Source organism: Bombina bombina, chromosome 4 (assembly GCF_027579735.1).
Source record: "Bombina bombina isolate aBomBom1 chromosome 4, aBomBom1.pri, whole genome shotgun sequence".
Lineage (NCBI taxonomy): Eukaryota > Metazoa > Chordata > Amphibia > Anura > Bombinatoridae > Bombina > Bombina bombina.
In genome coordinates, this window is record NC_069502.1 from 1,209,281,259 (window position 1) to 1,209,403,189 (window position 121,931).

Sequence of the window (121,931 nt, forward strand, 5' to 3'; positions counted from 1 at the left end):
CCCCAGCCAACTCTAGGTCTGAAACACAGTTCAGAAATGCCTGAGCCTTCACTGGATTTACTGGAATGCGTGAGAGAAAAAATCTTCTCACAGGCGGCCTTACCATGAAACCTATTCTGTACCCTTGTGAAACAATGTTCTGAATCCAAAGATTGTGAATCGAATTGATCCAAACATCTTTGAAAAATCGTAACCTGCCCCCTCCCAGCTGTGCTGGAATGAGGACCGCACCTTCATGCGGATTTGGGAGCTGGTTTTGACTTCTAAAAGGCTTGGATTTATTCCAGACTGGAGAAGGTTTCCAAACGGAAACCGTTCCTTTAGAGGAAGGGTCAGGCTTCTGCTCCTTATTCTGACGAAAGGAACGAAAATGATTAGCAGCCCTATATTTACCTTTAGATTTTTTGTCCTGAGGCAAAAAGGATCCCTTCCCCCCAGTAACAGTTGAAATTATTGAATCCAACTGAGAACCAAACAATTTATTACCTTGGAAAGAGAGAGAAAGCAAAGTTGACTTAGAAGTCATATCTGCATTCCAAGTTTTAAGCCATAAAGCTCTTCTAGCTAAAATAGCTAAAGACATATACCTGACATCAATTCTAATGATAGTTTGGTATATATAGGAGCGCAATGATATCAAAAATGGCATCACAAACAACGTTATTAGCATGTTGAAGAAGTTTAACAATGCTATAAGCATTATGGTCTGATACTTGTTGCGCTAATGCCTCCAACCAGAAAGTTGAAGCTGCAGCAACATCAGCCAAAGAAATAGCAGGTCTAAGAAGATTACCTGAACATAAATAAGCTCTCCTTAGAAAGGATTCAAGCTTCATATCTAAAGGATCCTTAAAGGAAGTACTATCTGCCGTAGGAATAGTAGTACGTTTAGCAAGAGTAGAGATAGCCCCATCAACTTTGGGGATTTTGTCCCAAAACTCTAATCTATCAGATGGCACAGGGTACACTTTCTTAAACCTTGGAGAAGGAGTAAATGAAGTACCCAGACTATTCCATTCCCTAGAAATCACTTTTGAGATAGCATCAGGGACTGGAAAAACTTCTGGAATAACTACATGAGGTTTATAAACCGAATTTAAATGCTTAGCAGATTTAGTATCAAGAGGACTAGACTCCTCCATATCTAATGCAATCAACACTTCTTTAAGTAAAGAACGAATAAACTCCATTTTAAACAAATATGAAGATTTATCAGTATCAGTATCTGAGGCAGAATCTTCTGAACCAGATAGATCCTCATCAGAAGATAAGTCAGAATGATGGCGGTCACTTAAAAATTCATCCGAAAAATGAGAAGTTTTAAAAGACCTTTTACGTTTACTGGAAGGAGGAATAACAAACAGAGCCTTCCTAATAGAATTAGAAACAAATTCTTTTACATTAACAGGAACATCCTGAACATTAGATGTTGAAGGAACAACAACAGGTAAAGGATTATTACTAATGGAGACACAATCTGCATTGGAAAGTTTATCATGGCAACTAACACAATATACAGCCGGAGGAACAGTTACCACAAGTTTACAACAAATGCACTTAACTTTGGTAGAACCAGCATCAGGCAGCGTCTTTCCAGTAGTAGATTCTGATCCAGGGTCAGGATGTGACATCTTGCAATATGTAATAGAAAAAACAACGTATAAAGCAAAATTATCAAATTCCTTAAATGACAGCTTCAGGAATGGGAAAAAATGCAAAATAAACTTAAATAATGTGAGAAAAAAGTGGAACAAAAAAGACGCCCACATTTTTGGCGCCAAATATGACGCCCACATTATTGGTGCCAAATACAACGCCCATATTTTTTGGCGCCAAGTATGACGCCACATCCTCTGACGCCGAAACCGACGCCCACATTTTTGGATGCAAAAAAACGTCTGAATACACATGCGTCAAAAAAATGACGTAACTGAAAACAACTTTCAGCGTCAACTACGGCGCCGGAAATGACAAAATTTTGCGCCAAAAAAGTTTGCGCCAAGAATGACGCAATAAAAACAGAATTTATGCTTACCTGATAAATTACTTTCTCCAACGGTGTGTCCGGTCCACGGCGTCCTCCTTACTTGTGGGAATATCTCTTCCCCAACAGGAAATGGCAAAAGAGTCCCAGCAAAGCTGGCCATATAGTCCCTCCTAGGCTCCGCCCACCCCAGTCATTCGACCGACGGACAGGAGGAAATATATAGGAGAAACCATATGGTACCGTGGTGACTGTAGTTAGAGAAAATAATTCATCAGACCTGATTAAAAAACCAGGGCGGGCCGTGGACCGGACACACCGTTGGAGAAAGTAATTTATCAGGTAAGCATAAATTCTGTTTTCTCCAACATTGGTGTGTCCGGTCCACGGCGTCATCCTTACTTGTGGGAACCAATACCAAAGCTTTAGGACACGGATGAAGGGAGGGAGCAAATCAGGTTACCTAAACGGAAGGCACCACGGCTTGCAAAACCTTTCTCCCAAAAATAGCCTCCGAAGAAGCAAAAGTATCAAATTTGTAAAATTTGGCAAAAGTGTGCAGTGAAGACCAAGTCGCTGCCTTACATATCTGGTCAACAGAAGCCTCGTTCTTGAAGGCCCATGTGGAAGCTACAGCCCTAGTGGAGTGAGCTGTGATTCTTTCAGGAGGCTGCCGTCCGGCAGTCTCATAAGCCAATCGGATGATGCTTTTAAGCCAAAAGGAAAGAGAGGTAGAAGTCGCTTTTTGACCTCTCCTTTTACCAGAATAGACAACAAACAAAGATGTTTGTCTGAAATCTTTTGTAGCCTCTAAATAGAATTTTAGAGCACGGACTACGTCCAAATTGTGTAACAAACGTTCCTTCTTTGAAACTGGATTCGGACATAAAGAAGGTACAACTATCTCCTGGTTAATATTCTTGTTAGAAACAACCTTTGGAAGAAAACCAGGCTTAGTACGCAAAACCACCTTATCTGCATGGAACACCAGATAGGGTGGAGAACACTGCAGAGCAGATAACTCTGAAACTCTTCTAGCAGAAGAAATAGCAACCAAAAACAAAACTTTCCAAGATAGTAACTTAATATCTATGGAATGTAAAGGTTCAAACGGAACCCCTTGAAGAACTGAAAGAACTAGATTTAGACTCCAGGGAGGAGTCAAAGGTCTGTAAACAGGTTTGATCCTAACCAGATTGACAAACAAAACCATGCAACGGAAATAAAGGACAAAGGCTCCAAACTGGTGAAATAAAAAGTCTTGTATTCAGTAACTTAGTTTGGCAAAAGCGGTTACAACAGGCAATACAGCAGGTCAAACGCGTTTCATATATATTAAACTTCTTCAGTGACCATCAATGGTCACTGAAGAAGTTTAATATATATGAAACGCGTTTGACCTGCTGTATTGCCTGTTGTAACCGCTTTTGCCAAACTAAGTTACTGAATACAAGACTTTTTATTTCACCAGTTTGGAGCCTTTGTCCTTTATTTCCGTTGCATGGTTTTGTTTGTCAATTGCCGTGTGCAGTGGATGTTGCTATCATATTAGTGCAAGCGGTGGTGGATCGTTTTACCACTTGCACCGGATTGACGGAGTTTCCAGGTGTCGTCATCGAGACGTCAGGACCTATTCAAGAGGGGCGGCACCTTACGTGAAGCGTGAGCCGAGGCCACACACAGAACGGGCGTCTGAGCGCTCCCATGTTGTTGTTGATCCTAACCAGAGCCTGAACAAATGCTTGAACATCTGGCACAGCTGCCAGTCTTTTGTGTAGTAAGACAGATAAAGCAGAGATCTGTCCCTTTAGAGAACTTGCAGATAATCCTTTCTCCAAACCTTCTTGTAGAAAGCAGAGAATCTTGGGAATTTTTATCTTATTCCATGGGAATCCTTTGGATTCACACCAACAGATATATCTTTTCCATATTTTATGGTAAATCTTTCTAGTTACCGGTTTTCTGGCCTGAACCAGAGTATCAATCACAGAATCTGAAAACCCACGCTTTGATAGAATCAAGCGTTCAATCTCCAAGCCGTCAGCTGGAGGGAGACCAGATTTGGATGTTCGAATGGACCCTGAACAAGAAGGTCCCGTCTCAAAGGTAGCTTCCATGGTGGAACCGATGACATATTCACCAGGTCTGCATACCAAGTCCTGCGTGGCCACGCAGGAGCTATCAAGATCACCGAGGCCCTCTCCTGTTTGATCCTGGCTACCAGCCTGGGAATGAGAGGAAACGGTGGAAATACATAAGCTAGGTTGAAGGTCCAAGGTGCTACTAGTGCATCTACTAGAGTCGCCTTGGGATCCCTGGATCTGGACCCGTAGCAAGGAACCTTGAAGTTCTGACGAGACGCCATCAGATCCATGTCTGGAATGCCCCATAACTGAGTTAGTTGGGCAAAGATCTCCGGGTGGAGTTCCCACTCCCCCGGATGGAATGTCTGACGACTCAGATAATCCGCTTCCCAGTTTTCCACACCTGGGATGTGGATCGCAGATAGGTGGCAGGAGTGATCCTCCGCCCATTGAATTATTTTGGTCACTTCTTTCATCGCCAGGGAACTCCTTGTTCCCCCCTGATGATTGATATACGCAACAGTCGTCATGTTGTCTGATTGGAATCTTATGAATCTGGCCTTTGCTAGCTGAGGCCAAGCCCTGAGAGCATTGAAGATCGCTCTTAGTTCCAGAATGTTTATCGGGAGAAGAGACTCTTCCCGAGACCATAGTCCCTGAGCTTTCAGGGATTCCCAGACCACACCCCAGCCCACTAGACTGGCGTCGGTCGTGACAATGACCCACTCTGGTCTGCGGAAGCTCATTCCCTGGGATAGATGGTCCAGGGTCAGCCACCAACGGAGTGAATCTCTGGTCTTCTGATCTACTTGAATCATTGGAGACAAGTCTGTATAGTCCCCATTCCACTGTTTGAGCATGCACAGTTGTAATGGTCTTAGATGAATTCGTGCAAAAGGAACTATGTCCATTGCTGCAACCATCAACCCTACTACTTCCATGCACTGTGCTATGGAAGGATGTGGAACAGAATGAAGAACTTAACAAGCGCTTAGAAGTTTTGACTTTCTGACCTCTGTCAGAAAAATCCTCATTTCTAAGGAATCTATTATTGTTCCCAAGAAGGGAACTCTTGTTGACGGAGACAGAGAACTTTTTTCTATGTTTACCTTCCATCCATGTGATCTGATCAGCATAAACATGTATAAAATGCCCAAATAAAGCAATCGATTTAGCCCATAAAAGTGTCTACCAGTTTTATAGCCCATATTAAGCCCTTTATTCTGTTTGCTTGACTAAGAAAATGGCTTACCGGTCCCCATGAGGGGAAATGACAGCCTTCCAGCATTACATGGTCTTGCTAGAAATATGGCTAGTCATACCTTAAGCAGAAAAGTCTGCTGTTTCCCCCAACTGAAGTTACTTCATCTCAACAGTCCTATGTGGAAACAGCAATCGATTTTAGTTACTGTCTGCTAAAATCATCTTCCTCTCACAAACAGAAATCTTCATCCTTTTCTGTTTCAGAGTAAATAGTACATACCAGCACTACTTTAAAATAACAAACACTTGATAGAAGAATAAAAAAACTACATTTAAACACCAAAAAACTCTTAACCATCTCCGTGGAGATGTTGCCTGTGCAACGGCAAAGAGAATGACTGGGGTGGGCGGAGCCTAGGAGGGACTATATGGCCAGCTTTGCTGGGACTCTTTGCCATTTCCTGTTGGGGAAGAGATATTCCCACAAGTAAGGATGACGCTGTGGACCGGACACACCAATGTTGGAGAAATGAAGCATTTTCTGCCCCCGCGAGCCTAACAGCCCGCAGGGAAAAATAGTCAATTTGAAATTGTTCAAGGTAAGAAAAAAATATTTATTCATATGCATTTTCCCAAATAATGAAACTGACAGTCTGAATGAAGGAATACTGATTATCCTGAATCATGGCAAATATAAGTTTAAAGACATATATTTAGAACTTTACATATAAAGTGCCCAACCATAGCTTAGAGTGTCACAAAAAATAAGACTTACTTACCCCAGGAAACTCATCTACATATAGTAGATAGCCAAACCAGTACTGAAACGAGAATCAGTAGAGGTAATGGTATATAAGAGTATATCGTCGATCTGAAAAGGGAGGTAGGAGAAGAAATCTCTACGACCGATAACAGAGAACCTATGAAATAGATCCCCTAGAGGAAGACGATTGTATTCAAATAGGCAATACTCTCTTCACATCCCTCTGACATTCACTGCACTCTGAGAGGAAAACCGGGCTTCAGCCTGTTGCGAGGCGCATATCAACGTAGAATCTAGCACAAACTTACTTCACCACCTCCATGGGAGGCAAAATTTGTAAAACTGAATTGTGGGTGTGGTGAGGGGTGTATTTATAGGCATTTTGAGGTTTGGGAAACTTTGCCCCTCCTGGTAGGAATGTATATCCCATACGTCACTAGCTCATGGACTCTTGCTAATTAAATGAAAGAAAGATGGGAACACGCTTCCAATATTAAGAATAAGTCCAAAACCCACAGTGTCTCCAGACACAGTGCATTTGCACATGGGGAACTCAAGAACCCTATGAGCATTTTGTCCATAGAATCTGTTTCCAGATCCCATGCCAATGCCTGTTTGACCCTGAAGAGAAAAGAATCTTATTGGGTTACTAAACTACAGACCCTCCAACTTTATGGCCTTAATGAAAATCTAGATTTGTCAGCATTTATTTGAATTCTCAAGGGGGATCTTTTTCAATATACACATCTTCACACATGTTTTTGTAGTTAGATTGAAGCTTTGGTTCTAGTTGTATCACTTAGTTGTCACAAATATTTACCACTTTTAAGACTTATATGAGCCCTCTAATAAGTATTAGAATTTTTCTTAAAGATTACATTTCATATCATCATATATCGTGTGCAGCACATGTTTTTCATTATATTTTATCTACACATATCTCTCATTATATTATATCACACAAAGGTTGTATTCACAGTTGTGCACACATACTGAATCACTACATTCGCCACTCTTGTCGATTGGATCACATTTCACACTACCATATACTGTGCATACATATTTCACTGTATTTTTTCCGCACCCTTCCTTATTATATTATTTATATATTAAGCTGTTATACATACGCATATATACTGAGTCACTATACACATTACCCCGCCTATCTAGGGGGGCTCATTTATCACATGTATCCCTAGGGTTGGATTATAGTCAGTTTAAACATATGTTTGTGACAACAAGTTCATATATTTTTAGTTCTTATCACTTATCTGTTGATAGCCGCTGGCAGGAGTTCATTTGTAATCACTCTTTCCCACCTCCCCACATTCACTTGTTCACCATAAGCACTATATCCCTTAAGGCAGGGGTGTCCAAACTTTGCTCTCCAGAGGTTTTGGAACTACATTTCCGATGATGCTCAGCCAGCATTTTATCTAGCTGAGCATCATGGGAAATGTAGTTCCAAAACCTCTGGAGAGCAAAGTTTGGACACCCCTGTCTTAAGGGATGGCCCCTAATCCCCCTCGCACACTTGATGCCAGGTGGATCTATATCACTGGTTACTTCATTAACACATTTACCTCACATAAGCCCTTGTTTATAGTCAGGGCTTTAGTATATATTACAGACCACTTATCATATTGTAGGGGTAAATCTTTAAGACATGTCTAGAATATTTAGCACATTAAGTTACTCACATAGCACATTTATGTTCATGTTTATGAATTATTAATATATAATCACAGCATTTTACTAGACATCATTTTTGGGGTTGGTAAACAAGTTTACTTTGAATCATTATTTAGAATCATTATTTCCAATAATAGATTGGGGTGTATTAAGGGCATTGTCTCACTTTGAATGTCTCCGGGGCTGCGGTTTGTGCACCTTTGGGGTGGTGCTCCCGACCTTACTTTTTGTACAATCGGACTTCATTTTTTCCAAAATTCTTTTCGTAGAGAAAAAGTGATAATGACTTATATTGACACATCTGGATTTATTGTCATTTTTCCAGCATACATTTCCTTCAGCCTCCTATATATAACATGTTTTGCACCAAGTGGCAATGACTGAGCCAAAAAGCGCTGCAGCACCGAGAGGTGTGACCTAGCTGTCATCCCTCCTGTGTGTTTTACAGGCTAAATCTTGATTGGGTAAGAAAATACACACCCCTATGACGAGGGTGTCACCTATTAGCTTGACATTATGGAGGCATGATGCCTCTAACTATACACAAGCACTCTGATGTTGTTAGTTTGTTTATAATCCTCTAGTAGAAATTTGTGAGAACAAAGTATTATGGCCATTACACCAGATCTATATCAGATAGACCGATTTATCCATTGATCCGTTGTAAGGTATTGCAGCTTGCACAAATACATAGAGGGAGATCTCTGGTTTAGAAGGAAAACTTTAATCCACTCCCAACCATATTAGTTTGTATACATAAGTGCCTGATTATTTTAATCACATATAGAAAGTAGCATTAGGCCTATTGAAACATTTTTTTTGTTTAGGTTATGTTACCATAGCAATTAATATCATTAACATCAACCCTCAGCTGTGATCAGCTTTTGGGTTAGCTCTGGGTTAGCTCTGGGATGACGTTTTTAAATTTGTATTCTCACACAGATGATGTGTGTGTGTGTGTGTGTGGGAGGGGGGGGGGTTATTACATTGTATAGCCTGAGGAAACAGCCCTTGAGAGGCTGAGAAACGCGTTGCTTTGTTTTAATAAAATACTGCTTTTATGATACACTTGCTGCTGCTTGGAACTTTATCTTATGGTTGAGAGTGAATCCTGCTAATGTGCAAGTACAGTCTACTGGGCGGCTGAGAGGTCCCACATTGCTACTACTGCACTTGGAGGTGCGCTACATATTCTAAGTGTAACCATTAAGTATCATTTCTACCTGTGCTAGACTATGGTTGCTCTGTTCTCTTACTCACATGAATGAATGTTCCGCCTATCCACCACCTGAACGGGTGCTAGATTTGCCGGCACACAGTCAGCTGGTCCACTGCTATAGTTCCAGTCTGCCCCATTAGGACCATTGGGTGCTTCGCCTTTGTGAATACCCATCTTATTTCCACATTGATTATCATATGTACAGACGTTACTAGGCCATATTGGCGCCTCTGTGTTCTCTTTTCTTCAGATTAACTACCACCAGGGATTGACCATCCGTTTGACAGAGTGCTGCCTACCCATTGGATACCAAGGACTTTTTTTATTTTTATTGTATTGTGTTTCATCATATGTAGATATCATTTTTTCCATTATATATCTGGGTTTGCTAATTTGATTGCATCAACAGTAAGGAAGCACCCCCTATGGGAATTTTGTTGTATCTTTCCCACTTTTTCATCTTGATTAGATTGGTCTATAATAGAGGAGGCTGATTCCTGGCTGTTGGGCTTTTATGCTGTTTTTTTTATTTGATTTGTATATTATACCTTTTGGATTGCTCTTTCCATTATGTTATCCTCATTGGAAAGAGCCAATAGGAGGGTGTCAGTAGAATGTTCTGTTTCTGAGTTGCCAAACCCACCTTTGTCCTTGCAGCCTAATTTCAGTAACTTGGAGAATCTGCTCAAAGCTGAACATAGACATTGGTGGGATTTGGACATACTCAAGAAATATAAAGCCAAGAACCAAATACCCAGAGGGCTAAGAATGTTTAAAAATTGCTCCTTTAAGAACAATGAAAATGTTTAGAAAGAATGGGAAAATGTGTTAAATACATGCTCAATGACCCTTATTGATATACTCATCAAACACAGGCAGTCATTGGTAGATGCAGTAGGCATTGAAATATATACACTACAGAAAGATTTGGATACACATAAATCTTTACCCCAGTTTGAGAACTTGAGGATGAGTACATACGATAAAGCCGATGAGTACCAACAACAAATAATAGAGAATAAGAACAAAAAGATGGATAGGGATAATGATGATTACTCCAAGGGAGAAGTTTATACTTTTAATCGGAAGAACAGAACATCTAATCCAAACCCTTTTCATAATAGTAGTACTAATGGGAAAACATATCCCCATGGAGGTGCACAGACCTCAGGGAGGAGGGTAAATTCCTACTCTAAACCCCCCACCAAGCAAGTATGGCAGGTAGTTGGTAATGGGCATAACAATCCTCATAACTCTAATTCTACCTTCACACACACACACACTATCATAACAGTTATCACAATTAAACTCATAGGGCATCACACATATCGCCCTCTTCTCACAATCAGGAACAACCTCATCGATTAGGTTCCATTAATGACACTGACCAGAGAACAAGACAAACTTTTGAACACTCTAATAGTTATCAGGTTCTGTCCACTAATAACAAGGAAATAATATCTCTCCCTCACTAGCCCAGTCACATTTTTTAGGGACAAGTACCAACCCACAAGATCCACCAGTCTGGCGACCTGTGGCAGGGCCATCACTACCCCAAAGACTCAAAAGACAGCTAGGAGGCGGGGATCTAGAGGAAGAGCTCTCTGCCGCAAAAAGGACAAATAACAAAGATTAAAGAAGGGTATTTTCAATTTATCCTCTCATCCACTTGCGGATGATGAGATTAGAGTCCTGGGGAGAGGGCTCTCCTTCTGTCCCTCCAATCAGTTTAATGTAAACAAAATCTATGTAGATGTCAATAGCTACACAAGGAAGTTATCCCTTCAAAAATATTTTGCAGATAAACAGATCAAAGATGACACTTTGAGGGCTATCATTACAGATGCTACGAGCTCACAAGTTAGGGAGGGTACCCTAGCACTGCATTCTACTGCCTCCTCTCCAAGATCCATAAAGATCCTCTTAAACACCAATGTCGACCCATTATTGATGGAATCGAAAGTCTTACCAATTCCCTTTCTGCATATATAGACTTTTTTCTTCAAAAATTTGTTATATCACTATCTTTTTACATTAAATATTCTACTGATTTATTGCTTAAATTACAAGAATTATCTTTGGATGAGGATTGCTGGTGGGTCACCTGTTATGTCAGAGCTTTGTATTCCAACATCAAACATGACTTGGGGATCCAAGCTGTCTGCTCGTATTTAGAACAAGATTTTTACATGCCCGACACACACAGTTTGATTTTATTATCGAGCTCATCACCTTCATTCTACAACATAACTATTTCTTATGTCAAAGTAGATATAGTGATGTCGCGAACATAAAAATTTGGGTTCGCGAACGGCGAACGCGAACTTCCGCAAATGTTCGTGAACAGGCGATCCGGGCGAACCGCCATAGACTTCAATAGGCAGGCGAATTTTAAAACCCACAAGGACTCTTTCTGGCCACAATAGTGATGGAAAAGTTGTTTCAAGGGGACTAACACCTGGACTGTGGCATGCCGGAGGGGGATCCATGGCAAAACTCCCATGGAAAATTACATAGTTGATGCAGAGTCTGGTTTTAATCCATAAAGGGCATAAATCACCTAACATTCCTAAATTGTTTGGAATAACGTGCTTTAAAACATCAGGTATGATGTTGTATCGATCAGGTAGTGTAAGGGTTACAGAATAGCACAGGTATTTCAGCGCTAAAATCTAAAAAGGATACCTAAGCCACTCTCCACTATCTCCCCAAGATAGAAAATGGAACAAACAATTTGGTAAAATGAGAGGGCGCTAAAAGCTAGGTATACTTAACACACCTAATTGATTCAGATTTATATCAAAAGTAAGAATTATCAAAGACAGTATAAATTTTATAAATCGTTTACTGGTGGGAACGTTCCCTATTGCGGTGCAATACATAAATTCATAAAAACAATTGACATTCGCATAAAATATTTAACATGATATCTTCAACTTATAATTTATGGAATACCACCCTGATGAAAAAATTATAACAAGCGCTTAAAAATAAAATTGATTAAACGAGCAACTTAAACAAGCAACTCAACTCACTAGGTACCTAGTAATTGCCCGCGCGTATATCACGCTAAGAGCGGGTGTCCATTCAACCTTCAGTATTGCCTCTGTTTGCGATACCACTGACGAGGATCCAGATAATTATTCACAAGCAGGGAGCTGTGAGTATTGGAAGCCGAAGGCAACAGTCCGTCAGGTTACTCACACGCAGGGAGCGGCGTGCCTTAGCCGGTCACTTCCCCACGGAGGGAGTGGTGAATCCTGTGCCGGAGACTAGGAGCTGCAGTATACAAGGCTGCCCACACGCAAGGAGCGTGTTGCTACAAAGGACCACAGAATCTCGGACTGATTACAGCAGCATTTGGTTACAGCTGCTGCAACTATCTGTGAGTTAAAGCTACACATATAACAAAGTAAGGATACAAAGTATTCAAAATAAGAACATTTTGTCGTTTTTAAAATACCAATCATTTTGGTTATAATCACGAAGCCAAGTCTCACATATAATATACCCTAATATACATAAGGGATTCCATCTGTTGAAGATATATTATGGACTAAACGAAATAGAGACGGACTTTTATACTCTGGAATAATTGCTTTTAAGGTTTATAAGCATTTAATCAATTTTATTTTTAAGCGCTTGTTATCATTTTTTCATCAGGGTGGTATTCCATAAATTATAAGTTGAAGATATCATGTTAAATATTTTATGCGAATGTCAATTATTTTTATGAATTTATGTATTGCACCGCAATAGGGAACGTTCCCACCAGTAAACGATTTATAAAATTTATACTGTCTTTGATAATTCTTACTTTTGATATAAATCTGAATCAATTAGGTGTGTTAAGTATACCTAGCTTTTAGCGCCCTCTCATTTTACCAAAGTGTAAGGGTTACGCCCGCTTCACAGTGCGCAGTGTAGGTGATATACCTGCCCTGACCATGCTTTGCAGACCAGGTATCAGTGGTCAGATGGACCCTTGCCCAAACACTGTGTGCCAGACATGCCATTATAGCAGACTTATATGGCTTTGGCGTTGCTTTTTGGTAATTAGAAGGCTGCTAAATGCCACTGCGCACCACACGTGTTTTATGCCCAGCAGTGAAGGGGTTAATTAGGGAGCATGTAGGGAGCTTGTAGAGTTAATTTTAGTGTAAGTGTAGTGTAGTAGACAACCCAAAGTATTGATCTAGGCCCATTTTGGTATATTTCATGCCACCATTTCACCGCCAAATGCGATCAAATAAAAAAAAATTGTTCACTTTTTCACAAACTTTAGGTTTCTCACAGAAATTATTTACAAACAACTTATGCAATTATGGCATAAATGGTTATAAATGCTTCTCTGGGATCCCCTTTGTTCAGAAATAGCAGACTTATATGGCTTTGGCGATGCTTTTTGGTAATTAGAAGGCTGCTAAATGACACTGCGCACCACACGTGTTTTATGCCCAGCAGTGAAGGGGTTAATTAGGGAGCATGTAGGCAGCTTGTAGAGTTAATTTTAGCTTAAAGGGACAGTAAACCTAAAAAATAATGTTATATAATTCTGCACATAGTGCAGAATTATATAACATTATTTTAGTGCTATAGTTATAAAACCCTTTTTTCCCTTTTAATATTTTAAAAACATACCGCTTATACAGACCCGCTCTCTGCTGAGCGGGTCTGTTTTTTTTAGTCAGTGCATCGGGCCAGCTGTATAGTCACAGCCCGGCCCGACCGCGCCATAAGACTAAGTGCAGCTCGCTCCTGCTCTGTCTGACAGCACTTAATGCTATGGCGCAGTCGGGCCGGGCTATGACTATACAGCTGGCCCGATGCGCTGAGTAAAAAAAACAGACCCGCTCAGCAGAGAGCAGATCTGTAAAAGCGGCATGTTTTTAAAATATTAAAAGGGAAAAAAGGGTTTTATAACTATAGCACTAAAATAATGTTATATAATTCTGCACTATGTGCAGAATTATATAACATTATTTTTTAGGTTTACTGTCCCTTTAAGTGTAGTGTAGTAGACAACCCAAAGTATTGATCTAGGCCTATTTTGGTATATTTACCACCATTTCACCGCCAAATGCAATCAAATAAAAAAAAAAGTTAACTTTTTCACAAACTTTAGGTTTCTCACAGAAATTATTTACAAACAACTTATGCAATTATGGCATAAATTGTTGTAAATGCTTCTCTGGGATCCCCTTTGTTCAGAAAAAGCAGACTTATATGGCTTTGGCGTTGCTTTTTGGTAATTAGAAGGCTGCTAAATGCCACTGCGCACCACACGTGTTTTATGCCCAGCAGTGAAGGGGTTAATTAGGGAGCATGTAGGGTGCTTGTAGAGTTAATTTTAGCTTAAGTGTAGTGTAGTAGACAACCCAAAGTATTGATCTAGGCCCATTTTGGTATATTTCATGCCACCATTTCACCGCCAAATGCGATCAAATTTAAAAAAAACTGGGCAAGTGGGCCTGACACACGCTGGCAGGCAGGCAACTGCAATTAGATTACACAGGAAAAAAAAAAAAAAAAGCAGACTGATGTTCTAGCCCTAAAAAGGGCTTTTTGGGGTGCTGTCCTTACAGCAGAGATCAGATGAGTCCTTCAGGACTGTAGTGGACACTGAATACACTAGCCTAGCTATCGATTTCCCTATTAAATCAGCAGCAGCTACACTGTCCCTCCTCTCACTAAGAATGCAGCTTCCGAATGAATCTAAAATGGATGCTGTCCAGGAGGTGGGAGGGTCTGCTGCTGATTGGCTGGAATGTGTCTTCTGACTGTGAGGTACAGGGTCAAAGTTTACTCAATGATGAGGAATAGGGGACGGACCGAACATCGCATATGTTCGCTGTCCGCAGAGAACGCAAACATGCTATGTTCGTCGGGAACTATTCGCCGGCAAACTATTCGCGACATCACTAGATATTACTTACAGACAAAAGGAACGGCCATGGGCACCAGGTTCACTCCTAGTTTCGCCAACCTATTTATGAGAATTTGAAAAAAATGTACGTATCCCGTTTCGCTGCGGACATGGTGTTCTATGGCCGTTACATAGATGACCTCTTATTCATATTCAGAGAACCTCATTCATCCATTTTGGATTTTATTGACCACCTCAACAATAACTCATTTGGAATATCATTTACACATAACATCCAAAAAGATAAGATTGAATTCCTGGATTTGATCTTGGCTAGGAATCATGATGGAGCAGTTTCTTCTAAAACCTTCTTCAAAACAGTAGACTGCAAAAGCTTCCTCCACTATGATAGTAATCACTACCATAGTTGGAAAAAACATAATTTATGTAAGAACTTACCTGATAAATTAATTTCTTTCATAACAGCAAGAGTCCATGAGCTAGTGACATATGGGATATACATTCCTACCAGGAGGGGCAAAGTTTCCCAAACCTTAAAATGCCTATAAATACACCCCTCACCACACCCACAATTCAGTTTAACGAATAGCCAAGAAGTGGGGTGATAAGAATGGAGCGAAAGCATCAAAAATAAGGAATTGGAATAATTGTGCTTTATACAAAAAAATCATAACCACCACAAAAAGGGTGGGCCTCATGGACTCTTGCTAATATGAAAGAAATGAATTTATCAGGTAAGTTCTTACATAAATTATGTTTTCTTTCATGTAATTAGCAAGAGTCCATAAGCTAGTGACGTATGGGATAGCAGATACCCAAGATGTGGAACTTCCACGCAAGAGTCACTAGAGAGGGAGGGAAAAAATAAAGACAGCCAATTCCGCTGACAAATTAATCCACAACCCGAATCAAAAGTTTAAATTTTTATAATGACAAAAACTGAAATTATAAGCAGAAGAATCACTGAAACAGCTGCCTGAAGTACTATTCTACCAAAAACTGCTTCTGAAGAAGAGAAAACATCAAAATGGTAGAATTTAGTAAAAGTATGCAAAGAAGACCAAGTCGTTGCTTTGCAAATTTGAACAGAAGCTTCATTCTTAAAAGCCCAGGACGTAGAAACTGACCTAGTAGAATGAGCCGTAATCCTCTGAGGCGGGGATTAACCCAACTCCAAATAAGCATGATGAATCAAAAGCTTTAACCAAGATGCCAAAGAAATGGCAGAAGCCTTCTGACCTTTCCTAAAACCAGAAAAGATAACAAATAGACTAGAAGTCTTTCTGAAATCTGAGTAGCTTCAACATAATATTTCAAAACTCTTACCACATCCAAAGAATGTAAGAATCTTTCCAAAGAATTCTTAGGATTAGGACACAAGGAAGGGACAATAATTCCTCTACTAATGTTGTTAGAATTCACAACTTTAGGTAAAAATTGAAATGAAGACAGCAAAACCACCTTATTCTGATGAAAAATCAGAAAAAGGAGACTCACAAGAAAGAGCAGATAATTAAAAAAACTGTTCTAGCTGAAGAGATGTCTAAAAGGAACAATACTTTCCATGAAAGTAATTTTAACGTCCAAAGAAAGCATATGCTCAAACGGAAGAGCCTGTAAAGCCCTCAGAACCAAATTAAGACTCCAAGGAGGAGAAATTGGCTTAATACGAACCAAAGCCTGAACAAAACAATGAATAACAGAAAGATTAGCACATTTTTCTGTGAAAACAGCACAGAAAAAGCAGAGATTTGTCCTTTCAAGGAACTTGCAGACAAAAAACCCTTATCCAAACCATCCTGAAGAAACTATAAAATCCTAGGAATTCTAAAAGAATGCCAAGAGAATTTATGAGATGAGCATCATGAGATGTAAATCTTCCAAACTCGATAATAAATCTTACTAGACACAGATTTATGAGCCTGCAACATAGTATTAATCACTGAGTCAAAGAAACTTCTATGACTAAATAATAATCGTTACTAAGCGTTAAATTTCCATACCATCAAATTAATAATTTGAGTTCCTGATGGAAAAAACTTATGTTAAGATATAAGGTCTGGCCTTAATGGAAGTGACCAAGATTGGCAACTGGACATCCGACCAAGAACCATATACCAAAACCTGTGCGGCCATGCTGGAGCCACCAGCAACACAAAAGATTGCTCCCTAATGATTTTGAAAATCACATTAAAAAGAAGAAGCAGAGGTGAAAAAATATAGGCAGATTGATAACTCCAAGGAAGTGTCAATGCATACACTGCTTCCGCCTGAGGATCCCCGGACCTGAATGGGTCCCTGGGAAGTTCCTTGTTTAGATGAGATGCCATCAGATTTATTTCTGAAAGCCCTCACATCTGAAAAATTTGAAAAAACACATCTGGGTAAAGAGACCATTCTCCCGGATGTAAAGCTTGATTGACAGAGATAATCCGCTTCCCAATTGTCTATACCTGGGAAATGGACCGCATAAATTAGACAGGAGCTGAATTTAGCCTAAGCAAGTATCCGAGATACTTCTTTCACAGCCTAAGGACTGAGAGTCCCACCCTGATGATTGACATACGCCACAGTTGTGACATTGTCTGTCTGAAAAACAATAAACGTCTCTTTCTTCAAAAAGAAGCCAAAACTGAAGAACTCTGAGAAATGCACGGAGTTCCAAAATATCGAATGGTAATCTCGCCTCCTGAGATTTCCAAACCCCTTGTGCTGACAGAGATCCCCAGACAGCCTCCAAACCTAAAAGACTCGCATCTGAAGTGATCATGGTCCAGGTTGAATGAACCGAAGAGACCCGTAGAACTATATGATGGTGATCTAACCACCAAGTCAAAGATAGTTGAACATTGGGATTCAAAGATATAAAAAGTGATATCCTAGAATACCTGCACCATTAATTCAGCATAAAAAACTGAAAAAGGTTTCCTATGAAAATGAGCAAATGGAATCGAATCCAATGCTGCAGCCATGAGACCTAAAACTTCCATGCATATAGCAACTGAAGGAAATAATAGAGACTGAAGGTTCCGACAAACGGAACCCAATAAAATTGTCACTTGTCTGTTAGAGACAAAGACATTGACACAATCTATCTGGAAACCTAAAAAAGGTGACCCTTGTCTGAGGAATCAAGGAGCTTTTGATAAAAAGGTCCTCTAACCATGTCTTGAAGAAACAACAAAAGTTGAATCATATGAGATTCCGCAGAACGAAAAGACTGAGCCAGTACCATGAGACCGTCCAAATAAGGAAACACTGAGAACCTTGAAAAGATTCTTAGAGCTGTCGCTAGACCAGAAGGAAAAGCAACAAATTGGTAATGCTTGTCAAAAAAAGAGAATCTCAGAAGATGAAAATAATCTGAATGAAAACAGAAAATGAAGATATGCATCTATTGTATCTATTGTAAACAAATAATGCCCTCACTGACCAAAAGGCAGAATAGACCATATAAACACCATTCTAAAAGATGGTACACTTATATGACAATTCAAAAAGATTTTCTATCTTTGGGACAATGAATAGATTTGAATAAAACCCCCAAACCCTGTTCCTAAAATGGAACTGGTATAAATACCCCAGAAAACTCCAGGTCTGAGCAGCACCTTGAGCCCCAACGGGTGACCAGCCGTGCTTCACAAGTACCCAATACATACAGGTCTGAAACACACTTCAGGAAAGTGTGAGCCTTACTGGAATAGCTGGAATATGTTAGAGAAAAAAAGACTTCTCACAGGCGGTTTTACTCTGAATCCTATTCTGTACCCAAATCTAAGAAGTTTGGACCGAATTGAACCAAACAAATTTTAAAAAAGTCTAAGCCTGCCCCTTACCAGCTAAGCTGGAATAAGAACCGCACCTACATGCAAATTTGGGGGGCTGACTTTGATCTTTTAAATGGCTTAATTTGAATGAAGAAAACTTCCAATTATAAACATGTTACTTGGGGAAGAATTAGGATTCCGTTCCTTAGTAAGAACAAAAACTAATATAAGCTTAAGATTTAGTCTTAGAACTCAATCTTGAAGCCCAGAGTAACAGTTGAAGAATTGAATCCAATTGTGAACCAAATAATTGATTACCTTGGAAAAAAAGAAATATGGAATTTAGAAATCAAATTAGCATTCCAAGATTGAAGTCACAAAGTTCTTCTAGCTAAAATAGCTAAAGACATAGATTAAACCTCATTTGCGAAAATATCAAAAAAATGACGACACAAATGAAATTATTAGCATGTTGATCAACTTAACTATGCTAAACAAATCATAATCCGATACTTGTTGCACTAAAGTATCCAACCAGAAAGTTGAAGCAGTTGCAACATCAACCAAATAAATTACAGGTCTAAGAAAAGTACCTGAAAATAAATAATTTTCCTTAAATAAGATACAACCCATCTGAAGGAAAAAAAAAAATACTATTTGCTATAGGAATAGTAGTATGTTTAGCAAGAGTAAAGATAGCCCCATTAACTTGGAGAATCTTTCCTCAAAACTTAAAACTAACTGCCGGCAAAGGATACAATTTAAAAACCTTAAAGAAGGAATAAAATAAATTCCCGGCCTATTCCAGTATCAGGAACTGGAAAAAACCTCTGAAGAAACCACAGAAGGTTAATAAGCAGAATTTAAATGTTAGCTAGTCTTAAAATCAAAAGAACTAGTTACTTCAATATCCAAAATAATCAACACCTTTTCAACAAAGAACGAATGTACTCTATTTAAAAATAAAAAAGTAGATTTGTTAGTGTCAATATCTGATGAAGAATATTCTGAATGAGAAAAAACACCATCAGAGAAGGATAATTCAGTATGATGTTGGTCATTTGAAACTTCATCAACTAAATGAGAAGTTTAAAAAAGACCTAAAAAATTTTATTTAGAAGGCGGGATGGCAGACAAAGCCTTTAGAATAGAATCAGAAAAATATTCTTATAAATTCCTAAGTATATCTTGTACATTAGATGTAAAAAGAATAGCAATAGATAATGCATAAATACTAATGGACTCTGCATGTAAAAGTTTATTATGATAACATATTACAAACCATAGCTAAAGATAAACATTCATAACATTAAAATAAATTAACTTAGCTTTGGTAGGACTGATATCAGTCATCAGGAATCCCACAGTATTTTCTGATACAGGAACAGTTTTTGGAATATCTTGCAATATGTAATAGAAAAAACAACATATAAAGCAAAATGATCAAATTCCTTAAATGACAGTTTCAGGAATGGGAAAAAATGCAAACAGAACAGGCCTCTAGAAACCAGAAGCAACTAAAAAATGAGACTTAAATAATGTTAAAAATCTGGCGCCAAGAATGACGCCCACATATTTTTTGGCGCCAAAAACGTCTGCAACAAACACGAGAGCCAAAAATGACACAACTACGTGAAAACTTCCGGCGTCAACTACGACGCTGGAAATGATGTCATTGACGTCAGACAAATGTCAATCTCGCGCCAAAAAAGTCTTGCGCCAAAAACTACGAAATAAATTCTAGCATTTTTTGCACCCGCGAGCCTAACAGCCCGCAATTTAAAGGAAAAAAGTAAATTGAAAATTTAGGTAAGAAAAATATTTAAATTCATATGCATTTTCCCAAAAAAATGAAACTGATAGTCTGAAAGAAGGAAAATAAACTGACTGACCTGAATCATGGCAAATATAAGTATAAAACATATATTTAGAACTTTACATATAAAAGTGCCAAACCATAGCTGAGAGTGTCATAAATAAAAGATAAGACTTACCCAAAGACACTCATCTACATAAAGTAGATAGCCAAACCAGTACTGAAACGAGAATCAGTAGAGGTAATGGTATATAAGAGTATATCGTCGATCTGAAAAGGGAGGTAGGAGAAGAAATCTCTACGACCGATAACAGAGAACCTATGAAATAGATCCCCTAGAGGAAGACCATGGTATTCAAATAGGCAATACTCTCTTCACATCCCTCTGACATTCACTGCACTCTGAGAGGAAAACCGGGCTTCAGCCTGCTGTTAAGCGCATATCAACGAAGAAATCTAGCACAAACTTACTTCACCACCTCCATGGGAGGCAAAGTTTGTAAAACTGAATTGTGGGTGTGGTGAGGGGTGTATGTATAGGCATTTTAAGGTTTGGGAAACTTTGCCCCTCCAGGTAGGAATGTATATCCCGTACGTCACTAGCTCATGGACTCTTGCTAATTACATGAAAGAAATAATGTGCCTTATGGCCAATGTAGAAGAATTAGAAGAAACTTCTCCACTTTAGCAGACTATGACAAGCAGGCTAGGGTGCTTGGGGACAGATTTCTAGAGAAGGGGTACCCACAAGATCTAATTACTAGAGAGATAGTTAGGGTTAGAGAAGAGGACTAAGCTCAATATTTTTGTAGGAACATTACAATCAAGAACAACTTCAAGGATATTAACCCTCCCCTTTTCATCACCAGATACAATTCTAACTACCGTGAGATCAATCAAATTTTACAAAAACACTGGCCGATATTGACTAGTGATCCCACACTTAAGAAAATGATTGGACATAAACCAAAGGTAGTCTACAGAAGAGCCCCCACTCTCAAGACCACTTTGGCTCCAAGCAAAGTAGTGAGAGATAAACACAAAGAAAGTGTAACACAGTCTAGCTTACCAGGAAGGGCTTTACTAACACACAAAATTTCTAAGTGTTGTAGGAGACGCTGTGTCATGTGTACTCACATTTCACACAAACTATCTACTTTTACGTCCCATAGTTGCTAGTTTGATTGCATTATCAGTAAGAAAGCGCCCCCTATGGGAATTTTGTTGTATCTTCTCATTTTTTCATCAGAATTAGGAAGCAGAACAGAAAAGAAACGTCTCCCTACGTCCGCGAAGGTTTGGAGCATCTAGAGAACACCCATCAAGGCACAAACTGCTCCAGTCTGATGCAAGGAGCAACCCTTCACTGCCAGGAGCAAGTAACTATCCCCCGGAAACAGTTTAACATGGAGATCAAAAATTGTCCAACTTCAGAAACTGAGTATGCAGGCTTATAACAAAGCAAACCCAGACAAAGGTAAACACCAGAGTCAACACACAGCCATCATCAGGATGACAACGAAGGAAACACTTGCAAGAGCAAGTTCTCTTACTCACAAGAATAAATGTTCCGTCTATCCACCTCCTGACCGGGTGCTAGATTTGCCGGCACACAGTGAGCTGGTCCACTGCTATAGTTCCAGTCTGCCCCATTAGGACCATTGGGTGCTTCACCTTTCTGAGTACCCATCTTATTTCCACATTGATTATCATATGTACAGATGTTACTAGGCCATATTGGCGCCTCTGTGTTCTCTTTTCTTCAGATTACCTACCACCAGGGATTGACCATCTGTTTGACAGAGTGCTGCCTACCACCCATTGGATACCATGGACTTTTTTTTTTTTTTATTGTATTGTGTTTCATCATATGTAGATATCATATTTTTAAGAGTTGTCTATTACATATCTGGGTTTGCTAGTTTGCTAGTTTGATTGCATCATCAGTAAGGAAAGGAATTTTGTTGTATCTTTCCCACTTTTTCATCTTGATTAGATTGGTCTATAATAGAGGAGGCTGATTCCTGGCTGTTGGGCTTTTATGCTGTTTTTTTTTATTTGATTTGTATATTATACCTTTTGGATTGCTCTTTCCATTATGTTATCATCATTGGAAAGAGCCAATAGGAGGGTGTCAGTAGAATGTTCTGTTTCTGAGTTGCCAAACCCACCTTGTCCTTGCAGTCTAATTCCAGTAACTTGGAGAATCTGCTCAAAGCTGAACATAGACATTGGTGGGATTTGGACATACTCAAGAAATATAAAGCCAAGAACCAAATACCCAGAGGGCTAAGAATGTTTAAAAAATGCTCCTTTAAGAACAATGAAAATGTTTTGAAAGAATGGGAAAATGTGTTAAATACATGCTCAATGACCCTTATTGATATACTAATCAAACACAGGCAGTCATTGGTAGATGCAGTAGGCATTGAAATATATACACTACAGAAAGATTTGGATACACATAAATCTTTACCCCAGTTTGAGAACTTGAGGATGAGTACATACGATAAAGCCGATGAGTACCAACAACAAATAATAGAGAATAAGAACAAAAAGATGGATAGGGATAATGATGATTACTCCAAGGGAGAAGTTTATACTTTTAATCGGAAGAATAGAACATCTAATCCAAACCCTTTTCATAATAGTAGTACTAATGGGAAAACATATCCCCATGGAGGTGCACAGACCTCAGGGAGGAGGGTAAATTCCTACTCTAAACCCCCCACCAAGCAAGTATGGCAGGTAGTTGGTAATGGGTATAACACTCCTCATAACTCTAATTCTACCTTCAATACTCCCAACAACTATAATAACTCCCATTTCACTTCTCATAATAGATACTATCAGGAAGGAGGTTCACGGTCGTATCCAGCTCATAATCATTATTCTGGGTCTACCAGACAAGATCGTGGTCCTCCATCACACACACACTATCATAACAGCTATCACAATCAAACTCATAGGGCATCACACATATCGCCCTCTTCTCACAATCAGGAACAACCTCATCGATTGGGTTCCATTAATGACACTGACCAAAGAACAAGACAGACTTTTGAACACTCTGATATCAGGTTCTGTCCACCAATAACAATGAGTTAGGAAATAATACCTCTCCCTCACTAGCCCAGTCACATTTTTTAGGGACAAGTACCCACCCACAAGATCCACCAGTCTGGCAACCTGTGGCAGGGCCATCACTACCCCAAAGACTCAAAAGACAGCTAGGAGGCGGGGATCTAGAGAAAGAACCCTCTCCCGCAAAAAGGACAAATAACAAAGATTAAAGAAGGGCATTTTCAATTTATCCTCTCATCCACTTACGGATGATGAGATTAGAGTCCTGGGGAGAGGGCTCTCCTTCTGTCCCTCCAATCAGTTTAATGTAAACAAAATCTATGTAGATGTCAATTGCTACACAAGGAAGTTATCCCTTCAAAAATATTTTGCAGATAAACAGATCAATGATGACACTTTGAGGCCTATCATTACAGATGCTACAAGCTCACAAGTTAGGGAGGGTACCCTAGCACTGCATTCTACTACCTCCTCCCCAAGATCCATAAAGATCCTCTTAAACCCCAATGTCGACCCATTATTGCTGGAATCAGAAGTCTTACCAATTCCCTTTCTGCATATATAGACTTTTTTCTTAAAAAATTTGTTATATCACTATCTTTTTACATTAAATATTCGACTGATTTATTGCTTAAATTACAAGAATTATCTTTGGATGAGGATTGCTGGTGGGTCACCTGTGATGTCAGAGCTTTGTATTCCAACATCAAACATGACTTGGGGATCCAAGCTGTCCGCTCGTATTTAGAACAAGATTTTCACATGCCCGACACACACAGGTTGATTTTATTATCAAGCTCATCACCTTCATTCTACAACATAACTATTTCTTATGTCAAAGTAGATATTACTTACATACAAAAGGAACGGCCATGGGCACCAGGTTCACTCCTAGTTTCGTGAACCTGTTTATGAAACAATTTGAAATTTTTTTACGTATCCTGTTTCGCTGCGGACCTGGTGTTCTATGGCCGTTACATAGATGACCTCTTATTCATATTCAGAGGACCACATTCATCCATTTTGGATTTTATTGACCACCTCAACAATAACTCATCTGGAATATCATTTACACATAACATCCAAAAAGATAAGATTGAATTCCTGGATTTGATCTTGGATAGGAATCATGATGGAGCAGTTTCTTCTAAAACCTTCTTCAAAACAGTAGACTGCAAAAGCTTCCTCCACTATGATAGTAATCACTACCATAGTTAGAAAAATAATGTGCCTTATGGCCAATGTATGCAGGCTTACAACAAAGCAAACCCAGACAAAGGTAAACACCAGAGTCAACACACAGCCATCATCAGGATGACAACGAAGGAAACACTTGCAAGAGCAAGAAGCGGCTCCCAAAGCATCGAATGCTAACCTCCCTGACAGAGGGCATACCTTAGGCAACCTAAACTGCCAGAGCCACACGAGGGTCCCAAGTAAAAAGGGGGGAGCTCAGACCTCAACGAGGCCCACAGCGTCCCCAGGACCCAAGAATAATAGATCACAGGACCTACACCTAACCGGGTCAACCCAAGCTGTGGCAGGCCTAAAGGGAAAAGCAGAACCAGGAAAAAGCAGGCGGCTACTGAGATACTGAAAAAAGGTACTTTTATTCCAAGTAAAAAGTTAACAAGAAGCAAAAAAGATTAATATGACACAACAAACCAGGGAGGGAAACAGAACAGGGAAAAGCAGAAGCCCCACCACATCACAACAGTACTCGGATGCCAATCCAAACACTACAGGAGACAGACGATAAGTCGTAGACCTAGACATCTAGCAAGGGCCCAATGACATCCAAGGCGGAGCCAGAACTTCTGCAAACAGACAGAACAACCCAGAGAGCGCACCCCTCTCCGAAAGGTTAAAACCTCCGTCCCAACCTCCTGAGACAGGAGAGCCCTAAAAAAGGGATCCAATTACTGCCAGAAGGAGACAACCCCCCTCAAAAAGAGGAAGCCAAAGGTGAAAACACATGCCCTGAAGACACAAGCCAAAAGCTGGGCCAAACGATCAAACTGCAGCTGCAATTGAACCTGGGGGAATCCCCTTAACTATTAGCTTGCTAGCACAAGAACAAGGGGATAGAGCTGTAGCAGAAACACAGCGAACCCCTCGCTAGAAGCAAACCATCATGCTGTATCGGCAAGCAGACCAGGGGAAACCGGTTGGTAAGTGAAAGGCAAGTCTAAGGAGTATCAGTCTTTAAATAACCTGGACCAAAAACAGGTCAAAGCCAGACCAAAGGTCATAGCCAAAGTTTCCTGGAACTGGAGAATCCGAACCAACCATAGATCCTAAGATCCAGTAAGAGCCTACAACAATATTCACAAGGGAAAGGCTAATAAAAAGCCGCAGCCACTGGCAGAACCAGGGCCGAGATAGGTCCGAGCTCCCATTGTTTAACCAAACAATATCCCAGAACTGAAACACCCCGTCTCATAAAACCAGACTCACAGGGGAATCTCAATACAATATCCAGAATAACCCGGATAACGAGAACACCTCGCAAGTCCCAACCCAAGAAAGAGACGATCCCTTGCCAGAGTCTAATGCTCCAAAGGAACTCAGACATCAAGTCCTACAACGACACTAGAACCCAGAGGCGAACAAACAGCCAGAAGACATCCAAAACAAAGGGAACCTCAAGGACAAAGGTTCTCAAGCAAAGCTAGTCTACACACCACCTCCAATACAATCAGAGGATCACAGGAAGAGAATGCAGAGCATCCCAAGTTCCCGGAAAGAACCCTATCAGAGCCCAAAGAAGACCACACTGCCCAACGTTCCTTAAAATGGGAACAACCATCTCCCGTACGGAACCAGGCCCCCTTAAGGTGACCCAACCCAAATGGAGAACAGACAAGTCCAAGAGATCTCAACAAAGAAGAACCACTGAAGGAAAAAGTCCAAAGGACATATCTATGTCTAGAGCCTCAGAAGGCCAAAACCACCAACCGGCGGTAAGGAGGCACTAAGCCCTCAATCCTCCCACGAGAGGAAAAAAAAAATCCAGGCCCCGAGAATATCGAGAACAAAAGAGGGTGACGCTGTGGAATCCACAGACCCAGTCAACCAGAAGAAGGCTAACAAGGGCTGAAAATAATCCCTACTGCCTCAATGTGCTAAAACTTGCAAAAGCAAGAGAACACACAAAAAATGTGAGCACCCAGCGCCCAAAGGCGTCACGTGACTGAATAAGCCACAAGAAAGAGGATCAAAATCCCACCAGGACCAGCCAGAGCTGGGGCCCTAATTGTCAAGTTGCCAAAAACCTCCCCCCCCCGAGGGAAAGGTAGAACAGACAACCATAGGACTAACGTGTCCCTTAACCAACTTCCACAGAAGTAACTAAGGAGTATCCATACCAGAAAAAAACTTGCAAACATGAGCTAAAACCATATAATAAAAATAAACAGCAGCCCAACGGGGACCCTGTGCTACCGAGCTCAAAACTGCAGATACTCAACAACAAGACTATAAGGAGATTAAGTAATCCCCCTATATCTAATGCTGAAGGCTATTCAAAGAAGACTGAGCAGTCCCTGATCCATTCAGGACGGGATCATCCGCCAAAGCTTGCCTCAATAGGACACAAAGGCGCACCAGTCTATACCGAAAAGCACAGCAAACCCCTGCCAGAACGAAGGATGACTCCGGCCCCAAAGGCTGTCCCCCTGAAGACTCAGGGATAGACGTTCCCCCAGAAGGCTGAACAGGTCCTATGCCTGAAGAGCACCGGAAAATTGAGCATGAACATCATCTTAAGCCACCCTCTGGAAGCTGTAGATTCACTAGTGCCAAAATAATGGACATGCGACAATGTGCCGAAACCCCTGGGGGGAAACTAGCTACCCTCCAAAGAAAGATAAGCTAAATTTGGGTTACCTGCATGCGTAGTCATAGAAAGTGAAAGGGAACTCGCTGCTTGAGGGATAGAACCCCCAGAGGCGGATGGCTCAGCGGCCCAAAAATTCCGGAGCCCGAGGAATTGAGCACTCTAATACGGCAATCAGAACATAACCGGTAGTCTAGTATCATCTGGGGTAGTACCCATTGTGCAACGGAGTAGAATTAAAAAACATAATTTATGTAAGAATTTACCTGATAAATTCATTTCCTTTATATTGGCAAGAGTCCATGAGCTAGTGACGTATGGGATATACAATCCTACTAGGAGGGGCAAAGTTTCCCAAACCTCAAAATGCCTACAAATACACCCCTCACCGCACCCACAATTCAGGTTAACGAATAACCAAGAAGTGAGGTGATAAAGAAAGGAGTAAAAAAGCATCAACAAAGGAATTGGAATAATTGTGCTTTATACAAAAAAATCATAACCACCATAAAAAGGGTGGGCCTCATGGACTCTTGCCAATATGAAAGAAATGAATTTATCAGGTAAATTCTTACATAAATTATGTTTTCTTTCATGTAATTGGCAAGAGTCCATGAGCCAGTGACGTATAGGATAGCAATACCGAAGATGTGGAACTCCACGCAAGAGTCAGTAGAGAGGGAGGGATAACAAATAAAGACAGCCAATTCCGCTGAAAAAATTAATCCACAACCCAAATCATAAGTTTTAATCTTATAATGGAAAAGAAAAAAACTGAAATTATAAGCAGAAGAATCTAACTGAAATAGCTGCCTGAAGAACTTTTCTACCAAAAACTGCTTCTGAAGAAGAAAAAACATCAAAATGGTAGAATTTAGTAAATGTATGCAAAGAAGACCAAGTTGCTGCTTTGCAAATCTGATCAACTGAAGCTTCATTCTTAAAAGCCCAGGAAGTGGAAACTAGCTAGTAGAATAAGCTGTAATCCTCTGAGGCGGGGATTTACCCGACTCCAAATAAGCGTGATGAATCAAAAGCTTTAACCAAGATGCCAAAGAAATGGCAGAAGCCTTCTGACCTTTCCTAGAACCAGAAAAGATAAAAAATAGACTAGAAGTCTTCCTGAAAACTTTAGTAGCTTCAACACAATATTTCAAAGCTCTCACCACATCCAAAGAATGTAAAGATCTTTCCAAAGAATTCTTAGGATGGGGACACAAAGAAGGACAACAATTTCCCTACTAATGTTGTTGGAATTCACAACTTTAGGTAAGCATTTAAATGAAATCCGCAAAACTGCCTTATCCTGATGAAAAATCAGAAAAGGAGACTCACAAGAAAGAGCAGATAATTCAGAAACTCTTCTAGCAGAAGAGATGGCCAAAAGAAACAACACTTTCCAAGAAAGCAATTTAATGTCCAAAGAAAGCATAGGCTCAAACGGAGGAGCCTGTAAAGCCTTCAAAACCAAATTAAGACTCCAAGGAGGAGAGATTGATTTAATGACAGGCTTGATACGAACCAAAGCCTGTACCAAACAATGAATAGCAGGGAGTTTAGAAATTTTTCTGTGGAATAAAACAGAAAGAGCAGAGATTTGTCCTTTCAAGGAACTTGCAGACAAACCCTTATCCAAACCATCCTGAAGAAACTGTAAAATTCTAGGGATTCTAATAGAATGCCAAGAGAATTTATGAGAAGAACACCATGAAATGTAAGTCTTCCAAACTCGATAATAAATCTTTCTAGAAACAGATTTACGAGCCTGCAACATAGTAATTATCACTGAGTCAGAGAAACCTCTATGACTAAGCGTTCAATTTCCATACCTTCAAATTTAATGATTTGAGATCCTGATGGAAAAAAGGACCTTGAGATAGAAGGTCTGGCCTTAGTGGAAGTGGCCATGGTTGGCAACTGGACATCCGAACAAGATCCGCATACCAAAACCTGTGAGCCCATGCTGGGGCCACCAGCAGCACAAAAGATTGCTCCATGATGATATTGGAAATCACTCTTGGAAGAAGAACTAGAGGCGGAAAAATATAGGCAGGTTGATAACTCCAGGGAAGTGCCAATGCATCCACTGCTTCCGCCTGAGGATCCCTGTACCTGGACAGGTACCTGGGAAGGTTCTTGTTTAGATAAGATGCCATCAGATCTATTTCTGGAAGCCCCCACATCTGAACAATTTGAAAAAACACATCTGGGTGAAGAGACCACTCTCCCTGATGTAAAGATTGACGACTGAGATAATCCACTTCCCAATTGTCTATACCTGAGATATGGACCGCAGAAATTAGACAGGAGTTGGATTCTGCCAAAACAAGTATCCGGGATACTTCTTTCATAGCCTGAGAACTGTGAGTCCCACCCTGATGATTGACATATGCCACAGTTGTGACATTGTCTGTCTGAAAACAAATAAACGTCTCTCTCTTCAATAGAGTCCAAAACTGAAGAGCTCTGAGAATCGCACGGAGTTCCAAAATATTGATTGGTAATCTCGCCTCTTGAGATTTCCTAACCCCTTGTGCTGTCTGAGATCCCCAGACAGCTCCCCAACCTGAAAGACTCGCATCTGTTGTGATCACAGTCCAGGTTGGACGAACAAAAGAGGCCCCTTGAACTATATGATGGTGATCTAAGTCAGAGATAGTCAAACATTGGGATTTAAGGATATTAATTGTGATATCCTTGTATAATCCCTGCACCATTGGTACAGCATACAAAGCTGAAGAGGTCTCATGTGAAAATGAGAAAAGGGGATCGCGTCCGATGCTGCAGTCATGAGACCTAAAACCTCCATGCACATAGCTACTGAAGGAAATGACTGAGACTGAAGGTTCCGACAGGCTGCAACCAATTTCAGACGTCTCTTGCCTGTTAGAGAAAAAGTCATGGATACTGAATCTATCTGGAAACCTAAAAAGGTTACCCTTGTCTGAGGAATCAAAGAACTTTTTGGTAAATTGATCCTCCAACCATGTCTTTGAAGAAACAACACTAGTTGATTTATGTGAGATTCTGCAGAACGTAAAGACTGAGCAAGTACCAAGATATCGTAACCTTTAAATAGATCCTTGGAGCTGTCGCTAGGCCAAAAGGAAGAGCAACAAATTGGTAATGCTTGTCTAGAAAAGAGAATCTCAGGAACTGATAGTGATCTGGATGAATCGGAATATGAAGATATGCATTCTGTAAGTTTATTGTGGACATATAATGCCCTTGCTGAACAAAAAGGCAGAATAGTCCTTATAGTCACCATTTTGAATGTTGGTACACTTACATAACGATTCAAGACTTTTAGATCCAGAACTTGTCTGAATGAATTTTCTTTCTTTGGGACAATGAACAGATTTGAATAAAACCCCAGACCCTGTTCCTGAAAAGGAACTGGCACGATTACCTGTGCTTTCTCTGGGTTCACTGGAATGCATGAGAGAAAGAAACTTCTCACAGGCGGTCTTACTCTGAAACTTATTCTGTATCCCTGAGAGACATGTTCTGAATCCAATGATTTTGGACTGAATTTATCCAAACATCATTGAAATAAATTTATCTGCCCCCTACCAGCTGAGCTGGAATGAGGGCCGCACCTTCATGCGGACTTGGGGGCTGGTTTAGATCTCTTAAAATGGATTGGATTTATTCCAGATTGAGGAAGGCTTCCAATTGGAGACAGATTCCTTAGGGGAAGGATTAGGTTTCTCTTCCTTATTTTGTCGAAAGGAACGAAAACGGTTAGATGCTTTAAATTTGCCCTTAGATTTTTTTATCCTGAGGCAAAAAAGCTCCCTTCCCCCCAGTGAATTATAGAAATTATAGAATCCAACTGAGAACCAAATAATTTATTACCTTGGAAAGAAAGAGATAGCAATGTCAATTTAGAAGTCATATCAGCATTCCAAGATTTAAGCCATAAAGCTCTTCTAGCTAAAATAGCTAAAGACATATATCTAACATCAATTCTGATGATAAAAAAAGGCATCACAAATGAAATTATTAGCATGTTGAATTAATTTAACAATGCTATATACATTATGATCTGATACTTGTTGCGCTAAAGTCTCCAACCAAAAAGTTGAGGCAGCTGCAACATCAGCCAAATAAATAGCAGGCCTAAGAAGATGGCCTGAACATAAATAAGCTTTCCTTAGATAAGATTCAAGCTTTCTATCTAAAGGATCTTTAAAAGAAGTACTATCCTCCATAGGAATAGTAGTACGTTTATCAATAGTAGAGATGGCCCCATCAACTTTGGGGATCTTTTCCCAAAACTCCAATCTATAGGCAAAGTAGTAGGCAAAGGATACAATTTTTTAAACCTTGTAGAAGGAGTAAAAGAAGTACTCAGTCTATTCCATTCCTTTGAAATCATATTTGAAATAGCATCAAGAATTGGAAAAACCTCTGGAATAACTGCATGAAGTTTATAAACCGAATTTAAACGTTTACTAGTTTTAGTATCAAGAGGACTAGTCTCCTCACATCTAATGCAATCAACACTTCTTTTAATAAAGAACGAATATACTCCATTTTAAATAAATAAGAGGATTTGTCAGTGTCAATATCTGAGGCAGGATCCTCTGAATCAGACAGATCCTCATCAGAGATAGATAAATCAGTATTTTGTCGGTCATTAGAAAATTCATCAACTCTATGAGAAGTTTTAAAAGACCTTTTACGTTTATTAGAAGGCGGAATGGCAGACAAAGCCTTCTGAATGGAATCAGAAATAAATTCTCTTAAATTTACAGGAATATCCTGAGCATTAGATGTTGATAGACCAGCAACACGTAATGAACTACTACTGATGGAAACATTCTCTGCATGTAAAAGTTTATCATGACAACTATTATAAACCACAGCTGGAGGAACAGTTACCACAAGTTTACAACAAATGCACTTAGCTATGGTAGAACCGATATCAGGCAGCAGGATTCCAGTAGTAGATTATGAGACAGAATCAGATTGAGACATCTTGCAGTATGTAAAAGAAAAAACAACATATAAAATTATCAACTTCCTTATATGACAGTTTCAGGAATGGGAAAAAATGCAAACAGAATAGGCCTCTGACATAGAAAAAAAGACCAGAGGCAAAAGGAATGAGGTCTTAAATAATGAAAAAATGTTTGGCGCCAAGTATGACGCACAACAAACTGAAAAACATTTTTTGGTGCCAAAAACGTCCGGAACGAAACTCCAGCATCATAGATGACGCAACCTTGTGAAAGACTCGGCGCCAACCAAGACGCCAGAAATGACGAACTTGCATCAACAAACTTAATTTTCGCGCCAAAAAAAATCTCGCACCAAGAATTATGCAATAAATTATAGCATTTTGCACTCTCGCGAGCCTAATACAGCCCGCAATTTAGAAAGAGTCAATTTGAAAACCTCAGGTAAGAAAATAATATTTTTTTTTTTTTAAAAGCATTTCCCAGATATGAAACTGACAGTCTGCAAAAAGGAAATATACTGATAAACCTGAATCATGGCAAACATAAGTACAAACATATATTTAGAACTTTATATATAAAGTGCCAAACCATAGCTGAGAGTGTCTTAAGTAAATGAGACATACTTACCAAAAGACACCCATCCACATATAGCAGATAGCCAAACGGTACTGAAACGAAAATCAGTAGAGGTAATGGTATCTAAGAGTATATCGTAAATCTGAAAAGGGAGGTAGGAGATGAATCTCTACGACCGATAACAGAGAACCTATGAAATAGATCCCCATGAGGAAAACCATTGCATTCAATAGGTGATACTCCCTTCACATCCCTCTGACATTCACTGTACTCTGAGAGGAACCGGGCTTCAACATGCTGAGAAGCGCATATCAACGTAGAAATCTAGCACAAACTTACTTCACCACCTCCATAGGAGGCAAAGTTTGTAAAAACTGAATTGTGGGTGTGGTGAGGGGTGTATTTGTAGGCATTTTGAGGTTTGGGAAACTTTGCCCCTCCTGGTAGGATTGTATATCCCATACGTCACTAGCTCATGGACTCTTGCCAATTACATGAAAGAAAAAGAGACGTCCGTCCCCATAACATCAGATTCCTCCATAAATCAGGTAGTGATACACAGATTGGACCAAATGAGAAGATTCTAAACGGCACCTGACACCCCCGTTGGCTGGGGTGCTCACCACCTCCTAAGCACCAGAAACCAGCGGACCAGAATTTCTCCTTCACCACACGTTCAGGAACACGGAAATGGAGAGCATAAGACGTGACCACGTCCGGTCATAAGGTGAACCGTATAGTCCAAAAAGCGCGCCCAACCAAAAAAGGCTGCACCACTTCCAAAACTGTTATATTCCCACGCCAAGAGCCCAAAAAAACACACTACACATAAGCAGGTTGAATCACATAGCAAACATGATTACAAACCCCTTGTTCAACAATATTATCCTAGATTTTAAGATACAAAAGGAATCTCACTGAGACCCTGTCGATATTTCCAGTTAACCCCTTGAGTGCTAACAAAGGCTCTGAGCCATCACAGAGTTTCCCACTCAGGTGCTAAAAACGTCTCAGAGCCGTCGCTAGCACTCTCCCACCTTGAGGGAGATCTGGGGGTTCCCACCCGCTCCTACCCCGGCAATCGGGCCTGCATAGTGACAGGCATCGCCGGGGCTTCATGTTTTGCACGGTGACATCACTGCACAACTTTATTAACAATTTTCAATACAAATTAGAGGGAAAGGGGGCATGCTGCTTAGAAGCCTGTATCTCAGGCATCTAAGCAGCTACAGACCCCCAAGACCCACCGTTGGAAAGGTAATCGCCTAACCTTTCCAAATGTGTAAGTCTTGGGGAACTGAAAAAAAAAATACAAAGGCTAAAAAAAATTAAAAAAAATTAAATCACTTTAGCACCCAGGTGGGAAAGGTAACCTACGCTGTGGAACAGGAACATGGCCCTTCAAATGTGATGGATAGTAGCATCGCCTCCGCCATGGACTTGAGAGAAGAAAACAGGCAGCGAAACTCATCAAAGCCGAATGCTAGAGGAGCTGTTAAAATGAGTCGGGATGGTGTCGCAGAAAGACTCTACCTGTATCTCCAGACTCTAACTTTCATCCAGGCTCTCACTGAGAGACTGACAGGACTACTTAAAACTCCCGTCCCATGTCAAAGAGTACTACCCTCCATAAGAGACTAACTAAAAACTTCTGACACTTCTCTGTCAACCTCCTGGGATGAAAGGCAAAGAATGACTGGGGAATGAGGGAAGTGGGAGGAGTATTTAAGCCTTTGGATGGGGTGTTTTTGCCTCCTCCTGGTTGCCAGGTTCTTAATTCCCAAAAGTAATGAATGCAGCTATGGACTCTTTCCAATTAGGAAGAAAAGGGGCCATAACACAATCCAAGTGTAAGATATAGATTAAGGAAAAAAAGGGGGTCATAACAAATCAAATTCATCCCCAAGGTTTTAGGGGACTTAAAATAAGAAATAAAATGTAAAACAAAGTGAACATCAATGTGGGGGTGAAGAATAAGTTCAAATGAACGAAAATGAATACAAAACTAATGTGACGACCCATGTAAGGCCACAAAGGCAAAAAAACAAAAAAATAAATTTATACTTACCTGATAAATTAATTTCTTCTACGATATGACGAGTCCACGGATTTCATCCTTACTTGTGGGATATTAACCTCCTGCTAACAGGAAGTGGCAAAGAGCACCACAGCAGAGCTGTATATATAGCCCCTCCCTTCCCTCCACCTACAGTCATTCGACCGAAGTTAGGAAGAGAAAGGAAAGGCCAAAAGTGCAGAGGTGAGTGAAGTTTATAAAAAATAAAATATAATCTAAATCTGTCTTAAAAATGACAGGGTGGGCCATGTACTTGTCATATCGTAGAATAAATTAATTTATCAGGTAAGCATAAATTTACTTTTCTTCTACAAGATATGATGAGTTCACAGATTTCATCCTTACTTGTGGGATATAATACCAAAGCTACAGGACACGGATGAAATGGAGGGACAAGACAGGAACCTAAAAGGAAGGCACCACTGCTTGAAGAACCTCTCTCCCAAAACCAGCCTCAGAAGAAGCAAAAGTATCAAATTTGGAAAATTTGGAAAAAGTATGAAGAGACGACCAAGTCGCAGCCTTGCAAATCTGTTCAACAGAAGCATCATTTTTAAATGCCCATGAGGAAGCCACAGCCCTAGTAGAATGAGCTGTAATTCTTTCAGGAGGCTGCTGTCCAGCAGTCTCATACGCCAGACGAATGATACTCTTCAACCAAAAAGAAAGAGAGGTAGCCGTAGCTTTCTGACCCCTACGCTTTCCAGAAAAAACAATGAATAATGAAGATGATTGACGGAAATCCTTAGTCGCCTGCAAGTAAAACTTCAGGGCACGGACCACGTCCAGGTTATGCAACATACACTCCTTCTTAGTAGAAGGGTTAGGACATAATAAAGGAACAACGATTTCCTGATTAATATTCTTATTAGAAACAACCTTAGGAAGAAAACCAGGTTTGGTACGTAAAACCACCTTATCAGAATGGAAGATAAGATAAGGTAAATCACATTGTAACACTGAAAGCTCAGAAACTCTACGAGCAGAAGAAATAGCAACCAAAAACAAAACTTTCCAAGATAATAACTTAATATCTATAAAATGCACGGGTTCAAACGGAACCCCTTGAAGAACACTAAGGACTAAATTCAAACTCCAGGGCGGAGCAATTGGTCTAAACACAGGCTTGATTCTGGTTAGAGCCTGACAGAAAGACTGAACGTCTGGAACATCTGCCAAACGTTTATGTAGCAAAATTGATAAAGCAGAGATTTGTACCTTTAAGGAACTCGCTGATAACACCTTCTCCAATCCTTCTTGGAGAAAAGACAAAATCCTGGGAATCCTAACTTTACTCCATGAGTAGCCCTTGGATTCACACCAAAAAAGATATTTACGTCATATCTTATGATAGATCTTTCTAGTGACAAGCTTACATGCCTGAATCAAAGTATCTATGACCGAATCAGAGAATCCCCGCTTAGATAAAATCAAGTTTTCAATCTCCAAGCAGTCAGCTGCAGAGAAATTAGATTTGGATGTTGGAAAGGACCTTGAATGAGAAGGTCCTGTCTCACTGGAAGTTTCCACGGAAGCAGAGAGGACATGTCCACTAGATCTGCATACCAAATCTTGCATGGCCACGCAGGCACGATTAGAATTACTGAAGCCCTCTCCTGTTTGATCTGAGCAATCACCCGGGGAAGGAGAGGAAACGGTGGAAACACATAAGCTAGGTTGAACGACCAAGGCATCTATCAGTTCTGCCTGAGGATCCCTCGACCTGGATCCGTATCTTGGGAGCTTGGCATTCTGTTGAGACGCCATTAGATCCAACTCCAGTCTGCCCCATCTGAGAATCAGTGAGGGAAATACCTCCGGATGGAGTTCCCACTCCACCGGATGAAAAGCCTGTCGGCTTAGAAAATCCGCTTCCCAGTTGTCCACTCCTGGGATGTAGATTGCTGACAGATAACAAGAGTGGGCCTCCGCCCACCGAATTATCTTGGATACTTCTGTCATCGCTAAGGAACTCCTCGTTCCTCCCTGATGATTGATGTAAGCCACAGTCGTAATGTTGACCGACTGGAATCTGATGAATTTGTCTGAAGCCAGTTGAGGCCACGCATGAAGCTCATTGAATATTGCTCTCAGTTCCAGAATATTGATTGGAAGTAGAGACTCCCCCTGAGTCCATACACCCTGAGCCTTCAGGGAATTCCAGACTGCACCCCAGCCTAGTAGACTGGCGTCCGTCGTCACTATCACCCACAATGGTCTGCAGAAACACGTCCCTTGGGACAGATGATCCGGCGACAACCACCAAAGAAGAGAGTCTCTGGTCTCCTGGTCCAGATTTATGAGTAGATAAATTTGCATAATCCCCATTCCACTGTCCGAGCATGCACAGTTGCAGTGGTCTGAGATGAAATCGAGCAAACTGAATGATGTCCATTGCCGCCACCATCAATAAAATTGCCTCCATGCACTGAGCCACTGATGGCCGAGGATTGGACTGAAGAGCTCGGCATGTATTTAGAATCTTTGACCTTCTGACCTCCATCAGAAAAATCTTCATGTCTAAAGAATCTATTAGAGTTCCCAGGAAGGGAACCCTTGTCTGTGGAATTAGTGAACTCTTTTCTAGATTCACCTTCCATCCGTGAGATATCAGAAATGCTAACACTGTGTCTGTATGCGACTTTGTTAGAAGATAAGTCGACACAGGACAAATTACTCCAATAGTGGAGAGGTATTTTACAAAACGTAAGAATGCCTCTCTTTTTATCTGGTCTACAGACAACCGTGAAAGAAGAAGCCTCCCTCTTGGGAGAAAACTTTTGAATTCCAGTTGATACCCGTGGGTCACGATTTCTAGTGCCCAGGGATCTTGAGCATCTCTTTCCCAAGACTGGGCAAAGAAAGAAAGTCTGCCCCCTACTAGATCCGGTCCCGGATCGGGGGCCGCCCCTTCATGCCGACTTTGTAGTAGCAACGGGCTTCTTGTTTTGTTTACTCTTATTCCAAGCTTGGTTGGGTCTCCAGGCGAACTTGGCCTGAGCAAAATTCCCTTCCTGCTTAGTGGAGGAAGAGGGTACTCCTTTAAAATTCCGAAAGGAACGAAAATTATTCTGTTTACCCCTCACTTTAACATCCTTATCCTGAGGTAGGAGATGACCCTTACCTCCAGTGATATCAGAAATGATTTCCTTCAAGTCAGGCCCGAATAAGGTCTTACCCTTGAAAGGAATAGCCAAAAGCTTTGATTTAGATGATACATCAGCAGACCAAGACTTTAACCATAGCGCTCTACGCGCCAAAATGGCAAATCCAGCATTCTTAGCCGCCAATTTAGCAATTTAAAAGGCGGCATCTGTGATAAAAGAATTAGCCAGTTTGAGAGCCTTAATTCTATCTAAAATATCTTCTAAGGGAGTCTCAGTCTTAAGAGACTCTTCTAGAGCCTCAAATCAAAAGGCCGCCACAGTCGTAACTGGTACAATGCATGCAGTAGGTTGCAAGAGGAAACCCTGATGAATAAACATTTTCTTCAGGAGACCCTCCAATTTCTCATCCATAGGGTCTTTGAAAGCGCACCTGTCCTCAATAGGAATAGTTGTACGCTTAGCCAGGGTAGATATAGCTCCTTCCACCTTAGGGACTGTTTGCCAAGAGTCCCGAACAGTGTAAGATATAGGATAAATTTTCTTGAAATTAAGAGAGGGAGCGAACGGGATACCCGGTCTGTCCCATTCCCTCTTAATAATTTCCGCAATTCTCTTAGGAACCGGAAAAACGTCAGTGTAAGCAGGCACCTCTAAGTATTTGTCCATCTTACACAACTTCTCTGGTGGTACCACAATAGGGTCACAGTCATCCAGAGTCGCTAAAACCTCCCTAAGTAAAAGACGGAGGTGTTCAAGCTTAAATTTAAAGGACATGACGTCTGAGTCTGTCTGAGGTAACGCACTTCCCGATTCGGAAAGTTCCCCCTCAGATAGAAGATCCCTAACCCCCAATTCAGATCCCTGAGAGGGTACATCGGAAATAGCCAACAACGCATCAGAGTGATCAGCATTCACATTGTGCTCTGTCCTACTGGGTTTACCCTGTAACACTGGCAACTTAGATAACACATCTGTAAGGGTAGTTGAGATAACTGCAGCCATATCCTGCAGAGTAAATGAGTTAGACGCAGTTGAAGAACCAGGCGTCGATTGGGTGGGCGTTAGAGGTTGTGACGCTTGGGGAGAAACTGGCGGTACACCCGATTTCCTTCAGCCTGAGAATCATCTTTACACACATTTTCTTTACATAAAATTTGTGCTTTGCATTGTAAGGCCCTCAGTACACGAGGGACAAAAAGTCAGAGGGGGTTTCACAGTGGCATCTAAATACATAGAACAAGGAGTCTCCTCCTCACGGTCCAACATGTTAAACAGACTAGCAGTACTGATAATAGTTGTACTTTGTTAAATATTGAGCTTTGATTATACAAAAAAAACGAAAAAAAAACCCAAAAAAATTGTACTGCGCCTTTAAATTTTAAAAACGCAACTATTTTACTGAAACCTGCAAAAATGCTTTTTAACCTGAAAAAAACGGTTTTAATGTGTCTAAAAACGTTCCTTAATATTGCATCCACTTGCAAGATAAGCCCAAACACAGTATAAACACTCAGAATATAAATTATAGCTCTGCTGTGGCACCTACCTGCCCCCGAAATGAATTCAGATGTCCGGTATAGAGATAGGACTTATCGAGTGCAGACAACTTAAGCCACCAGCCTCTGTCCAGCTATGCAATGGCAATGAAGACTGCGCAACGGAGCGTGCGAAAATAGGCCCCGCCCACCGTGGGCGTACTGAATTTTGACTAGGACCCGCATGGGTCCAAACAAACATGCCTGACATAAAAATAAAAGTAAAAACATGCGCCCCTAATGCAGACCAAAACCCCTGCATTCATACCATAAACCGCTTTAGTCTCCCAGCGTCAAGCCCAAACATAAGCCACCAAGGTCAATATAACTTCTGGCCATGAAATAAATTAATAATTAATAAAGAGATTTAAGGTACACTAATATTTTTCATTAGTGCATACTGCTTACCCTTCCCCATATAGAGGACAATGTCAGCCTGTTCTGGTATATCAAGTCTCCCCAGAAAACAAAAGATTGCACATACCTCAAAGTTGCTTGTAGCAAGACACCGGTCTCCACACTGAAGATCTTCTCACACATACTTTCAGCTATGTTGTGGGAACCATTATGGATCTTAGATAATGTTTGCTAAGATCATTAACATCAGGGCAGAAAATAATATGTCTCCACTCCTCCTTGTGAAGCAATAGACTGACGATTTCCCCCTGAGAAAAATAGCACTCTCTGGCACTATTTAAAAAATAAAAAAACTTCTTGATTGAAGAATCTAAACTAACACCTCACTTTACCTCTTCCTATTAATAACACAGGCAAAGAGAATGACTGGGGGTGGAGGGAAGGGAGGGGCTATATATATATATACAGCTCTGCTGTGGTGCTCTTTGCCACTTCCTGTTAGCAGGAGGTTAAAGGGACACTGAACCCAAATTGTTTCTTTCATGATTCAGATAGAGCATGTAATTGTAAGCAACTTTCTAATTTACTTCTATTATCAATTTTTCTTCATTCTCTTGCAATCTTTATTTGAAAAGAATGCATCTCAGCTAAGGAGCCAGCAAATTGTGGGTTTAGAACCATGGACAGCACTTGTTTAAAGGTGCTGTCCAATCAGCAAGGACAACCCAGGTTGTTCACCTAAAATGGGCCGGCATCTAAACTTACATTCTTGCTTTTCAAATAAACATAACAAGAAAATGAAGACAATTTGATAATAGGAGTAAATTAGAAGTTGCTTAAAATTGCATGCTCTATCTGAATCACAAAATAATTTTTTTGGCTACAGTGTCCCTTTAATATCCCACAAGTAAGGATGAAATCCATGGACTCGTCATATATTGTAGAAGAAAGTACAATTGATATGAGTAGGGAGAAAGGCAAAAAGGAGTAGTATATAAACATAGAATAACAATAGCATGTAAGGATAATAATTCCCTTATTGACAGGAAAAGGACGTGTTCATTCCAAAATCAAGTAATACTCATCTACCTCAAATGGAATTGGGTATATGGGTACATAATTTATCCATTAAGCGGGCAGTGTCTTAGTGACACTAGCGTAATACCACCATTTAATTTTGATACATAGTTGTTACCATTCAGTCAATCTCATTTGGGAAGGAATGTTTGAATAGGTGGACGACTGAACATCACTTTAAATCACAGTATATTCATCTCTAGTTCCCCTAATTATCCACTCTTTGAGGACTCCGATATAGCAGCATCCATCATCAGAACCTATTTGATTACACTGTTTAACATTTAGCTTATATCATCTGTGCATTGGTTGCCACATTATCCTGATAAATGCTATTTAGCTTTCTGCTCTTATTATAAGTGAACTGGTTGCCTTTGCACTTACAACCCCAAATGCGTGTAGTACCTCAATGATAGTAGCATAACACTACCGTGTAACAAGTGTAATATATGCAATAACTCCTACTAGATTTACACCATTTTGCCTTCGCACTTACAACCTTATATGCGGGCAGTGCCTTAATGATACTAGTATAACACTACTGTGTATTTACTTACCATAGTAACTTAACGCAGTATATTTGGATATTGTTATTAACAACTGAAGTTATTTTCATTATAATTCTTCCCCTTTTCACTCACATTGAGGGTGGCAGTAATATTTAAAATAACTCTTAATTGATTTTACACTATTTTGCCTTCGCACTTATAACCCTTAATGTGAGCAATGCCTCAATGATACCAGTACAACACTAACGTGCATTTACTTACCATAGTAACATAACACAGTATATTTGGACATAGTTGTAAACAACCAAGGTTATTCTCATCTATGATTCTTCCCCTCTATTTATATTGAGGGTGGTAGCAAAATATGAAATTTGATTTTCACCCTTTTTGTCCCTGATATTCCCCAATATATCACATGACCCATTAGTGCCCATTTCTCTTGGCTATTATATCTGTTATATTTGGAGTTCACTGTGGCAGACCCTGATCCGTTTAAGCCAGAGGGACAATTATTACTCAAGTATTAACATTTTAGTTTGGCTACATACGTTTGCTTCGTGTTTTTAATGGGTATTTTATTTTAATTATACTTAATTATAATTTTATTTTTTTAAACTACCTTCTATTTTTTCTACACTCACACATATAGATCTATTTGTATTGATGATAATGAGTGGTTGAGTGCTAGCCATGTACACTCTTTCTGTAGTGTAACTCTTACATTACTATCCTTGTCCTGGTTGTTAAATGTAGCCTTAGGTCAGTATTTCAAATATACCATAATTTTATGTATATTTCATGACATTAGAACTCTACAACAGGTTTAAAAGAATCAAATTTTATTACTGTAATAAATACCTCAGGATTTAGGTGCTAAAGGGTTAAATTCTTTAGCTTGTGTGCTAAAAACATTTGTTTTTTCAGAAGAAATTTGTTGCTGTGATTTCCCTTAGATAAGCCAGAGCCCTTATAAATATTTTGTAAGATCCATAAGAGAGCATTTTATGGTCTAATTTGTCAGTTTATTGCCCCAAACTTTCAGCACAGAGAATGATGGAACACAGTGCCTCTATCCAGGAACTAGCCTGAGGTCACTGACAGGACAACCAGCCTTGCAAATAAATATGCTTTTATAAGTTATAATGCCTTAGAAACATAAAGAATGCCAAATATAGGGTGTTTGGTATCAAAATACTCCTCATAACATTACTAAGGGATTGCTTATCTATCTGTGTATATAAACTAGATATACATATCAGAAGTTATTAGATGTTATATCATTTCAGCCAAAGACTCTGAACTTTATGACATTTTATAAAAAGGGGAGGGTGGATATTTATGGCCCCTCTGTAAGAAGGTTGGGTCAAGCAATCTGATATCAGAGAAACAGGTAAAACATTTTGTGTCTTACAAGTTGTTCATTCTACATTGGAGGCTGTTACAGTGTGAGTGACCATCTTTTCCTGCAAATCTCCCTGGCATAGACAACTAAAGGTAGTAAAGTATTAGGTCTGTTCTTTCTCCTTTTTATTTTTAAAACTGTTTGCTTGTGTATAATTCTATTTAACATCTTATTAATAATGCACTGTGCATCATCTTTTGCATAATAAATAATTCCTTTATCAAGCTTTTGCCTTTGTCTAAAATTCGAACCAGGTTACTGAAAGAGACTGGTAGTATTTATACTGTATTTTTAAATTTTTGCTTTTCTAAATTGTATTCTAAAATTTAATTTGTTAGTCTGGGTTTTCCTTCAGATTTCCTATATAATAAATCTTAAATGGTAGCAGCTTAGAGATAGTTTAGTGTGGGTGGCATTAAAGGGGAGTTTTGGGCATTTATGCTAAGCGACGGAACCGACTAGAGCGTGTTTTAAAGTGAAGGTAAACTTTGGTGAATGAAAGCCCGTTTTTTAAAAATACTATAAAAAACAGGGGCACTTTCATTCAAAGTTTACAAAGCAGCCGTTTTGATTAAAAACTTACCTTTTTTTCTTTACACAGCCAGAGCAGCTTCCCCTGCCTGGAAATCCTCTCTTCACACGTCAGCAATGACTAATCCGGCTTCCTCCAATCACAGCATGGCCTCAGGCAATGACTACCCTGGGGGGAAAGCCGTGATTGGAGGAAGCCGGATTAGTCATTGCTGACATGTGAAGAAAGGATTTCCAGGAGGGGGAAGCTGCTCTTGCTGTGAAAAGAAAAATAGGTACGTTTTAAATCAAAACGGCTGTTTTGTAAACTTTGATGAATGAAAGTGCCCGTTTTTAATAGTATTTTTAAAAAACATAATTTATGCTTACCTGATAAATTCCTTTCTCCTGTAGTGTAGTCAGTCCATGGGTCATCATTACTTATGGGATATTAACTCCTCCCCAACAGGAAGTGCAAGAGGATCACCCAAGCAGAGCTGCTATATAGCTCCTCCCCTCTACGTCACACCCAGTCATTCGACCAAGAACCAAACGAGAAAGGAGAAACTATAGGGTGCAGTGGTGACTGGAGTATAATTTAAAAATTTAGACCTGCCTTAAAAAACAGGGCGGGCCGTGGACTGACTACACTACAGGAGAAAGGAATTTATCAGGTAAGCATAAATTATGTTTTCTCCTGTTAAGTGTAGTCAGTCCACGGGTCATCATTACTTATGGGATACCAATACCAAAGCTAAGTACACGGATGACGGGAGGGACAGGCAGGATCTCTATACGGAAGGAACCACTGCCTGAAGAACCTTTCTCCCAAAAACAGCCTCCGAAGAAGCAAAAGTGTCAAATTTGTAAAATTTGGAAAAAGTATGAAGAGAAGACCAAGTTGCAGCCTTGCAAATCTGTTCAACAGAGGCCTCGTTCTTAAAGGCCCAAGTGGAAGCCACAGCTCTAGTAGAATGAGCTGTAATCCTTTCAGGAGGTTGCTGTCCAGCAGTCTCATAGGCTAAACGTATTATGCTACGAAGCCAAAAGGATAGAGAGGTAGCAGATGCTTTTTGACCTCTCCTCTGTCCAGAATAAACGACAAACAGGGAAGAAGTTTGTCGAAAATCTTTAGTTGCCTGTAAATAAAATTTCAGGGCACGGACTACATCTAGATTGTGCAGAAGTCGTTCCTTCTTTGAAGAAGGGTTAGGACACAATGATGGAACAACAATCTCTTGATTGATATTCTTGTTAGTGACTACCTTAGGTAAGAACCCAGGTTTAGTACGCAGAACTACCTTATCTGAATGAAAAATCAGATACGGAGAATCACAATGTAAGGCTGATAATTCAGAGACTCTACGAGCCGAGGAAATAGCCATTAAAAACAGAACTTTCCAAGATAACAGCTTGATATCAATGGAGTGAAGGGGTTCAAACGGAACACCCTGTAAAACGTTAAGAACTAAGTTTAAGCTCCACGGCGGAGCAACAGATTTAAACACAGGCTTAATCCTGGCCAAAGCCTGACAAAAAGCCTGAACGTCTGGAACTTCTGACAGACGCTTGTGTAAAAGGATGGACAGAGCTGAGATCTGTCCCTTTAACGAACTAGCAGATAAACCCTTTTCTAAACCTTCTTGTAGAAAAGACAATATCCTAGGAATCCTAACCTTACTCCATGAGTAACCCTTGGATTCGCACCAGTGTAAGTATTTACGCCATATCTTATGGTAAATTTTCCTGGTAACAGGTTTCCTAGCCTGTATTAAGGTATCAATTACTGGCTCTGAAAATCCACGCTTTGATAAAATTAAGCGTTCAATTTCCATGCAGTCAGCTTCAGAGAAATTAGATTTTGATGTTTGAAAGGACCCTGAATTAGAAGGTCCTGTCTCAGAGGCAGAGGCAGAGACCAAGGTGGACAGGATGACATGTCCACTAGATCTGCATACCAGGTCCTGCGTGGCCACGCAGGCGCTATTAGAATCACTGATGCTTTCTCCTGTTTGATCCTTGCAATCAAACGAGGAAGCATCGGGAAGGGTGGAAACACATAAGCCATCCTGAAGGTCCAAGGTGCTGTCAAGGCATCTATCAGGACCGCTCCCGGGTCCCTGGACCTGGACCCGTAACGAGGAAGCTTGGCGTTCCGGCGAGACGCCATGAGATCCATATCTGGTTTGCCCCAACGTCGAAGTATTTGGGCAAAGACCTCCGGATGAAGTTCCCACTCCCCCGGATGAAAAGTCTGGCGACTTAGGAAATCCGCCTCCCAGTTGTCCACTCCTGGGATGTGGATCGCTGACAGGTGGCAAGAGTGAGACTCTGCCCAGCGAATTATCTTTGATACTTCCATCATCGCTAGGGAACTTCTTGTCCCTCCCTGATGGTTGATGTAAGCCACAGTCGTGATGTTGTCCGACTGAAACCTGATAAACCTCAGAGTTGCTAACTGAGGCCAAGCCAGTAGGGCATTGAGAACTGCTCTCAATTCCAGAATGTTTATTGGAAGGAGACTCTCCTCTTGAGTCCATGATCCCTGAGTCTTCAGGGAATTCCAGACAGCGCCCCAACCTAGAAGGCTAGCGTCTGTAGTTACAATTGTCCAGTCTGGCCTGCTGAAGGGCATCCCCCTGGACAGATGTGGCCGAGAAAGCCACCATAGAAGAGAATCTCTGGTCTCCTGATCCAGATTCAGCGTAGGGGACAAATCTGAGTAATCCCCATTCCACTGACTTAGCATGCACAATTGCAGCGGTCTGAGGTGCAGGCGTGCAAAAGGAACTATGTCCATTGCCGCTACCATTAAGCCGATTACCTCCATGCATTGAGCCACTGACGGGTGTTGAATGGAATGAAGGGCACGGCAAGCATTTAGAAGCTTTGTTAACCTGTCTTCTGTCAGGTAAATTTTCATTTCTACAGAATCTATAAGAGTCCCCAAGAAGGGAACTCTTGTGAGTGGTAAGAGAGAACTCTTCTCCTCGTTTACTTTCCACCCATGTGATCTCAGAAATGCCAGTACTAACTCTGTATGAGACTTGGCAGTTTGAAAGCTTGACGCTTGTATCAGAATGTCGTCTAGATACGGAGCTACCGAAATTCCTCGCGGTCTTAGTACCGCCAGAAGAGAGCCCAGAACCTTTGTCAAGATTCTTGGAGCCGTAGCCAACCCGAAGGGAAAAGCTACAAACTGGTAATGTTTGTCTAGGAAGGCAAACCTTAGATACCGGTAATGTTCTCTGTGAATCGGTATGTGAAGGTAAGCATCCTTTAAATCCACTGTGGTCATGTACTGACCTCTTTGGATCATGGGTAAGATTGTCCGAATAGTTTCCATCTTGAATGATGGAACTCTTAGGAATTTGTTTAGGATCTTTAAATCCAATATTGGTCTGAAGGTTCCCTCTTTTTTGGGAACCACAAACAGGTTTGAGTAAAACCCTTGTCCGTGTTCCGACCGCGGAACTGGATGGATCACTCCCATTAGTAAAAGGTCTTGTACACAGCGTAGAAACGCCTCTTTCTTTATCTGGTTTGTTGACAACCTTGAAAGGTGAAATCTCCCTTGTGGAGGAGAAGCTTTGAAGTCCAGAAGATATCCCTGAGATATGATCTCCAACGCCCAGGGATCCTGGACATCTCTTGCCCAAGCCTGGGCGAAGAGAGAGAGTCTGCCCCCCACTAGATCCGTTACCGGATCGGGGGCCCTCACTTCATGCTGTCTTATGGGCAGCAGCAGGCTTTCTGGCCTGCTTGCCCTTGTTCCAGGCCTGGTTAGGTTTCCAGCCTTGTCTGTAGCGAGCAACAGCTCCTTCCTGTTTTGGAGCAGAGGAAGTTGAAGCTGCTCCTGCCTTGAAATTACGAAAGGCACGAAAATTAGACTGTCTAGCCCTGGGTTTGGCTCTGTCTTGAGGCAGGGCATGGCCTTTACCTCCCGTAATATCAGCGATAATTTCTTTCAAACCGGGCCCGAATAAAGTCTGCCCCTTGAAAGGTATGTTAAGTAGTTTCGATTTAGAAGTTACATCAGCTGACCAGGATTTTAGCCACAGCGCTCTGCGTGCCTGAATGGCGAATCCGGAATTCTTAGCCGTAAGTTTAGTTAAATGTACTACGGCATCAGAAATAAATTAATTAGCTAGCTTAAGGGTTTTAAGCTTAAGTGAAATCTCATCTAATGTCGCTGAGTCAAGGGTGTCTTCCAGAGACTCAAACCAAAATGCTGCCGCAGCCGTGACAGGCGCAATGCATGCAAGGGGTTGTAATATAAAACCTTGTTGAACAAACATTTTCTTAAGGTAACCCTCTAACTTTTTATCCATTGGATCTGAAAAAGCACAGCTATCCTCCACCGGGATAGTGGTACGCTTAGCTAAAGTAGAAACTGCTCCCTCCACCTTAGGGACCGTTTGCCATAAGTCCCGTGTGGTGGCGTCTATTGGAAACATTTTTTTTGAATATAGGAGGGGGTGAGAAAGGCACACCGGGTCTGTCCCACTCCTTAGTAATAATTTCAGTAAGTCTCTTAGGTATAGGAAAAACGTCAGTACTCGTCGGTACCGCAAAATATTTATCCAACCTACACATTTTCTCTGGGATTGCAACTGTGTTACAATCATTCAGAGCCGCTAACACCTCCCCTAGCAATACACGGAGGTTTTCCAGCTTAAACTTAAAATTTGAAATGTCTGAATCCAATTTATTTGGATCAGATCCGTCACCCGCAGAATGAAGCTCTCCGTCCTCATGCTCTGCATATTGTGACGCAGTATCAGACATGGCCCTAGCATTATCAGTATACTCTGTTCTCATCCCAGAGTGATCTCGTTTACCTCTAAGTTCTGGTAATTTAGACAAAACTTCAGCCATAACATTAGCCATGTCTTGTAAAGTGATTTGTAATGGCCGCCCTGATGTACTTGGCGTTATAATATCACGCACCTCCTGAGCGGGAGATGCAGGTACTGACACGTGAGGCAAGTTAGTCGGCATAACTTCCCCCTCGTTGTCTGGTGAATGTTGCTTAACATGTACAGATTGACTTTTATTTAAAGTAGCATCAATGCAATTAGTACATAAATTTCTATTGGGCTCCACCTTGGCTTTTGAACATATTGCACAAAGAGTTTCCTCTGTGTCAGACATGTTTAAACAAACTAGCAATTAGACTAGCAAGCTTGGAAATACTTTTCAACTAAATTTACAAGCAATATGTAAAAACGTTACTGTGCCTTTAAGAACCACACAAAAACTGTCACAGTTGAATAACAATGAACCGGATTAGTTATATAAACCAAATTTAGCAAAGGATTGCACACATTAGCAATGGATGATTAACCCTTAATATCAGAAAAAAAAACGTATAACAATTGACAATATAAGCGTTTTTATCACAGTCAAGCACAGTCTCACAGGTCTGCTGTGAGTGATTACCTCCCTCAAAACTAGTTTTGAAGACCCCTGAGCTCTGTGGAGACGTCCTGGATCATGCAGGGAGAAAAAGACAGACTGTGACTGAATTTCTGATGCGTAGTAAAAGCGCCAAAATAGGCCCCTCCCACTCACACTACAACAGTGAGGGAAGCTCAGTAAACTGTTTTAATTTAAAACAACGACAGCCATGTGGAAAATAAAGCCCAAAACAATTTTCACCAAGTACCTCAGATAATTAAACGATTTAACATGCCAGTAAACGTTTAAAATCTAATATATGGAATGTCATTAAAAAGCCTGCTGCTAGTCGCTCACACTGCAAGTTAGGCTAAAAGTTATATGCATACAGTATTTTCCCAGTGAAGTGCCATTCCCCAGAAATACTTAAGTGTTAACATATATACATGTCAGCCTGATACCAGTTGCTACTACTGCATTTAAGGCTGTACTTACATTATATCGGTATTAGCAGTATTTTCAAAGTCAATTCCATTCCTTAGAAAATAATATACTGCAACATACCTCTTTGCAGGTGAACCTGCCCGCTGTCCCCTGATCTGAAGTTACCTTACTCCTCAGAATGGCCGAGAACAGCAAACGGATCTTAGTTACGTCCGCTAAGATCATATACAAAAAACTCAGGTAGATTCTTCTTCAAATTCTGCCTGAGAAGGAAACAACACACTCCGGTGTCGTTTAAAATAACAAACTTTTGATTGAAGATATAAAAAACTAAGTTTAATCACCACAGTCCTCTCACACATCCTATCTATTAGTTGGGTGCAAGAGAATGACTGGGTGTGACGTAGAGGGGAGGAGCTATATAGCAGCTCTGCTTGGGTGATCCTCTTGCACTTCCTGTTGGGGAGGAGTTAATATCCCATAAGTAATGATGACCCGTGGACTGACTACACTTAACAGGAGAAAACGGGCTTTCATTTACCAAAGTTTACCTTTACTTTAAACCCTTGCACCCACTGAACTAAGTCACAGGCTTGCCTGGAGTGGCTAGACTGTGCCAGATTGGTTAAAGTGAAAAGGGTCTGTTAACCCTTTCTGTGCCAAACAAGTGACTGGTGCAGGGTTGGTTAACCCTGGTCGTCACAATTTCAATAAAGATTATAAACAATACAGTATGAGGGTTTTTTCTCAACTATATAGTCAAAACATTTTTGGATCTATACCTATATTATGTAACTTTTCTAAAATAAGCAGAAATTGAGAATAATTCAGTGCTTTTCTATAGAAATTAGCAAATGGAAAACAAAATTAAATACATAATTTGTTTTATTTCACTACAATGCATTTTATGCAGCCATGGGGGATACCTTAAACCATACAAGGGCTCTTGGAAACCTCTTGCACTTTTGATGTAAATGTAGGGGCTCCCATGTACACCTATACTCCTAGTCAATTTAAATTCCAGCTCAGACAACTCAGTGATCAGGTGACTATAATACACCCAACAGCACCTAAAATTCAAACAAGGGTTTCTAATCATATAAAAAGGGCCTTGTGTATATTTATATATCCGCACATAGGGGCCGAATTATCATAATGCAGACGGACATTGATAAATGCTGACAGCATATGCTGTCTGCATTTATCATTGCACAAGCATTTCTAGTGAAATGCTTGTGCAATACCGCCCCCTGCACATTCGCGGGCAATTGGCCACTAGCAGGGGGTGTCAATCAACCTGATCATATCAGAGAAAAAGGTTTAAAAATGCACCCTTTACAGGACTACATATAGCCAACATTAGAACTCTAGACGTTGTGTAAATAATGACTAGGGGCCAGATTTAACAGGCAGCTGATGCTGCTGTATCCACCCAAAACTTAAGTTAAGGAGCAGTGGTCGTAAGATCAGGATGATTGACATCCCTGCTAGCGGACGATAGGCCACGAATGTGCAAGTGGCGGCATTTCACCAGAAATGCTCGTGCAAAGTTAAATGCAGACGGCATTTAGTGATGTCAGGCAGATATGATTCGCTACAGTGAATCATGTCTGCCCAGCATATAATAAATATACCCCTAGATGTTAACTTATGCACTTAAAGGGACAGTTTACTCAAAAATGTTCTCCCCTTTAATTTGTTCCCAATGATCCACTTTACCTGCTGGAATGTATTAAATAGTTTATAAATATTTCCAATACCCTAATATTAGCATTTAAAATAGTTTATTTAGCCAGTGGTATCCCCACCCATCCTGAAAGTTTTTGGCATTGAGGCCAAGCTGTTTAAACACAGCCAGCAGAAGAAATTACACTCCCAGTGGGTTATAGAAGAGATAAAGGTAATAAATTGTTCTCTCTAAGTATTGGTGATTGGTTTATGGACAGATATAAGCTAAAGAAACAGGTATATGTACCCAATGTTATAAAGTAAGGAGATCTGATTATACCTACAAATTTTATTAGGTTGTGGCTTTAAAAACACAAAATCAGCTCATTCATATACACAAATAAGCCTTAAAAAGCAAATCTCATACATTTTTTTTTTATTTATGTTTTTTAAGGACATACAGAGATATAAAGGTGTACAAACTTCATAAATATATACCTATATCAGTATCTTATACATGGTCTAAAAAACATTAAGTTGTCCTCACTTTTGTCCCTATCCAGATCAAACACGACCACTCTTGGGTCTCAGATTATGCAGATTTATGCAAAGAAGAATAGGGATAATACAGAGTTAAGGTCAATTAAGTACAATGTAGGTTATAACTATACCGAAAGTATTAAGCACCGCTATTTAAGAAATAGTAAATAGAAGTTAAGGCCAAACTGCGGCCATTGGGCATTGAAGAACACCTTGTAAGTGTAGCCTTTTTTAAAAAAAACATGAACCAGCAACTTCTGTGACAGAAACAAAATGGCCCATACAAGGATAAATTGTTGTAGCTATATAACTAGAGATATAGGAATTGGTTTTCTCTACATTTGCTGCGGTAATATCTCAGTATCTTGTTGTCCTCTAGTGGTCGGCAAGAGACATTCACATCTGACATAGCTAAAGACAACACGATTTGCATGCATAACATACATTATTATGAACCTCCCTCAAACACGACAACTAACTGCTAAACAGGGGTCAAAGGATGTGGGATCTCTGCATAGGCTATTATTGTAATGGTGGCATGATCACACTTTCCCGCCCACGGGACCTCATATATTAAGCTAAGGCAAGAGCAATGTAAAAGCAACACTTCCTGCGTTTTAGTTAACAAGGTTGGTATTTAAAAAATGGGGAGTGCTAAAACATGGGTATGCTTATAACTTGGTACATGCATACCTGAATTGGGGGTTCTAAATATCTAGTTCAAGTGGTGAACCTCCATATCAGGTTCGTCTCAAATAAAAATAATTTGCATTATTTTCTGTATAAGACTTATACTGGTAACATGTGTCTCTAATATTGTCTCGCTAGAGGTGATCACCACTGGTTCATTAGTGACAGCTGCACCTAATTGCTGTTAGGAGGTGTTTATATATTAAGGTAAACACTTTGTTGGGTGGTGGAGGGGGGCTTGGAGGACTAGTGCGTGCAGATTTTCAGGGATATTGCTGTAAGTGTGTGAGCCGATGTGTAATAAGAATTGATTTCTGAGCAAAAGATTTCCCACATTCAGATCATGAAAATGCTTTCTCTCCTGTATGAATTTTCTGATGCCTAATAAGATTTGATTTCTGAGCAAAACCTTTCCCACATTCAGAACATGAAAATTCTTTCTCTCCTGTATGAATTTTCTGATGCGTAATAAGATTTGATTTGTGAGCAAAACATTTCCCACATTCAGAACATAAAAATGCCTTCTCTCCTGTATGACTTTTCTGATGCATAATAAGATTTGATTTGTGAGCAAAACTTTTCCCACATTCAGAACATAAACATGCTTTCTCTCCTGTATGAATTTTCTGATGTGAAAGAAGATGTGATTTCTGAGCAAACCATTTCCAACATTTAGAACATGAAAATGCTTTCTCTCCTGTATGAAGTTTCTGATGCGAAAGAAGATGCGATTTCTGAGCAAAACATTTCCCACATTGAGAACATGAAAATGCTTTCTCTCCTGTATGAATTTTCTGATGCCTAATAAGAATTGATTTCTGAGCAAAACATTTCCCACATTCAGAACATGAAAATGCTTTCTCTCCTGTATGAATTGTCTGATGTCTAATAAGACTTGATTTCCGATCAAAACATTCCACACATTCAGAACATGAAAATATTTTTTCTCCTGTATAAAATATTTTACATTTTAAAAGATTTGATTTCCTGGTAAAACATTTCTTATATTCAGATTCATTTTCCATGTGGCTTCTTTGGTTAGGAAGAAGATTGAAACACGTATCTGTACTTTCACAATCACTAGGATTATTGCAGATAAATTCATCTGTAGGTAGAAAAAATACAATAGGAGTAATGTTATTTATTAATTAAATAACTATTTTGAGAACATTTTAACTGTTCTAAATGAGTCTCTACCACAAGACTAAGGGACAGGCTATGATCTCTACACCTGTTACAAGCTTCATGCTAAGGCTTAATTGCGGTTAACTAGACATAAAGGAATATTTTATAGCAAACATACAAAAAAAAGTAAAAAAAAATATATAGCAAAACATTTTCGGAAGATCTCATAAAAATATTGTACAGATATAACAAAACACATTAGAATCACTTACAAAATATCTAACAGACAATATCCTATTTATTAGCAACAAACGGTTATATAGCAATTAAGTTATTAGCATATTTACAAAAGGTGTTTTCTTGTTTTACTAAATGTGCTGAAAATATAATCATTTTTGTTTACTTAAAACCTTTAAATAGCATCAAAAATGTTTTCAAGTCTATTTAAACTATAATTTATCACTTCATGTCTAACTATCTAGCAACATAGAATTATCTTAAAATTACAAAAGACCGGATTTATTTTATCTATTCAAAACTTAAAAACATAATTTATGTAAGAACTTACATGATAAATTAATTTATTTCATGGTGGCGAGAGTCCACAAGCTTGTTACTGATGGGATACACATTCCTACCAGGAGGAGGCAAAGTTTCCCAAACCTCAAACGCCTATAAATACACCTCCCACCTCACATATAACTCAGTTTAACGTATAGCGAAGTAGGTGAGGTGAATAAGGAGTAAAAGCATAAAAAGGGGAGTAAGATAAAAAAATCAAAACCACACAAAAAATGGGTGAGCTTTGTGGTCTCTCGCCACCATGAAAGAAATTAATTTCTCAGGTAAGTTCTTACATAAAATAGGTTTTCTTTCATATAGGTGGCGAGAGTCCACAAGATTGTTACTGATGGGATATAATACCCAAGATATGTAAGTCCACGAGTAACAATAAAGGGAGGGATACAATAAAAACAGCCATTTCCGCTGAGAAATTAAATCCAAAAAATAATTAAGTTTCTTTAAAATTCAAAAAACTTAAATCATATGCACTATAATCAAACAGACAGCTGCCTGCAGGACCTGTCTACCAAAAGCTGCTTCCAAAGAAGCAAAAACATAAAAACTGAAAATTTTGTAAAGGTATGCAAAGAAGACCAAGTGGCCACTTTGCAGATTTGATCAACTGAAGCTTCATTTTTGAAACCCCAAGATGTGGCAACAGATCTTGTAGAATAAGCTGTAATTCTCTGAGTCAGAGTCTGACCCACCTCCAAATAAGCTTTGCGAATCAAAAGTTTCAACCAAGATGTCAAGGAAACGGCAGAAGCTTTCTGATCTTTTCTGGAACCGGAAAAAATAACAAATAGACTAGAAGTCTGTCTGAAATCCTTAGTAGCATCTAAATAGTATTTCAAAGCTCTAACGACATCCAAAGAGTGTAAAGATTATTCAATAGAATTCATAGGATTAGGACTTGAGGAAGAAACAATAATTTCCCTATTAATGTTGTTAGAATTCACAACTTTAGGCAATAATTTCAAAGAAGTCCACAAAACAGCTTTATCTTGATGGAAAATCAGATAAGGAGACTCACAAGAGATGGCATACAATTCAGAAACTGTTCAAGCAGAAGAGATAGCCAATAGAAACAATACTTTCCAAGAAAGTAGTTTTTTTGTTTTTTTTTGTTTTTTGGATACATAATTCAATGTAATGTTATTTTTTTTATTTATTTTTTTCAAACAAGCTTTATTGTTCATATCTCTCGAATATATAGAATACATTTTTCAATACTCGTATTTTGAAAATAACACTCCTACATTACACTGTCATACACAAAATTATAACATAATTAAAACATACAATTAATCATTATAACGTAGGATCAAAAATGCTCAGTTATCCAAGTCAGTTTTCCAATATCTTTGATTTTTCATAATTGTCTCTTCCTTACTAAAGCTCATCCTTTTAATACATTCCAATGAAGAAAAATGTAAAAAGAGTTATGACACAATAATATGTATACAGAGATTGGGTTGTTGAATGTATTATCTAATTAATCAAAATAACAACAAAGAATCACCTAGATGCATTCCCGGTGGTAGGGGTCGGGGGAGAGAAAAAAAAACAAAAAGAAAACAACATCACAGAGCCCGATATGGAATAAGTTCTACCCCAGTTTTGAGGAAATAGCCGTGCAATAATATTAATCATAACATATTCTGTATTCCTAAAAGGAGCTATCAATTGTATTTGCACATTCACAGGTAATGAGAAAATTAAGTTTTTCCATTTATTAAAAAATTTGGCTAGTTGGAAATTAGATAGATCTCGTAAGGAATACTGTTCCAACATACATTGTTTAATTAATGCATTTTTGCAGGCCACCATTTTGGGAGCTTTCGCTCCTTTCCATTCCTTGAGAATTAAATTCCTAGTTAAGAAAATTATTGTATTACTTAAATCATTTTCTTTATGTTCTTCTGATTATTTTACTAGGAAAAAGACATGAAACATTTGAATATCACACTCTATAAGTAGCTTCCTCTTTAGCCAAAAATTAATTTGCCTCCATAGCTGAAAAATCTTTGGGCAGAGCCAGAAATAATGTATAGTATCTGCCTTCTCTGCATTACACTTGGGACATACTAGCTTAGATCCATGCCATCTAGTTAAGCTGGCATTAGTTATATAGATTTTCCTAATCAATTTCCGATGTGATTCTCTCCAATTAGTGGGCACCCAAAATTTGTTGCTTATTTTAAAGGATTGTTTTATTTCTTCTTTCGTTAGACTAGGAAACTCTTTTTGACACTTGTCTTTTATCACCGTCAAATTTTTGAAGGAATTGATCATGTTATAAACTATTGAAATTGATGTCTTGCCATTTTTGTATAATTTAATGGCATTATCTAAAATCCCCAAAGACCAATTAGGATTGTATTTAGTCCAAGAAAGTAGTTTAATGTCTAAAGAATGCATAAGCTCAAAAGTAGGAGCCTGTAAAATCTTTAATACCAAATTAAGACAGAGAAATAGATTTAATAACAGGTTTATTTTGAATGAAAGACTGGAAAAAACTGTGAATATCAGGAAGATAAGCAATATTTCTGTAAAATAAAATAGAAAGAGCAAAGATTTGTCCTTTTATGTTTAAATATTTTTTATTAAGTTTTTTACAATATGAATACAGCAAAAAATAAACTGTTACAGAGAGTAAATGAGTCAAAGCCCCTCCAGATAGTTGGTATTATAAGCTCATTAGTATCTCTTGACATGACAAAAGAGACAAGGAAAAAAAAAAGGGGGAAGAGTATTGCCCTAAAGTATCAAAAAGCAAACTGAAAAACACACGGGCAAGATAAGATTATATATATATATATATATATATATATATATATATATATATATATATTAAAAAAAGGGAGGAAAAGCAAACTTTATACCCACACCTATGTTATATATATCAATTTCATATATCTAACTTTACAAAAAGTCTTAAGAAATGATTTAAATAAGCTACCTGGCCCTTCTCGAGCCTTCACACTGCTGGTATTGTACATGTTTTCCCACATTCCCAACATCTAAGTCTAGCATCTTCATTGTATATTGTTTAAGTGGTGTTTGTGTTATTCAGGATCCAATGGAACCACACCTTCTCAAATAACTCTCTGGTGTTCATGATCCATGAGGCAGATTCGTACATTCTAAATGTGTTATTTATCTTGTTTCTCACTTCCATCCATGATGGTACCCCTGTTTTCCAGTGGTATGCTATTGCTGTTCTAGTGATCGTGCACAGTATTCTAATAAGATTTGTCCTTTTAAAGGGACACTAAACCCATTTTTATTATTTCGTGATTCCGATAGAGCATGCAATTTTAAGCAACTTTCTAATTTACTTCTATTATCATTTTTTCTTGTTCACTTGCTATCTTTATTTGAAAAATAAGCTTCTTTTTTTGGTTCAGTACTCCGGAGAGCACTTTTTTATTGGTGGATGAATTTATCCACCAATCAGCAAGAACAACCCAGGTTGTTCACCAAAAATGGGCCGGCATCTAAACTTACATTCTTGCATTTGAAGCAAAGATACCAGGAGAATGAAGAGAATTTGATAACAGGAGTAAATTAGAAAGTTGCTTAAAATGTCATGCTTTACCTTAATCACAAAAGAAAAAATATGGGTTCAGTGTCCCTTTAAGGTATTGGAAGACAAACCTTTAGCCAAACCATCATGAAGAAACTGGAGAATCCTAAGAATCCGAACGGAATGCCAGGAATAATCATGTGAAGAATACCATGAAATATAGGTTTTCCAAACCTTTGGGTATATTTTCCTTGAAACAGGCTTATGAGCCTGAATCATAGTGTTAATCCCAGTCAGAGAAACCTCTATGACTTAGGACTAAACGTTCAATTTCCATGCCATCAAATTTAGAGATTTGAGATCTGGATGGAAGAATGGGCCTTCAGACAGGAGCTCTGGTCTTAGAGGAAAAGGCCAAGGCTGGCAACTGGACATTCAGACAAGGTCCGCATACCAAATCCTTTGAGGCCACTCTGGTGCTATCAGAAACACATAAGATTGTTCCATTATGTTCTTTGAAATAAATCTTGGAAGTAGAACTAGAGTGGAAAAAAGAAAATTTATGCTTACCTGATAAATGTATTTCTTTTTTGACATGATGAGTCCAAGGATCATCTTAATTACTATTGGGAATATCACTCCTGCCCTGCAGGAGGCGGCAAAGAGCACCACATCAAAGCTGTTAAATAGCTCCTCCCTTCCCTCCCAACCCAGTCATTTGACCGAAGTAAAAGAGAGAAATGAAGAAACAAGGTGCAGAGGTGTCTGAAGTTTATAAAACCAACAACCTGTCTCACAAAAACAGGGCGGGCCATGGACTCATCGTGTTAAAAAAGAAATACATTTATCAGGTAAGCATAAATTTTAATTTCTTTTTAATGTCACAATGAGTCCACGGATCATTTTAAATACTATTGGGAATCAATACCCAGGCTAGAGTACACAGATGATATGGGAGGGACAAGACAGGGAACCTAAACAGAAGGCACCACTGCTTGAAGAACCTTTCTCCCAAAAGCAGCCTCAGCCGAGGCAAAAATGTTAAATTTAAAGAATTTTGAAAAAGTGTGAAGAGAGGACCAAGACGCAGCCTTGCAAATCTGATCCACAGAAGCTTCATTCTTGAATGCCCATGAGGAAGCAACAGCCCTCGTGGAATGAGCCTTAACTCTCTCTGGAGGCTGCTGTCCAGTAGTTTCATATGCAAAACGTATGATACTCTTCAGCCAAAAAGAAAGAGAAGTAGCCGTAGCTTTCTGTCCCTTACGTTTTCCTGAGAAAACCAGAAACAAAGCAGAAGACTGACGAAAATCCTTAGTCGCCTGCCAGAAAAACTTTAAAGCACGAACCTCGTCCAAATTGTGCAGAAGCCATTCCTACTGAGAAGTAGGATTAGGACACAAGGAAGGAACAACAATCTCCTGATTAATGTTCCTATCAGAAACTACTTTAGGAAAAAAATCCTAATTTAGTACGTAAAACTACCTTATCTGAATGAAAAATAAGATAAGGTGACTCATACTGCAATGCCGAGAGCGCTGACACTCTGCGAGCAGAAGAAATAGCAACAAGAAATAAAACTTTCCAAGATAACAATTTAATATCTAAGGAATGCATAGGCTCAAACAGAGCCCCTTGAAGAACTTTAAGAACTAAATTCAGACTCCATGGAGGAGTAACTGGTTTGAACACAGGCCAGATCCTGAACCAAGCCCTGACAAAATTATTGTACATCTGGAACATCTGCCAGACGTTTGTGTAACAAAATAGATAAGGCAGAGATTTGACCCTTTAGGGAACTTGACGATAATCCTTTCTCCAATCTTGGAGAAAGGACAAAATTCTAGGAATCCTAACTTTACTCCATAAGTAGCCCTTGGATTCACACCAATAGAGATATTAACGCTATATCTTATGGTAAATCTTTCTAGTTACAGGCTTACGAGCCTGAATCATGGTCTCTATGACCCGAGTCTGAAAGCCCCGCTTGCATAAAATTAAGCGTTCAATCTCCAAGTAGTCAGCTTCAGAGAAACTAGATTTGGGTGATGGAAGGGCTCTTGATTAGAGAATCCTTCCTCAACAGAAGTCTCCTAAGGAGGCAGAGATGACATGTCCACCAGAACTGCATACCAAATCCTGCTAGGCCAAGCTGGTGCAATGAGGATTATCGAGGCCCTCACCTGCTTGAATCGAGCAATAACCCCAGGAAGAAGAGCAAACGGAGGAAATAGGTATGCTAGACTGAAGGTCCAAGGTACCGCCTGAGGGTCCCTGGACCTAAACCCGTACCTCAGAAACTTGGCATTCTGTGGAGATGCAGTGATATTCAATTCCAACTGACCCCATTTGAGAATCAGGCTGGAAGACACTTCCGGACGAAGTTCTCACTCCCCCGGATGAAAAAAGTCTGCTTGCTCAGGAAACCCGTCTCCCAGTTGTCCACTGGACAGACAGCAAGAGTGGGTTTCCGCCCACTGAATTATTTTAGTTACCTCTGTCATCGCTAAGGAACTCCTCGTTTCTCCCTGATGATTGAGGTAAGCCACTGAAATTATGTTGTCCGACTGGAACCTGATAAACTGCACTGAGGCTAACTGGGGCCAGGACCAAAGAGCATTAAAGATCACTCTCAGTCTATGTTTATAGATAGAAAAGACTCTGACAGAGTCCAAACTCCCTGAGCCCTTAGGTAACCCCAAACTGCTCTCCATCCTAGAAGGCTGGCATCTGTTGTCACAATCACCCAAGATGGTCTGCAAAAGCAGGTACCCTGGGAGAGATGATCCAGAGACAACCAACATTGAAGAGAATCCCTTGTCTCCTGCTCCATAAGTATTCAAAGAGACAAATCTGCATGATCTCCACTCTATGTCCTGAGTATTTTTAGCTGCAGACGTCTGAGATGGAACCGAGCAAACGGGATGATGTACATTGCCACTACCATCAGCCCGATTACCTCCATGCCCTGAGCCACTGATGGCCGAGGAGTGGAATGAAGAGCTAGACAAGTATCGAAAATCCTTGACTTCCTGGCTCCTGTCAGAAAAGCCTTCGTTGATAGGAAATCTATTATGGTTCCCAAGAAAATTACCCTTGTATTTTGGACAAATAAACACTTCCAATTTTACCTTCCATTCGTGAGATCACAGGAAGGATAACAACATTTCCGTGTGGGAGCTTGCTTGTTTTAAGGATGTCGCCTGGACCAGGATGACGTCCAGATAGGGTGCCACTGCAATGCCCCGTAAACAAAGCACTGCCAATAACGATCCCAGAACCTTTGAGAAAATTCTGGGAGCTGTGGCAAGACCAAAGGGAAGAGCCACGATTGGAAGTGTTTGTTTAGAACGCAAACCTTAGAAACTTGTGATAACCCCTGTGAATGGGAACGTGCCAATAGACGTCCTTTAATCCACAGTTGTCATAAATTGACCCTCTTGGATCAGGGGGAGAATGTAACGAATAGCTTCCATCATGAAGGATGGTACTCTGATGGAATTTAGACTCTTGAGATCTAAAATAGGTCTGAAGGTTCCCTCTCTTTTGGGAACCAGGAACAAATTGGAATAAAACCCCAGAACCTGTTCCAGAATCGGAACAGGAACCATCAATCCCAGGTCGGAGAGGTCTCCTACACAGAGTAAGAATGCCTCTCTTCTTCTGCAGATAATCTTGAAAGCCAAGACCTGCCCCTGGGCGAAAAGGTTCTGAACTCTTGTTAGTATCCCTGGGATACACTGTCCTCCCGGATCAGGAGCAGGCCTATCATGCTGTCTTTGATACACCAGCATGATTCCTGGATTGCTTACCCTTATGCCAAGACTGACTGGGTCACCAGGAAAGATTAGACCACTCCTGCTTGGAAGGAGTGGAAAGGCTTCTTTTGAAAGTTTGAAAGGAACGAAAATACACTGACAACTTTTTTGCTTATCCTGAGGGAAGGAATGTCCCTTACCTCCTGTAATATCAGGGAGGTCCAAACAAGGTCTCCTTGTAAGGAATCGCCCCAAATTTCTGTCCCTTATGTTTTTCCCTGAAGGAAAGCATCTAAAATAAAAAAAAGTTGGCTAACTTAATTGCCTTTATCCTATCCTGGATTTCTTCGAGAGGAGTGTCTGTCCTAATAGAGTCAGACAACGCATCAACCAGTACGCCGCCGCACTGGTGACAGAGCAATACAAAACGCAGGTAGTTGTAAATTCTGACGGACACACATTCCCTGGGTACTATTGTCAAGACTCCTTGATAGAGTCTGCTCCATTTGGAGAAAAGGGGATACCCAGTTTCTCCCTATCCAATCTTTGTAGCCCTATCTGGTACAGAAAAAACTTCTATCATGAAGAGCACGTCAAAATCTTTGTATAGTTTACTGGACTTATTAGGATTGACTACGCAGGTGATGTCGGAGTCTTCCAGGGTAGCACAAACCTCCTTAAGTAGCAAATGGAGGTGTTTAAGCTTAAACTGAAATAATCAACTTCAGTATTAAATAAAGGAATTACACATAGTCTGAGATTCCCCCCTTATATACTACCGAAGTATCTTCCTCTTCAGGTTTCAGGGAAGAAAATTCGGAATATATACTACTGTTTCAGCAACAATCACTGATTAAATACATTTCCTCAAGCGTTTTCCCTGCAGCATGGGAAAAACAGACAATGCATCAGATATCGCTTCAATGATATTAGGAAGTGATATCTTGCTAAGTAACTCCAGGTGGAGTTTGTGAGGAAGCGCAGGGTACTGCATGTATGGGCTATAAAAAAACTTCTTATTTTTTTATATATCCCTATAGTAAAGTTCTCTCACAACATAAAGAGCAGAGAAAGGGATTGGTGGTTCCGCATTTGTTTCCAAAACATAAGAAGACACTATGTAGGATCTCTTAGACCAACCTGACTCACAAATGGGTGATTAATCAAATAAAAACTAACACCGAAAAAACTTTACTGTCTCTTTAATTTTTAAAGTGTAACTTTTATTTACGTTACTGTCTCTTTAATTTTTAAAGTGTAATCTTTTTTATTTACGTGTGCAAACATGGCTGAATAGGTATACGATATTGCAACCCCCTCTACACCTCAGCTAAACCTAGCTGAGGTGCTGCGCCCTTTTGCTCCGTAAAAATTCTGGACACAGATGTAGTACTGTCCGGTTGTAAGAGCAAACACTCAGACTTAATCCTCTGTTCCTTCAGATAACCGGAAGTGTTAGCAAAGTGGTGCACAACTAAATTGGCGCCACACATAACGCCGCCCATCATGGGCGTTACCCATAGCCATCTCCGGGTCGCCATTAATATTTTACTAAGTGAAAATGCATGGAGACTAATAACAGACTGATTCAGCTTCAGATTGGTTAGCTGCTAGTCCGAGGAATAAGGAAATTTATGCTTACCTGATAAATTTATTTATTTCACGATATGACGATTCCACGGATTTCATCCTTACTTATGGGATATCGCCTCCTGGTCAGCAGGAGGAGGCAAAGAGCACCACAGCAGAGCTGTATATATAGCTCCTCCCTTCCCTCCCACTCCAGTCATTCGACCAAAGTTAGGAAGAGAAAGGAAAAGCCAAGGTGCAGAGGTGACTGAAGTTTAACAAAAATAAAGACCTGTCTTAGAAAATAACAGGGTGGGCCGTGGACTCGTCATATCGTAAAAGAAATACATTTATCAGGTAAGCATACATTTCCTTTACTTTTACAAGATATGAGTCCACAGATTTCATCCTTACTTATGGGATACAATACCAAAGCTATAGGACACGGATGAAAGGGAGGGACAAGACAGGAACCTAAACGGAAGGCACCACTGCTTGAAGAACCTTTCTTCCAAAAACAGCCTCAGACGAGGCAAAAGTATCAAATTTGGAAAATTTGGAAAAAGTGTGAAGAGACGACAAAGTTGCATCCTTGCAAATCTGTTCAACAGAAGCATCATTTTTAAATGCCCATGAGGAAGCCACAGCCCTAGTAGAATGAGCCATAATTCTTTCAGGAGGCTGCTGTCCAGCAGTCTCATATGCAAAACGGATGATACTCTTCAGCCAAAAAGAAAGAGAGGTAGCCGTAGCTATCTGGCCCCTACGTTTTCCAGAAAAAAACAACAAATAATGAAGATGATTAACGAAATTCTTTAGTCGCCTGCAAGTAAAACTTCAGGGCACGGACCACGTCCAAGTTATGTAACAGATGCTACTTCTTAGAAGGATTAGGACACAATGAAGGAAGAATAATATCCTGATTAATATTTTTGTTGGAAACAACCTTAGGAAGAAAACCAGGTTTGGTACGTAACACTACCTTATCAGAATGAAAAATAAGGTAAGGAGAATCACATTGTAATGCCGAAAGCTCAGAAACTCTGCGAGCAGAAGAAGTAGCAACCAAAAATAAAGCTTTCCAAGATAATAACTTAATATCTATGGAATGCATAGGTTCAAACGGAACCCCTTGAAGAACCTTAAGAACTAAATTCAAACTCCAAGGAGGAGCAATAGGTCTAAACACAGGTCTGATTCTAGTCAGAGCCTGACAAAATGATTGAACGTCCGGAACATCTGCCAGACGTTTGTGTAGCAAAATAGACAAAGCAGAAATCTGTCCCTTTAAGGAACTTGCTGATAACCCTTTCTCCAAACCTTCTTGGAGAAAAGATAAAATCCTAGGAATCCTAATCTTACTTCATGAGTAGCCCTTGGATTCGCACCAATAAAGATATTTACGCCATATCTTATGGTAAATGTTTCTAGTAACAGGCTTACGTGCCTGGATCAAGGTATCAATGACCAAATCAGAGAACCCTCGCTTATATAAAATCAAGCGTTCAATCTCCAAGCACTCAGCTGCAGAGAAATTAGATTCGGATGATGGAAGGGTCCCTGAATGAGAAGGTCCTGCCTCAATGGAAGCTTCCACGGTGGCAGAGAGGACATGTCCACCAGATCGGCATACCAAGTCCTGCGAGGCGACGCAGGAACGATGAGAATCACCTAAGCCCTCTCCTGTTTGATCCGAGCAATCACCCGGGGAAGGAGAGCAAACGTTGGAAACACATAAGCTAGGTTGAATGACCAAGGCACTGCCAAGGCATCTATCAGTTCGGCCTGAGGATCCCTGGACCTAGATCCATATCTCGGGAGCTTGGCATTCTGACGAGATGCCATAAGATCCAGCTCCGGTCTGCCCCACCTGAGAGTCAGAGTGGCAAAGGACCTCCGGATGGAGTTCCCATTCCCCTGGATGAAACGTCTGTCTGCTCAAAAAATTTGCTTCCCAGTTGTCCACTCCTGGGATGTAGATTGCTGACAGATAACAAGAGTGAGCCTCCACCCACCGAATTATGTCATCGCTAAGGAACTCTTTGTTCCTCCCTGATGATTGATGTAAGCCACAGTCGTGATGTTGTCCAACTGAAATCGGATGAATTTGGCCGAAGCCAACTGAGGCCAAGCCTGAAGCGCATTGAATATTGCTCTCAACTCCAGAATATTGATTGGAAGTAGAAACTCTGACTGAGTCCACACACCCTGAGCCTTCAGGGAATTCCAGACTGCACCCAATCCTAGTAGGCTGGCGTCCGTTGTCACTATCACCCATGAGGGTCTGTGGAAGCACGTCCCTTGGGACAGATGATCCGGCGACAACCACTAAAGAAGAGAGTCCCTTGTCTCCTGATCCAGATCTATCTGAGGAGACAAATTTGCATAATCTCCATTCCACTGTCTGAGCATGCTTAGATGTAGCGGTCTGAGATGAAAACGAGCAAACGGAATGATGTCCATTGCCGCCACCATCAATCCAATTACCTCCATGCACTGAGCCACTGATGGCCGAGGATTGGACTGAAGGGATCGGCATGTATTCAGAATCTTTAACTTTCTGACATCCATCAAAAAGATTTTCATGGATACAGAGTCTATCCCAGGAAGGAACCCTTGTCTGTGATTCTTTTCTTTCTAGATTCACCTCCATCCATGAGTCCTTCGAAAGGATAGAACAATGTCGGTATGAGACTTTGTCAGCTGATAATACGAAGCCTGGATCAGAATATCGTCCAGATAAGGCGCCACTGCAATGCCCCGCGGCCTGAGAACCGCCAGCAGAGACCCTAGAACCTTCGTGAAGATACCAAAGGAAGAGCCACGAACTGAAAATGTTTGTATAGAAAGACAAATCTCAGGAACGGGTGATGATCTCTGTGGATAGGAATATGAAAATATGCATCCTTTATGTTCACGGTAGTCATATATTGACCCTCCTGAATCAATGGAAGAATTGTCCGAATAGTCTCCATCTTGATGGATGGAACTCTGAGAAACTTGTTTAGACACTTGAGATCGAAAATGGGTCGGAACGTTCCCTCTTTTTTGGGAACCACAAAAAGATTTGAGTAAAACCCCTGTCCCTGTATTGGAACATATTACTCCCATGGAAAGGAGGTCTCCTACACAACGTAAGAACGTCTCTCCTTTCTCGATTATCTGTAGTCCAGATAAAAGAAGAAACCTTCCTCTGGGAGGAGAATTTCTGAACTCCAACTGAAACTCCTGAGGCACAATTTCTAGTGTCCAGGGATCTTGAACATCTCTTATCCAAGCCTGAACAAAGAGAGAGAATCCACCTCCTACAAGATCCGGTCCCGGATCGGGAGCCAACCCTACATACTGACTGTGGAACAGCAGCAGGTTTCTCGGACTGGTTATCCTCGTTCCAAGACTGGACATGTCTCCAGTCTGGACTTGGATTGTGGATAGTTCCCTTCCAGCGTAGAGGAAGAGGAGGAGGGAGTTCCCTTGAAATTTTGAAAGGAACGAAAATGTCTCTGTCGACCCCTCAGATTGGATCACTTATCCTGAGGGAGGGTGATCCTTCGCCCCCCGTGAAGACAGAAATAATTTCCTTCAAATCGGGTTCGAACAAGGCCTACCCCTTGTAAGGGATAGCCAAAGGGTTAGACTTGGAAAAAACATCCGCAGACCAAGATGTCGGCAAAAAGTTTCTACATTTCGATAACCATCAGGGAAGCGTCAGTACGAAATGAATCAGCCGACTTAAAAACTGTAATCCTATCTCTTCCAAAGAAGTCACAGTCTTAGGAGACTCTTCCAGAGCATCCAACCATTAAGCAGCTGCACTGCAACTGTAACAATGCAAGTTGCTAGCAGTAAAAACAACCCTTGATGAATTTAGATCTCCATAAGGAGACTCATATCCCTATTCTTGAGTGCGTTTGTTGTATCCTCCGTCACCACAGATGAACTAACAGACAGCTGGAAAGCATTTATTATAACGTACACAGAACCAAACGTTACTATCTCTTTAAATTTCAAAGTAACTTAGTTAATTGTGCTTTTAAATTAATTCCTCTAACAATGTGTGCTACACACGTAGGAAAAAACTATGAGGTATGCAATGTTAGAGAGCACTGTATGTGAGCCATAGGGCACTGCATGTGAACCATAATATGAGTGGAACACTATAGGGGACATATGTGGCATAGATGCATAGATTGACCATAGACAACTGTCCATAGTAGTAGGAGGTTCATTCTTTATATAAATTTAATACAAACGTTACTATAAAATTAAAAAGCAACTCAGATTTGTGCTTATTCCATCCTATAGACATAAAAGATGGATTAAACCAAGAGAACAATGAAAATCATTTAACAAAAGATCAACAGAGAAAACTGTAACTGTCTCTTTAAATGAGAAAAGCAACTCATTTTATCGAGATCATCCCAATCCACAACCCAAAGGAAAAGAATAAACCGGGAATAAATGTGAACAGAGAAAAATGTTACTGTTACTTTAATTTTTAAAATAGAGAACTTTTTTATTAGTGCGTGTAGGAGTGCTTTAGGTGGGAACACAAAACACAGACACCGGCAGAAAACCACAGAAAAACTAGCTGAGGTGCATACCCAGATATTGCAGCATTTTGAAAACGTCATGTTCCTAACAACATGACCGATAAACAGAATGACAAAAATATCTGGAGCGCAGCGGAAGCGCTCTCCGCCTCTAGAACAAAAACACAGATGATTTTTTAGTTCGGTAAACAGCCCTATCTCAAACCACGGCTCTATGCTTATAACAGAGGAGCCGTTGCGGTCTAGGTTGCCTCAAGCTCCGCCCATCCTGGGCGTACCTCTCCAAGCCTTCTCCTTAGAGACTGCCTAGGAAACAATATGTGCGACAGAGAAGTGAGACCCTCTTGAGTCTGTAAACGCCATAACAAGCAATAAAATGCGTGTAAGCCTCATTTTAAACCACTTGAGTCTGGAGCTTATCATAACAGTATAAACACACAGATAAGGTCCCAAAGGTTTCATTATCGTTATAGGACATAACTCACATGGCATCCAGCCCGGATTAACAGTCCTTAAAAGCCACTCTCCTTAGCCCCAGTGCCTGCAGAAACGATTGCAACCTAACTAGAATTATCTTATATAGCTAGGTATTAAACCTCCAACAAAAATAGAGTAAAAAGTCACAGTAGGAGCCCTTTTATAATATAGCCCCTGTACGTGACTCCCACCTCATCGCACATAATTTAATGTTAGGCAAACGTTGGGTATAGTAATAAGGGGAGCCTAATAAAGAAATATTACCCCACTATGAAATAGGTAATTCATTTCCCTGATATAGGGAAGATATACAGCAGCTTCTGAGTTAGCCAGTGTCCCAGAAAGTAAAAGACTGCACTTACCTCAGTGCTGATCAACAGCATGAGAAGTCCCACAGGATCAAGAGGTCTTCTCCCTCCAGCAGCACTTTGGACACAAAAGGGCCTTAGTTAATATCTGCTAAGACCATCAGTATACAAAGGGTAGCACTAGTATGGGAGACACAGCGAGGGTAAAACCCCACCAGTTCCCATTGCCTTAAAGCCACCTGCAGCAATGCTATCAAGAGGCTGACAAGGAATACGGCTACACCCTATAGTAAAATAGCACACTTTGGTAGCATTTTAAAAATAATAAACTCTTGATTGAAGAATCTAAACACCTCACTTTACCTCTTCCTATCACTAACACAGGCAAAGAGAATGACTGGAGGGGGAGGGAAAGGGAGGAGCTATATAAGCAGCTCTGCTGTGGTGCTCTTTGCCTCCTCCTGCTGACCAGGAGGCGATATCCCATAAGGATGAAATCCGTGGACTCGTCATATCTTGTAAAAGAAATAATTTTAACCGTGGAACCACCTCATACTGAGCTCGCTCTATTGCAGTATAGCTCATGTCAATATGTAATCTCCCGGTCGGCTATTATTAAACCGGGAGATGAGAAAACATGTCACATTCAGCCCCAGTGCTCCAAACTGTCCACAGTGTCCCCTAAAACTGTAGGAGAATCTATGTAACCCTTTGATAAAGAGCCCAAATTCAATGAGGTATAAATAAAAAATAAACTGCTAGATTATGAGATTTGCGTTGGAGGCTATGCGGTACCAACGAGCAGTTTATGCTCACCGCTCACTTACAGACAGCGCTGGTATTACAGGTTTTTACAAACCCGGTGTTAAAAGACAAAAAGTGAGCGTAGAGCAAAATCTCAATCCAATACCAGTGCTGCACGATTTCCCCATAGGAATCAACGGGGAGAGCCGGCTGAAAAAAAAAGTCTAAAACCTGCAAAAAAGCAGCGTTTAGCTCCTAACGCAGCCCCATTGATTCCTATGGGGAAATAAAATGTATATCTACACCTAACACCCTAACATGAACCCCGAGTCTAAACACCCCTAATCTTATACTTATTAACCCCTAATCTGCCGTCCCTGACATCGCCGCCACCTACATTATATTATTAACCCCTAATCTGCCGCTCCGGACACAGCCGCCACCTACATTATACTTATGAACCCCTAATCTGCTGCCCCCAACATCGCCGACACCTACATTATATTTATTAACCCCTAATCTGCCGCCCCCAAATGTCGCTGCAACCTACTTACAAGGGGTTAGTGTTAGGGCTTTTTTTAAGGGGGTATTGGGTGGGTTTTAGAGTAGGGTTGGTTGTGTGGGTGGTGGGTTTTAATGTTGGGGGGGATTTGTAATTTTATTTACAGGTAAAACAGCTGAATTAAGGTAGAAAAAATCCAATCAGCCAATAGAATGCCAGCTCAATCCTATTGGCCGATTGCATCAGCCAATAGGATTTTTTTTACCTTAATTCCGATTGGCTAATAGAATTCTATCAGCCAATAGGAATCTAAGGGATGCTATCTTGGATGACGTCACTTAAAGGAACCTTCATTCTTCAGTCGCCGTGGAAAGAAGAGGATGCTCCACGTCGGATGTCTAGAAGATGGACCCGCTCCGCGCCGGATGGATGAAGACTTCTGCCCGTCTGGAGGACCACTTCGCCCGGCTTGGATGAAAACTTCCCCCGGCTTCTTTGAGGACTTCGGCCAGGTTGGATGAAGACTTCTCCCGGTAAGGTGATCTTCAAGGGGTTAGTGTTAGGTTTTTTCTAAGGGGGTATTGGGTGGGTTTTAGAGTAGGGTTGGTTGAGTGGGTGGTGGGTTTTAATGATGGGGGGGGGGATTTGTAATTTTTTTTACAGGTAACAGAGTTGATTACTTTGGGGCAATGCCCCGCAAAAGGCCCTTTTAAAGGCTATTTGTAATTTAGTGTAGGGTATGGCTTTTTTATATTTTGGGGGGGCGTTTTTATTTTGTTAGGGGGATTAGATTAGGTGTAATTAGTTTAAAAATCTTGTAATTTGTTTATTATTTTCTGTAATTTAGTGTTTGTTTTTTTGTACTTTAGATAATTTTATTTAATTGTATTTAATTTAGGGAATTAATTTAATTATAGTGTAGTGTTAGGTGTTATTGTAACTTAGGTTAGGTTTTATTTTACAGGTAAATTTGTATTTATTTTAGCTAGGTGTTATGAATTATTGTTGGCATGACCAGCAACATCTTGTTCTTGGCTGCCATTTTGTCTTTGGCATCAATCTTGTCTCAATAAGCTTTTATTAAAGTGGTTTATTATGTAGTGAGAAATATGCCGATGTTAGGGAGACTTGCATAGCTAGAATAGCCCAGAGAATGACTCTGACAATGTGTTTGGATGCATTGTTATCTCTACAAGATGTCAAACGGCCTTGATTTGTGCTGGGCTATGAGGCCCAGATTTACTGTTATCTGAAGTTAGGTATTTCTGTAGATATGACTCCCTAACACTCCTTTTCTTCCAATTACATTTTAAATGAGTTTCTTTGTTCTTGCAGAAATACTATGTAAGATGATGTAATTATGAATACGTCACTTGTTAACCCTATATGCTGTAACTGTTGGCTATAAGACGTGCCTTTCAACTTGCAATAAACAGAATAGCTTTTGGAATCATAGCTGCGTGGTCTGAAATCTATTCTCATGGATGTCCTGAAAAAATAATGTATTAATTTCCAGTTGGTATGGTGTGCCCGATGCCCAGTTCTGAACTGACACCCCCCTCCTGAAAACAACGCCTAACAGTTTCTGGAGTCAGCTCGTGGGATTTACACGGGGTAAGTAGATTTTTTACTCTACTTTTACTCTACTTTCCCTCTGTGAATCTGAACCTAAATTTAGTTGGTTTTATTTTTTGTAATAGGTGTTGGTAATATATGATAAAGGGTTAAAAGGGATTCCTACAGTAAAGAAAGAAGCAGGGTTTGTGCGAAGGTTTGAGTCCTGTCGGCACTTGTGATAAATCCCTCTAGACAGGTTAATAGTCCTGTTCTAGTTTAAGACAGGTATTGCAGTCCTGTGAAGCGCGCAAGATAAAAGTTGGCATGCACTTGACGTGAGGGTCTTATATCCCCGGGCAAGCTGGCATCGCTTTGTGATAAGTGGGTTTGAGTCCCACTTGTTTTGAAGTTGTCCATATCCATTCCTATAGTAGACTTTTTGTTACCTATCACTGTAAATAAAAATACTATTTGTTTGCTTGCTTGCTTTTATTGCTATAAAATTGTGCTGTGCTTAGAAAATATTAAGTGGCTGTGCATTTTATCATTGCTGCTATTATTGTGTTGTGGAAATGGGGTCTGCTCATAGAATAATAATGCACAGAGAAGATTACATATTTAAATGTCTACAAAAGGGTTAACAGTTTCTGTTAAAGACAGAAACATTTCAGCCAGAGACATCCACTCGAGAAAGGGAGGGGGATCATAAAAAAAAACCTGTCAGTAGATTCAAAGAGAAAACTCTGTGTTAAAGAATGTTGAGGGCAAGGAAGGGGGGCCACTGAGCGCACACACAGATCACATAGTCAGAGAACAAAAAAAAAAAAAAACTGTTACAGCAGCTCCGTTTGTAAAACTATTTCTCCCTTTGTTTCCAGTAATGAAAAGGAAATTTTGTATATTTTGATGTGTCATGTGTGATGTGTCTGGTATTACGTATAAAAGAGTTGCTTAGATCAAAAATAACAAAATTAAAAAAAAGAACAGAGGATGTTTTTATCCTGTTTGAAATGTGTTTTTCTCAATTTGTGGGGAAATGGCCATTCTCTGCAAATTCGACACTTTCAAATACATTTTAAATTTGGTGGAAAGTTAATCTTATTGTATTTTTATATGTCTTTGGTATGTTATGAAATATATGTTTTCCTGAGAAGGAAAGGAAGGAAAAAGGGAGTGAATTTCTGGTATGCAAGATGAGATGAGCTTGTGTGTGTGTGTATCGCTGTACAAATGACCTTGCTGCATTTGTCTTTCTGTTTCTTAGCTAAGAAATCAGACGTTGTAAGGAGGTATTTTGTAGTGTTATTTTTATAACTGTATTTTAAAGTCAACAGCATGTTTTAAGTATGTGTGTTATTAATAGCAGTTTTAGTTTTAAGTGATAATTGTTGTATGCAAAAAAAAAAAAAAAAAAAAAAATCCACCTGTTGCGGCATATAAATATATTGTTTTTGCAAAGGGAACTAATTAAGGGATTTGTGAATGTGCGGATGATTGAGGACCTTTGGTCATGTTCGGGTAAATGAAAAAGATTAACATTGTATTTGCAAGATCTGTGCACGGCGTTAGTGGAAAAGATAAAATATGGTTATAGGCTGTATATCATTACATTTATCTAAAAGTATTTGGGTCCTTTCTGTTGTGAGTAAATTAATATGCAGGTCATGATACAGTAAAGCAGTAGAATTTGTGTGGTAAATAATACAAGCCGCCTAAATCATGGTTAGGGTATGCATATGTAATTTACGTGATAAATGGTTAGTCCTTAAAGGGACAGTACACTGTAACATAGTTTTGATATTAAAGTGATGGTAAACTTATCCTATAATGAACCAACCTAGCATTTATCAAAATTACATTTAATGAAGTCGCTAACTTCTTTTTGACATCACTGCTAGATTTGGCACCAAAACATATATTACAAATTCCCTACCGTACGGCTCCCCGACTCCTCCCAAGTCCTACTTCCTTTTTCTGCAAGCACTGACGTCTTCAGCGATCCCACCCAATCTCAACGTCACAGAAAAGCGCGTTCACGAATCGCAGTTAGAATGGCATGCGCTGCTTGCCGATGCTGCGTTCAATCGGCCTAAGAAGTTATATGGGCTTCCTACATGTTAAGAGGACACATGCGCGAAACGCAAGGGGGTTCCCATCTTCTGAAAAATGTTATAGCTCATGCGGTTATTATTACTGGGGCGGATGACGTAGAGTGACGGCCGCCTAATGGCCAACATTTCAATTGGTGTATATAAAAATGTGACCCAAGGAGGAAGAAAAAAGAAAAAAAAACAGGTTGAATTTGTGCAAGTCCAAAAATTGATTTATACAGGTTAGAAATTAATACTGCAATATTAAAAAATTGATGAATTAAACTTATATTTATTTTAGACACATAATGCTATACCGTATCGACATTACTGTAACTTTACCATCACTTCAAGGTATTGTCAATGGCTTGTTATACAAGCTGAATAGTATTTATGAGTTTGTTTGTGTATATTAAGTAGCTAGTTTCATGCTTTCAAGACACAGTTATTGCAATGGGTTGAATTTCAGCTAAAAAGTATATTTTATTGTGTTATATTTGTCTGTAAAACTGAAGCTTAGGGCTTAGACAGAGCAATGGAAAAATTGTCATTTTATTATTTAAAGGACCAGTTCACTCATGTGAAAGGAGTTCATGAGCAGCAATAGCACTGTATTAGCAGTTTGCAAAATATATTTTTTGAGACCTTTCTTTGTATTATTCTTTTTTAAATATGCCGTTTATATAGCAGATATTTACTCAGTGTAACTTAATTCTCTCTGTAATGCAAGCTGAACTAATAAGTTGTCTACAATCTTGGTGTTGCGATCTGTAAGACTAGCGGAGAAGAAAAAGAAAAAAAAAGGGGGGAGAAAATATTTAAAGGGATACAGGCAAACTGATATAAAATCTGAGATTTTAAGGAAATATTTACAAAGAAGACAATGAGGTTTACTGTAAGCCTAACACTAGTATATTTAACTGTGTCAGCAGTTTCAATTGATAATTTTTAATTTGGGTAAAATGTCCCTTTAACTAGCCTGCACCCCACTGTGAGCGTGTTTTTATGCTGGTTATGCCTGCTTAGGCTATTTAATGAACGTCAGTATACATTTTTATTATAAGTAAGGCCAATGGATCATTGGGAACAATTTAAAGGGGAAATTTTATTATTATTCTTTAGTAGAAAGCTTATTTGTTTGTTATATACATTTGTTACATTTGGCTAGAGAGCTGCAGAATGGTGAATATCAAATTATAAACAAAGTTAAATCAAATAATTGTGTTGTTATTAAAATTTTGGTTATGTAAAAGTATAGACTGGATTCTAGAGCATTTCACAAATTATTTGTGCCACACCTGATTTATTTAACAGTGGATTTGCATGGTGGATGCGAGCAAGATCTATATAGAACAGTGGCTGTACCATTGTTATCTAATCTTTCCCAAAATAGGATACTTAGGTGTTTGTGTGTTCCTTTGTAAATTTATGGTTCGGAATTTTATTTGTAAATATGCAACTGGAGTTTATTGAGCATCTGCAGTGATTGCATCATTAGTATGATCTTAAAGTATTGTGCATAGTAGAATTTGCAAACCAGGGTATAGATGGTTCTTTTAGGATTTTAATTATTTGTAGTGTTTTGAGAGTGCTGTGTTTCAGTGAATGTCAGTATATGTGTTGAATTTCAGGTTTATTGTGGTTGTTTAAAGTTTGTGTCGGCTGTTAATGTTTTGTTTTGTGGAATGGACAAGTGGTTTTAACTGTTTTCTAAGAGAGTGTTATGTTTTTCTCTTTTGTGACTGCGTGTGGAAGCGTGCTGTATGAATGGCATATTGAGTAGTAAGGTGTATTTGATTTTGCTTGCTATTGAGAATAGTATTTTGCATGCATGAGTGGAGTGCATGATTTGTCTTTTAGTTTATTGTTATATTGTGTTTGCGTGCCACATGGGATGTTTCTTGCAAACAAGGGGGAAATCTTGATAAGTATTGATGAGTATCTTTATGTGAGATGGGTGATTATTATTTTAAGTAAAAAAAGTGAACCTAAAATGTTTTTATTTTGCTATTTTGTTCTTAACACAATATTTGTATTTGCAGGCTGATATCATGCAGCTGTATCCAGAGATTAAAGACAATAACTGAATTATTTTTGAGTTTTCCATATTTAGGTAAAATCTGTACAGATAAAATTCCATAAGTGCACTCTTCAAAAGATTGAAGATTGAATGCAAGTAAACCTTTTAAAGAGAGAAAAAATGAAGATAAAAGACCTTTTGTCAAGCTTGTTTTAACCACCATACTGCAGTAAAAGGTGCTGAACTATCTTCGGATCCATTATTTGCTTTGCATGATGGTACCAGCCCCAGAACTGGACTCTGGGTAATCCATGACTGTTTCCTCTGATGTGTCTCGTCAGAACATAAAGACTATCCTTCTCTGGACTGCGCCTTGCCGGTTGATATTGAGGACCTGTTATGCTGTTACAGGGTCAACCAATTAAATTAGGGGAGTATTGTTCTAACTCGTTTACTTATATTTCTTGTTTTGTATGCTCTTGTATTGGCGTTATTTTCTGTTGATCATATTAGTTAGAAGAAGTCATATAGTTTTGTCTACAAAAAAAGCATGCCTTATTGGTATTAGTGCACATTGTAGTTTATGTACTTAAACAAAGTAACCCTTTAGATAAGCGTCACTCTAAACCTTGCAGTATTGTAACCTATTGAATGGCCCACTGAGTATAAAAAATATGTTTGCAGCTTTATAGTTTAAAGAAAATGCTGCAATATATCAGAATATTTTAGACCCTTCACCCTATAGAATGCAATGAGGACATGTCTCAGCTAGAAGTTTATATTAATTATACAGAGAAATATTTATTTAGGGAGTTTTATTAATTGGTATGGTATCTGAAATTTGAATTTGGTAATTCCAGATGTTTGTCAAAGAAAGGATTTATCTTACCAGAAAGATGTGTTTACCTCTAAAAGATTTTGTAATTTTAAATAATGTTATGATTGTATTCTTTACTCATACAGGAGTGTGAGAGAATTTAGGTTGCACAAAATAATTAGTAAACTAGTAGTGTTTATATCAGATGAGATTGTTGACGATTAGGATCATAGTTGGAGAATTATAAACATTATAGATAGTAGCTGTGCAGAATAAAGCAACACTAGGTTCTTTTATTATTAGTAGTTCCAAGTAACCGTGTAAAGAGATTCATTTTTTTTAGAAAATATTTTTATTGCCCGTTTTATTTTTTTTCCTTTTTGCTACAGGGCAGGCCTACCATAAGTTTTAGCATAGCCATTCAGCCTCTTGATGAAGTCTAGCAGTTTTCACTTGCTTAGTATTCATGAAGCATTATTTAAATTGTATAGAGAAGCTGTGAATTATTCTCTGTAAAAGTATTAATGTATTTAGTTTGTATTATACATAAACAATGTATTTTTTTTTGGTTTTAAATGACATAGGACAAGATAAGCTAAAGGAATTGTGATGCTTAAAAAAAAAGATAAAAGAAGTTTTATTTGGACATAGTTGTGATTGTATTGGGGTGTGTACTCATCTTGTGCTGTTTTTGTTTCCTTCTCAGACTCCTTCTGACACGAGTGTCTGCTTGCTATGGGGATCCACAGGCTACCTTGTCTACCCCATGAACAAACCATCAGATTTCCAGCATCTTCCTGCGAAAGAACACTGGATAAGCAGCCCTACTGCAAATGAACTGTATTAAAGCAAAGTGTCTGAGGAAGGTGGAGCGCTCTAAGAGGACAAAGACTGTTCTTAAAGTGATCAGAGGCCACCTAGAGACATTTGTGCTGTTCCCATGTCATGCTTCACTGTGGAGAGTGTACAGAGCAAAGAACTATTGGACATATTGGGGGGGTGCTAGCTATGCAGGAGGAGAAATAAAAGATGCAGCGTTGTTTGGGGGTAGATGGGGGGCTGGTTGGGTCTTTGTGCAGATAGACCGATAGTTTTGGGGATGCTGGAAGGTAGACGGAAAGTATTGGAGAGGCCGCACCTATGTGCAGTGACAAATTGTGCCCTATTAGCCTATAAAATTATACCACGACATGTGAATATTTTGCTCTAGTATTCTCACATAGAGTCCTGTTACCATAGTATTAAGCTTATACTGTTGTTAAAGGCTTTACTAATTTTCTGCGCCTGTCTATTTTTATGTTATTCTGTTAGAATAAAAGGGTGGTATGTTAGGAATTATTGTTAGCATGACCAGCGCCATCTTGTTCTTGGCTGCCATTTTGTCTTTGGCATCCATCTTGTCTCAACAACCTTTTATTATAGTGGTTTATTATGTAGTGAGAAATATTCTGATGTTAGGGAGACTTGCATAGCTAGAATAGCCCTGAAAATGACCCTGACGATGTGCTTGGATGCATTGTTATCGCTACAAGATGTCAAACAGCCTTGATTTGTGCTGGGCTATGAGGCCCAGATTTACTGTTATCTGAAGTTAGGTATTTCTGAAGAAATGACTCTCTAACACTTCTTTTCTTCCAATTATATTTTAAATGAGTTTCTTTGTTCTTGCAGAAATACTATGCAAGATGATGTAATTATGAATACGTCACTTGTTAACCCTATATGCTGTAACTGTTGGCTATAAGACGTGCCTTTCAACTTGCAATAAACAGAATAGCTTTTGGAATCATAGTTGCGTGGTCTGAAATCTATTCTCATGGATGTCCTAAACAAATAATGTATTCATTTCCAGTTGGTACGGTGTGCCCAGTTCTGAACTGACACCCCCTTCCTGAAAACAATGCCTAACACTAGTTATTTATTAAATAGTTAATAACTATTTAGTAACTATTGTACCTAGTTAAAATAAACACAAACTTGCCTGTAAAATAAAAATAAACCCTAAGCTAGATGCAATGTAACTATTAGTTATATTGTAGCTAGCTTAGGGTTTATTTTACAGGTAAATGTGTCTTTATTTTAGCTAGGTAGTTTATTAAATAGTTAATAACTATTTAGTAACTACTGTACCTAGTTAAAATAAATACAAACTTGCCTGTAAAATAAAAGTCAAACCTAAGCTAGCTACAATGTAACTATTAGTTATATTGTAGCTAGCTTAGAGTTTATTTTACAGGTAAGTATTTAGTTTTAAATAGGAATAATTTAGTTAATGATAGGAATTTTATTTAGATTTATTTAAATTATATTTAAGTTAGGGGGGGTTAGGGTTAGACTTAGATTTAGGGGTTAATAACTTTAATATAGTGGCGGCGACGCTGGGGTCGGCAGATTAGGGGTTAATAAATATAATGTAGGTGTCGGCGATGTTAGGGACAGCAGATTAGGGCTTAATAATATTGAACTAATGTTTGCGAGGTGGGAGTGCGGCGGTTTAGGGGTTAATATATTTATTATAGTGGCGGCGATTAGGGGTTAAAAAATTTATTTTAGTGTTTGCGATGCGGGAGGGCCTCGGTTTAGGGGTTAATAGGTAGTTTATGGGTGTTAGTGTACTTTTTAGCACTTTAGTTTAGAGTTTTAGGTTACGGCTTTGTAATGTAAAACTCTTAAAGGGACAGTCTACACCAGAATGATTATCGTTTTAAAAGATAGATAATCCCTTTATTACCCATTTCCCAGTTTTGCATAACCAACACAGTTATATTAATATACTTTTAACCTCTATGATTATCTTGTATCTAAGCCTCTGCAAACTGCCCCTTTTTTCAGTTCTTTTGACAGACTTGCAGTTTAGACAATCAGTGCCTGCTCCCAGATAACTTCTCGTGCACGAGCAGTGTTAACTATATGAAATACTGTACGTGAACTAACACCCTCTAGTGGTGAAAAACTGTTAAAATGCAATCTGAAAGAGGTGGGCTTCAAGGTCTAAGAAATTAGCATATGAACCTCCTAGGTGAAGCTTTCAACTAAGAATACCAAGAGAACAAAGCAAAATTGGTGATAAAAGTAAATTGGAAAATTGTTTAAAATTACATGCTCTATCTGAATCATGAAAGTTTATTTTGGCCTAGATTGTCCCTTTAACTACTGACTTTAAAATGCGGTACCAGTCTGGACAGGAGAGGGTCTACAGCTCACTTTTTGTCAGACTCTTAATACCGGCGCTATGCAAGTCCCATTGAAGAAAAAAAAAAAACAGAATTTATGTTTACCTGATAAATTACTTTCTCCAACGGTGTGTCCGGTCCACGGCGTCATCCTTACTTGTGGGATATTCTCTTCCCCAACAGGAAATGGCAAAGAGCCCAGCAAAGCTGGTCACATGATCCCTCCTAGGCTCCGCCTTCCCCAGTCATTCGACCGACGTAAAGGAGGAATATTTGCATAGGAGAAATCATATGATACCGTGGTGACTGTAGTTAAAGAAAATAAATTATCAGACCTGATTAAAAAACCAGGGCGGGCCGTGGACCGGACACACCGTTGGAGAAAGTAATTTATCAGGTAAACATAAATTCTGTTTTCTCCAACATAGGTGTGTCCGGTCCACGGCGTCATCCTTACTTGTGGGAACCAATACCAAAGCTTTAGGACACGGATGAAGGGAGGGAGCAAATCAGGTCACCTAGATGGAAGGCACCACGGCTTGCAAAACCTTTCTCCCAAAAATAGCCTCAGAAGAAGCAAAAGTATCAAATTTGTAAAATTTAGTAAAAGTGTGCAGTGAAGACCAAGTCGCTGCCTTACATATCTGATCAACAGAAGCCTCGTTCTTGAAGGCCCATGTGGAAGCCACGGCCCTAGTGGAATGAGCTGCGTTTCTTTCAGGAGGCTGCCGTCCGGCAGTCTCGTAAGCCAATCTGATGATGCTTTTAAGCCAAAAAGAGAGAGAGGTAGAAGTTGCTTTTTGACCTCTCCTTTTACCAGAATAAACAACAAACAAGGAAGATGTTTGTCTAAAATCCTTTGTAGCATCTAAATAGAATTTTAGAGCACGAACTACATCCAAATTGTGCAACAAACGTTCCTTCTTTGAAACTGGATTCGGACACAAAGAAGGCACGACTATCTCCTGCTTAATGTTTTTGTTAGAAACAACTTTCGGAAGAAAACCAGGTTTAGTACGCAAAACCACCTTATCTGCATGGAACACCAGATAAGGAGGAGAACACTGCAGAGCAGATAACTCTGCAACTCTTCTAGCAGAAGAAATTGCAACCAAAAACAAAACTTTCCAAGATAATAACTTAATATCAACGGAATGTAAGGGTTCAAACGGAACCCCCTGAAGAACTGAAAGAACTAAATTGAGACTCCAAGGAGGAGTCAAAGGTTTGTAAACAGGCTTGATTCTAACCAGAGCCTGAACAAAGGCTTGAACATTTGGCACAGCTGCCAGCTTTTTGTGAAGTAACACAGACAAAGCAGAAATCTGTCCCTTCAAAGAACTTGCAGATAATCCTTTCTCCAAACCTTCTTGAAGAAAGGATAGAATCTTAGGAATATTTATCTTGTCCCAAGGGAATCCTTTAGATTCACACCAACAGATATATTTTTTCCATATTTTATGGTAGATTTTTCTAGTTACAGGCTTTTTGGTCTGAACAAGAGTATCAATGACAGAATCTGAGAACCCTCGCTTTGATAAGATCAAGCGTTCAATCTCCAAGCAGTCAGTTGGAGTGAGACCAGATTCGGATGTTCGAACGGACCTTGAACAAGAAGGTCCCGTCTCAAAGGTAGCTTCCATGGTGGAGCCGATGACATATTCACCAGGTCTGCATACCAAGTCCTGCGTGGCCACGCAGGAGCTATCAAGATCACCGATGCCCTCTCCTGATTGATCCTGGCTACCAGCCTGGGGATGAGAGGAAACGGTGGGAATACATAAGCTAGTTTGAAGGTCCAAGGTGCTACTAGTGCATCTACTAGAGTCGCCTTGGGATCCCTGGATCTGGACCCGTAGCAAGGAACCTTGAAGTTCTGACGAGAGGCCATCAGATCCATGTCTGGAATGCCCCACAACTGAGTAATTTGGGCAAAGATTTCCGGATGGAGTTCCCACTCCCCCGGATGAAATGTCTGACGACTCAGAAAATCCGCTTCCCAATTTTCCACTCCTGGGATGTGGATTGCAGACAAGTGGCAGGAGTGAGTCTCCGCCCATTGAATGATTTTGGTCACTTCTTCCATCGCCAGGGAACTCCTTGTTCCCCCCTGATGGTTGATGTACGCAACAGTCGTCATGTTGTCCGATTGAAACCTTATGAATTTGGCCTTTGCTAGCTGAGGCCAACCCTTGAGAGCATTGAATATCGCTCTCAGTTCCAGAATATTTATCGGGAGAAGAGATTCTTCCCGAGACCAAAGACCCTGAGCTTTCAGGAGTCCCCAGACCGCGCCCCAGCCCACCAGACTGGCGTCGGTCGTGACAATGACCCACTCTGGTCTGCGGAAGCTCATCCCCTGTGACAGGTTGTCCAGGGACAGCCACCAACGGAGTGAATCTCTGGTCCTCTGATCTACTTGTATCGTCGGAGACAAGTCTGTATAATCCCCATTCCACTGACTGAGCATGCACAGTTGTAATGGTCTCAGATGAATTCGCGCAAAAGGAACTATGTCCATTGCCGCGACCATCAAACCTATTACTTCCATGCACTGCGCTATGGAAGGAAGAGGAACAGAATGAAGTACTTGACAAGAGTTTAGAAGTTTTGATTTTCTGGCCTCTGTCAGAAAAATCCTCATTTCTAAGGAGTCTATTATTGTTCCCAAGAAGGGAACTCTTGTTGACGGAGATAGAGAACTTTTTTCTACGTTCACTTTCCACCCGTGAGATCTGAGAAAGGCCAGGACAATGTCCGTGTGAGCCTTTGCTTGTGGAAGGGACGACGCTTGAATCAGAATGTCGTCCAAGTAAGGTACTACTGCAATGCCCCTTGGTCTTAGCACCGCTAGAAGGGACCCCAGTACCTTTGTGAAAATTCTTGGAGCAGTGGCTAATCCGAACGGAAGTGCCACAAACTGGTAATGCTTGTCCAGAAAGGCGAACCTTAGGAACCGATGATGTTCCTTGTGGATAGGAATATGTAGATACGCATCCTTTAAATCCACCGTGGTCATGAATTGACCTTCCTGGATGGAAGGAAGAATTGTTCGAATGGTTTCCATTTTGAACGATGGAACCTTGAGAAACTTGTTTAGGATCTTGAGATCTAAGATTGGTCTGAATGTTCCCTCTTTTTTGGGAACTATGAACAGATTGGAGTAGAACCCCATCCCTTGTTCTCCTAATGGAACAGGATGAATCACTCCCATTTTTAACAGGTCTTCTACACAATGTAAGAATGCCTGTTTTTTTATGTGGTCTGAAGACAATTGAGATCTGTGGAACCTCCCCCTTGGGGGAAGCCCCTTGAATTCCAGAAGATAACCTTGGGAGACTATTTCCAGCGCCCAAGGATCCAGAACATCTCTTGCCCAAGCGAAGAGAGAGAGTCTGCCCCCCACCAGATCCGGTCCTGGATCGGGGGCCAACATCTCATGCTGTCTTGGTAGCAGTGGCAGGTTTCTTGGCCTGCTTACCTTTGTTCCAGCCTTGCATTGGCCTCCAGGCTGGCTTGGCTTGAGAAGTATTACCCTCTTGCTTAGAGGACGTAGCACTTGGGGCTGGTCCGTTTCTGCGAAAGGGACGAAAATTTGGTTTATTTTTGGCCTTGAAAGACCTATCCTGAGGAAGGGCGTGGCCCTTGCCCCCAGTGATATCAGAAATAATCTCTTTCAAGTCAGGGCCAAACAGCGTTTTCCCCTTGAAAGGAATGTTAAGCAATTTGTTCTTGGAAGACGCATCCGCTGACCAAGATTTTAGCCAAAGCGCTCTGCGCGCCACAATAGCAAACCCAGAATTTTTCGCCGCTAATCTAGCCAATTGCAAAGTGGCGTCTAAGGTGAAAGAGTTAGCCAATTTGAGAGCATGAATTCTGTCCAAAATCTCCTCATAAGAAGAATCTTTATTGAGCGCCTTTTCTAGTTCATCGAACCAGAAACACGCTGCTGTAGTGACAGGAACAATGCATGAAATTGGTTGTAGAAGGTAACCTTGCTGAACAAACATCTTTTTAAGCAAACCCTCTAATTTTTTATCCATAGGATCTTTGAAAGCACAACTATCTTCTATGGGTATAGTGGTGCGTTTGTTTAGAGTAGAAACCGCCCCCTCAACCTTGGGGACTGTCTGCCATAAGTCCTTTCTGGGGTCGACCATAGGAAACAATTTCTTAAATATAGGGGGAGGGACGAAAGGTATGCCGGGCCTTTCCCATTCTTTGTTTACAATGTCCGCCACCCGCTTGGGTATAGGAAAAGCTTCGGGGGGCCCCGGGACCTCTAGGAACTTGTCCATCTTACATAATTTCTCTGGAATGACCAAATTCTCACAATCATCCAGAGTAGATAACACCTCCTTAAGCAGAGCGCGGAGATGTTCCAATTTAAATTTGAATGTAATCACATCAGGTTCAGCTTGTTGAGAAATTTTCCCTGAATCTGAAATTTCTCCCTCAGACAAAACCTCCCTGGCCCCCTCAGACTGGTGTAGGGGCACTTCAGAACCAATATCATCAGCGTCCTCATGCTCTTCAGTATTTTCTAAAACAGAGCAGTCGCGCTTTCGCTGATAAGTGGGCATTTTGGCTAAAATGTTTTTGATAGAATTATCCATTACAGCCGTTAATTGTTGCATAGTAAGGAGTATTGGCGCACTAGATGTACTAGGGGCCTCCTGTGTGGGCAAGACTGGTGTAGACGAAGGAGGGGATGATGCAGTACCATGCTTACTCCCCTCACTTGAGGAATCATCTTGGGCATCATTTTCTCTAAATTTTGTGTCACATAAATCACATCTATTTAAATGAGAAGGAACCTTGGCTTCCCCACATACAGAACACAGTCTATCTGATAGTTCAGACATGTTAAACAGGCATAAACTTGATAACAAAGTACAAAAAACGTTTTAAAATAAACCGTTACTGTCACTTTAAATTTAAACTGAACACACTTTATTACTGTAAATGTGAAAAAGTATGAAGGAATTGTTCAAAATACACCAAAATTTCACCACAGTGTCTTAAAGCCTTAAAAGTATTGCACACCAAATTTGAAAGCTTTAACTCTTAAAATAACGGAACCGGAGCCGTTTTTATATTTAACCCCTATACAGTCCCTGGTATCTGCTTTGCTGAGACCCAACCAAGCCCAAAGGGGAATACGATACCAAATGACGCCTTCAGAAAGCTTTTTCTATGTATCAGAGCTCCTCACACATGCATCTGCATGTCATGCTTGCCAAAAACAACTGCGCAATAGAGGCGCGAAAATGAGGCTCTGCCTATGATCAGGGAAAGCCCCTAGAGAAAAAGGTGTCCAATACAGTGCCTGCCGGTTATTTTACATAATTCCCAAGAATAAAATAATTCCTCAAAGCTATGAAGTATTAAAAATGCTTATATATCAATCGTTTTAGCTCAGAAAATGTCTACCAGTCTGAAAAGCCCTTGTGAAGCCCTTTATTCTTATGTAATAAAAATGGCTTACCGGATCCCATAGGGAAAATGACAGCTTCCAGCATTACATAGTCTTGTTAGAAATGTGTCATACCTCAAGCAGCAAAAGTCTGCTCACTGTTTCCCCCAACTGAAGTTAATTCCTCTCAACAGTCCTGTGTGGAAACAGCCATCGATTTTAGTAACGGTTGCTAAAATCATTTTCCTCTTACTAACAGAAATCTTCATCTCTTTTCTGTTTCAGAGTAAATAGTACATACCAGCACTATTTTAAAATAACAAACTCTTGATTGAAGAATAAAAACTACATTTAAACACCAAAAAAACTCTAAGCCATCTCCGTGGAGATGTTGCCTGTACAACAGCAAAGAGAATGACTGGGGAAGGCGGAGCCTAGGAGGGATCATGTCACCAGCTTTGCTGGGCTCTTTGCCATTTCCTGTTGGGGAAGAGAATATCCCACAAGTAAGGATGACGCCGTGGACCGGACACACCTATGTTGGAGAAAGAGGATACACAATTTACGTAAGTGGATTTGCGGTATTTCCAAGTCTGGCCAAAAAAGTGAGCAGTACACCTTTACCTGCAAGACTCGTAATACCATCGGGCGTTAAAAAAACAAAATTTATGCTTACCTGATAAATTTCTTTCTTTTGCGATGTACCGAGTCCACGGATTCATCCTTACTTGTGGGATATTATCCTTCCTAACAGGAAGTGGCAAAGAGAGCACCACAGCAGAGCTGTCTATATAGCTCCCCCCTTAACTCCACCCCCCTGTCATTCGACCCAAGGCCAAGGAAGGAAAAAGGAGAAATTATAAGGTGCAGAGGTGACTGAAGTTTTCCAATAAAAAATACTATCTGTCTTGAATAGACAGGGCGGGCCGTGGACTCGGTACATCGCAAAAGAAAGAAATTTATCAGGTAAGCATAAATTTTGTTTTCTTTTGCAAGATGTACCGTGTCCACGGATTCATCCTTACTTGTGGGATACCAATACCAAAGCTTTAGGACATGGATGAAGGGAGGGACAAGACAGGAACCGAAACGGAAGGCACCGCTGCTTGCAAAACCGTTCTCCTAAAAATAGCCTCCGAAGAAGCAAAAGTATCAAATTTGGAAAAAGAATGAAGCGAAGACCAAGTCGCAGCCTTGCAAATTTGTTCAACAGAAGCATCATTTTTAAAAGCCCATGTGGAAGCCACCGCTCTAGTGGAATGAGCTGTAATTCTTTCAGGAGGCTGCTGTCCAGCAGTCTCATAAGCCAAACGGATGATGCATTTCAGCCAAAAGGAAAGAGAGGTAGCCGTAGCCTTTTGACCCCTACGTTTTCCAGAATAGACAACAAACAAAGAAGATGATTGACGAAAATCTTTGGTTGCCTGCAAAAAGAACTTCAAAGCAAGAAACACGTCCAAGTTGTGCAATAAACGCTCCTTCTTAGAAGAAGGATTAGGACACAGAGAAGGAACACAATCTCCTGATTGATATTCCTGTTAGTAACCACCTTAGGGAGGAACCCAAGTTTGGTACGCAAAACCACCTTATCAGCATGAAAAACAAGATAAGGCAAGTCACATTGTAATGCAGATAATTCAGAAACCCTTCGAGCTGAAGAGATGGCAACTAGAAACAGAACTTTCCAAGATAGAAGCTTAATATCTATGGAATGCATGGGTTCAAACGGAACCCCCTGAAGAACATTAAGAACTAAATTGAGACTCCATGGCGGAGCAACAGGTTTAAACACAGGCTTGATTCTAACTAAAGCCTGAACGTCTGGGACATCTGCCAGACGCTTGTGCAATAGAATAGACAAAGCAGATATCTGTCCTTTTAAGGAACTAGCTGACACTCCTTTCTCCAAGCCTTCTTGAAGACAGGACAACATCCTAAGAATCCTGATCTTACTCCATGAGTAGCCCTTGGATTCACACCAAAAAAGATATTTACGCCATATCTTATGATAGATTTTCCTGGTGACAGGCTTCCGAGCCTGAATCAAGGTATTTATGACCGACTTGATAAAATCAAGCTTTCAATCCCCATGTAGTCAGTTGCAGCGAAATTAGATTTGGATGCTTGAACGGACCTTGAATCAGAAGGTCCTGTCGCAATGGCAGAGATGACATGTCCACCAGGTCTGCATACCAAGTCCAGCGTGGCCCCGCAGGCGCTATCAAAATCACTGAAGCTCTCTCCTATTTGATTCTGGCTATTAGCCGCGGAAGGAGAGGGAAAGGTGGAAACACATAAGCCAGGTAAACGACCAGGGTACCACTAGAGCATCTATCAGTACTGCCTGAGGATCCCTGGACCTGGATCCGTAACAAGGAAGTTTGGCGTTCTGACGAGACGCCATCAGATCCAATTCTGGAGTGCCCCAGAGCCGTACCAGTTGAGCAAACACCTCCGGATGGAGCTCCCACTCCCCCGGATGAAAAGTCTGACGACTTAGAAAATCCGCTTCCCAGTTCTCTACCCCTGGGATATAGATCGCTGATAGATGGCAAGAGTGAGTCTCTGCCCATCTGATTATCCTGGAAACTTCCATCATCGCCAAGGAACTCCTTGTTCCCCCCTGATGATTGATGTAAGCTACAGTCGTGATGTTGTCCGACTGAAATCTGATTAATCAGGCCGAAGCCAGCTGAGGCCACGCCTGAAGAGCATTGAATATCGCTCTTAATTCCAGAATATTTGCTGTGCTTTCAGGGAATTCCAGACTGCACCCCAGCCCAGTAGGCTGGCATCTGTCGTCACTATAACCCATTCTGGCCTGCGGAAACACATTCCCTGGGACAGATGATCCTGTGACAACCACAAAAGAAGAGAGTCTCTGGTCTCTTGATCCAGATTTATCTGAGGAGATAAATCCGCATAATCCCCATTCCACTGATTGAGCATGCACAGTTGCAGTGGTCTGAGATTCAAGCGAGCAAATGGGACTATGTGCATTGCCGCTACCATTAGACTGATTACCTCCATACACTGAGCCACTGACGGCCGAGGAATGGAATTAAGGGCTCGGCAGGTGGACAAAATCTTTGATTTCCTGAACTCCATCAGAAAATTTTTCATGTCCACCGAGTCTATCAGAGTCCCTAGAAATGAAACTCTTGTGAGAGGAGAAAGATAACTCTTTTTTACGTTCACCTTCCACCGGTGAGATCTTAGAAAGGCCAACACTAAGACCGTGTGAGACTTGGCTAGTTGTAAAGTCGACGCTTGAATTAGGATGTCATCTAAATAAGGCGCCACTGCTATGTCCCGCGGCCTTAGGACTGCCAGAAGGGACCCTAGCACCTTCCCAATAAAACATACAAACTGAGTGCCCATAGGATTAGCCCTATATGCAAGCTAGTAATACCCCTTCTAAGACTAGGATTACTGCTTACCCTTCCCCTAATGGGGATACTGTCAGCCTTTCTGTAGTTATCAAAGTCTCTGCAGAAAAAATGACTGAACATACCTCATTGCTGTATAGCAAGAAACCGTTCCTCACACTGAGGTTTTCCTGTACTCCTCAGCTTTCTGTGGGAACAGCAGTGGACCTTAGTTACAAATGCTAAGATCATCATCCTCCAGGCAGAAATCTTCATCTATGTCCTGCCTAAGAGTAAATAGTACAACACCGGTACCATTTAAAAATAACAAACTCTTGATTAAAGATTAAAATAAAACTAACAGTTTAACACCTCTTTCACTTTACCCTTCCTGCTTAGAGCCGGCAAAGAGAATGACTGGGGGGTGGAGTTAAGGGGGGAGATATATAGACAGCTCTGCTGTGGTGCTCTCTTTGCCACTTCCTGTTAGGAAGGATAATATCCCACAAGTAAGGATGAATCCGTGGACTCTGTACATCTTGCAAAAGAAAGCAGCGTTAGGACCGGCCAACGCTGCTTTTTAAGCCTAACGCACAACTCGTAATCTAGCTGAAAGTGTCCAACCTTTTTTTGAGTTTTTCTCTACCCCCAGAAATAAAGTCAGCACTTACCTCATCTTCTGCCTGATAGCAAGGCAGTTCCTAGGTTTGAGAGGTCCTCTCCCTCACATGGACCTGTAATATAAACGAAAGTCCTGAGTAATGTCCCTCAGATTTTCTTGGTAAGGGCAGCATCTGAATATGGGAGGCGCAGTGAGAATTATGTCCCACAAGTTCCCATTGCTCTACTAAAGAGACTGATATGGACTACGGCTACACCCTAGAACAAAGAAGCACATCTTGTGCTACTTTTAAAATAATAAACTCTTGATTGAAGAATCTTTTACTAACACCTAACTTTACCACTTCCTAGCTCTAACGTAGGCAAAGAGAATGACTGGGTTGGGAGGGAAGGGAGGAGCTATTTAACAGCTTTGCTGTGGTGCTCTTTGCCGCCTCCTGCAGGGCAGGAGTGATATTCCCAATAGTATGACCCCTCGAACTGGAACGGTACCTGGGAAGTTTCTTGTTCAGACAAGAGGCCATCAGATTGATCTCTGGAGAGCCCCATGTGATGCTAAAAGGGGTCCTGCTTTCTCCATGCCGACTGCAGTTATGTAGCTGGCATGTGACATCAGCGTGTAGCCCACCTTGATGCCAGACAGCACCAGTATTCAGGATCCCACTCTGTGGCAGACTCCGGCTACCCTGACTAGGTAGTTCTGCCAGAGGGTCCTTCCTATTGATTAAAGCAATTCTCACCCAAATAACTAGACAGACTAACATTCAGGTGAAACAAAAAATAAAGATTTTATTGTTGAAAACACTCGCCTTATATACACATACACAAAGGGTTTTATCTGCCTTCCAAATCTTCCGCCATTCCCGCCCCACCAGACAGTCTGGCACCGGCCATAGCAGCCACAGTCCCCCAGAGTCCCAGGGCCCAGAGCTGGTGGTTTCGGGTGATCCCTGGGGAGCGGCGGCACCTCCAGGGTGTCGTTTGAAACGCCGGCCATAGCATGCCACAGTCCAAAAAGCGTTGTGATCCGTTACTGGGGACCGGAGTTACTGCCCGGTAAAGATATGGGGGTAGGGATGTCCAAAACCCCTGGTTCCTGAAGGAGCTTCCTTCCGGTAATTCTCCCCCCTCTATTCTCCCTAGGGGCTACTGATCCCCAAAAGAGCGGAGCTCTAGGGCAAAGGGCTGCTGGAGCGACCAGGCTTAAAGCAAGCGGGTGTTTGGCCTTGATGCGGCTGACAGAGTTCCAGGATCCCAGCCAGCCGGAGAGTGGTTAGGGGGGTATCCAGCCTAGAAGGTTTTTCCTGGTCAGAGATCAGCTCTTCACAACACAGCAAAACAACACACAGCAAGAATCAGCGAGATCCAGTAAGCCATGAAATGGCCAAAACTGGTGTAAAAGGGAGATAGCCAAGTAGTATGGGGTGGGGGGAAGCCGGGGTGGTCTGGTATCCATGACACCCCCCATCTGTACAATCCGATAGAATATATCTGGGTGGAGAGACCACTCCCCCGGATGTAGAGATTGTCAGCTAAGATAATCTGCTTCCCAATTATCTACACTTGGAATATGAATCGCCGTGATTAGGCAGGAATTGGATTCCGCCCAAGAAAATATGCAAGATAATTATTTCATAGCTAGGGTACTGAGTTCCACCTTGATGACTGACATATGCCACTGTAGTGATATTGTCTGTTTAAAAATGAATATAAGGTTCCCTCTTCAATAGAGGCCAAAGGGCCAATTTATCAAGCTCTGTATGGAACTTGATGCCCGTATTTTTAGCGAGCCCCTTAGGCTTGCCTGTAACACAAGTTATAAAGCAGCGGTCTAAAGACTGCTGCTCCATAACCTGTCCGCCAGCTCTGAGTCGGCAGACAGACATCGCCGGAAATCAATATGATCGGGTTGATTGACACCCGATGCTAGCAGCCAACTGGCTGCGAATCTGCAGGGGGCGGCATTGCACCAGCAGTTCACAAGAACTGCTGGTGCAATGATAAATGCCGACAGTGTACGCTGTCTGCATTTATCGATGTGCAGCAGACATGGTCCGCAATATCAGATCATGTCCGCTGGCACAAAGATAAATGGGCCCCCAAGCCTGAAGAGCTCTGAAGAGAGCAAAAAGTTCAAAAATACTGATTGGTAACCTCGCCTCTTGAGGATTCCAAACTCCTTGTGCTGTCAGAGACCTCCAGACAGTGCCCCAATCTGTAAGACTTGCATCTGTGGTGATTACAGATCAGGTAGGGCGAATAAAAGAGGCCCTTTGAATAATAATGGGTTGGTTTAACCACCAAGTTCGAGAGTTGTGTGTTGGGATTTAATAATATCAGTTGTGATATCCGACTTTAATCCCTGCACCATTGGAGCAGCATGCAAAGCTGTATAGGTCTCATATGAAAATGAGCAAAGGGGATTGCGTCCGATGTTGCAAACATGAGGCCTAAAACTTCCATGCACATAGCCACTGAAGGGAATGATAGAGACTGAAGGTTTAGACAAGCTGAAACCAATTTCAAGGACACTGAATCTATCTGGGAACCTAAAAAGGTGATCCGTCTCTGAGGAATCAAGAAACTCTTTGGAAAACTGATCCTCCAACCATGTCTTTGAAGAAACGACAATAGATGTTTTGTGTGAGATTCTGCTAAATGAAAAGATTGAGCTAGTATCAAGATATTGACCAAATAAGGAAACACTGCAATACCCTGCTCTCTGATTACAGATAGGAGGACACCGAGAACCTTTGAGAATATTCTCTGAGCTGATGCTAGGCCAAACCGAAGAGCGACAAATTGGTAATGCTGGTCTAGAAAAGAGAATCTCAGAAATTTATAATGATCTGGGTGGATTGGGATGTGAAGGTAAGCACCCTGTAAGTCTATTGTGGACATACAGTGACTTTGCTGAACAAAGGGCAGAATAGTCCTTATAGTCACCATCTTGAAAGTTAGTCCAAAATTGGTCTGAATTTTTTTTATTTCTTTGGGACAATGAAAAGATTTGAATAAAACCCCAACCCCTGTTCCTGTAGAGGAACTGGAACAATTAACCCCAAGAGTTCTAGATCTGAAACACATTTCAGAAATGCTTGGGCCTTTACTGGGCGTTTTGGAACATGGGTGGGGGAGAAAGAATCTTCCCATGGGGGGTCTTATTCTGTACCCAATTCAATACTCCTGAGAAATTATGTTCTAAATCCACTGATTTTGGACAGTTTGCCCAAAAATATTGAAATAGACTTAGTCTGCCTTCCCCCCCACACCAGAAGAACTGGATTGGGGGTCGCACCTTCATGCTGGCTTAGGGGCCGAATTTGGTTTCTTATATGGTTTGGATTTATTACAATTAGAGCAAGAGGCTTTAGGAGAGGGAGCGGTTTTCTGTTCTCTATTCTGTCAAAAGGAACAAAAACGATTATTAGCGTGTTGAAGTAAAAGAATAATGTTAGATAATTCAGGATCTGAAGACAACTGCTGAGCTAAGATGTCAAACACTAAAAAGCAATGTTTCACAAACTCATGCTGCATTTATGACGCTTAAGGAGAAATAAACAAACGGTCTCATGGCAAATACATATATTTATACACATTTATAACTTTAAGAAAAAATAAAGTGCCTTCCATAGCTGAGTGTCTTAAAGAAAAAAACTGATTATACTTAATATAAGACACCCATCCACATATAGCAGACAGCCACACCTGTACTGAAACATATCAGCAGAGGTAATGGTAAAGGAATATAATGTTGATCTGTGAAGGGAGGCAGCAGATGAATCCCTGCGACCGAATTCACAGAGAGCCTAATGAATAGATTTCCCATAGGTGAAAACATGGTGACATCAGGTAATACTCCCTTCACATCCCTCAGACAAACACTGTACTTAGAGAGGAACTGGGCTTCAATATGCTCAGAAGCGCCTTTCACTGAAGAAATCAAGTGAGGTGGGAGGTGTAATTATAGGCATTTAAGGTTTGGGAAACTTTGCCTCCTGGTATAAAATGTGTATCCCAGCAGTAACAAGCTCGTAGACTCTTGCCACCTATATGAAAGAAATATGCTTATCTTGTTTATAAAATAGATATATAGACTAATGTTCTCCATTCATTAACTTTTAAAAGTATGGTAATTTAGACCAAAATTGAAAATATCAATGGACCATGCTAAAATTAGCGCACAAATTGATATTACAAATCCACAGTAAAACAGATTTACCAGAGAAAGTTTAGTGCAGCAGACATACCTTTAATACGCCCTATAATTTTAATAGAGATTCCAACCATGATAAATATTGCTCATAATAAAAGTGTAAAGTTATAAAATAGCGCTAGAAGTATTAGCACAAACTGAAACCTGTAGTAAAGTGTAACGGTTAAAAACAAAAATGTATGCTTACCTGGCATGGAGAGTCCACAAATCCATTCTAATTACTAGTGGGAATTTAACTCCTGGCCACTAGGAGGAGGCAAAGAACACCACAGCAAAGTTGTTAAGTATCCCTCCCATTTGCCACAATCCCCAGTCATTCAGCCAAGGGAATATGGAAAGATAGAGGAATACCAGGGGTATAGAGGTGCTTGAAGATTTGAAAAACAATAATAATCCATCTTGAATTTAGACAAAGGCGGGTCGTGGACTCTCCATGCCAGGAAAGAAAATAATTTATCAGGTAAGCATACATTTTGTTTTCTTTCCAATGGCATGGAGAGTCCACCAAATCCATTCTAATTACTAGTGGGAATCAATACCCAAGCTAGAGGACACAGAATGGAAAGGGAGGTAGAAACAAGACAGGTAGACTTAAACTGAAGGCACCAATGCTTGAATAACCAATCTCCCAAAGAAAACCTCAGCTGAGGCAAAAAACAATGAAGTTGAAAGATTTAGAAAAGGAAAGTAACGAGGACCAAGTGGCCCTCCTTGCAAATTTACTCCATAGAAGCCTTGAATAAAAAGGGCCCAGGAAGAAGAAATAGCCCAAGTGGAATGAGCTGTAATCCTCTCAGGAGGATGCTGTCCAGCTGACTAATAGACCAGCCAAATGACACCCCTCAATCAAAAGAAAGAGCAGATGATGTCCTTCTGACCCATACGTTTGCCAGTAAATACTACAAAAAGGGCAGAAGATTGTCAAAATTCCATAGTAGCGCACAAATCACATCCAGGTTGAGAACCAACGTTCTTTCTAAGAAGGATTAAAAACACCAATAGGGAACAAGTTTCCCGATTGATATTGCGGTTTGAAACCACCTTAGGAAAAAAATTCCAATTTGGTACGAAGGACCACCTTATCCGCAAAGAAAATAAGATAAAGGATCACACTGTAGGACGGAAAGTTCTGAGACTCTGCAAGCCGAAGAATAGCTAGTACAAACAAACTTTCCAAAACAACAAATTCTTATCAAAAGAATGATAGGCTCAACTGAGCCTGCTGCATAACCCGAAGAACAAGGGTAAGGCTCCAAGGAGGAACAACCGGATTAAAGCACAGGCTTACTTCTCACCAGGGCCTGAACATCTGGTAACTTGGCCAAACGATTATGCAACAGAACAGAGAGGCAGAAATCTGACCCTTCAGGGAACGGATTGACAAACCCTTCTGCAGACCCACCTAAAGAAAAGACAGTTCAAAGTAAAGCTTGCAGAGACGGTTGCAATTAAAACATCCAATTTTATTCCAAAATGATTAAAAGAACAACTGGAAGGTACCGAACACAAGAATCCATAGATTTACAGCAAGTGAAATGCTAACATGTTTCGGCACAAGGCCGTAATCATAGCTACTGTGTACACCCGTTTCCTGACTTATGAACCCTGTTTCAACCTGTGATTGGTTAAAAACAAACGCTGTGTCTCAGTGATTTACATAATTAAAAGTATAAAACCTGATTCACTGGCTCTGAGCCTTAATGCAAGTGAGGAATACAGATGTCAATAGATATATGCAAACAACTATTAGGTAAATATTTTATATATACTCTTTTCATATATTCCCACACAAGCAAAATGGGTCCCTTAGCTATTACTATAACATTATAAACATATAGGTTATGAAACAAATACTTAAATTCCCAACCATTTTGACAATTCCTTCCCTATTAACTCACCTATTACATAATCTGATTTATCCAGCTTGTTTAAGTCTTACAATTTCAGAACCTGATAAGTTACATTAAGTTATCCCTTGTTATTCCGTTATGCAAAATGGAAAATTAAAGTTAAAAGGCAGAGGTTCTAGAGGTTACAGATTCATATTTGTTCACTGGTTGTCACATTTTCTCTCGAACCACATTGATGAGAACATTTGCAGACCTCTTACTGCATTTGAAGTTTAATGTTACACCACATCATTTATCAGAGGCACACTCTCCTTTTCATATGTTACTCTTAGTGCATCATTCAAGAAAGCTTCCTTAACCCCTTAACGACCAACGACGTATGGGGTACGTCCTGCAAAAAAATGCAGTTAACGACCTGTACGTCGTTGGTCTTTGAAAGCGGTGGAAGCGATCCTGATCGCTTCCAGCCGCTTTCCTGTTATTGCAGTGATGCCTCAATATAGAGGCACCCTGCAATCAGTTTTTAGCCATCCGATGCAGAGAGAGCCACTCTGTGGCCCTCTCTGCATTGGACATCGATGGCCGTGATCGATGGTGGGTGGGAGTCAATGTGGGAGGCGGGTGGGATCGCAGACGGAGTCACCGGGAGCGTGCACGTGCACGGGGCGGAAACGGGTGGGAACCGCTACACTATGGAACATTTGCCCCAAAAAGTGGGAGATTGGAGGGAGGAAATTATGATCTAAGGGATCTGGGAGGGGGTGGGGGGTTGGTTTCTGATGGGGGGAAGCTACACTACAGAAAAATAGATAATAAAATGAATAAAAATACATTTTATTGTAAACTGGGTACTGGCAGACAGTTGCCAGTACCCAAGATGGTGCAAATAAGGTAGAGGGGGAGATCCTGCACAGCATTATATATATATATATATATATATATATATATATATATATATATATATATATATATATATATATATATATATATATATATATATATATATATATATATATATATATATATATACATACACACACACCTTTTATTTTAGTACTGGCAGACTTTCTGCCAGTATTTAAGATGGCGGGGACAATTGTGGGGTGGGGGAGGAAAGAGCTGTTTGTGAGGAATCAGGGGGTGTGATGTGTCAGGTGGGAGGCTGATCTCTACACTAAAGCTAAAATTAACCCTGCAAGCGCCCTAACAAGCTACCTAATTAACCCCTTCACTGCTGGGCCTGATACAAGTGTGGTGCACAGCGGCATTTAGCAGCCTTCTAATTACCAAAAAGCAATGCCAAAGCCATATATGTCTGCTATTTCTGAACAAAGGGGATCCCAGAGAAGCATTTACAACCATTTGTGCCATAATTGCACAAGCTGTTTGTAAATAATTTCAGTGAGAAACCTAAAGTTTGTGGAAAAAAATTGTGAAAAAGTAAACTATTTTTTTTATTTGATCGCATTTGGCGGTGAAATGGTGGCATGAAATATACCAATATCGGCCTTGATCAATACTTTGGGTTGTCTACTACACTAAAGTTAAAATTAACCCTACAAGCTCCAAAATTAACCCCTTCACTGCTGGGCATAATACAAGTGAGGTGCGCAGCGGCATTTAGCGGCCTTCTAATTGCCAAAAAGCAACGCCAAAGCCATATATGTCTGCTATTTCTGAACAAAGGGTATCTCAGAGAAGCATTTACAACCATTTGTGCCATAATTGCACAAGCTGTTTGTAAATAATTTCAGTGAGAAACCTAAAATTGTGAAAAATTTTAAGTTTTTTTTTATTTGATCGCATTTGGCGGTGAAATGGTGGCATGAAATATACCAAAATGGGCCTAGATCAATACTTGGGATTGTCTACTACACTGCACTAAAGCTAAAATTAACCCTACAAGCTCCCTACATGCTTCCTAATTAACCCCTTCACTGCTGGGCATAATACACATGTGGCGCGCAGTGCTAATTACCAAAAAACAACACCAAAGTCATATATGTCTGCTATTTCTGAACAAAGGGGATCCCAGAGAAGCATTTACAACCATTTGTGCCATAATTGCACAAGCTGTTTGTAAATAATTTCAGTGAGAGACCTAAAGTTTCTGAAAAAAATGGTGAAAAAGTGAACGATTTTTCTTATTTGATCGCATTTGGCGGTGAAATGGTGGCATGAAATATACCAAAATGGGCCTAGATCAATACTTTGGGATATCTTCTAAAAAAAAATATAAATATATATATATACATACACACACACACACGTCAAGGGATATTCAGGGATTCCTGAAAGATATCAGTGTCCCAATGTTACTAGCGCTAATTTTGAAATAGCAAAGTGCTACTTGTATTTATTGCCTTATAACTTACAAAAAAAGCAAAGAAAATGTAAACATTGGGTATTTCTAAACTCAGGACAAAATTTAGAAACTATTTAGCATGGGTGTTTTTTGGTGGTTGTAGATGAGTAACAGATTTTTTGGGTCAAAGTTAGAAAAAGTGTTTTTTTCCATTTTTCCTCATATTTTTATTTATTTTTTTTATAGTAAATTATAAGATATGATGAAAATAATGGTATCTTTAGAAAGTCCATTTAATGGCGAGAAAAACGGTATATAATATGTGTGGGTACAGTAAATGAGTAAGAGGAAAATTACAGCTAAACACAAACACCGCAGAAATGTAAAAATAGCCTTGGTCCCAAACGGTCTGAAAATGGAAAAAAGCTGTGGTCCTTAAGGGGTTAATATGTTAAAAGGGAAGGGAAACCTGGTAAGCATTTCCCAGGGATATGAGCCAAGATATAGAAATTGCTTATATTTGTTTGTTAATTTCTAGTTATCTTGGCCCTCCCTGGTAATGCTCAACAGTGAGAAGAAAATAAAGCAATATAAATAGGTAAACATTGGGTGGGATAAAAAAATAAGCCAAACAAAGAAAAAATGATGCATAAGACGTTTATTAGGAAACCACAGACGATAAGACTTTTCGTCCAAATTTTACTGTAGAAAACTGTCGCAAATCCAACTTGTAATGTGAAACAAAAGTATGTGGAGAACTCCAGACTGCCGCTTGACATATCTCCATAGGTGAAGCATCTGCTTGCAAAGTCCATGATGTTGACACTGCCCGTGTAGTGTCCCTTAACCCCTTAATGACCACAGCACTTTTCCATTTTCTGTTCGTTTGGGACCAAGGCTATTTTTACATTTTTGCGGTGTTTGTGTTTAGCTGTAATTTTCCTCTTACTCATTTACTGTACCCACACATATTATATACCGTTTTTCTCGCCATTAAATGGACTTTATAAAGATACCATTATTTTCATCATATCTTATAACTTACTATAAAAAAAAATATAAAATATGAGGAAAAAATGGAAAAAAACAGAATTTATGCTTACCTGATAAATTACTTTCTCCAACGGTGTATCCGGTCCACGGCGTCATCCATAACTTGTGGGAATATCTCTTCCCCAACAGGAAATGGCAAAGAGTACAGCAAAAGCTGTCCATATAGTCCCTCCTAGGCTCCGCCCACCCCAGTCATTCGACCGACGGACAGGAGAAAAAAAAACAGGAGAAACTATAGGGTGCCGTGGTGACTGTAGTTAAAGAAATAAATTCATCAAACCTGATTAAAAAACCAGGGCGGGCCGTGGACCGGACACACCGTTGGAGAAAGTAATTTATCAGGTAAGCATAAATTCTGTTTTCTCCAACATTGGTGTGTCCGGTCCACGGCGTCATCCATAACTTGTGGGAACCAATACCAAAGCTTTAGGACACGGATGAAGGGAGGGAGCCAATCAGGTTGCCTAAACGGAAGGCACCACGGCTTGCAAAACCTTTCTCCCAAAAATAGCCTCCGAAGAAGCAAAAGTATCAAATTTGTAGAATTTGGCAAAAGTGTGCAGGGAAGACCAAGTCGCTGCCTTACATATCTGATCAACAGAAGCCTCGTTCTTGAAGGCCCATGTGGAAGCCACAGCCCTAGTAGAGTGAGCTGTGATGCGTTCAGGAGGCTGCCGTCCGGCAGTCTCGTAAGCCAATCGGATGATGCTTTTCAGCCAAAAGGAAAGAGAGGTAGCAGTAGCTTTTTGACCTCTCCTCTTGCCAGAATAAACGACAAACAGAGAAGACGTTTGTCTGAAATCCTTTGTTGCTTCTAAATAGAACTTTAAAGCACAAACTACATCTAAATTGTGTAACAAACGTTCCTTCTTTGAAACTGGATTCGGACACAAAAAAGGCACAACTATTTCCTGGTTAATATTCTTGTTGGAAACAACCTTTGGAAGGAAACCAGGTTTAGTACGCGAAACAACCTTATCTGAATGGAACACCAGATAGGGCGGATTACACTGCAAAGCAGATAACTCAGAAACTCTTCTAGCAGAAGAAATAGCAACCAAAAACAGAACTTTCCAAGATAACATCTTGATATCTATGGAATGTAGAGGTTCAAACGGAACCCCTTGAAGAACTGAAAGAACTAAATTCAGACTCCAGGGAGGAGTCAAAGGTCTGTAAACAGGCTTGATCCTGACCAAAGCCTGAACAAAAGCTTGAACCTCAGGCACAGCTGCCAGTCGTTTGTGTAATAAGACAGATAAAGCAGAAATCTGTCCCTTTAGAGAACTCGCTGATAATCCCTTATCCAAACCTTCTTGGAGAAAAGAAAGGATCCTAGGAATTTTGATCTTACTCCATGAGAATCCCTTGAATTCACACCAACAGATATATCTTTTCCATATTTTATGGTAAATCTTCCTAGTTACAGGTTTTCTGGCTTGTATCAGAGTATCTATTACAGAATCCGAAAACCCACGCTTAGATAAAATCAAGCGTTCAATTTCCAAGCCGTTAGCTGAAGGGAAACTAGATTTGGATGTTCGAATGGAAATTGTACTAGAAGATCCTGTCTCAAAGGTAGCTTCCATGGTGGGGCCGATGACATATTCACCAGGTCTGCATACCAAGTCCTGCGTGGCCACGCAGGAGCTATCAAGATCACCGAGGCCCTCTCCTGCTTGATCCTGGCTACCAGCCTGGGAATGAGAGGAAACGGTGGAAACACATAAGCTAGGTTGAAGGTCCAAGGCGCTACTAATGCATCCACTAGAGTCGCCTTGGGATCCCTGGATCTGGACCCGTAGCAAGGAACCTTGAAGTTCTGACGAGACGCCATTAGATCCATGTCTGGAATGCCCCATAATTGAGTCAACTGGGCAAAGATCTCCGGGTGGAGTTCCCACTCCCCCGGATGGAATGTCTGACGACTCAGATAATCCGCCTCCCAGTTTCCCACTCCTGGGATGTGGATCGCAGATAGGTGGCAGAAGTGATCCTCCGCCCATTTTATGATTTTGGTCACTTCTCTCATCGCCAGGGAACTCCTTGTTCCCCCCTGATGATTGATGTAAGCAACAGTCGTCATGTTGTCCGATTGGAATCTTATGAATCTGGCCTTTGCTAGTTGAGGCCAAGCCTTGAGAGCATTGAATATTGCTCTCAGTTCCAGAATGTTTATCGGGAGAAGAGACTCTTCCCGAGACCATAGCCCCTGAGCTTTCAGGGAGTTCCAGACCGCGCCCCAGCCCACTAGACTGGCGTCGGTCGTGACGATGACCCACTCTGGTCTGCGGAAACTCATTCCCTGGGACAGGTGGTCCTGGGTTAGCCACCAACGGAGTGAGTCTCTAGTCTTCTGATCTACTTGAATCACTGGAGACAAGTCTGTATAGTCCCCATTCCACTGTTTCAGCATGCACAGTTGTAATGGTCTTAGATGAATTTGCGCAAAAGGAACTATGTCTATTGCTGCAACCATCAACCTTACTACTTCCATGCACTGAGCTATGGAAGGACGTGGAACAGAATGAAGAACTTGACAAGCGCTTAGAAGTTTTGACTTTCTGACATCTGTCAGGAAAATCCTCATTTCTAAAGAATCTATTATTGTCCCCAAGAAAGGAACTCTTGTCGACGGAGACAGGGAACTTTTTTCTATGTTCACTTTCCATCCGTGAGATCTGAGAAAGGCCAGAACGATGACTTTGCCTTTGAAAGAGACGACGCTTGTATCAGAATGTCGTCCAAGTAAGGTGCCACTGCAATGCCCCTTGGTCTTAGAACCGCTAGAAGGGACCCGAGTACCTTTGTGAAAATCCTTGGAGCAGTGGCTAGCCCGAATGGGAGAGCCACAAACTGGTAATGTTTGTCCAGAAAGGCGAACCTTAGGAACTGATGATGATCTTTGTGGATAGGAATATGTAGATACGCATCCTTTAGATCCACGGTAGTCATAAATTGACCCTCCTGGATTGTAGGTAAAATAGTTCGAATGGTTTCCATTTTGAACGATGGCACTCTGAGAAATTTGTTTAGGATCTTTAAATCCAGAATTGGTCTGAAGGTTCCCTCTTTTTTGGGAACCACAAACAGATTTGAGTAAAACCCCATTCCTTGTTCCACGGTTGGAACTGGGTGTATCACTCCCATTTTTAACAGGTCTTCTACACAATGTAAGAATGCCCGTCTCTTTATTTGGTTTGAAGATAAGTGAGACATGTGGAACCTTCCCCTTGGGGGTAGTTCCTTGAATTCCAGAAGATAACCCTGAGAAACTATTTCTAGTGCCCAGGGGTCCTGAACATCTCTTGCCCAAGCCTGAGCGAAGAGAGAGAGTCTGCCCCCTACTAGATCCAGTCCCGGATCGGGGGCTACTCCTTCATGCTGTTTTGTTAGCAGCAGCAGGTTTCTTGGCCTGCTTACCCTTGTTCCAGCCTTGCATCGGTTTCCAAGCTGGTTTGGTTTGCGAAGCATTACCCTCTTGTCTAGAGGCTGCAGAGTTGGAGGCCGGTCCGTTCCTGAAATTGCGAAAGGAACGAAAATTAGACTTATTCTTGGCTTTGAAAGGCCTATCTTGTGGGAGGGCATGGCCCTTACCCCCAGTGATGTCTGAGATAATCTCTTTCAATTCTGGCCCAAAAAGAGTTTTACCCTTGAAAGGGATATTAAGCAATTTTGTCTTGGAAGATACATCCGCTGACCAAGACTTTAGCCAGAGCGCTCTGCGCGCCACAATTGCAAACCCAGAATTTTTCGCCGCTAATCTAGCTAACTGCAAAGCGGCATCTAAAATAAAGGAATTAGCTAACTTAAGTGCGTGAACTCTGTCCATAACCTCCTCATACGGAGTCTCTCTACTGAGCGACTTTTCTAGTTCCTCGAACCAGAATCACGCTGCTGTAGTGACAGGAATAATGCACGAAATAAGTTGCAGGAGGTAACCTTGCTGTACAAAAATCTTTTTAAGCAAACCCTCCAATTTTTTATCCATAGGATCTTTGAAAGCACAATTATCCTCGATAGGAATAGTAGTGCGCTTGGCTAGTGTAGAAACTGCCCCCTCGACCTTAGGGACTGTCTGCCATAAGTCCTTTCTGGGGTCGACCATAGGAAATAATTTCTTAAATATAGGAGGGGGAACAAAAGGTATGCCGGGCTTCTCCCACTCCTTATTCACTATGTCCGCCACCCGCTTGGGTATAGGAAAAGCGTCGGGGTGCACCGGAACCTCTAGGAACTTGTCTATCTTGCACAATTTTTCTGGAATGACCAGGTTGTCACAATCATCAAGAGTAGATAACACCTCCTTAAGCAGTGCGCGGAGATGCTCTAATTTAAATTTAAATGTCACAACATCAGGTTCTGCCTGTTGAGAAATTCTACCTGAATCTGAAATTTCCCCATCTGACAAAACCTCCCTCATGGCCCCTTCAGATTGGTGTGAGGGTATGACAGAGCAATTATCATCAGCGCCCTCCTGCTCTACAGTGTTTAAAACAGAGCAATCGCGCTTTCTCTGATATGCAGGCATTTTGGATAAAATATTTGCTATGGAGTTATCCATTACTGCCGTCAATTGTTGCATGGTAATAAGCATTGGCGCGCAAGAAGTACTAGGGGTCTCCTGCGTGGGCAAAACTGGTGTAGACACAGAAGGAGATGATGTAGAACTATGTCTACTCCCTTCATCTGATGAATCATCTTGGGCAACTTTACTATCTGTGGCAGTACTGTCCTTACTTTGTTTGGACGCTATGGCACAATTATCACACAATTTTGAAGGGGAGACACATTGGCTTCCATACATACAGAACATAGTTTATCTGAAGGCACAGACATGTTAAACAGGCTTAAACTTGTCAATAAAGTACAAAAAACGTTTTTAAACAAAACCGTTACTGTCTCTTTAAATTTTAAACAGTGCACACTTTATTACTGAATATGTGAAAAACTATGAAAGAATTGTTCAAATTTAACCAAATTTTCACCACAGTGTCTTAAAGCATTCAAAGTATTGCACCCAAAATTTGAGACCTTTAACCCTTAAAATGAAGAAACCGGAGCCGGTTACAGTTTTAACCCCTCTACAGTCCCAGCTACAGCCTTTGCTGCGACTTTACCAAACCCAGGGGGTATACGATACCAAATGAAGCCTTCTAGGAACCTTTTCAACAACTTTCAGACCCACACACATGCAGCTGCATGTCCTGCTCTCAAAAGTAACTGCGCAGTAATGGTGCGAAAATGAGGCTCAGCCTACTACAGGGAAGGCCCTTCCTGACTGAAAAGGTGTCTAAACCAGTGCCTGACGTTAAAAAAACATTCCGCAAAGTTTATAAGTGTGAATATCAACATCAAGCTTTATAAAATGCCCAAATAAAGCAATCGATCTTGCCCATAAAGTGTCTACCAGTTTTATAGCCCATATTAAGCCCTTTATTCTGTTTGAGACTAAGAAAATGGCTTACCGATCCCCATGAGGGGAAATGACAGCCTTCCAGCATTACACAGTCTTGTTAGAAAAATGGCTAGTCATACCTTAAGCAGAAAAGTCTGCTAACTGTTTCCCCCAACTGAAGTTATTTCATCTCAACAGTCCTATGTGGAAACAGCAAACGATTTTAGTTACTGCTGCTAAAATCATCTTCCTCTCACAAACAGAACTCTTCATCTCTTTCTGTTTCAGAGTAAATAGTACATACCAGCACTATTTTAAAATAACAAACTCTTGATAGTAGAATAAAAATCTAAAACTAAACACTACATACTCTTCACCATCTCCGTGGAGATGTTGCCTGTGCAATGGCAAAGAGAATGACTGGGGTGGGCGGAGCCTAGGAGGGACTATATGGACAGCTTTTGCTGTACTCTTTGCCATTTCCTGTTGGGGAAGAGATATTCCCACAAGTTATGGATGACGCCGTGGACCGGACACACCAATGTTGGAGAAAACACACTTTATCTAAATTTGACCCCCAAAATCTGTTACATATCTACAACCACCAAAAAACACCCATGCTAAATAGTTTCTAAATTTTGTCCAGAGTTTAGAAATACCCAAAGTTTACATGTTCAAGTTATAGGGCCATAAATACAAGTAGCACTTTGCTATTTCCAAACCACTTTATTTTTTAAATTAGCGCTAGTTACATTGGAACCCCGATATCTGTCAGGAATACCTAAATATCCAATGACATGTGTATATATTTTTTTAGAAGACATCCCAAAGTATTGATCTAGGCCAATTTTGGTAAATTTCATGCCACCATTTCACCGCCAAATGCGATCAAATAAAAAAAAAAAGTTCACTTTTTCACATTTTTTTTTTTACAAACTTTAGGTTTCTCACTGAAATTATTTACAAACAGCTTGTGCAATTATGGCATAAATGGTTGTAATTTTTTCTCTGGGATCCCCTTTGTTCAGAAATAGCAGACATATATGGCTTTGAAGTTGCTTTTTAATAATTAGAAGGCCGCAAAATGCCATTGCGCACCACACGTGTATTATGCCCAGCAGTGAAGGGGTTAATTAGGGAGCATGTAGGGAGCTTTTTGGGGTAATTTTAGCTTTAGTGTATTGTAGTAGACAACCCAAAGTATTGATCTAGGCCCATTTTGGTATATTTCATACCACCATTTCACCGCCATATGCGATAAAATTAAAATAAACAAATTTTTCCAAATTTTAGGTTTCTCACTGAAATCATTTACAAACAGCTTGTGTAATTATGGCATAAATGGTTGTAAATGCTTCTCTGGGATCCCCTTTGTTCAGAAATAGCAGACATATATGGCTTTGGCGTTGCTTTTTGGTATTTAGAAGGCCGCTAAATGCCGCTGCGCATCACACGTGTATTATGGCTAGCAGTGAAGGGGTTAATTAGGTAGCTTGCAGGGTTAATTTTAGCTTTAGTGTAGAGATCAGCCTCCCACCTGACACATCACCCCCTCCAGATCCCTCCCAAACAGCTCTCTTACCTCCCCCACCCCACAATTGTCCCCACCATCTTACGTACTGGCAGAAAGTCTGCCAGTACTAAAATAAAAGGCATCCTTTTTTTCCCCCCTTTGCATATTTACATATGCTGCTGTGTAGGATCCCCCCTTAGCCCCCAAACCTCCCTGCCCCCCCCCCCCAAACAGCTCTCTAACCTCCCCCTCTACCCTCTTGGCAGCCATCTTGGGTACTGGCAGCTGTCTGCCAGTACCCAGTTTACACTATATAGTCTCTTTTTTATTTGTTATGTTATTTTTTTCTGTAGTGTAGCTGTAGTGTAGCCCAAGACCAACCCCCACCCCCTCCCAGATCCCTTAGATTACTTTTTTGGGGCATTTCTTCCCCCCTTCCTCCCACTTATACTTGATAATTTTCTGTAGTGTAGCGGTTCCCACCCGCTCCCTCCCCGTGCACGCACCCGCCAGCCGTCCCCCGTGCACGCGCGACTGTCCCGCCCCCGATCCCGCCCCCCTCTGTGTCTTAGAACCCATCGATGGCCGCCCACCCGTCTCCCACTGCAGCTCCCACCCACCAACGAATGCGGCCATCGATGTCCGGTGTAGAGAGGGCCACAGAGTGGCTCTCTCTGCACCGGAGGGGTACAAATTGTTATTGCAGGATGCCTCAATATCGAGGCATCCTGCAATACCCGGAAAGCAGCTGGAAGCGATCGGGATCGCTTCCAGCTGCTTTCCAAACCGAGGACGTACACCATACGTCCTCAGGCGTTAACTGTATTTTTTCTGAGGACGTATGGCGTACGTCCTCGGTCATTAAGGGGTTAAGCTCAACTGGAACTGGTTGATTCTTTTTTTTATAGGCTTGAGAGATGTTTTGAACTATCCAACTTGCCAGTGGATTTTGCAGGATCTTGACCCTGTCATAGACCCCTTGGTACCACAAACAATCTGTTTTCAGAATAGACTTTGTCTTAGAAACATGTGTGAAAACAATGTACCACATCAAGTCGGTGTAAGTTTCCCCGGAGAGTCTTGCATCTCTGGACAAAAAGATGGTAACAGAATGTCCTGTGATTTATGAAAATCAGAGACTACCTTTGGTAAAAACTCAGGAACTGTGCGCAAAACAACTTTGTCTTTATAAAAAGCCAGAAAATGTTCTATGACAGATAAGGCTTGTAATTCAGACAGACACTCTCCTTGCAGATGCAACTGCAATCAGAAAGATGGTCTTTAATGTGAGAAACCAGATAGAGATCTCTCTAATGGGTTCAAAGGGTATTTCCATTAAAGCTTCCAAGACCAAAGGAAGGTCCCATGTTGGAATGAAAGATTTTGTAAAAGGTTGACATCAGAAATGGCTGAGATAGCAGACACCAGAACCTTCAATGTCCTAGCACAAATACCTCTCAAGAATCCTTCTTGTAGAAAAACAGAATTTATGCTTACCTGATAAATTACTTTCTCTTACGGTGTATTCAGTCCACGGATTCATCCTTACTTGTGGGATATTCTCAATCCCTACAGGAAGTGGCAAAGAGAGCACACAGCAAAGCTGTCCATATAGCTCCCCTCAGGCTCCGCCCCCCCAGTCATTCGACCGACGGTTAGGAGAAAAAGGAGAACCATAGGGTACAGTGGTGACTGTAGTTATTATAAATTAAATTTGAACCTGACTTAAATGTCAGGGCGGGCCGTAGACTGAATACACCGTAAGAGAAAGTAATTTATCAGGTAAGCATAAATTCTGTTTTCTCTTACTTGGTGTATTCAGTCCACGGATTCATCCTTACTTGTGGGATACCAATACCAAAGCAATAGGACACGGATGAAGGGAGGGAACAAGTCAGGTAACCTAAACGGAAGGCACCACTGCTTGCAAAACCTTTCTCCCAAAAATAGCCTCCGAAGAAGCAAAAGTATCGAATTTGTAAAATTTGGCAAATGTATGCAGTGAGACCAAGTCGCTGCCTTACAAATCTGTTCAACAGAAGCCTCTTTCTTGAAAGCCCATGTGGAAGCCACAGCTCTAGTGGAATGAGCTGTAATTCGTTCAGGAGGCTGCTGTCCCGCAGACTCATAAGCCAAACGGATGATGCTTTTCAGCCAAAAGGAAAGAGAGGTAGCAGTCGCTTTCTGACCTCTCCTCTTACCAGAATAGACGACAAACAAGGATGATGTTTGTCTGAAATCTTTAGTTGCTTTTAAATAGAATTTTAAAGCACGAACCACGTTAAGATTGTATAAAAGTCGGTACTTCTTAGAAACTGGATTAGGACACAGAGAAGGAACAATGATTTCCTGGTTAATATTCTTATTAGAAACCACTTTTGGAAGGAAACCAGGTTAGGTGCGCAAAACAACCTTATCTGCATGGAACACCAGATAGGGTGAATTACACTGCAAAGCAGACAATTCAGAAACTATTCGAGCAGAAGAAATGGCTACTAAAAACAAAATTTTCCAAGATAAAAACTTAATATCTATGGAATGCAAAGGTTCAAACGGAACCCCTTGAAGAACTGAAAGAACAAAATTTAGACTCCATAGAGGAGCCACAGGCTTGTAAACAGGTTTGATTCTGACTAGGGCCTGTGCAAACACCTGAACGTCTGGTACAGCAGCCAGACGCTTATGTAACAGAATAGACAGAGCAGATATCTGTCCCTTTAAGGAACTAGTTGACAGACCCTTCTCCAATCCTTCTTGGAGAAAAGACCATTTTTAGATCCAGGATTGGCCTGAAAATTCCCTCCTTTTTGGGAACTACAAACAGGTTTGAGTAAAAGCCCAGACCTTGTTCTACAATTGGAACTGGGTGTATCACTCCCATCTTTAGCAGATCTTCTACACAGCGTAAGAACTCCTGTTTCTTTATTTTGTCTGAAGACGAATAAGAAATGTGGAACCTTCCCCTTGGGGGAGAATCCTTGAATTCCAGAAGGTACCCATGAGCAACTATTTCTAATGCCCAGGGATCTGGAACATCTCTTGCCCAAGCCTGAGCGAAGAGCGAAAGTCTGCCCCCTACTCGATCCAATCCCGGATCGGGGGCTACCCCTTCATGCTGTCCTGGTAGCAGGAGCAGGCTTCTTGGCCTGTTTACCCTTATTCCAGCCCTGCAGGGGTTTCCAAGTTGCTTTGGGCTGGGAAGCTTAATCTTGCTTTGCGGCAGCAGAGGTTGTGGCAGGTCCGCTCCTGAAGTTGCAAAAGGAGCAAAAATTAGCCTTGTTTTTGGCCTTAAACGGCCTATCTTGTGGCAGGGCATGGCCCTTGCCCCCAGTGATATCTGAAATAATATCTTTCGGCTCTGGGCCAAATAGGGCTTTCCCCTTGAAGGGAATATTTAACAGTTTAGTTTTGGACGACACATCAGCCGACCACGATTTGAGCCAAAGCGCTCTTCGCGCCATGATGGCAAAAACAGAATTTATGTTTACCTGATAAATTACTTTCTCCAACGGTGTGTCCGGTCCACGGCGTCATCCTTACTTGTGGGATATTCTCTTCCCCAACAGGAAATGGCAAAGAGCCCAGCAAAGCTGGTCACATGATCCCTCCTAGGCTCCGCCTTCCCCAGTCATTCGACCGACGTAAAGGAGGAATATTTGCATAGGAGAAATCATATGATACCGTGGTGACTGTAGTTAAAGAAAATAAATTATCAGACCTGATTAAAAAACCAGGGCGGGCCGTGGACCAGACACACCGTTGGAGAAAGTAATTTATCAGGTAAACATAAATTCTGTTTTCTCCAACATCGGTGTGTCCGGTCCACGGCGTCATCCTTACTTGTGGGAACCAATACCAAAGCTTTAGGACACAGATGAAGGGAGGGAGCAAATCAGGTCACCTAGATGGAAGGCACCACGGCTTGCAAAACCTTTCTCCTAAAAATAGCCTCAGAAGAAGCAAAAGTATCAAATTTGTAAAATTTAGTAAAAGTGTGCAGTGAAGACCAAGTCGCTGCCTTACATATCTGATCAACAGAAGCCTCGTTCTTGAAGGCCCATGTGGAAGCCACAGCCCTAGTGGAATGAGCTGTGATTCTTTCAGGAGGCTGCCGTCCGGCAGTCTCGTAAGCCAATCTGATGATGCTTTTAATCCAAAAAGAGAGAGAGGTAGAAGTTGCTTTTTGACCTCTCCTTTTACCAGAATAAACAACAAACAAGGAAGATGTTTGTCTAAAATCCTTTGTAGCATCTAAATAGAATTTTAGAGCATGAACTACATCCAAATTGTGCAACAAACGTTCCTTCTTTGAAACTGGATTCGGACACAAAGAAGGCACGACTATCTCCTGGTTAATGTTTTTGTTAGAAACAACTTTCGGAAGAAAACCAGGTTTAGTACGCAGAACCACCTTATCTGCATGGAACACCAGATAAGGAGGAGAACACTGCAGAGCAGATAATTCTGAAACTCTTCTAGCAGAAGAAATTGCAACCAAAAACAAAACTTTCCAAGATAATAACTTAATATCAACGGAATGTAAGGGTTCAAACGTTACCCCCTGAAGAACTGAAAGAACTAAATTGAGACTCCAAGGAGGAGTCAAAGGTTTGTAAACAGGCTTGATTCTAACCAGAGCCTGAACAAAGGCTTGAACATCTGGCACAGCTGCCAGCTTTTTGTGAAGTAACACAGACAAGGCAGAAATCTGTCCTTTCAAAGAACTTGCAGATAATCCTTTCTCCAAACCCTCTTGAAGAAAGGATAGAATCTTAGGAATTTTTATCTTGTCCCAAGGGAATCCTTTAGATTCACACCAACAGATATATTTTTTCCATATTTTGTGGTAGATTTTTCTAGTTACAGGCTTTCTGGCCTGAACAAGAGTATCAATGACAGAATCTGAGAACCCTCGCTTTGATAAGATCAAGCGTTCAATCTCCAAGCAGTCAGTTGGAGTGAGACCAGATTCGGATGTTCGAACGGACCTTGAACAAGAAGGTCTCGTCTCAAAGGTAGCTTCCATGGTGGAGCCGATGACATATTCACCAGGTCTGCATACCAAGTCCTGCGTGGCCACGCAGGAGCTATCAAGATCACCGATGCCCTCTCCTGATTGATCCTGGCTACCAGCCTAGGGATGAGAGGAAACGGCGGGAATACATAAGCTAGTTTGAAGGTCCAAGGTGCTACTAGTGCATCTACTAGAGTCGCCTTGGGATCCCTGGATCTGGACCCGTAGCAAGGAACCTTGAAGTTCTGACGAGAGGCCATCAGATCCATGTCTGGAATGCCCCACAATTGAGTGATTTGGGCAAAGATTTCCGGATGGAGTTCCCACTCCCCCGGATGAAATGTCTGACGACTCAGAAAATCCGCTTCCCAGTTTTCCACTCCTGGAATGTGGATTGCAGACAAGTGGCAGGAGTGAGTCTCCGCCCATTGAATGATTTTGGTCACTTCTTCCATCGCCAGGGAACTCCTTGTTCCCCCCTGATGGTTGATGTACGCAACAGTCGTCATGTTGTCTGATTGAAACCGTATGAACTTGGTCTTTGCTAGCTGAGGCCAAGCCTTGAGAGCATTGAGTATCGCTCTCAGTTCCAGAATATTTATCGGGAGAATAGATTCTTCCCGAGACCAAAGACCCTGCGCTTTCAGGGGTCCCCAGACCGCGCCCCAGCCCACCAGACTGGCGTCGGTCGTGACAATGACCCACTCTGGTCTGCGGAAGCTCATCCCCTGTGACAGGTTGTCCAGGGACAGCCACCAACTGAGTGAATCTCTGGTCCTCTGATCTACTTGTATCGTCGGAGACAAGTCTGTATAGTCCCCATTCCACTGACTGAGCATGCACAGTTGTAATGGTCTTAGATGAATTCGCGCAAAAGGAACTATGTCCATTGCCGCTACCATCAAACCTATTACTTCCATGCACTGCGCTATGGAAGGAAGAGGAACAGAATGAAGTATTTGACAAGAGTTTAGAAGTTTTGATTTTCTGGCCTCTGTCAGAAAAATCCTCATTTCTAAGGAGTCTATTATTGTTCCCAAGAAGGGAACCCTTGTTGACGGAGATAGAGAACTTTTTTCTACGTTTACTTTCCACCCGTGAGATCTGAGAAAGGCCAGGACAATGTCCGTGTGAGCCTTTGCTTGTGGAAGGGACGACGCTTGAATCAGTATGTCGTCCAAGTAAGGTACTACTGCAATGCCCCTTGGTCTTAGCACCGCTAGAAGGGACCCTAGTACCTTTGTGAAAATTCTTGGAGCAGTGGCTAATCCGAACGGGAGTGCCACAAACTGGTAATGCTTGTCCAGAAATGTGAACCTTAGGAACCGATGATGTTCCTTGTGGATAGGAATATGTAGATACGCATCCTTTAAATCCACCGTGGTCATGAATTGGCCTTCCTGGATGGAAGGAAGAATTGTTCGAATGGTTTCCATTTTGAACGATGGAACCTTGAGAAACTTGTTTAGGATCTTGAGATCTAAGATTGGTCTGAATGTTCCCTCTTTTTTGGGAACTACGAACAGATTGGAGTAGAACCCCATCCCTAGTTCTCCTAATGGAACAGGATGAATCACTCCCATTTTTAACAGGTCTTCTACACAATGTAAGAATGCCTGTCTTTTTATGTGGTCTGAAGACAATTGAGACCTGTGGAACCTCCCCCTTGGGGGAAGCCCCTTGAATTCCAGAAGATAACCTTGGGAGACTATTTCTAGCGCCCAAGGATCCAGAACATCTCTTGCCCAAGCCTGAGCGAAGAGAGAGAGTCTGCCCCCCACCAGATCCGGTCCCGGATCGGGGGCCAACATCTCATGCTGTCTTGGTAGCAGTGGCAGGTTTCTTGGCCTGCTTACCTTTGTTCCAGCCTTGCATTGGCCTCCAGGCTGGCTTGGCTTGAGAAGTATTACCCTCTTGCTTAGAGGACGTAGCACTTGGGGCTGGTCCGTTTCTGCGAAAGGGACGAAAATTAGGTTTATTTTTGGCCTTGAAAGACCTATCCTGAGGAAGGGCGTGGCCCTTGCCCCCAGTGATATCGGAAATAATCTCTTTCAAGTCAGGGCCAAACAGCGTTTTCCCCTTGAAAGGAATGTTAAGCAATTTGTTCTTGGAAGACGCATCCGCTGACCAAGATTTTAGCCAAAGCGCTCTGCGCGCCACAATAGCAAAACCAGAATTTTTCGCCGCTAACCTAGCCAATTGCAAAGTGGCGTCTAGGGTGAAAGAATTAGCCAATTTGAGAGCATGAATTCTGTCCATAATCTCCTCATAAGAAGAATCTTTATTGAGCGCCTTTTCTAGTTCATCGAACCAGAAACACGCTGCTGTAGTGACAGGAACAATGCATGAAATTGGTTGTAGAAGGTAACCTTGCTGAACAAACATCTTTTTAAGCAAACCCTCTAATTTTTTATCCATAGGATCTTTGAAAGCACAACTATCTTCTATGGGTATAGTGGTGCGTTTGTTTAGAGTAGAAACCGCCCCCTCGACCTTGGGGACTGTCTGCCATAAGTCCTTTCTGGGGTCGACCATAGGAAACAATTTCTTAAATATGGGGGGAGGGACGAAAGGTATACCGGGCCTTTCCCATTCTTTATTTACAATGTCCGCCACCCGCTTGGGTATAGGAAAAGCTTCGGGGGGCCCCGGGACCTCTAGGAACTTGTCCATTTTACATAATTTCTCTGGAATGACCAAATTCTCACAATCATCCAGAGTAGATAACACCTCCTTAAGCAGAGCGCGGAGATGTTCCAATTTAAATTTAAATGTAATCACATCAGGTTCAGCTTGTTGAGAAATTTTCCCTGAATCTGAAATTTCTCCCTCAGACAAAACCTCCCTGGCCCCCTCAGACTGGTGTAGGGGCACTTCAGAACCAATATCATCAGCGTCCTCATGCTCTTCAGTATTTTCTAAAACAGAGCAGTCGCGCTTTCGCTGATAAGTGGGCATTTTGGCTAAAATGTTTTTGATAGAATTATCCATTACAGCCGTTAATTGTTGCATAGTAAGGAGTATTGGCGCACTAGATGTACTAGGGGCCTCCTGTGTGGGCAAGACTGGTGTAGACGAAGGAGGGGATGATGCAGTACCATGCTTACTCCCCTCACTTGAGGAATCATCTTGGGCATCATTTTCTCTAAATTTTGTGTCACATAAATCACATCTATTTAAATGAGAAGGAACCTTGGCTTCCCCACATACAGAACACAGTCTATCTGGTAGTTCAGACATGTTAAACAGGCATAAACTTGATAACAAAGTACAAAAAACGTTTTAAAATAAAACCGTTACTGTCACTTTAAATTTTAAACTGAACACACTTTATTACTGCAAATGTGAAAAAGTATGAAGGAATTGTTCAAAATTCACCAAAATTTCACCACAGTGTCTTAAAGCCTTAAAAGTATTGCACACCAAATTTGGAAGCTTTAACCCTTAAAATAACGGAACCGGAGCCGTTTTTATATTTAACCCCTTTACAGTCCCTGGTATCTGCTTTGCTGAGACCCAACCAAGCCCAAAGGGGAATACGATACCAAATGACGCCTTCAGAAAGTCTTTTCTATGTATCAGAGCTCCTCACACATGCATCTGCATGTCATGCTTCCCAAAAACAAGTGCGCAATAGAGGCGCGAAAATGAGACTCTGCCTATGATTAGGGAAAGCCCCTAGAGAATAAGGTGTCCAATACAGTGCCTGCCGGTTATTTTACATAATTCCCAAGATTAAAATAATTCCTCAAGGCTATGAAGTATAAAATATGCTTATATATAAATCGTTTTAGCCCAGAAAATGTCTACAGTCTTAAAAGCCCTTGTGAAGCCCTTTTTTTCTTTATGTAATAAAAATGGCTTACCGGATCCCATAGGGAAAATGACAGCTTCCAGCATTACATCGTCTTGTTAGAAATGTGTCATACCTCAAGCAGCAAAAGTCTGCTCACTGTTTCCCCCAACTGAAGTTAATTCCTCTCAACAGTCCTGTGTGGAAACAGCCATCGATTTTAGTAACGGTTGCTAAAATCATTTTCCTCTTACAAACAGAAATCTTCATCACCTTTCTGTTTCAGAGTAAATAGTACATACCAGCACTATTTTAAAATAACAAACTCTTGATTGAATAATAAAAACTACAGTTAAACACCAAAAAACTCTAAGCCATCTCCGTGGAGATGTTGCCTGTACAACGGCAAAGAGAATGACTGGGGAAGGCGGAGCCTAGGAGGGATCATGTGACCAGCTTTGCTGGGCTCTTTGCCATTTCCTGTTGGGGAAGAGAATATCCCACAAGTAAGGATGACGCCGTGGACCGGACACACCTATGTTGGAGAAACCTGAGTTTTTCGCCGCTAGCTTAGCTAATTGGAGAGCGGCATCAGTGAAAAAAGAATCAGCCAGCTATAGAGCATGAATTCTATCCATGACCTCATCATATGAAGTCTCCCTCTAGAGCGACTCCTCCAGGGCCTCGAACCAAAAAGCCGCTGCAGTAGTTACCGGAATAATGCAGGCAATTGGTTGAAGAAGAAAACCTTGCTGAACAAAATTTTTCTTCAGCAAACCTTCCAATTTTTTATCCATAGGATCTTTGAAAGCACAACTGTCCTCTATTGGTATAGTTGTACGCTTAGCAAGTGTTGAAACAGCCCCTCTACCTTGGGGACCGTCTGTCACGCGTCTCGCCTGGGATCATTTATGGGAAACAGTTTCTTAAACATAGGTGGGGGAACAAAGGGTACACCTGGTCTCTCCCACTCCTTAGTCACAATATCCACCACCCTCTTTGGGATCGGAAATGCCTCAGTGTATACAGGGACCTCTAAAAACCTGTCCATTTTACACAATTTTTCAGGGACCACCATGGGGTCACAATCATCCAGCGTAGCTAAAACCTCCTTGAGCAGGACACGGAGGTGTTCCAGCTTAATTTTAAATGCTAAGGAATCTGACTCTGCCTGCTGAGAAACTTTTCCTGTTCAGAAATTCCTCCCTCAGACAGACCGTCCCTCACTGCTACTTCTGAGTTTTGTGAGGGTACTACAGATAAATTATCCAAAGCTTCAGATTGCTCATCCTCTGTATTTAAAACTGAGCTATCGCGCTTTTTTGGAAAAATAGGCAGTTCGGATAAAAATGCTGCAAGGGAATTATCCATTACTGCTGCTAATAGTTGTAAAGTAATAGGGGCCAATGCGCTAGAGGTACTAGGCAACGCTTGCGCGGACGTAACTGGTGTCGACACATGGGGAGAGGAAAGAGGACTATCCTCATTACCTTTCCGTCAAAGAATCATCTTGGGCTACATTTTTAAGTGTCAATGCATGGTCATTAAAATGTTTAGATACCTTAGCACACTTTAAACACAAATGCAATGGGGGTACCACCATGGCTTTTAAACACATAGAACAAGGTCTATCAGTAGGCTCAGACATGTTAGACAGACTTAGATAGCACTCAAATACAGAAAAATACACTGACTTAGATAGCACTCAAATACAGAAAAATACACTTTTTGAAAAAACGTTTCACTGTGCCTTTAAATAATAAAAAGCATACACTTTTTTACCAAATCTCCAAAAAACATCCGATCTTTATGAAATTTACACCATATGATCCTAATGCTTTGAAAAGATTGCACGCCAAGTTTCAAGCCAATTAACCACTTATTGCCCAAACCGGAGCAAATTGAAGCTGACCACCAGTTTAACACACTACCTTCCTTGGGGATTAGTTGTGGAACAAAAATAAGCCTCCCTGTAGTCCTCCTGCAGTCTCTGGACTCTACATGTGAAGCTGCATGAAGCTATCTCGTAAAAGAATTGCGCAACTGAGGCGCGAAAATTAGGCCCTCTCCTTCTTCACTCCGGAGTTGTGAGGCCTTCCTAAGCCAAAATAGGTGTCTAAAATTATGCCAGGCGTGTAAAACCCCTAAAAAGTGTTCCAAATATGATAAACACTTGTGCAAACATCAGATTATATTAAAAAATAATCGATTTTACCCATAACAGTGTCCACCAGTGATTTAAGCCCTGTAAACTAAGCCATCCTTCTATACTGAGTCTCAGAAAATGGCTTACCTTTCCACATGGGGATTTCTATCAGTCTTCTAGCATTACCAGGTCTTGTTAGAAAAAAAATGACTGAGCATACCTTAAGCAGTTAAGCCTGCAAACTGTTCCCCCCAACTGAAGTTATCTGGTATTCAACAGACCTGCGTGGGAACAGCAATGGATTTTAGTTACTGGTGCTAAAATCATATCCCTCTCAGCAGAAATCTTCATCACTGTTCTGCCTCAGAGTAAATAGTACAAACCGGCACTATTTTAAAATAACAAACTCTTGATTGAAGAAATAAAACTACAAATCTAACACCACATACTCTTTACCACCCCCGTGGAGATGCTACTTGTTAGAGCGGCAAAGAGAATGACTGGGGGGGCGGAGCCTGAGGGGAGCTATATGGACAGCTTTGCTGTGTGCTCTCTTTGCCACTTCCTGTAGGGATTGAGAATATCCCACAAGTAACGATGAATCAGTGGACTGAATACACCAAGTAAGAGAAATCCAATAAGTGATGTAATTTTATATTGGCAGTAGAAGCATTATGCTGAATCATCCATGATGAAAATGTTTTCCATACTCTGTAATATGCTAAAGAGGTAACCTTCTTTCTAGCCTGTAGTAAAGTTTCAATAACTGAATCTGACATATTCAGTTGTCTATATCTTGTGATCTTAGCAACCATACCGTTAGGTTTAAGCGTTGAGGTGCCGGTAGAATTGGACCCTGGAACAACATGTCAGGAGATTGTGGAAGGAGACATGAAGGTTCAACTGAAAGATGCAGTAGCAGGTGGGACCACGGTCTGCAAGGCCAATAGGGAATCACTGCCACAAATGTTGCGGTTTCCCTCTGAATCCTTCGGAGTAGATGAGGAAGAAGATGGAGTGGTGGAAAGACATATATTAGGTTGAATCTCCATACATGAGAGAAAGCATCTGTTCCCAGAGCTTGTGGTGTTGTCAGGCAACTGAAGAATAGAGGCAACTGCTGACCTTCTGGAAGCCATCAGATCTATTTCTGGCAGACCCCATCTGTCGACAATCATCCTGAAAAGATTTGTGTTTAACCGCCATTTTGTTTGAGAAAGAGGAACTCGCTTGCATACCTTTATAGGTAATCAGGGGAGTGGTCTTTTAATATTCACGACCCTTTGGGAGAGGACTTCTCACTGGTAAGCATTACCAGGGAGGGCCAAGATATATACATAATTTATTTATGTAAATAAAGAAATGGAGAGATAATAGGTGTTGAACTGCCAGTAAAATTCTCTTCCATTTGTGTTCAACAAGTTACCTCAATTGTAGTGTATTTTAAGATCTAAACTGTTATGTGTTGTGATAAATTGTGCCCAACAATTAATACTCAGAAATTAGAAAAGCAAATAGATGCACCTACCCATATCAGACTGGAGAGATAGAGTTACCATTACTTTATCTTCAGAAAAATATTATACTATACCCCAAGGCAGAACAGTGTACAATGTGCGATCTCATCGCAGAAACTGTAGTGAGTCTGCAGAAAGTATAAGCATGGAGCAGCGGCCACTACAAAATAAGCATATAGACCCCAGCAGTACAGTAGAGCAGGTTCCCAGGCAGACTGACACTGTGGGAACGTACAGCAGACATCAGAGAGGCTGTAGATGAACCTGTCCTCATGCACACCGAGTAAGGGCAAAGAACGCAACACTGGCTCCTCAGACACTGCAGAAAAGTTTTCACTAAAAAAAATCTCATTGAAGAAAATGAAAAAAAGTTCTGCCTCTGGGATACTATACAGAAACGTCTAGGTGATTTTATATCCATCTTTTTTTTTTTCTTGGGAAGAATTACACTTCTTCATTGAGATAACCTAACTGATATAAGCAAAAGGTCCATATATTAGGTTTGAGAGGTCACTGATCTATTCCTTTAGCTCTCTGCTGATTATATCTGCTTGGTAATTTTTAAACATTTAACCTGAGTAGACTGGAAATCCATAATGTGGAGTTTATGTTTTAATAACTGACTATTTTTTGTATAATCTTTGATTATTTGTTGTATCAACCAACATGTTATTCAATGAAAATTTCACAAAAAAACTTGGTAATTATTATTTTAGATGATTTAAAGGTAGGTAAGCAATACACTAACTCAGCAGGAAAACTGGTGAACTACTTGTGCAATGCCGCCCCCTGCAGGCTGCTAGCAGGGGGTGTCAATCAGCTCGATCATATAGGATCGGGCGGATTGATGTCTGCAGCCTCAGAGCAGGCAGACCAGTTAAGGAGCAGCGTTCTTATGAAACTGCTGTTTCCGGCAATCTTAAAGGCTCGCGCGGAAACGGAGGCATCAAGCTCCATATGGAGTTTAATAAATTGGCCCGATAGACTCATGTTCTGCAGTCATTTTCAGTCTTGCTCTCATTGCATTTGAACTTGGATTTCAGGCCAGCATAAATCACCTACAAAAAACAGGTGAGTTAATTTGTTTGAGCAGATGAGGGGTCTAAAAAGGTCTCTCTCCCCCCTAATAAAAACCTCCCTGTGTTTAATAGGGCAGATAATCTGTATCCCTCAGACACATCACACACATGCACTCGCCTGTACTGATATTGTCAGTGATTTCCTGCTTCACAGCTTCCTGCTGACTCTTTACATACAGATCATTTGTTTGTTCAGCATTAACTGTGACTTCAGTCTTCACATCACCTGTATAGATCATATAGTTTTGGTCACATTTTAGCTGTTTAGAACTACACAATGAAGTTGTAATATTAAAAACACACATACACTCACCTGCACCCTGCGTCCTTCATACACATCACACATGTGCCCCCCATCCCTCAGACACGTAACACATATACACTCACCTGTGCCCCCCATCCCTCAGACATGTAACACACGTACACTCACATGTGCCCCCATCCCTCAGACACGTAACACATGTACACTCACCTGTGCCCCCATCCCTCAGACACGTAACACATGTACACTCACCTGTGCCCCCATCCCTCAGACACGTATCACACGTATACTCACCTGTGCCCCCATCCCCCAGACATGTAACACACGTACACTCACCTGTGACCCCTCCCCCAGACATGTAACACACGTACACTCATCTGTGCCCCCCATCCCCCAGACATGTAACACACGTACACTCACCTGTGCCCCCATCCCCCAGACACAACACATGCACACTCACACTCACTTGTGCCCTCCATCCCTCAGACACGTAACACACGTACACTCACCTGTGCCTGCATCCCTCAGACACGCAACACACATACACTCACCTGTGCCCCGCATCCCTCAGACATGTCACACACATACACTCACCTGTGCCCCGCATCCCTCAGACATGCCACACACATACACTCACCTGTGCCTCGCATCCCTCAGACATGCCACACACATACACTCACCTGTGCCCTGCATCCCTCAGACATGTCACACATGTACACTCACCTGTGCCCCGCATCCCTCAGACATGTCACACACATACACTCACCTCTGTGCCCCGCATCCCTCAAACATGTCACACACATACACTCACCTGTGCCCCGCATCCCTCAGACATGTCACACACATACACTCACCTGTACCCCGCATCCCTCAGACATGCCACACACATACACTCACCTGTGCCCCGCATCCCTCAGACATGCCACACACATACACTCACCTGTGCCCTGCATCCCTCAGACATGTCACACATGTACACTCACCTGTGCCCCGCATCCCTCAGACATGTCACACACATGTACACTCACCTGTGCCCCGCATCCCTCAGACATGCCACACACATACACTCACCTGTGCCTCGCATCCCTCAGACATGCCACACACATACACTCACCTGTGCCCCGCATCCCTCAGACATGCCACACACATACACTCACCTGTGCCCTGCATCCCTCAGACATGTCACACATGTACACTCACCTGTGCCCCGCATCCCTCAGACATGTCACACACATGTACACTCACCTGTGCCCCGCATCCCTCAGACATGCCACACACATACACTCACCTGTGCCTCGCATCCCTCAGACATGCCACATACACTCACCTGTGCCCTGCATCCCTCAGACATGTCACACACACTCACCTGTGCCCTGCATCCCTCAGACATGTCACACACATACACTCACCTGTGCCTCGCATCCCTCAGACATGTCACACATGTACACTCACCTGTGCCCCGCATCCCTCAGACATGTCACACACATACACTCACCTGTGCCCCGCATCCCTCAAACATGTCACACACGTACACTCACCTGTGCCCCGCATCCCTCAGATATGTCACACACATACACTCACCTGTGCCCCGCATCCCTCAGATATGTCACACACATACACTCACCTGTGCCCCGCATCCCTCAGACATGTCACACACATACACTCACCTGTGTCCTAAAACATGTCCCATACATAATGATAAAAAAACAGTACTTAAACTAATCAAACAAAAGTATAAATTTAAATGGCATTTTTTAAACTTTCAATTCTGTTAAGTTGGCCGTGAAGTCACATGGAGGAGCTGAGAGGGATATTACAGTAAGCAAGTTCATTTTGTTTGCTAAAAACTGTGCAAGTGGTTTACCTAAGACTTAAACTGTTTGCTGTGTAACCATAGGAGCAAACTGTTATTTACATGAGACAAAACGTCACCATCACAGAATCTTCCCTTGACTAAATTTTCACTAATCACCTGTAGCCGTATCTATAGGAACTTCATCCCCCTCAGTCTTCACCTGATCACACACATACGGTTCTCCTCCGTGCTCAACCGCTGAGCCATATGAAGGCGTTGCATCCATATAACCTGTACAGTGAGAATACACGTGCATATGTAAGTTGTTTGTAGTGCTTGTGGGATGTATCAATATCTCTCTATATTAGAAATAAAATAATGTGATGATACAGAAATTAATATGGGAATATGAGAATTATTTAGCAGATTATCCCATTTATTATGCCCTCATCTGTGATCCAAGCATCTCAGACTAAATGTACAAGCACGCTCACATGTAATCTGCATATCTGAGACACAACTTGCATGCACACTCATCTGTAATCTAAGCATCTCAGGCTAAATGTACAAGCACGCTCACATGTAATCTGCATATCTGAGACGCAACTTGCGTGCACACTCATCTGTAATCTAAGCATCTCAGGCTAAATGTACAAGCACGCTCACATGTAATCTGCATATCTGAGACGCAACTTGCGTGCACACTCATCTGTAATCTAAGCATCTCAGACTAAATGTACAAGCACGCTCACATGTAATCTGCATATCTGAGATGCAACTTGCGTGCACACTCATCTGTAATCTAAGCATCTCAGACTAAATGTACAAGCACGCTCACATGTAATCTGCATATCTGAGACACAACTTGCGTGCACACTCACCTGTTATCTAAGCATCTCAGACTAAATGTACAAGCACGCTCACATGTAATCTGCATATCAGACACAACTTAAGTGCACACTCACCTGTTATCTAAGCATCTCAGACTAAATGTACAAGCACGCTCACATGTAATCTGCATATCAGACACAACTTACGTGCACACTCACCTGTAACCCACGTCCCTCAAACACTTGTGCACACTCAACTAGCTGACACGTCATATACAGACCATCTGTTATCTCAACTGCCACTATAGCAGAATTACAATAGCACCAAATTAACACACTCAACTCATTTTCCCTCATTCTTTTTTTACCATGATCCTCTATATTCCAGTATACAAAATACAACATGAACTAAACAAGGGTTAAACTAATTTTGTTATCTGCGCTTATAAACCAGAAGTAAACTACAAGGGAAAGCAGTAAGTAACTGTGTGCACAGCCCCGGCACTTATAAACCAGACAGTAAACTACATGAGAGAGCAGTAAGTAACTGTGTGCACAGCCCCGGCACTTATAAACCAGACAGTAAACTACATGAGAGAGCAGTAAGTAACTGTGTGCACAGCCCCGGCACTTATAAACCAGACAGTAAACTACATGAGAGAGCAGTAAGTAACTGTGTGCACAGCCCCGGCACTTATAAACCAGACAGTAAACTACATGAGAGAGCAGTAAGTAACTGTGTGCAGAGCCCCAGTACTTATAAACCAGACAGT

At 40.9% G+C, this 121,931-nt stretch overlaps 1 protein-coding gene across 1 annotated transcript; it reads right to left on the reverse strand.

Annotated features, from left to right (window-relative positions):
- Positions 1 to 51,385: 51,385 nt before the first annotated feature.
- On the reverse strand, positions 51,386 to 120,614 carry LOC128658181 (gastrula zinc finger protein XlCGF8.2DB). The gene is made up of 3 exons (XM_053712696.1): positions 120,506 to 120,614; positions 118,390 to 118,497; positions 51,386 to 53,301 (listed from the first exon to the last, which is right to left on the reverse strand). The coding sequence occupies exons 1-3, from the start codon at positions 120,612 to 120,614 to the stop codon at positions 52,538 to 52,540; spliced, it is 981 nt and encodes a 326-aa protein (XP_053568671.1). The 3' UTR covers positions 51,386 to 52,537.
- Positions 120,615 to 121,931: the final 1,317 nt, after the last annotated feature.

Coding starts and splice junctions, on each gene's coding strand:
- LOC128658181 (XM_053712696.1), bottom strand. CDS start 120,614: ATGGATGCAACGCCTTCATATGGCTCAGCGGTTGAGCACGGAGGAGAA. Junction 118,498..120,505: donor TCCTATAGATACGGCTACAG/GTGATTAGTGAA, acceptor TGATCTATACAG/GTGATGTGAAGACTGAAGTC. Junction 53,302..118,389: donor CACTGACAATATCAGTACAG/GCGAGTGCATGT, acceptor TTCTACCTACAG/ATGAATTTATCTGCAATAAT.